Source organism: Vipera ursinii (assembly GCF_947247035.1).
Source record: "Vipera ursinii genome assembly, chromosome: 2".
Lineage (NCBI taxonomy): Eukaryota > Metazoa > Chordata > Lepidosauria > Squamata > Viperidae > Vipera > Vipera ursinii.
The window spans coordinates 168431133-168537111 of record NC_139513.1 but is presented as its reverse complement, the minus strand read 5'-3'; the positions used below and the strand labels follow the sequence as shown (position 1 = coordinate 168537111).

At 43.7% G+C, this 105979-nt stretch overlaps 3 protein-coding genes across 3 annotated transcripts; 2 read left to right on the top strand and 1 right to left on the bottom strand.

Annotated features, from left to right (window-relative positions):
• Positions 1 to 12387: 12387 nt before the first annotated feature.
• On the top strand, positions 12388 to 23686 carry LOC310637022 (uncharacterized protein). Its single transcript, XM_083357274.1, has 5 exons — positions 12388 to 12759; positions 16639 to 16798; positions 20907 to 21090; positions 21181 to 21252; positions 23513 to 23686. The coding sequence occupies exons 1-5, from the start codon at positions 12693 to 12695 to the stop codon at positions 23657 to 23659; spliced, it is 630 nt and encodes a 209-aa protein (XP_083213400.1). The 5' UTR covers positions 12388 to 12692; the 3' UTR covers positions 23660 to 23686.
• Positions 23687 to 26145: 2459 nt separating this feature from the next.
• Positions 26146 to 54375, bottom strand: CFP (complement factor properdin). The gene is made up of 10 exons (XM_083353133.1): positions 54282 to 54375; positions 45896 to 46046; positions 43196 to 43362; positions 40270 to 40440; positions 38810 to 39007; positions 37910 to 38083; positions 37163 to 37357; positions 34218 to 34329; positions 27728 to 27867; positions 26146 to 27025 (listed from the first exon to the last, which is right to left on the bottom strand). The coding sequence occupies exons 1-10, from the start codon at positions 54361 to 54363 to the stop codon at positions 27021 to 27023; spliced, it is 1395 nt and encodes a 464-aa protein (XP_083209259.1). The 5' UTR covers positions 54364 to 54375; the 3' UTR covers positions 26146 to 27020.
• Positions 54376 to 67879: 13504 nt separating this feature from the next.
• LOC310635799 (leucine-rich repeat neuronal protein 1-like) lies at positions 67880 to 105738 on the top strand. Its single transcript, XM_083355092.1, has 2 exons — positions 67880 to 68011; positions 102807 to 105738. Exon 2 carries the CDS (start codon positions 102928 to 102930, stop codon positions 105436 to 105438), a length of 2511 nt encoding a protein of 836 aa, XP_083211218.1. The 5' UTR covers positions 67880 to 68011; positions 102807 to 102927; the 3' UTR covers positions 105439 to 105738.
• Positions 105739 to 105979: the final 241 nt, after the last annotated feature.

Below are 105979 nucleotides of genomic sequence, written 5' to 3'. Positions count from 1 at the left end.
GCAGGACAAGAAGCAATGGATAGAAACTAATCAAGGAGAGAAGCAACCTAGAACTAAGGTGAAACTTCCTGACAGTGAGAACAATTCATTAGTGGAACAACTTGCTTCCCAATGTTGTGAATGTTCCAACACTGAGAGTTTTAAAGAAGAGATTGGACAGCCATTTGTCTGAAATGGTATACGGTTTCCTGCCTGAGCAGGGGGTTGGACTAGAAGACCTCCAAGGTTCCTTCCGACTCTGTTATTCTATTCTATTCTATTCTATTCTATTCTATTCTATTCTATTCTATTCTATTCTATTCTATTCTATTCTATTCTATTCTATTCTATTCTATTCTATTCTATTCTATTCTTCTATTCTATTCTATTCTATTCTATTCTATTCTTATTCTATTCTATTCTATTCTATTCTATTCTATTCTATTCTATTCTATTCTTCTATTCTATTCTATTCTATTCTATTCTATTCTATTCTATTCTATTCTATTCTATTCTATTCTATTCTATTCTATTCTATTCTATTCATACCTGTGCTATGCAAGTTACATTAGTTACTGGCTTGTTTTCAGGTTCACATCAAGCTGGTGTTGACCTTTAAAAGCCTACATGGCCGGTATCAGTTTATCTGAGGGACCGCCTCTTCCAATTTTCATCTTACAGCAGATCCAACAGTATGTGTGTGTTATGGGTTCTGTTGTCTAGAAAACTATATTTAACAGGCCTTGCCTGATATTGTGCCCACATTGTAGAATTTCTCCCTGCAAAGATGAGGTCAGCCTCATCATTCCTGAGCTTGCAAAGGTCCTTCAAATCTTGTTATGCCAGCAGGCCTGGAGACCCTAGGGAACTGGTGACCCTGTGAGATAGATCTGTTATTATTAACATTCCTATAATACTATAGAATAGAATAGAGCTGGAAGGGACCTTGAAGGTCTTCTAGTCCAGCCCCCTGCTCAAGCAGGAGAACCTATACCATCTCAGACAGGTGAATGTCTAGTCTCTTCTTAAAAATCTCCAGTGATGGAGTGCCCATGATTTCTGGGGATAAGCTGTTCCACTAGTTGATTGTCTTCACTGTCAGGAAGTTTCTCCTTAATTCCAGGTTGCTTCTCTCTTTGATCAGTTTCCAACCATTGTTTCTCGTCCTTCCCTCTTGTGTTTGATGAACAACCTGGCCCCCTCTGCCTTGTGGCAGCCCCACAGATACTGGAACACTGCTATCATGTCTCCTCTATTTCTTCTTTTCTTTAGACTAGCCAAACCCAAGTCCCGCAGCCGTTCTTCATATGTTTTAGTCTCCAGGCCTTGGATCATCTTAGTTGCTCTTCTCTAATTTTTTTTCCAAATTCTCAACATCTTTTTTGTGATATGGTGACCAAAATTGGCTGCAGTATTCCAGGTGTGGTCTTACTAGGGTTTTATAAAGTGGTATTAATACTTCACGTGAACTTGATTCTATGCCTCTGTTTATACAGCCCAGGATTGTATTAGCTTTTTTGGTTGCTGCTGCACATTGCTGGCTCATAGTCAAGTGATCGGGGGGGGGGATTTTTGGATGGCTTACAAAATGACTTTAGGGGTCATTGTTGAGAGGTGGGCCCCTTTAGTCAAAACAATAAATCAGTATTATATTCATGGCAGGAAATCTGATAGGATATTTTCGGAAAGCTCAGGGTTTGGAAAGCTGAAGCCCTGAAGAATCTGAACCTGCTGTGGTTTTGTGTTTTAAAAAAGTGGATGTTGACAGTAAATGCAATTGCCTCGCCCACGGGCCCTGTGGGAATAGTCTCCTGTTCTTGCTTTGTCTCCTCCCTCCATACTAAGTGGTAATTGCATGTCTCAATTCCAAACCTGCCAGGAGTTCTTTAGGTGTTAATAACACCCACAGCTGGTTGCATGTCTGCCAGCCCTGGCTGTATTTTAAATTACACCTCATCATGCTGTTAGAGAACTGATTACTGAACTGACTGGATTGCTTTAAGAGAGAGGGGACAGGAAGAACAGGGAGTTCCTATAGGTATATATAGGTTTTGTTTTCATATTTTTACAGGGCATTGTCTGTGAATGGTTGTAGGGAGGTGTCTGTATGACTTTATGACAGTTAAGGCAGTTCATGCAAAACATCTTGTATGAAACTGTCCATATTTATTAAGCCACACAGAGATATCAGTGCAGCAATTAGCTGTATTGTTCCAGGGAATGGGAGAAATGGGCCCGTGCAGAGATCTGCTTTACTTTTGTATTTTGCTCTTAATTTTATTCCCAGCTGCTTTGGGCATTTTAAATGGAAAAAGTGGTCTCAGTTAAATAAATCTGAACTGCTGAACATAATTTGTCATCTAGCCATGACTGTATGCATGACAGTGCATCTCTATGTATACTCCTGAAGAAAAATCTGTGGAGATATATGCAAATTGCCCACCACTGCAGAAATGCTGTTATCCATATAAGATGCTCTGCTTCTTTTTGTGGGACCACTCACATTTTCTAATCCGATGGCATTAGAGGACAGGCACCTTAGCAAACGTACAGGCTGCTGAGACTGCAGTGGGCGGGTGGATGAATGCGTGGAATGGAGACGGAGGGAGTATTGTCTGATCCGGCATCACCATGGCAACCATTCTGAAAGAAACTGGAAATCCCATTCTCTAGCCTACTTTCCTTTGCAAGGCATGAGAGAGAAAGAGGCAGATGAAGGGAAGCAGGAAAAAAACAACCACAGCTAAAGAAAAGCTGATGGTTACTTCTGTCACCCAAGGGACAGTTGGGAAAAGCTGGGAAGCACATTTTCCATCAACAACCTAATAATAAATAGAAGCTGAATCTTGTTTACGGATGACACTAGATGTCGCTGACGTCCTAATTTCATCTGGTTGAACAAAGGACAGGGCAAACTCTTTTTTTGCATCAGCCCTTCACCAAAACAATCCTCTCCAGATGTACTGGGGCTTTGGTTTCCAGGAATTCTGGGAGCTCCATATCTGACTGCTGGGAGAATCATCAGGGAAACCACCTGGAATATTGAAAGGCAGATTTTCCTGACTTGATTTCATCCCAGCTTCACATCTGGAGGGCCCCACATTGGGGAAACCTGCCTTTGAGTGTGCCATCTATCAGGTATCCCAAAATATACACTTATTTCCAAATATTCTGTCTGCTTGAACGGTCCCCAAGTTTTCCTGGAAACAAATCAAGCAGCTCTCCTCCATCCAGATGTACAATGGGGAACTTTCTCTTATTAAATTCCTTATTGTTGTGTAATTAAAGACTCATGAGTATTGCATGGAAGACATGGGGGGAGGACAAGTGGAGAGAACACATAGTATCAAAATGTGAGTGCTTGGTGGGATTAAGGCTGCAGGTTGGATCCTAACCCTCCAATGCTCCACCCCACCCTGCAAGGTCCCTCTAATAGTTTCAGCCCCCTTCCTGACACGTAGTGCCAACTCATCCAAGATCTAGAAATAATCATTCAAGAAAGACAGGGTTTGTATGTGACTCATTGCATTTTTCACCCAGGCAAACCAGACCAGCCAGCATGTTAGCTCACGCTTCTCCTGGGTAAGCTTTTTGAAGTTCAACACGCTGTGCAAACTTGGCCCATTCAGGCAGGTTTTATTCCACACATCCAGAAAAATGAAGTCATGAATGAATACAAGTACGCTCCACAAGTTTGCCCTGGATTACATGTTGCAGAAGAATGTTTGTATGTAATATCGTAACTTGAGATTGCTTTAATTGCTTAGGTGGAGCCAGTTTAAGGCAAAGAACTACGTAGAAAGGGACATCAATAATTATATATCTATCAATATTGTTCCGTTGGCTCCTCATCGGGGTATGTTAGCAAACCATTCATTTTATTTTTCCAGTTTTTCTTTAAAAAAAAGTGCATCACTTATATACTCTAAAGCCAGTCCCACAAAATTCAAGGAAGATTCTTTCCCATTATTTGACTATAGGATTATATTTTGAGCATGCTCTAAATACTTTTTTTTTTTGCTCACTTAGAAGTAAAAACTAATTGAATTATCTGATTGGGTTCACACATTACTTTTAAGCAGTGTTTTAAAAATAAAAATAAAAAGTTTACATCTGCAAATAGCACATTGATAGGGCTACCAGGTCAGGAATGCAAAATTCTGGGGAGTTTTTTCCAGTCCCCAGAATTCCTTCCGAAAGGGTGGACCTCACATTTTCAGTTGGGGGTGGGGTGGGGGCATTTCTGTAAAATATTGGACGGAGGGTCAAGATCCTTAAGACATGCATTTCAACCCTTCGGGCTCCAAGCCCCTCCCTGGTTTGGAGTGAGCTGTCCTCACATTAGGCAAAGCCTGGCGCAGCCTCCAAGCAAAGAGAAGTTCTGTACCATTTGCTAGAGAGATATAATCTTGGGTGGCAGGAAAAAAAAATTATGACATGCCCAAAGCAATCCAGATCTTGTGGGGCTCTACGTCCTTTTCTCGCGCCACACAACCCTTCGGTAGTTCTTCCGTAGCTTCTACCTGTAGCTTCCACCTGGCTAAATCTAAGCAGGCCTAAACACAGACCCCTGGAAGACACTTTCAACAGGTTCTGACAGGCCCGGCATGAACTCTTGGCCTAGACGGATGGAGGCCTCACCAGGTGTTTCAGAGGCACCAGCTGGTGAGCAAAAATGCAGCTCCCTCCAGGCTGCACTTGTAGATGAAGGTAAGGGGGGGGGGAAATTTCCACTTGATGTAGGAAGACTTCAGATGGAGGAGGAGGAAACAATACAAATGTCTTTAAAGGGGGGGGACTGAGAGGCTCTGTGGTGGTGATGGGATTAGAATGCTAGACCTGGCATTCTGTTACCTCCTCAGCCATGACACCCACTGAACAATGATGGACCAGCCATTATCCCCCAACCTACCTCTCAAGATTGTTGTGAGAATAATGTGGGAATGAGCATCTTTAAGATTTTCCAGGAAAGATGAAGTCTAATGTAATAACCAAATATAGGCTATATTGGTGAAAGTGGAATTGCAAAATTTATTTATTTATTTATTTATTTAATTTGTATATCGCCCTTCTCCCATAGGACTCAGGGCGGTGAACAGGGCAATACATAATAAAAACAAGATACAAAAATTAAAAATTATTAAAAAGTAATTAAACAGTGATGCCCGTAATAAATTAGTACAGATTAAAAGTTAAGGCCAATTTATAAAACCCAACCCCATCCCATCAGGTCAGGCCGGCTTGTTCAAAAAGGTGGGTTTTAAGATCGCGCCGGAAGGAGCGGAGATCAGGCGCCGTCCGGAGCTCGACCGGAAGATGGTTCCATAAATCCGGTGTGCCCACAGAGAACGCCCTCCCCCTGGAGGCCACCAGTCGGCATTCTTTGACCGGTGGCACCCTGAGGAGGCCCTCTCTGTGGGAGCGTACTGGGTGGAGGGAAGTTGACGCCGGCCGCAGGTGCTCCCCAAGGTATTCCGGACCCATGCCATGTAGGGCTTTGTAGGTCATTACTAACACCTTGAACCTCACCCGGAAGACAACTGGAAGCCAATGCAGCTCGCGGAGCAAAGGTGTGACATGGGAGTGTCGGGAAACTCCCAACACAACTCTCGCGGCTGCATTCTGTACCAGTTGGAGCCTCCGAGTGGTATATATATAAAATGTAGTATATTGGAATCTAATTTAATGAAAAGAAGAAATAAGGGTGACATGATAGCAGTGTTCCAATATTTGAGGGACTGCCACAAAGAAGAGGGAGTCAAACTGTTCTCTAAACACCTGAAGGCAGGATAAGAAGCAACAGTTGGAAGCTAACCAAGGAGAGAAGCAACCTAGAATTAAGAAAAAATTTCCTGGCAGTTAGAACAATTAATCAGTGGAATGACTTGCCTCCAGAAGTAGTAGGTGCTCCAACACTGGAAGTTTTTAGGAAGAGATTGGACAACTGAAATGGTGTAGGATTTGCTGCCTGAGCAGGGGGTTGGAGTAGATGACCTCCAAGGTCCCTTCCAATTCTGTTGTTCTGTTATTCTGAAGCCCAAGAATCCAAACAACCGCTAGTATTATATTATTTTATATATAAAAAATCATCCCTCTTTTCTCATTCATATCTGTGTCACTTACCCATGTATATTATATACAGAGGTGGGGGATCAGCTTCAAATCCTTTTTTCAACTCAAGGATTTGAACTGAGATTCTGCTTCCCAATTCTAAGATGGAATCGTGCCCCACCCACCTTTTTCTGAAATAAAGTCTTTGGCCTTGCCTACAATGGGGAAATCAAAGAGTCTCCTTCTTTCCTTCTTAGACTGTGGCTGTTTTGGTTTCAAAGCTGAAAGTAGAAATTCTACTTCTAATTTCATATACTTAACCACTTCCATCTTAATCGGCGTGATACTGCTGTTTGTCTGTCTCCCCTCTTATACTTCCTGCCAAACAGCACAACCCATTTTAGAAATACTTCCTGAGCTTTCATTGCAGTATCTTCCTTTCCAACACGGTAAGACCTGAAAATACATTCCTAGGATAGCACATTCAAGAAGCTGTTGTGGAGTTGTGACACACGGAACACTTTACTGTGTGTTCCTCATTACAAAATACTTCCAACGGCACGTGCTCTCAGCGCGTTCTTGTTATTATTTTGATCAGATGCAGAGGAAGAACAGGAAAGCTCTGCTAAGCTCCGGAAGCTCTGCTACTGTTTCGTTTTACAAGAAGTTTAATTTTTCTGCAGTTCAAAGAAAAGCAGAGACCTGAGGAAAACTTTGCAGAGCAGTAAATGGGAGATGATGGACAGAGATACCCCTTAAAAATGATTGCTCCAGGAGAAATCAGAAACTCTTCTCATTGAAGGAAACTCTACCAGTACCATCCCATCATTCACAAAGATTGGCTATGCTGGCTGGGTATCCTGAGAACTGGAACCCCAACATGTACAAAGGATGTTAGATGGGGGGTGGGGGGGATGATCAGGCAGGGGGAAAAAAATCTGCTTACATTCATATATACAGGCAATTATTCATAGAACAGAGATTTAAAAATTAGAATGACTCAGTCAGTTCCTCCAGTACACAGACAAGAATGGAGAAGAAAATGCCTTATATTCTTCTGCTACCCAGTTTGGTTTTCCTGGACAACTGTACTGGGGAGGAAGGGAAGTTTCAGCTCTTTGAGATGGGCCAGGTGAGGGAAAAGACAATGCAATGACTACATCAACTCTATTGTTGTAGAGCAGGGGTCTTCAAACTCGGCCCTTTTATGACTTGTGGACTTCAACTCCCAGAATTCCTCAGCCAGCATGCCTGGCTGAGGAATTCTGGGAGTTGAAGTCCAAAAGTCATATAAGGGTCAAGTTTGAAGACTCCTGTTGTAAGTATTATTATAATAGAATCTCAAAAGCCTGTCAGTTTCCCTCTGCCCCCCTCTTTGTAGTCCTCAACTTACCACAGTTCATTTAGTAACCATTCAAAGTTACAATGGTGCTGAAAAAAGTGACTTACAACCATTTTTCACAGTTGCAAGCTTTGTAGCTTCCCCATGATCGTGTGTTCAAAATTTAGATGCTTGGCAACTGGTTCCTATCCTATTTATGATTGTTGCTGTGTCCCAACGTCACGTGATCACCTTTTGCAACCTTCTGACAAGCAAAGTCAATGGGGCAGCCAGTTTCACTTAACAACCGGGATACTAACTTATCAGCTGCAGTGGTTCACTTAACAACTGTAAGGTCGTGGAATGGGGCAAAACTCATTTAACAAATGTCTCACTTAACAACAGAAATTTTGGGCTCAGTTGTGGTCATAAGTCAAGGACTATCAAAGTGAGATTGAATTTCTGTCTCAACACTTTTTCTTCCCAGGATTCAGTTGATATTTACTAAGCAGTTATTGCATTCGTTCCTCAAGGGTATCTCCATAGTCCACTACCAGTAAGTAAAAAAAGGTAAAGGTAAAGGTTCCCCGGCACATGCGTGCTAGTCGTTTCCAACTCTAGGGGCCGGTGCTCATCTCCGTTTCAAAGCCGAAGAGCCAGCGCTTGTCCGAGGACGTCTCCGTGGTCATGTGGCCGGCATGACTAGACGCCAAAGGCACACAGAACGCTGTTACCTTCCCACCGTAGTGGTCCCTATTTTTCTACTTGCATTTTTACGTGCTTTCGAACTGCTAGGTTGGCAGAAGCTGGGACGAGTAACAGGCGCTCACTCTGTTACGCGGCACTCGGGATTCAACCCGCCAAACTGCCGACCGTCTGATCGACAAGCTCAGCATCCTAACACACTGAGCCACCGCGTCCCTACCAGTAAGTGGGCATCCCTAAATGCAGTGAATCTATTCAAAGAAGGCTCAGCTCTCATAACACTCATAAGTGCTAAGTTCTTATCCTGGAAATTTGGTATACAAGGCAATGCTTTAATCCCTGAGGTTTAACTGCATAACTCATTTATACATTACCTCCCTGGTGATTGTAGGCAGGCACACATTTGGACCTAGAAAGCAAAAATAACCTTGCTCCCTTCCTTAAAAATAACCGGACTGGTTCAGGACAGGGCTCCATTTGTCTAGGCCTTGGTTGGTCACCACTTAAACATCGTCAACTCTGTATGACGGTAGAAGAGCTGCATCCAGTAAACAAAAGAAGTTGGCAACTCTGGTCAGTCAAGCAAGCAAGTGTCCTTCATTACCGACCATTTCTGGGTCTTATTATGCCCTCTTAACTTGGCTTTCCTAGATTTTGCATCTCAGGTGGACTCCTAGTCCCAACCTGATTGCAGCGTTATAGGACTAGAAGTCAAGAGCGCCAATGTGGAGAAAGCCTATTTTGGAATTAGCTGCGGGGGGACTGAAGAAAATCAGAGCAGCTTGAATGAGTGAGCCAATTTGAGCAAGTCCCAGGTTTTTCTTCCTATTCAGCCTTTCCTCTGCTTGCTTCCCCAGCTGAGATTCAATTTGCTGCACCCTAGCAGTTCTTTATTGAGCCCACGTAAAAGCTCGGGCCAGCCTTCACTCATAGGTTCCCCCTCCTTGCCTACAAAATGCCGAGACAGGATGAGGCGTGCCAGGCACTGGGCGAGGCAGATCCCAGTGCACCAACCAAGACCTGCCCGCCTTGGTGGATATTCCTTCCCTCAGGTGGTTGGTTGGGTTGGGTAGGGAAGGCCATGGAATGCAGCTCGACTGCTCTGGGGTGTGCAGGGAGCCGGCCTTGACACGCGCCCCCAGCTGCTTGGCTCGTGGCTCCCTCACGCCAGGACTCGTGGGCCCCACCTCTCCCCTTTAACCCTGTAGTCGCCAGATCCTACTACCAATCCCTGGGTTTCACAGCTAGTTATCATGGGATTTTTGCATAAATACCACCCCCCATCCAGAGCAGCCCTTTCTTCCCATTTACATAGGGAGATTAAACACTAAAGCAGGACTAGCTTGATTAAAATCTGTCAATGGATAGCCTTAGGTCAGCTGCTGGCTCTCAGCCCCTTAAACTCAAAATAGAGATAACAAGGTATCTGCTTAATAGACTGCCCCCATCTCAAGGATGCTTATGCAGGTGTACATAAAATAGAACTATGGACATTCATATGTGTAAAAACGCAAATCTGGAAATGTATATTATATAATGGACATAAACGCAGAGCATCCCATCAAACTGGGAAAGATTGGCCAGCTTACAACCAGAGCCTCCTTGTTGGGAAGGGCTATCAATTTTCTCTCCCCCAGCTCCAAATTAAAGCCCCCCAACCCACCCCCCAGACACATGGCTATCTAGTCCTTGTCTGAACACATCCCAAGAAGGCGAGTCGACCATCACCACAACCCCGGGTAATTAATTCCATGGTGAACCTATTCACAATGTTAGGCTGTCTTCTAATTGAAATCCTTTATTCCATGTCCTGCCCTCTGGAACAAGAGAGAACAGGTCTTATTTTTCTTCCCTGTGACATCTTTTGCTTTTAACTATGTAAAGAATGCTTTCTATTCCCCTCTCAGTCCTCTCTGCTCAAGGGTTAGCGTATCCAGCTCCCTCAATCTTGCTTCACTTCATTTCTCGTTCTGCGGTCACTTATGTAAGGCACCAAACCAGGCTGTAGACGAGCAGAATAAAATGAAAATATTTGCTGCCTGTGGTGCTGCTCGAGGCTGTCTGAATTCTGCATTGCCTTCCTCTGTAGCTAAATCACACTGCTAACTCATACTAAGTTTGAAATTAATTGGGCTACTCAGTGGTGTTTCAGAAGACACAAGTACTAAGGAGAAATTTTCTGACAGTGAGAACAATTAACCAGTGGAACAACCTGCCTCCAGAAGCTGTGAATGCTCCCACACTGGAAGTTTTTAAGAAGAGACTGGACAGCCATTTGTCTGAAATGGTATACGGTTTCCTACCTGAGCAGGGGGTTGGACTGGATGACCTCCAAGGTCCCTTCCAACATCATCATCATCATCATCATCATCATCATCATCATCATCATCATTAAGAACGTTTGGGAAGCATCCCTCAGACTTAAATTCATTCTTTCCAGGAACCACAGAAAAATGTGAATTACATAGGCAGTTGGGAAGAGGACAATAATTTGAGATTTTTTTTTCACAAGTACCATTATGAAACCGGATAGTCCTCACAAACAAAAACACAGACACACAGAACACAAGATTTTGCTTTCTCACTGAAGAACCTGCATTTGTCACTGTTAAAATTCATGTTGCTATTTTCACTCCGTTTCTCCAACTGATCAAATTCTTGTGAAACTGAGTTTTGCCTTCTAGTGTATGAGTTACTCCACCCATTTGCAGACATGGCAAACTTTTCCTCCACCTCTTTCTCTTCTAGGCTGTGTTCTTTGTTCGCTCAGCAAACCAGACGTTCCTTTTGGATGAGCAAATTCGAAGCATCGCCTTAGAATTATTTGCCTTTCAACTAAATTAGGCAGCCTTTCAGGCAAAGGGATAAAGTGCTGTGCAAAGGAGAACCCTTGAGCAGCGTAATGCACACCAGGCTTTGCTGCACATCAGGATTTGCTGGGAGAGATTTAAGCTACCGCATCTGAAGCACTGTTAAATTCTAAAATAGGATTTTCCAACCTTGTGCCTTTCACATGTACCGGATTTAAGTTCCCAGGATGCTCAGTTAGCATGACAAGCTACAATCCATCTAGAGAATTATTGAATTGGTTGAAGTCCAACACGTTTGGGGAGCATCAAATTGGGAAAGTTTTCTTTATCCGAGCTTCTCCAAAATCAATTTAGGCAGTTTCTCCAAGCATCCTCCATTCCCATAAGGCCTCTGTCCGCTTCTTATTCCAAACTCTCCCACATCCCTTGACTTCGGAAATAAACATGTGCACACATGCATACATGCATTTGCATAACCAAATGCACACATGCATGCGGATAACCACATGCATACAGGTGTGAGAATGCGTGCACACATACACACACACACGCACACACACACATTGCTTGTTGCCCAATCCAACTGAAGATGCATGAATGTTTGCTTATTACCCAGATTTCATGTCAATTTTAAAGAGAAACTATAGCTTGTGCCAGAAAGCTTTCCAGAATGTAATCCAGGTCGAACTAAGAATCCTCTCATCTTTCTCCCACTCTGCAAGCCCCTTGACATTCTTATGCATGAAAATCCTGAATAACAACTCTCTCATTTCTTGACTTATACCACCAGTAAGGTATCCTTCCAACCAGCAGCTTCGCTTCTTTCCACCAGTCTTCTCAAGGGTCTTGGGGGCAGGGGAAGTAAAGGAGCCGCCCCCCCCTCCAAATTCAAAATGGAGGTTAGTGTTTGAAATAATCGTGTGAACCAGTCCATTTGATTAGTTGATTAATGACTCTTGAATTCTTCAAAAGAGCCCACTCTTCCTACTTATCCTTCATAAAAAGAAAGCAATATTTTTAAAAAATGAAATTTAGTTACTGCAAAATTATTCCATTATATTCTGTTTTATTGGTGTATAAGTAAAAAAAAATAAAAATAAAAAAAGTCTAGATTAGCAAGTCTTCCCCAAAAATAATAGAGCTTGTCTGGGAGTTCCTTTCTTCTCTTTGTTCCTGTCAGCAGTGAACTTCTAAATGCAGATCATTCCTCTGAAATTGATCACATGTTCCCTAATAGAGCCAATATTTCCTACTCCTTTTGGACCCCCACCATGCCTGCCTCTGCCTTTTACTTCCATTCCAAATCTGCCCTGTCCCCCCCCTACACACACACACACACACACACACACACACACACACACACACACAGCCCGCAAGGGAATGGCACAATCCAGGCACACGCACATGCCCGGAGGGGGCTAACAGGCTTGGAGAGGCGTGTGTCGAGCCTGTTGCGACTGGCCAACTGAAGCCCCACCCGCTTCAGAGGCACACTCCAGAAGTTCAAGAAGGGAAGTGCCATGAGCTGCAAGAGTGTGACTTTTGTGAAAGAACAACCTGCAGGGTCCAGGCAGTTGGTCATCCCTTCCCTTCTCTGAAGAAAGGAGACACTTTCAATGCAGGAAGGGTTTGAGGAAAGAGAGAGAAGGAAGGATTTAGGGCTGACATTCCCCAGGTCCCTGCTTCCTGAGCATAAGAAGGCCTGAAACTTTTAGATTCCGGGGACCACCTCCTTGATACCCCCATTCTACAGCAGAGTTAATATTGTTTGCAATTGTCTGGGGTCAGCATCTATCCCCTGTGGACAGTCCCTTCATCCAGCAGTGATGGCCTTGGCTGATTTTCATTACACCACAGGGATCAGCAGTGGATTCAAAGTCTATATTTTGGAAGGTGAGTATTTGAAAAGCTTTTTTTTTTCTTTTTTTGCCCCACCTTCTTCTGTGGTGCTTGGCGATTTTCAGGCTTTGATTGTTTAGTTCAGGATTGAACTGGCATCTGCTCAGGGCCCAAAAATTGCTATTGGGGAGGGGTGTGAGAGACTTTTATTAATTGAAAAGTAAGAGCCATCAGAATCTGTCAGTTCCAATGTCCAGCCTTCTCCTTAATTCCCGGAGGGCACTGGGGGGTAGAATGATTCAAGCGTGTGTGCGTTTCACTGAATCTGGGTGATCCAGTCCTGAGGATCAATCAGATCAGGAAAGTCCAGTTTGAATGGGAAGAGCTTCTTTGCAGCAGCTGCGTTACTCCTGCACAAGACAGTTTGACAATCTCCTGAGGGCATGAAAATTCATTCATGAGGCTCCAGTTGACCATAGGCCTTCTTGGACCTGCACTCTGCCTGTCTCCTTCCACCAAAGCAACCAAACCCCTCTCACTCCATTATGTCTTTTTTTTTGTTCACCCTCTAAGCTGAAATAATCAGCCTTGGAGATGCAGCAGCCTCAACTGCATAATCCAAATTCTAATGTGTTTGCTTTTGTTAATACTGATTTATTTTCAACCTCATTGTCTTTACTTTTGGATCTCCAACCTCTTTGTCACCTCGCTGTTGTAATCAGTCCCATGGGTTGCCTTGTGCACGGCTAACATTTGAATTGGAAGCTCGTTGAGCGAGAACAGGTAATGCTATATTTAGCAGAAAGAAAGAAGTGTTTTCCCTAAGGAATTTATTTTTAAATTGGAAGAATTTGCTTAAATTCCTTAAGATATGACCATGAAATCAGATGAATTGGGGGTGGGGGTTTCCTGTGTAAAACTTCCTTTTGATATGGGTTGAGAAGGTGTTAATAATTTAAATTCAGAGTGGTCTTTCTTCGCTGTTGCTGTGGTTTTTATTTACCCTTAATGAAAACAATGATTCTGGGGATCCTCGTTGTGGAATGAAAGCACTCGGATGTTGCATCTGTAGAAGGGAAACCAAGTATTGAAGAATTCCACCATTCAAATCATCCACAAGCCAGCACCGCCAAGTGAAGATCTTGTAGTACACCATGTTTTGTGTGTGGACTTCAACCTCTATGGCTACAAAGGGCTCTTCCAAAATTACTCTTTTTCTTTCTCCAAATTTCAACCAACCAAGGCCCCTAATTCTTTGAAACAAAGGAAATCTGGCTCGCAAATTGGCCAAAGTTCACTGTTAATTAGCAAATCCCAGATGCAAAAATGCAGGTCCTGATGTGCCTCTTATAAATGTGTGTCAAACGCCATACCAAACCTGTCTGAACAGGAGTCATTCGTCACAGCAATTATGCCACCTACTTTAATAAGGGCAGAAGAGTTCAGCTTAAACATCTTCCCGGAGGGGCAATTTAGAAATTCAGGGAAAGTGTATGCCTCAGCCTGCCAAGAAATGCATTAGATCTCCTTAGCATGCAGGTGAGGAAGGCTACCTGCTTGAACAAACCAAGGGTTACACCAGTGGACTATGTCCAAACAAACAAGGAAGAACCAGGAGGGATCAATTAAGAACTTTTCTGCTGTTCCGTATGTATGCTACATGTCATGCAAACCTATAACATCTGTGTTTATGACTCATCTCCAGTCCTTTGGATGCCATAGCAATGTGGAGTTCTGCAATTCCGATGCCATGTATTCAAACTGCGCATGCTGCATGCCCACCCTGGGCAATGTTGCTGGTTAATGTGGCAAAATCATGACATTTCTCCCAATGTGTTATTTCAGTCAGTCTGACAATATTGCCTATATCAGAGAGAAGTATTTAGGTGATCTTGGCTGATCCATGAAAGCTAACCGAGCTGGTTGGTATTTGGATGGGAGACCAAAAGGAAATCCCAAGATTATAGACTGGACTGGGAAATCAGAAAAAAAACATTGTGAATGAAGGCAATAGTGAATTACAGTACTTACATACTATAGCAAGAAAATTACACGGATATGCTCATACAGTCATATCATAATAATCTTATACCATACCATACCATAGCACAGCAATCCCAAACTTTGCGGCTTGGTAGGCTGGTTGGGAGGAAAGAAGGGATCCGAGCTATGTGAGCGGCAGGCTGGTGCACACGCACATGCAACTCCACTAGTGTGAGCAGTGGGCTGGCATGCCTGTCCACGTACACCAGCCCACCTCTCAAGAGGCCTGGTTTTGAATAAGCCACAGTCCAGCAATAGGCCACAATCTGGGGGTTGGGGACCCCTGCCGTAACACACCATAGTGTTATCATTGTTAGATACTGGGAGCAGGGCAGAAAAGTTGGAAAAATCATGTCTTGCCTAATTCTACACAAATCAAAGACATGATTTGAACTCTGGAGGGGATAGAATTTCTAGTTCACAGCTGGAACTTGAGCTGAGTTTAAACTAACAGGGAATATGGAAAAAGTCTCAACTGAATTAAAGATAGATGCCCTCTGGATGAAAACGGGGACCTGTGAATCAGCCTGGTGTAGTCTGGCCCTTGCAACATTGTCAGGGAGCTTAGTAAAGGTGATGGCAATCATCCTTGATTGTCTAAGATAGCCTCTACAAAGAAGGGGGGGGGGGAATCTATGACAGTTTTATGAAATGTCTATTCCAGAAATAATAGGACCTCTGAGAATAGAGACGGGCGGTACATTAGGAATAGCATCCTGCCATGGCACAAGCTGACATTTTTTGTTTCCCGCACACCCAGTTCAACACCTAATGTCAAAAGCAATAAATGCCAAAAAAGTACTTGCTTTCCTTTGACAGGAACTGAAATGAAATAATATCCATTTGTTAGTTTTGACACCATTTCATTCTCCAGTGCTGCTTGGGAAATCAAATGTTTCAGGGGAAGGCTTTTTCTATGCAGCTGCCTGCTTCAAATTCCCCAAGGTCCACGTGAACCTGTTTTCCCATTGTTTCCCTATTATTTTCTCTTACTGGAAAAAAATAATAATAATGAAAGAGAAAAAGGTGTTGCTGAAAGGCTTTTTTCTAATATATATGTATTTCTTGATATGGTAAAAATACAAGAGAAAAATAATAACTGCAAGAGAATAATGAATAAAGGAATAACGAATGAATAATGAAAGAGAAAAAAGTAGAGTTCTGAAAGTTTTTTTCCTGTGATATTGATGTGTGTGTGTGTGTGTGTGTGTGTGTGTGTGTGTGTATAGGGACGCGGTGGCTCAGTGGGTTAGGATGCTGAGCTTGTCGATCAGAAGATCGGCAGTTTGGCAGGTCGAATCCCGAGTGCTGCATAACAGAGTGAGTGCCTGTTACTCGTCCCAGCTTCTGCCAACCTAGCAGTTCGAAAGCACGTAAAAATGCAAGTAGAAAAATAGGGACCACTACGGTGGGAAGGTAACGGCGTTCCGTGTGCCTTTGGCGTCTAGTCATGCCGGCCACATGACTACGGAGACGTCCTCAGACAAGCGCTGGCTCTTCGGCTTTGAAACGGAGATGAGCACCAACCCCTAGAGTTGGAAACGACTAGCACGCATGTGCGGGGGAACCTTTACCTTTAATATATATATATAAAATACAAGAGAAAAATAATAACTGAAGAAGACTCTCCTATCTGGAAGAACCCACAAATCTTTAACCTATTTTTTTAAAGCCATAATATATCAGTGCCAAACATGGTCCTTTCAAACAATGGGTGACATTCGTATCATCAACGGAAGGTTTAAAAACACAACCCAGAATCTCCAATTTAACGCTTGCTTGCAGCCTTCTCTAGTACTGAAATACAGTGGTATCCCCCCCCAGCCCACCCCAAACCCCCACCACGTTTTCTCCACTTTTCTCAGTTGCCATCCTGTTTCCTCTTGCCAGGCCACTCTTCCTTTGAGAACCAGCAGAGGTTCCACCCGCTCCCACCCTACCGGCTGCCCACGTGTCCCATCAAGCGCAAGGCCAGCCTTGACGGGAGAAGAATTCCTGAGGGTCAGAAGGCATCCAAAGCCAGACGATTGTCATGCCTGCCTGTTGCCAAGTGAGTATACTTAGTTGCCCAGTAGGGGGCAGTGCAGCCCTAGGAGAAAATCCGCCCCAGGGACTGAATCTTGGCATTCAAGTCCCAAACGTGCTTTTTCGGAGCAACCATGACCTGGATGATGAGAATCTCCGTAGATACTTTACCCCGAAGAATGACAAGCCTTTGGGGAAGCTTGGGGGTTCTGTTCTATTTTCTGTGTATAACGATCCTGCAAGGTAGCTGAGCAGTATCACTTCTATATTGCATAAGAGCAGTGCTTTTTTTGTAAAAGAAAAAGGTGCCGGAACTCACACATGTCCTACAACCCGCCTTGCCTACACTACAAGCTTCCATCCAAAAAAGGTGCAAGAACTCCGTTCTGAGCGTTCTATGAGAAAAAAAGCCCTGCATAAGAGGACAAAGAGGAGGGACTTGATGCAATATGTGCCTTTGATTATAAGGGGTGGGGGAGAGAACACCATAGGAGGAAAAATACATAAAGAAGCATACCCAGGGCTTTTTTTCACATAGAACGCTCAGAACGGAGTTCCGGCACCTTTTTTGGATGGAACCTTGTAGGGTAGGCAAGGCAGGTTGTATGACATGTGTGAGTTCCGGCACCTTTTTCTTTTACAAAAAAAGCACTGAGCATACCTATTTTGAGAGTTGCCTATTGGAGTTTGCAAAAACAGTACAAAATTTAGGGCAAAAATGTTCTGACTTATAGCTCAGCTTTTCACCCAAGCATTGAAATCTCCTATTGGGAACGCAATTTTACTCTGTGTTTATTTTCTATCACCTAGAAACTTTTTCCACCTATAGCAGCATTAACTCTGGGGAGGTCTCTCTCATCCTCTTAAATGAAGACACACGGAGGTGCTCCTCAACTTGTTACCACAATGGAGCCCCAAATTAATGTTGCTAAGTGAGAAATTTGTTAAGTGAGTTTTGCCCAGTTTTACCTTTTTTTTGCCACGTTTGTTAAGTGAATCGTGGCAGTTGTTAATTAATAACACAGTTGTTAAGTGAATCTGGTTTCCCCATTGACTTTGCTTGTCAGAAGGTTGCCAAAGGGACACTGAAACCGGCCATAAAGATGAGTCAGCTGTCAAGCATCCAAATGTAAATCACGTGACCCTGGGGATGCTGCAGAAGTCATAAGAGTTAAAATGGTTTTAAGTCACTTTTTTCAGTGGCATTGTAACTTCAAATGGTCACTAAATGAACTGTTGAAAGTCGAGAACGAGCTGCACTCCGTTTTATGCCAGTCGCATCACAACCTGCCAACGGACGGCCGTGTCATTTCAAGCTGCTTCCGGCTCCTCAGGGCAGTTGGGTTCCCGCTAATCTGATATAATTTTCTTCTCCTTCCTCAAAGAGAAACTCCTGTTTTAAGAGGATTCCTTCTTTAGGCCAGGGGTGTCAAACTCAATTTCATTGAGGGCTGCATCAGCATTGCAGTTGCCCTCAGGGGGCCGGGTGGGTGTGGCCAGGGTGGGCGTGGCCTACTGGGTGGGCGTGGCTAGAGTGCATATGGCCTACTGGGTGGGCATGGCCAGCTCTACATGGTTCGCATCAAGGGTGCCTATGAGGGCCTGGGCAGAAGTGGGACAGATCTGAGGGTCTCTGGCAGAAGGAGGGTCTCTGGGCCAGGGCCAAGGCAGTGGGTGCCGTTCCCTCACTGTTTCCAGGATGGCTTCGCGGGCCGCATGAAACTACTTCGCGGGCCGCATCCGACCCCCGGGCCTTGTGTTTGACGTGTCTGCTTTAGGCAGTGACTTCAGACCTGGCTTTGTTCTAGTTTTTCCGTTTATCTGAAAAGCAGAATTTCTGGAGAAGCCCTAGAAAAAGTCCAAATGGTGGGTTTCCAGATGTCAGCTAGAAAGTTTCTCACCCTCTCCTTCACTCCATAGCTCCTAGGGTGGATAAGTGCCAGTGAATAAATTCCCCTGTGAACATGTCTCCAAACAGTGAGTCAAAGTCCATGCATCCTTTCAGAAAAAAACAGAACCGGGTTGAAGGTATTCTTTGCCCAAAGGACCCACTTTAGCAAACCTGACATTATTTTCTTTTTCTCCCCCCAAAAAAGTTTAAAATTCTAGTGTCCAATTGATATATGGCCCTTGTCTAGAGCCAAATGTTTCCAATTTAATAACATTCCAGTTTAAATGGCACACTGTGAATTTTAAATCCGGTTGCACTGGGTGAGTCATTAATCTCTAAACTTCAATTTCTCATGAATAATATAAAAGATTAAAATATGTAGTCTATCTTAGATCCATTTCACTTCTGTTTATATTAAATTAATGGGGGGGAAACCCTGAAAGAGACCGACCAGTTGGATATGAGCCATGTTTTAAGCTGGAAAACTATTCTGGGAACTGATTCAAAGACTGAGGGGCTTATCCTATTATAAGGTAGAAGAGCACACCTTGAAATTCCACAGCCTATCTAAAAATGCCATAAATAGATGCTTTCTTAAGGTGACACAAGAAAGAACATGATTAAATGTATTAAATATTAAATCAAATTGAATATTTGTCCTGGTCCGGTCCACTTTTTTGGACCTAGCTACCTTCCTTACAAGGGACGCGGTGGCTCAGTGAGTTAGGACGCTGAGCTTGTCGATCAGAAGGTCGGCAGTTTGGCGGGTCCAATCCTGAGTGCCGCGTAACAGAGTGAGCGCCTGTTACTCGTCCCAGCTTCTGCCAACCTAGCAGTTCGAAAGCACGTAAAAATGCAAGTAGAAAAATAGGGACCACTACGGTGGGAAGGTAACAGCGTTCCGTGCGCCTTTGGCGTCTAGTCATGCCGGCCACATGACCACGGAGACGTCCTCAGACAAGCGCTGGCTCTTCGGCTATGAAACGGAGATGAGCACCGGCCCCTAGAGTCGGAAACGACTAGCATGCATGTGCGGGGGAACCTTTACCTTTACCTTTTTTACCTTTCTTACCTTTGGGACCACCACATCAAGTGCAGAAGATGGTGTAATATCCACACACACAACGCAGAGGTCTACATCCATACATTATAGACCTCTTCCTTTTTCTAGAAGTTACATTCCAAAAATATATACAGTAAATCATCCCTGGAACAAAGATCAGGCCATTACTGGAAGGAGCTGGGAGTGGTGTAAGAGAGGAAACAGGCCTTTCTGTTTTGAATATCATCCCTATCTCTGTTTTAAAAGGTAGCAATTGTATCAAAGCACCGAGCCATAATCTAAGGTCTCTTGTCCCTGATTTCTGATGCACAAAGGTAACCTATCCTATCTTGTGTCTGAAATAATAAACTGAGGTGTCTTCCCTCCACATTTTTGTTTATCTACTTATTAGTACTGTTTTGATAAATAACTCAAGGCAATGAACATACCTAATGTTCTGTCCTCCTCCTATTTTCTCCCCAACAACAACCCTGTGAGGTGGGCTGGACTGAAAGAAAGGAGTTGGCCCAAAATCATCCAGTGGCCTTTCATACCTAGGGTAGGATTAGAACTCAGTAGCTCCTGGCATCTAGCCAGGTTCCTTAACCACTAGGCAACCTTGGCTCTTTTATGACTCATGGACTTCGACAGCTATGCCGACTCAGGAATTCTGGGAGTTGAAGTCCATGAGTCATAAAAGAGCCAAGGTTGCCTACCCCTGCAGTAGACCAAATATTTTATCTTCACTGGGGTAAGGTGTGGTGCTACATCAAAGAGAAGTCTTTCCCGCGGCTGTTGGAGGAAAGACTTCTCTTTAATCTACCAACGTTAAGCTGCATGATGAGGCCTCCTTGGTGTTAGACTTTGCACTCTGCACATGGCTCAGAAGCACTTTATTACTACTACTCAAGGGATGAGACAGACCCTAAAGTCACAGAACAGACTTTCTACACCGTTCTCCGAACCGATCTGATACCGTTTTGCATTATAGGTTCTAAAAACCCGTTAATCATCTCCGTTGTACCCCTCCATCATTTCCGGAACTGTCCCGGTTGCAATCACCCTTCCCTCTGAGTTTGGATTCTGTGCGGGGGGGGGGCCTATGGGAAAGATGCAATTAATCCAGTTGTGTGAAGCCTAGACAACCTCCCTGCCAATGGGTGACAGTTTCTGTGTGTGTTTCTCTCTCTTCCTCTCCAGCTCTCTGGAGCGGGTGGCACCTCCTGCAGCCATCCCCGTGGCCCCCATTGCCGTGTCCTGCGTCTCCACTTCCAGCACTGCTGCTTGCAGGGATTCCCGGGGGCTTCTCCCCTCCTGTGCACAGAAACGCCCCCCAAGAAAGACTCTCTCGGAGCCCGCCCTCACAGTCGCCCAGCTGCAGCAGGTAAGTCGGCTCAGTGCCCTCCCCCCTTTCTTTTTTTTGCACCCCCTCCTCTTCTGACCCCTCACGTCCTTCTCTGCCTCGACCTTTCAGATGCGACCGTCGGTCATCACCTGTGCCCCGCGTCGGAGCTGCCCGGAGGCGCCGCCAAGTCCCAGCTCCCCGGTAAGTCTCTTCCCGTTTCCCCACTCGCGCTTCCTTTCCTTTCAAGACCGACCGCGTCTCCTTTACCGACTGGGAGTTCCCTCCCTGCAAAGGGACTGGGAAAGAGGCATCTCTGGTGGGGACGGCTGGGGCAGTTTGGTTGCCGAGCACTTGAATTGCGATCACTAGACAGCTGAGATGCTACGAGGGCTGCCACCACGAGGACTTTCACAAGTCCCCCCCCTCACCCAGCACTGTTGTGACTTTGCACAAAGGGTTGTTCAGCAAGGACTGCCTGTAATCACCAAATCTTGCAACTTCTCGGCTTAAGACCACAACTGAGCCCAAAATTTCTCTTGTGAAGTGAGACATTTGTTAAGCGAGTTTCGCCCTGCTTTACGACCTTTTGGCCACCGTTGTTAAGTGAATCACTGCACTTCATAAGCCAGCAACCCGGTTGTTGAGAGAATCTGGCTTCCCCCCCCCCATTGACATTGCTGGTCAGAAGGTCGCAAAGGCTGATCACATGACCTCGGGACACAGCAATGGTCAGAAGTACGAACCGGTTGCCACGCGTCTGAATTCTGATTACGTGACTGTGGGGGATTGTTGGGGGCAATTAAGCTGACTTTGTAATAATGCCGCTTGGGGGTGTGTGTGTGAAAGCCCTAATAAGCAGGCATATACATAGAATGAAGGCTACTGCTAAGCTTGTAAGCCGCCCTGAGTCTTCGGAGAAGGGCGGGATATAAATGGAATTAAAATAAAATAAAATAAATAAAAATGCTACAAAGGTCCTAAAACGGTGAAAAACGGTCATAAGTCACGTTTTTCAGGGCCATTGTAACGTTGAACATTCACTAAATGAACTGTTGTAAGTTTGAGGACTACCTGTATATCCCTCCTTGTAGTTCAGTGGATTAAGGGGGCATCTGGTATTTGCCTGACTTCCAAAAGTTGCCTCTTGTTCTGGACTGGGGAAAAAAAAATGTTTCAGCCCCTTTTAACGACAGCAACAGCACTTAAGACTTATATACCACTTCATCAATCTTTTCAGCACTCTCTGAGCAGTCGGAAGATTGCTGAGTCTTTAAACCACTTACCTTCTGCCTAGATTACACTTCTTGCATATCCTGGGGGTCCTTGTCTTACAACCATTTGTTTAGTGACCATTCAAAGTTACAACAGCACTGAAAAGTCACTCATGACCGTTTTCCACACTCGTGACTGCTGCAGCATCCCCCATGGTCAGATGATCGAAATTTGGACGCTTGGCATCCGGGATGCATTTATTTATTTTTATTTATTTATTTTAATCCCATTTATATCCCGCCCTTCTCCGAAGACTCAGGGCGGCTTACAAGCTTAGCAGTAGCCTTCATTCTATGTATATGCCTGCTTATTAGGGCTTTCACACACACCCCAAGCGGCATTATTACAAAGTCAGCTTATTGCCCCCAACAATCTGACGGTCGCAGTGTCCCCCCGGGGTCACATGATCAACTTTGGCATCCTTCTGAGAAGCAAAGTCAGTCGGGAAGCCAGATTTGTATAACAACTGGGTTACTAACTTAGTAACTGCAGTGATTCACTTTACAACTGCAACAAGCCAGGTCATAAAGTGGGGCGAAACTCGCTTAACTATCTTGCTTAGCAGCAGAAGCTTTGGCCTCAGCCTTGATTGTAAGATGAGGACTATCTGTATCCATCAATTTCATCTTTCTCGTTGGGGAGTCCTCGGTGCTCTCTGAGCGTGGTTGTTTGTTTATAGACGTTTCGCAACCAGACTAGGTAGTACCTTCAGTGCTAGAAGGGAGTGGGATTTGTTTTGTTTATACACAGTACCTTGCCCTGTCGGCGCCGTTTTCTCCTTGGACATTTCTTGATTGTTCAGAGAGGAGGATCTACCAAAGATCTCTTTGATAGGTCCATGAACAAAGAGCAAACCCCACTCCCTGGAGTTTCTGGGTTGAGACAGCGCTTAAGATCACTGAAGTCAGAAAGAGCCATCCCTCAGCAATATTAAGAGTCAAGGACCATGTACTTGACCGATCCATTTTTAGAGATCAGAGGAGGAAGGAAGGGGGAAAGAGGACATTTAGAAAAGAGGATGTGGAACCATGGCCCTCCCACTGACACTGCAACACGTAATGCACTACTGGCCAGACTGGCTACAGCGGCTGATAACTGGACTTCAGATTGACCCAGGATAGATGTAATCTTAAATAAATGAAACCAGAAGTCAAGGTTTCCCAACTAACCTATTTCCCTTTCTCCCTAGCTCTCCCCAGCCAAGCAGAAGAACAACCTGACCTCCAATTCTCCTCGCTCTCCAAGACTTTGTCCGTGCAACACCAGCATCTCGGCATCATTCCCTAGAGCAGCATCTCCCAAGCAGACAATCAAAGAGGCAGACAGGAATCTCTAACCTAGCTTGTGATAGCCTAGTCGTTGCCCTTGGCCTGGGGGGGGGAGGGTCCTCTTTTACCCCTGAAGCAGCCCATCCTTCTTAGGACTGGGCCCCAAAATCATGCTCACTTCTTCCCTTTTTTTTATTAAAGAGTTTTACAAAAAAAAAATTTATAATACATATCCCCAAAACCCACCCACCCCAACTTCTTCCCTTTTTTGTATCTTGGTAGCCTACTCTGTTCCTACACCCTAAACCTGGCTTGGGGATCTTGGTGGTAGCTGCATTCCTGACTCTAAATCCTTTAAATATGTGAAAGCTCCCCTCGAAATAGAGAATTGCCTTGCTAATCTCCACGGGTGAACAATCTTCTAGTTCAGCATTTTGGTTCCAGTAAAAACCAGCCATATGCCTCGCAACAGGCAAGAGATGACATTCTTTGTCCTTGCCAAGTGGTGCTTGGGTATACCTTTATATACTAAGGCCCATTTCATCACTGTCTCTACCAGTGCTTTTCGGCTTTAAGATGTGTGGATCTGAGTCTCCAAATTCCTCCAGCCATCATTAATGTTGCCAAGTTTGAGAAATCCTTTCCTATACCAATAGTCATCTCAGAATCCTTTGGGAGTGAAAATAACATCCTCCAAGTAGAAAGAAGGGGATTTAGGAGTCAAAGAAAAACCTCGGTCTAAGGAGGAGAAGACAGATCGAGCCCAATAATAACTGAACACAATCATGATCCAGGAACATCAGAAAGAGGAAACTGGAGGATGTGAAATGGGGTTTCCTAGAAGAAGGAAACAGCATGGCTATCTGGAACCTAGCACATTTTCTTGCAGATCCTACCTGTTATAGCAATCATCCATCAAAGAATCATAGCAGTGTGCATGGTGTCAGCGTATGTCATGTGTCATGTGCAGGCTAATAGTACAGATAGTCGTCAACTTACAACAGTGACCGTTCAATGGTACTGAAAAAAGTGACATGACCATTTTTTACACTTATGACCATTGCAGCATCCCCACGCTCATGTGATTTACATTTGGAAGCTGGGCAACTGGTTCACAATTATGACGGTCACAGTGTCCCAGGGTCATGTGATCAGCTTTCGCGGCCTTCTGACAAGCAAAGTCAATGGGGAAAGCCAGATTCACTTAACAACGGTTTTACTAATTTAAAAACTGCAGTAATTCCCTTAACAACTGTGGCAAGAAAGGTCAAATGGGGCAAAACTCACTTAACAAATTTCTCACTTAGCAACATACATTTTGGGTTTGTTGCGGTCGTTTGTGGAGGACCCCCTGTAATGAAGTAGAAACAGTATAGCAGGTGCAAATTGTTCTCACAGGTTGCACTTGCAAGCGAATTCTTATTTTCTCCCATACACATGCACTCCGATGGGGAAATCTTTAGAACAAAACAGATGATGATTTGCAAAGAAATACTGGAAAGAGGAAACTGTGGTTGACCTAGCAATGCCTGGAGAATCGGAAACTGCAAGTAACCTCTTACACTGGAAGAGTCAGATGAGGAACTCCCACAGCCTAGAAACTGGAGAGCAGTTTCCCTGCCTATACGTACCTACCTACATCTATCCTATTTGTAATTCATGAATGTCAATAAAGTAGTATTTAACTGTGTCTATGTGCAAATGGGTGGGAGGTTGTGGTGAGGGTAGAACACCATTTTCTTGAGGCTTGCTATCATACTCCACAAATAATCATTAAAAAACCCCAACTAACACGGGAGGGGAAAAAAGTTCTTAAATTATTTTCCATGGAACTGTTTTTTCATTATTTGTTTATCTGGCCAAGTGTTGTTTTTTTTTAAAAAAAGCATCCATCCGGCCTAAAGCAATGCACTCCATTCTACCATTTCATATCCCTGCAACTTTAGTTCTGCTGCAAATCAGGCTTCAGGATTGCGTGGAGCAGACATGTCAAACACAAGGCCCGGGGGTCGGATCCGGCCCGCGAAGTGGTTTCATGTGGCCCGCGAAGCCATCCTGGAAACAGTGAGGGAACGGCCCCCACTGCCTTGGCCCTGGCCCAGAGACCCTCCTCCTGCCAGAGACCCTCAGATCTGTCCCACTCCTGCCCAGGACCCCATAGGCACCCTTGATGCGAACGATGTAGAGCTGGCCACGCCCACCCAATAGGCCATACACACTCTAGCCATGCCCACCCAGTAGGCCACGCCCACCCAGGCCACACCCACCCGGCCCCTTGAGGGCAACCGCAATGCTGATGCGGCCCTCAATGAAATTGAGTTTGACACCCCTGGCGTGGAGGATCAATAATATGTGGAGAAAGAGGAAGGATGTTGGTAAACATGCACACACAGACACACACACGCTTCTCAAATAGATTATTATCTGACTTCTCCGGGACAAATAAACTGAGAGTGTGGCTAAGTATTCCATAACAGCAGAACATGCCTGCCAGACCTGCCACAACTTAAACCTCTAAGTAGAAACAATCCTTGGCTCAGTTTGTTGAGAAAGATATAGTTTTATTAGAAGTCAAGTATATTGCAGCAGTGCAAAGCCAGAACTGAGAATCACATGCCAAAGTCCCTAAGTTCTACTTTTCTTTCCCTTAACTCTCATTGCCCACCCCAGTATCTCCAGGTTCAGGCAAGATGTTTAGGTAACAGTCCAAGTGCACTTTAGTATGCGACTCCCTCCTTCTTCCAGTTGGATGAGCTTGAGGCAGCATCTCAAGGAGATACAGCACTTACTTTCATTTCCCCAAGCATTTTCCCCTTCGTTCTCTCTCCCCACAGTTCATGGCAGTCTGTTACTGCATAGCAGCAAAGCACAAGCAAGCATGAGGTGGTAGCTGACAATGCCATTAATTTAATAATGAAATCTCTAAAACAGATTTGTGGTTTTTTTGCTTTACAAATGTTTATGGCTTTCAAGCAAACTGACTAACCTATTTTTCAGCACATCTATATGTTCATTGCTTTTGTCATTGTATCTACAAGTAAAACATTCTGGTGCCCCAGCTGATTCCTTTGCTAAAGTATATCTTTAACTCTTGTGGAACTCTTAAATGAGGGATCATTGGCTTAACACACACTGAACTATACACCTTAAACTGTAAATATAGATGCAATGCTAAAAAATATTTAAAATCAAGTTTGCCTTATATTTGAAATAGGAACATAACACAAACATGTGCATTTTTCTTCTTTACTGTATATAGAAGAGACAAAAGTCCAATGTAATGTATTACCCTATGATCAATCATTAAAAAAGCAGCAGATGATGGGTTCAAAAATCATAGGAAGCAAAGTCAGCATTTCTCACAACCTCATATATTGTGGTTTGCAGGAATTTCCAGGACAGCAATTTATAGCTTCCAGTTCTGTAGAATCAACCTACAAGAAAGTTTTAAAAAGGAGTTGGAGTAAACAGGAAATCCAAGAAACTGCTTAGCAGCTTTATACTGAATTGGGGAAATGCCTTTGTGCAATTGCCTTTGAATGAACCTTTATTGTCAAAGTACAGCCATGTATACATTGAAATTGGCTTTGTTAAATAACCAGGAATCAAGTCCTTGCTGCTTTGGAGCAATTCATGCAGAATTCCACACTGTACTCTTTAACAGGATTTAATTTTTGATGCAGGAATAAAGTTTTTTTCCCCCTCCCAAAATGCTTCCTTTACATTCATCACTAACCTGCCACCCAAGTTGTATTGTAAAATGGGAACCAGGAATCTGGGCAGAGGGCCTAGAAGGATCTGAGACTCACAATCCTTAGGATTGCAAAATTCTAATCCAACAGAGAACAGGAGCATTCTTGTGTGGATGATCAAACCCTCCCTTCCCCTTCCTCCAGTTTTTTGCAGAAAAATTGTATTTGGAATACTTGGAATACATCTAGCACTTGACACTTGCATTCTCTCTATAACCACAGATAAATGCCAGCAACTTCAAAGCATTCCTAAATGCAGGATGGTCCCTTGCAGATTTGTCCGTGACGCTTCCCAAGATAGCCCAGAATTTGAAGTGCAATTTTCCCTCTGGCTCCTGAGATGGGCACACACACACACACAAAGGAACCTCACTGTCATCTCACCTTCGCAAGGAGGCACATTTTGGCACGGCGTTTCTTCCACCAGTTCCAAGACTTGTCCTTCCAGCTGCTTACATTGAGGTTTTGGGTTTCCCCAAAACGTTACATTTTGCTGCTTCCCGTTCTCTCCTGCCACCACCCTCCTACAGCCCGGAAGAGAAATGAAAGGGAAAAAAATAGAAAATCAGAGCCAACATCCTAGAAAGATTGAATGGTACATTTTCTCTTCCTTGTGCCCCGATCTTATTTGTCTAGGACAGATATGAGTAATATCTAGGTTTTATATGGTGCTCAGAGACCTTACCCATCACCTCTTTAATTTCCCATTACCATGCCTCGTGGCAGGATTTCACAGGGACAAAGTTAAAGACTCTCTTCCCCAGACACCCCAAACCTGAATGACATTCTTGGCAGCCTTAACCAGATATGATAGACCGCCCGTCCCTCAAACGAAGAGAGCCCACACAATCCTCCCACTGGCTGCCCGGGGCAGAGCAAGATGGTAGACAGAAGCGCCCTATCTCCATTTACAGAACCTGATTAGATGAGCAGTTGACCTTTTGTCTTGCCATGAGGTATTGTCTTCTTCTGAGCCAGAGATAGGCCTTATGTCAGATCTGCTCCTGCCTTCCAACAGTTTGTTGCTGCTCCCCGCCTTCTAGCAGCTGCTATTTCATTGGGGCTCAAAAATGGTTTCTGGCTCAAGCTGCACAGGAAACTTGCCTTTTTTCTTTTTTGGAGGGGGGGTATTGGTTTCATTTTTGTGCTCTGAGCATTGGGGCTCAAATGCCACTGCTCCTGTGACATCAGGGAGGGTGAGGCACTAGCCGTGGGAGAAAGCAAGGAGACCAAAACAGATGGAAAGGCAACAGGTAGAAAAAAAAAGAAAGAAGAAGAGAAGAAAATCACCAAGCAGGCCAAATCACTCCAACCCCTGCCCCAAAGTATAGAAAACCAGCTCAGAGCACCCCCAGCCAACGTTTCCTGGGAAAGAAGCAAGCGAACGAATGGGAAGGGGAGAAATGGACAGGGAGCAACAGGAACTGAGAGATTGAAGAAATTGCTCTTTACCCAGAAATCATTTATCACAGGAACTGATTACCGTTAAGGCGAAGTTGTTCAGGAGAGCAACAAGTTGAGGCCTCTTCCACCAGCAAGAAGTCTACCCATCGCTTTCCTTAACCCGTCCCTCATCATATCTCTGAGAAAAAGCTTTAGCTGCTGCCCTTGTCCAGAGAGGCAGAACAGAGGTTGGTTGTCACACCTACAATCCTTTTTAATTAGTTGGGATTTGCTTTTAACTGATTGGATCAAGACGTGGTGCTCATAATAAGGCTCCAAAATGGCTGCCAGGCTGGCTCTTCTCATTCAGAATTGGGAGCTGCCCTGCCCAAAAAAGAAGCTCTGACCTGGAAACCAAATTGAAGGCTTCCTTTCTGCAAGCCCAGCAATTCTTAAAGTCCCACAGAGGAACCAGAAGTCTGCTAAAGGATGTAGCAGTCCTTATAGTCAACATGAAGCCTATCAGGTTCTACCCTGTCGTTTGGCCCAAGAAATTGGATACTATGACGACAGCCTTTTCCACCTACAGAAACACCCCAAATTAGCAACTGATTGCTGTGTAGGGTAATACTTCAGCCCAGGGAAAACGATAGCATTATCCTTTGCATTTGGATAAAGAACTTAAGGGGTGAAGGGAAGGATGCATGAAAAGCATCTCTCCCAAATACCCCTGGGCACCCCAGACTATGGCTTTCCTTGTTCCTTTGAAAGTAAAAGAAGATATTTCAGAACGAGATGCAAAGGGCAGAAAAGCCAGATCCTCAAGCCAAAATGTTTCTCCTTACTTGCCTTCTCTAAGATGGCACCTTCCAGAACACTGGAAATCCTCAGCCTTGCAATCCCCATCAGTCCTCAACCATTTGGAAAGGTACTAAAGGTCTCGATAAGGCTATTGAGGAACCAGTTAATGGTTGTTATGACTGCCAAAGGTCCAGACCTGAGATGCCCCATGCACCAGTACTCAAGTGGGAAGAGACACACACTCCATGGTCCAGAGTACACATTGATTACGCAGGCCCCTTCCAGGGACAGTTGTTCTTGATGGTGGTAGACAGCCACTCTAGGTGGTTAGAAGTGGTACCAGTCACTAGCATGACCTCAGCCAAAACCATCCAAGTGCTCAGTGGGCTCTTTGCCACACACAGACTTCCAGACGTATTAGTTTCAGACAGTGGGCCTCAATTCACCCCTGCTGAATTCCAGGCATTCACCAGGGCCAACTTGATTAGGCATGTTACATTGGCGCCCTTTGCCATGAAAACCCTATGGAGAGTACCAAAAGGCAATACGATATGACGCTGGAAGATGATCCCCTCAGGTCGGAAGGCATCCAATATGCTACTGGGGAAGAGCAGAGGGCTAGTACTAGTAGCGCCAGAAAGAATGAAGCGACTGGGCCAAAGCCAAAAGGACGCTCAGCTGTGGATGTGTCTGGTGGTGAAAGGAAAGTCCGATGCTGTAAAGATTAGGAAAGCTGCTCGTGGTCAAACAAGAGATGACAAGACTGAACATCGACATCTTAGGTATCAGCGAACTAAAATGGACAGGAATGGGTGAATTTAATTCAGATGACCATCAGGTATACTACTGCGGGCAAGAATCCCTCAGAAGAAATGGAGTAGCCTTCATAGTCAATAAAAGAGTAGGAAAAGCAATACTGGGATACAATCCTCAAAATGACAGAATGATCTCAGTTCGAATCCAATTCAGTATTACAGTAGTCCAAGTCTATGCCCCAACCACCAGTGCTGGAGAGGATGAAATTGACCGGTTCTATGAAGCCCTACAGCACCTTATAGAACTAACACCAAAAAATGATGCCCTTATCATCATGGGGGATTGGAATGCTAAAGTAGGAAGCCAAAAGATAACCGGAATAACAGGCAACTTTGGCCTTGGAGTACAAAATGAAGCAGGGCACAGGCTGATAGAATTTTGTCAAGAGAATACGATGGTCATAGCAAACACTCTTTTTCAACAACCCAAGAGACTGCTCTACACATGGACATCACCAGACGGTCAACACAGAAATCAGATTGACTATATGCTCTGCATCCAAAGATGGAGAAGCTCTATACAGTCAGTAAAAACAAGACCAGGAGCTGACTGTGGCTCAGACCATGAGCTTCTCATTGCAAAGTTTAGGCTTAAACTGAAGAAAGTAGGGAAAAGCACTAGGCCACTCAGGTATGAATTAAATCATATCCCTGTTGAATATACAGTAGAGGTGACAAATAGATTTAAGGAATTAGATCTGATAGACAGAGTGCCTGAAGAACTATGGACGGAGGTTCACATCATTGTACAACAGGTAGCAACCAAAACCATCCCAAAGAAAAAGAAATGCAAGAAAGCAAAATGGCTGTCTGAGGAAGCTTTGCAAATAGCTGAGGAAAGGAGGGAAGCGAAAGGCAAGGGAGAAAAAGAAAGATACTCCCAATTGAATGCAGAATTCCAGAGAATAGCTAGAAGAGATAAGAATGCCTTCTTAAATGAACAGTGCAAAGAAATAGAAGAAAACAATAGAATAGGGAGGACCAGAGATCTTTTCAAGAAAATTGGAGAGATGAAAGGAACATTTCATGCAAAAATGGGCATGATAAAGGACCAAAATGGCAGGGACCTAACAGAGGCAGAAGAGATTAAGAAGAGGTGGCAAAATTACACAGAAGAACTATACAAGAATGAGCTTAACGTCCCTGATAATCCCAATGAGGTGGTCACTGACCTCGAGCCAGACATCCTAGAATGTGAAGTGAAGTGGGCCTTAGAAAAGATGAGCAACAACAAAGCTAGTGGAGGTGACAGTATTCCAGCTGAGCTATTCAAAATCTTAAAAGACAATGCAGTAAAAGTGCTACACTCAATTTGCCAGCGAATTTGGAAAACTCAACAGTGGCCACAGGATTGGAAAAGATCAGTTTACATTCCAATTCCAAAGAAAGGGAGTGCCAAAGAATGTTCAAACTATTGCACCATTGCACTCATTTCTCATGCTAGTAAAGTTATGCTTAAAATCCTACAAGCTAGACTCCAGCAGTATGTGGATCGAGAACTACCAGAAGTACAGGCAGGATTTCAAAGAGGCAGAGGAACTAGAGATCAAATTGCCAACATACGCTGGATCATGGAGAAAGCTAGGGAGTTCCAGAAAAACATCTACTTCTGCTTCATTGACTATGCTAAAGCCTTTGATTGTGTGGATCATAACAAACTCTGGCAAGTTCTTAAAGAGACGAGCGTACCAGACCATCTTATTTGTCTCTTGAGAAACCTATATGTGGGCCAAGAAGCAACAGTGAGAACTGGACACAGAACCACTGATTGGTTCAAAATCGGTAAAGGAGTCCGGCAAGGCTGTATACTGTCGCTCTGCCTATTTAACTTATGTGCAGAGCACATCATGAGAAAGGCAGGGCTAGATGAATCAAAAGTTGGAATTAAGATTGCCGGAAGAAATATCAACAACCTAAGATATGCAGATGATACCACTCTAATGGCAGAAAGTGAAGAAGAACTAAAGAGTCTCGTGTTGCGGGTGAAGAAGGAGAGTGCAAGAGTTGGGTTGAAACTAAACATTAAAAAAACCAAGATCATGGCATCCAGCCCTCTCAATTCCTGGCAAATAGATGGGGAAGAAATGGAGGCAGTGACAGATTTTATTTTCCTGGGCTCCAAGATCACCGCAGATGGGGACTGTAGCCAAGAAATTAAAAAACGCTTGCTCCTTGGGAGGAAAGCCATGGCAAATCTAGACAGCACACTAAAAAGCAGAGACATCACCCTGTCAACTAAAGTGCGTATAGTCAAGGCTATGGTCTTCCCAGTTGCAATGTATGGCAGTGAAAGTTGGACCATAAGAAAGGCCGAGCGCCAAAGAATTGAGGCCTTTGATCTATGGTGCTGGAGAAGACTCCTGCGAGTCCCTTGGACTGCAAGGTGATCAAACCGGTCAGTCCTAGAGGAGATCAACCCTGACTGCTCTTTAGAAGGCCAGATCCTGAAGCTAAAACTCAAATACTTTGGCCACCTAATGAGAAGGAAGGACTCACTGGAGAAGAGCCTAATGCTGGGAAAGATTAAGGGCAAGAGAAAAAAGGGACAACCGAGAATGAGGTGGCTGGATGGAGTCACTGAAGCAGTAGGCATGAGCTTAAATGGACTCCAGAAGATGGTAGAGGACAGGAAGGCCAGGAGGAACGTTGTCCATAGGGTCACAATGGGTCGGACATGACTTCGCAGCTAACAACAATCGGCGCCCTTCCATCCGTTGTCTAATGGATTAGCAGAACGCATGGTAAGAAAAACCAAGGACGCATTGCGGTGCATCATCAATGGCAACTGGCATCAACGATTGGTACAGTTCCTGTTAGTGCAACACACCACACCCTGCACTGCCACAGGCAAGAGTCCAGCGGAACTTCAGTGGGGCCAGAGGCTCATCACCAAATTGGACAGACTGCACCCTGACAGAGTGGCTGCCGAGACTGAGCATCTCAGAGTCCCTAGAGAATTTCTCAATAACGGTTTGGGCAAGGAACTATGGGCCAGGTCATTTTTGGATTCCGGGGGTGGTGGTTGACAGAACTGGGCCATTGTCCTACATTATTGGGGTGGAGGGGAATCGTCAGATCAGGCGTCATGTAGATCAAATCAGGAAGCGGGTTCCTGAAGGGTCTCAGGGTGACCACTCACAACAAAGAACAATTGAACAAAATGGAAAAGCCCAGGGACGGGATCAAGCAGAATATTGGGACCAGGGCTCAACCATGACCGATGATGATTTGGAAGACCAGCAAGGACTGTGATGGTCTATCAGGACCCACAGACCACCAACATATCTTGCTGATTATGAACAATCCTGAACAGGCCAGAGCTGTTCACTGCTCGGGCTGATGTTGTATTTGTAATGAATTATGCTTGCCAATTGTTTTTTTATATATGTGTGTCATCTTTTAAGGGGGAAGGGGTGTTATGTATGGGGTGTGAGCAGCAGCTCTGCAGGTACCACCAGGTGGCGCTGTGCTGTAGCCGGATTGGCTGAAAGGGTTTCGGCGGGAGATACGGACAGATGGATTGGCCAGAGTGTCATCTGGCTAGGTATATAAGGGGTCCAGGTAACCCCCTTTGTTCAGTACGCGCCTACCACCAATAAAGAGCTGACATGCAGTACTCATCTGCCTCTTCATTGCCATGCGGTCCACAACCCACTACACAATACATATGAGGGTGTGAGCAGGATCTCCTTGTAAGTTCTGCTAGATGTCCATTGCAATGACAGTTATTGAACTGACTTCATAAAACCAAGTAGACTGAGTTGTACCCACAAATCCCAAAAGTTAAGAACCAGACTGAAATCTCGGTGTGGTCCTAACCTTTGTCCAAAACTGTTCTTATTTCAACCCTCTTTCCTTCCAGATTTCAGACTTACGGATAATTAGGGTAGATGGGCTCGCAGACTCTCTTACGAGATTTTTTAGGTTCAGGTCCACAGGCTGGCTCACAGAGACCCCAAGGACTCCAAGCTGTCCAGGCTCCCGGCACTGAGGGGAAAAAAACACCAATCAAAACCGGCAGCCTTCACCACTTCCCATTATCTCATATAGGACCATGACAGATATCTCAGGCTGGGCCCAGACAGACATGAATGGGAATCTCTGCTTTATCTTAAAGCAGGGGTCCCTAACCCCCAGTCTGTGGACTGGCACTGGGCTGTGGCATGCCAGAAATCTGGTGCACAAACAAGCAAATCCCCAACCACAGGATGCAGACAGCCTGCAAAACCATGCTCCCTCTGGTCTGGGGAAAAAGCTTTCTCCACAGAATTGGTCCCTGGTGCCCAAAGGGTTGGGGGCCACTGTAATAACGTTCAGATATGTGTAACTTGAGTACTGCATCAAGCAACTTTATGGCTTTGCATTAATCAACCAGATGAGTTATGTTTGCCCAATAAAATAAACCTCCCATAAAAATCTAATCCAGTTTAATAGTAAACAAGCTTATTGAATTTTTCTTCTGGGTTTGTAAGCTAGCTAAGAGTATCGTGTAAATGCAAGCACTCAAAGACTTTAGGCCAGTTGTTATCTCTCAACCACAAATTTCTTGTGACATTAGATGGGGGCTATATGCCAGATACATACAGAGTATTAGGGTGGCACGTCGGGGTTGGCTTGGGAGTTTATGGCCTCCATGATGGCCATGGACCTGACCCAAGTAATTCAGGGCCCGACTCATGGGGGGTGTCACACACTCGATTTTAGTTTTCTATCTGGACGGTGGCTTGATGATCTGGGAGGGGGATCTCCAGTTATTACACCCCTGTCATGGACCGATCGTCACCTCCTGTGGCTGGCCTTCCATTTCGCCCCCCTCCGTCGCGGGGTTATGGAACCGACCAGGTGGTTCTGTCCCAGGCGCCTAATGGACCCTAAACAGTTCCAAGAGGCGCTTAGATCTGTGCCTGCCATCTTCGCTCACAGCCCGGTCGATGCCTTAGTGGAAGCCTGGGAAAGGGTGACCATGGAGGCACTTGACCGCATTGTTCCCATGCGGCCCCTGACCCGGCGCAGATCCCGGCAGGCACCATGGATCTCTGTGGAGCTCTGGGAGGTGAAGCGTCGGAGATGGAGCCTAGAGAGCTGTTGGAGGTCCAGCCGGTCTGAGTCTGATCGATTGCAGTTAAGAACAAGGTCTTATCTCGCAGCGATGGAGGCAGTGAAGTCCAATTACTTCGCTGCCCTCATCGCATCTGCAGATAATCGCCCGGCCGCCCTGTTTAGGGTGACTCGCTCCCTCCTGAATCAGGAGGTGAGGGAGGAGCCCCTGCAGGGTCATGCCGAGGAGTTTAGTCAATATCTGGCGGATAAAATCGCTCAGATTCGGGCCGGTCTGGACTCCGACTGGGTGGAGTCTGACTATGGGGAATCGAGCGGTCTTGGGAACATTACTTGGGAAGAATTTGATCCTGTGACTCCGGAAGAAGTGGACAGGATCATGGGGAGGCTGAGTTCCACCACATGTTTATTGGACCCGTGCCCCTCCTGGCTGGTTTATGCAGCTCGGGAGGGGACACGAGGCTGGCTCCAGGCGGTAATAACTGCTTCTTTGAGAGAGGGTAGCTTCCCTGTCGCCTTGAAGGAGGCGGTGGTGAGGCCCCTCCTCAAGAAACCTGCCCTGGACCCAGCCATTTTGAATAACTATCGTCCAGTCTCCAACCTTGCTCCGCAAGCTGCATTGGCTTCCAGTTGTCTTCCGGGTGAGATTCAAGGTGCTGGTGTTGACCTATAAAGCCCTAAATGGCATGGGCCGGATTATTTACGGGAGTACCTTTTGCCGGCGTTAACTTCCCATCGTCCTATGCGCTCCCATAGAGAGGGCCTCCTCAGGGTGCCATCGGTCAGGGAATGTCGACTGGCGGCCCCCAGGGGGAGAGCATTCTCTGTGGGCGCGCCTGCCCTCTGGAACCAGCTTCCTGTTGAGCTCCAGATGGCTCCCGACCTTTGCTCTTTTCACCGCGACCTGAAGACTTGGTTATTTGAACTTGCCGGCCTGGACTGAGGGATTGGGGTCTTAGATTTTAAATTCCAAATTTTAAATTTTAGAACGTGTTTTATTGCTTGGGCTACTTGGTTTAATTTATTTTAATTTTTTTATAATATGTGCTGTATATTGTGTTTTAATTGCCCTGTACACTGCCCCGAGTCCTTCGGGAGAGGGGCGGTATATAAATCCAATTAAATAAATAAATAAATAAATAAATAAATAAATAAATAAATAAATTTCATTGAGGGCCGCATCAGCATTGTGGTTGCCCTCAGGGGGCTGGGTGGGTATGGCCAGGGTGGGCGTGGCCTACTGGGTGGGCATGGCTAGAGTGCATATGGCCTACTAGGTGGGCATGGTCAGCTCTACATCGTTCCCATCAAGGGTGCCTATGGGGGCCTGGGCAGGAGTGGGACAGATCTGAGGGTTTCTGGCAGAAGGAGGGTCTCTGGGCCAGGGCCAAGGCATTGGGGGCCGTTCCCTCACTGTTTCCAGGATGGCTTCGCGGGCCACATGAAACCACTTCATGGCCTGGATCCGGCCCCCAGGCCTTGTGTTTGACATGTCTGCCCTAAGCCAATAAATGTGTACTTCTTTGCAAGCCCACCAAACATGAAAATATGTACCCTTTTCCTTCTTACATTTCCAACAGGTTGGTGAGTAACCACTATACATTCTTGCAAGTCTGGCCGGTGGCAGGTGCTACCTATAAAGCATCTTATTGAGATTTTCTTTATAAGATGTTGCTAAAGTAATTTTATTATTACGTTCCCAGATTGGCTGCCATTGATCCAAATTTGTACCTTTGTATCTTTTCTGATTCCCCATACTCACCAGGGCATCCTTCAAAATTGTAGCAGGCCCTGGATTCTCTGCTGGATCCCTCACAACGCTTGCCATCATGGCGCCGTCCAGTACAGATCCTAGTTCTTATATGAGAGGCAGGGATGTCCTCACATTCAATATTAAAATCAATTCCATGACGGCTACACGGCTTCCAAGGAGTCCATTCCTTCCAATAACCATCCACTATGGGAAATGTTTGAAAAAGATCTGGTCAGTGCAGAAAAGGGTTGAGGCTGGGGGAGGGGGGCAGTTCTCCAGCCAGATTCTCTGAGAAAGAAGAATCTAAGCCCAAAGCCACCAACAGTTTTACAGGAACAAAATCATCCTTCCCCGTATAGTTGGGGTCCTATCTCTGGCAGTGTATCCAGAAGGGTGAAGGAACAGCAGTGCCACTTCTGCTGAAGCTACCCGATGTTGCTAGCCCAGAAGTACCAAGGACTATGCAAAAAATATCATCCCGACTCAAGAGACCCTGTTAAATCCATCAGTCCTGTTTTCCCATGTTCAGCTTGCCCCATCTCTTAGTTTTTCAGAAATCACATCTCATTTAGGTTCCAATTTATGCCAAAGTCAACTTAGGTAAAGCTTTCTAGAATAGAACAGTTGCATAACTTGAGGGTGGGGGGAGCATCTCATTGGATTCAGCTACCTTAGAAGCAGCTCTCTGTGTTCATGTTGTGGATTACCCTGCACAGTCTCTACTTATTCCTTCACCTTCTTAATTTTCCCTGTTACCTGGGCAGGGCACCTTGACAGTGCAGGGTTGTCTACGTATGTCATCCCCAGGGCAATTCCGCCCTCCGTACTTTGGTGCAGGGTTATCACACAGACGCTTCTGCAGGATTTGGCCAACTCCACAGGTCACAGTGCAGGGTTGGAATGGTTTCCAGCTGCCCCAGTTGCCATCCCCTGTGGGAGAAAACAGTGGGTGGAGTCAGAAGAGAGAAGAGGCGGATCTCGTAAAAGGCTTGTTCAGAGAAACACCATAAATAGCATATTGTATCTTTCCTGCTCTTAAAAAGTAACCAGGACTTTATTTCCTGAAGCTGGCGCTTTCCAGGTGTCCTGGAGGGCAACTCTCATCAAGCCAAATCAAGATGACCAATGACCATGTTTCAAAATAAGAGTGTAATGTATTGGGATTTTTACTTGAACTGATTCACGTGCCTGTTTGAATGCTGCTTAAGGTTGCTCAATGGTGTGTCTGTGTAACGGTCACTGACTAAGCCAGACTTCTTGTCTCCAAGAAGATCATTGGTTGATTTGGGGCGGGAATGGGTTCCTTTAAACCTATTAGCCACCGCCTAGTGGCCAACCATATAAATAGCTGCGCAGCAACCTCTGTTTCAGTTCTGTTCCTGTTTGCCTAAATAAAGCATGTTCCTGTTTGCAACCTTCCGTCTCGCTTATTGCCTGCAAAGAACTGGCTACACAACAAAGAGCAAATCTGAACGGGCCAGTGGGTCTATTCAGCTGGAACTAGCTGGCCCAAGACTCCAAGGGGCACAGCCTCTGCTCTTCTCCTTTGTTGAGAGGGTGATCCTATGGCCTGCTATAAAGGGAAAGAGCATCTTCCTAGGAATGCTAAGCATAGGAATGCTACACCTGACTAAAAGTGTGGCTTCCTTCTCTTACGTGGACAGTAGGGCAGTCCTGTGCAGCTTTGGGAATCCTGGTTTGCTCCTGGACATGCCTTGCCTTGAGGATTGATAGAAGGTGGAGGGTTGTTACACAAGCGGAATCGTAGTTGTTGAGGCTTTGCAGCTGAGCCTTCTTTAGTGCAAGTATGGGAGCACTGCTGCCAAGGTCCCCAGCTGCCCCAGTTTCCGTGAGCTACATTGAAAAGAAAAACATGAATGAGAGTCAGAGGATGATGGGTCAAAGACCTGTGGAAGAGACCAGGAGTACAATTCATATCAGTCATATTTGTTTCTGCTATTTTGGGATCATCATTTCTTCTTCTTTCTGTCAGGCCTCAGTATGTCTCTTCCCCTCGATCTGCCTGATTTGATCAAACTGATCTATCATTGAGATTTCTTTTAATTCAGATTTCCCTAGCTGGTTCCTCCCAAAAGGGTCAAATTCATTATGCAAAATCCTGAAAACTGAAGTTAGAGGAGTTGAAATTACTGTCTTAGTACACTCATATTTTTTTCTATCTCTTCTTAGTGCCTTTTATCTCCCCATTCTCAAAGCCTTCCTTCCTTCCTTCCTTCCTTCCTTCCTTCCTTCCTTCCTTCCTTCCTTCCTTCCTTCCTTCCTTCCTTTCTTTCTTTTTTCTTTCTTTCCATAGCAAAGGAAGTGTGGAAACATTTTAAAAATTAAAATTGCTATTCATGGTTGGAAGGAAATTCTGCTGCAAATCCTGAGATTGTGAGCCAGGCCAGAAAAATGTCACAGCTTCCTTATGGAATTGCCAAGTGTATCCTTATCGCTTTTAGGTCTTTTGACCCTAAGTAAAATTTATTGGTTGAATCTTATCTTACAATTCTAAAGAGGAACTTGACTTTTGCCAACAACGTCAAATAAAGCTGTTCTGTATTGATCTGCTAGCAAAACTCAAGTGATCACTGATATTTTGCATAATTAAGAAGTTGTTAGTTATCCTTTTCCTATCTAGTGGTGAATGGAAGCCAGTGAAACTGCCTTCAATCAGGGTTGAAAGTGGAATCCATACAGTCTGTTGTCAAGCCTTCATCAACTGGTTGCTCCCCAGCCCAAATCAATGAATCCATATGCAAAGCAGATTACCCACTCTAAATTAGAGATTGAAATAGAATCTCTAATAAACATTTCCCTTTTCTCCATCATGCTGCTTTTCACCAATGTTTTTGTGTGTGTGTGTGTGTGTGTGTGTGTGTGTGTGTGTCTGTGTGTTTGTACAGGCACGCCTTCAACTCCTGGAAACCACCTGAACAAGTCCCTACAGTTTTCTTGGCAAGATTTCAGAAGTAGTTTGGCATTAACTGCTTCCTAAGGCTAAGAGAAAAACTCTGATGGCCTTGGAACAGAGGCAGGCCTAGAACTTACTCTTTTCCAGTTTCCAACATATGCCTTAAACTACTACATCAAACTGCCTCTCTATCCCAACTTACTTGGGCAAATCTGCTGGGTATCACATCTCTTAGTTTCTTTGCTGGCTCCTGAGCAGGTGCCTCCACAGATAGGGGCTGGATTGGTGCAAGTTCGTTCCCTTATCTGGGTCCCAGTTAGACAGGTCACTGAGCAAGGTTGCCAGGCACTCCATTCTGTCCATCCACCCATCACTGCAAGGAGAGAACAGCTGAGGTCAAGGTTCAGGCATGCTGGAGACTCAACAGCTCGTGGACATGATATAAAGCAATCCACATCCAACCAGGGGAATTTCTAAGTTGCATAATCCCATTTCCTTAGGAGGGAATTCCAAAAGGCTTACATACATGAGGAAGTGAAAGTATCAAAACAAGTTATCACATAGGAAACGTAATTTGTGGGCTTATTAACCACTATTTTCTGGAGCTGTACCAAAACATGCAGGAATATGGGATCACTGTTCCACACAAAATCACTAATGTGCTGTACAAATCATCACAGAAATCTGCCTTTAAATTTTCTGATTACAGGCACTAAAGGAAAAATAGAAAGTTTTGAAAAACAAAAACAAAAAAAGGTTGTTTGCCTGCTTTCAATTGTCTGTTGTAACTCTCTTTAAAAACAATTTAGCCTGCTATCTCTACCAACCAAAACCACCACTTGTCTCTTGTTTTTCTGCCCATCAAAATAATTGCTGAAGCCATGAAGAATAAGAATGCTTGTGCTGTTTTTCTTTCTTCTAGTTCATTGATAACTTTATTTCATAAACCAGGGCTTTTCAACCAGTGGTACGGGTACCACCTGTGGTACATTGGCACCTAGCAGGTGGTATGCAACCATCCTAGAAAAATGGTAGCGGGGGAGGGGAATGAGCTGAACCGGTGGCAACACCGCACAAGCCTGAGCAAGAGATGGCTCAAACTGCAATGCTGTCGGGGCTCAGCGGAAGCGCCAGGATCAGCACCAGGCTCCAGCTGGAGCTCGGCGCTAATCCCGGTGCTTCTGCTGAGCCCAGAAGAAGCGCTGATCAGCTGGAATGTTGCAGCATCTCCAGGGTCTTGTGATTTACATTCAGATGCTTGGCAACTGATTCATATTTATGATGGTCAGTGTCCCAGGGTCATGTGAAATGACCAAAACCTGCTGCAACCACCCAGCAGATGGGGGGGGGATAAAAACCAAACACCCCCACCCTAGCCCTGCTGCCAATGCTCAACAGAAATGCTCACAACAATGAAAACCTCGGACAGGAGGAAGAGCGCCGCCGGGCAGGCAGGCAGGCAGGCAGGTGTCTTGCTCGGCTGTGGCTTGGGGGGCACTTTTTTCAGTGCCATTGTAACTTCAAACAGTCACTAAGTGAACTGTTGTAAGTCAAGGACTACCTGTACTTCATCACTTTTTTCCTTTTTTTTTTTGGTCATCAAGTTTTTGACACCTTGCTAGGCGACTGGTGGTACTCGGATGTTGCCATATCCTTAAAGTGGTACAATGGGTGAAAAAGTTGAAAAGCCCTGTCATAAACTATAGAAATTCTGTCAAAGCCAGTATTATCCACTATTGCCAAAAGTGGGTGCCTCAGACATTGACTATCTATCTCTTTGAGAGCCCTAGTGGCACAGTGGTTAGAGTGCCCTAGTACAGGCTAACTCTGCCCACATCCAGGAGTTCAATCCTGACGGGACTCAAAATGAACTCATATTGGGGGCAATATGTTGACTCTGTAAACTGCCCAGAGAGTGCTGCAAAGCACTATGGAGGTGATATATAAGTCTAAGTGCTATTATTATTTATGGACATAACTAAAATGTTTTAAGCTTATTTAAGTCCTTATCTAAGTCCTCATTTAACAACCCCTTCTTCAGTGATTATTTGAAGTTACAACCGTGCTGATCGGGAAGACTTACAACCAGTCCTCACAGCTGCAACCATCACAGTCAGAAGATCACGGCTCTAGTGCTTGCAACTGGTTCACAACTGCAACAGTTGCAGCATCCCAGCAGTCACGTGATTGCCATTTGTGACCTTCTCTGCCAGCTTTCCGCAAGCAAAGTCAGTGGGGAAGATGGCAACAGGTCACAAACAGCAAATGACGTAATGTCACGCCTAATAACCACATGGAATTCATTTGACGATGGCCACTGAAATTGCCACAATTACTGTTGAATTTTGGCGTGATCCACACGACGCTATGCTTTACAACCACATTGCTTGGTGACAGAGTTATCAATTTTGAGTTCTTAACTGAGGATTACCTGTATTCCAAATAAATGAGATGAGATGTTGGGTCTGCTTGAAATTAAGCCCGCATGAGTCCAGTCCAGTTGCTCAGAAACAAGCCTAGGTTTTGCTCGGTAGGACTAACTGCTAGATGCACGGATGTAAAATTGCACCTACTGTGAGAATCTAATTTTAGGCAGATAGGATGCCATTGCCACTAAAGTGGGCGAGAGACAAAAATCCCTCCAGGGCCTAAATTTGGAAGGACCCTCATGGAATCCAACTTACATGTACCTTTTTCTTTACAGGGTACATTCTGCCAAAAAGGGAAAAAAAGGAAATATTCTGGAACATGGCATTAAAAGTTGATTGCGATTGGTGCTGACAAACTAACGCTTGTGATGTCACAAACACACCTCCCCCACAACTTCTGTTGTTGTTGTTGTTGTTGTTTTTAATGAGGAAAAGCAAGATAGCATAAATGAATAAGTATTCAGGTGGTGCTTTGGAGGGAGAAATTCTCAAAATATCACTTGAAAAGGCGGCGGGGGTGGGGGGGAATGGTGGTGGTGGTGGGGTTAGGACAGGTAACACTGCCAGCTAATTTAGAGTCCTACTTCACAAGACTCCAAAATCTCAAAACTCAAGGTCATGCAAGGATAAAGAAATGACCCTGACTCATTTCTAGCTTCATGCTTAGGAGAAAGATCAAGAGTAGAGAAAGATGATTACCGGGGCAACACTCCTTCAGGATGCAGGATTTCATTTCCCTTTCACGTGTATCACTCGGACACATCCCTGCACGGTAGCCATAACACACCCGACTGCGTCTCTGGACACCTTCAGTGCAGGAGACAGAGCACGCGCTCCACGCGCTCCATTCATTCCACCTAGCTTCGCTATAGGAAAAGAAGAACAAAGATAGATGTCATGACTGACTTGGATCAGGGTTTCCCTGTGACGTAAAAATCCAACCATGAAGGATCCCCTTAGATCAGATCAAGGGTCCATCTAGCCCAGCATCCTGTTTCCTAACAGCAAAGGAAATACTTAAGGGACTTCAGTAGTGGGATCCAAATACAAGCCAAGAAGAACTGTGTTTAGATTAGAGGAAAGGGCCATTTCCCCCCAGCATTTTGATCCCATAGTGCAGGGGTGTCAAACTCAATTTCATTGAGGGCCGCATCAGCATTGCGGTTGCCCTCAGGGGCCCGGGTGGGCGTGGCCAGAGTGGGCGTGGCCTACTGGGTGGGCGTGGCTAGAGTGCGTATGGCCTACTGGGTGGGCGTGGCCAGCTCTACATCGTTGGCATCAAGGGTGCCTATGGGGGCCTGGGCAGGAGTGGGACAGATCTGAGGGTCTCTGGCAGAAGGAGGGTCTCTGGGCCAGGGCCAAGGCAGTGGGGGCCGTTCCCTCACTGTTTCCAGGATGGCTTCGCGGGCCGTGTGAAACCACTTGGCGGGCCGGATCCGGCCCCCAGGCCTTGTGTTTGACATGTCTGCCATAGTGGCTGCCATCCAGATGTCTCCAAGGAGTGCAAGATATCAGCAAGCTTCTACTTAGGGTAGACTTAACCATTATTAATCTGTCAAAAAGCTGTCCAAATTTTTGATCATCGTGACATGCTCTGTTAGCATATTCCTCAGTTTAACTAGGAATTGTATCTAAGTGTATGCTTATATCTCTGTTCTATAATTCCACAAAGAACATGGGAGGTCGGGGAGGTGGATGAGTGGGGGGAGGAGGAGGAAGTGATTGCCCAGAGTGTTAATTCAATGGAAAGGAACAACATTTGGTTAAATCTGCTGTCATATTTCTTTAGAAGGGATAATCTGAAATTAAAATAGAATGTTTTGTTTCCCAGGTATTTCTCTATATTTAGATGTAGAGAAAGCAATGCATTGGTCAATGTATTAACCAGATCCAGTGCTAGATAAAGCAACAGGCAGGGAGAATTTTTTTTAAAAAAAGTCTGGAAGTTATAAGTACAAAAATATATTAAATAAAAATATATTGAAATGTAGGAAACTGCTTTATGCAGCCTGGTTTTACAGATACTTGTGGCTCGTAATGGCTTCAGTATATCATTGTTTAAAAACCCTGGCTTAGCATGATTCATGGACACAGATCAAAGATTAAATTAACCATTTTAATTAATTTTAATAACTGATTTTAATTTGGGTTTTGACTCTAACTGCATCAATATTCTTGTTATGGTTTATACTCCACATTTTTATTGAAATAATAGCAATAGCACTTAGACTTGTAGACCAGCCCACAGTGCTATGCAGCACTCTCTGGGTTGTTTTACACTGTCAGCATATTGTCCCCAACAATCTGGATGCTCATTTCACCAATCTTGGAAAGTTGGAAAGCTGAGTCAACCTTGAGCTCCGTCAAGATCGAACTCTAGACTGTAGATAGAGTTAGCCTGCAAGACTGCATTCTAATCACTTTGCCACCAGGGCTCTTAAATAAGTTGCCCTTAATGGTGGTTCAAGTATAAACAGGAATCCTGGGTATAAATTAAACGCTTCTGTCAATGGGGCACATGATGGAATGTTGCTGTCAGTGACCAATAGGAGCTTTTGAATCTTTGGGCAGAAACCTATTTAGCCCTGCTTGGAGACAGCAGGGTTGCAGATGAGAACTGCATGCTCAGTGGCGTAGCGTGGGTTGTCAGCACCCGGGGCAAGGCAACCGGAAGCGGAAATAGAGGGGCGGGCGGGCGGTGACGTCACGGCACTGCTGAAAAGACGCGCCCCGCAGCGGCGTAGACTTTCCAAGAAGAGTCGCGCGCATGCGGGATGCTTCCGGGTCCCTCTCGAGGGCGGCTGGGCGGGGCTCCGACCTGCAAGAGCCGCTGCATTCAAGCTCGCACGTGAGCCCCGCTAAATAAAGCCATGCATGCGCACGAAGCTAGGCCGGCCAGCCAGCGGGTCCGTCTTCGCTCGGCCAAACCTGCCGGGGCGCCTGCAGGGCGCTTGCGGTTGGCCTGAGCCTGGGCGAAGAGTTGGCCGCTTCTATTTATTTTATTCAGTTTATGTGGCCGCCCATCTCACCTGCCGGACTCGTTTCGCTTTGCAAGAAAGAGCAGCTCAAGAGCGGAGCCAAGCCAACTCTGTGCAGCCCTTGGGGCTCCCTGAGCAGCTCAGTGCGAGCGCGCCCCCCCTAGATGTTGCGCCTGGTGTGGCCGGCCCCCCCTGCACCCCCCACGCTACGCCACTGTGCATGCTGCCATATGCACACTACATGCGGCTACTCTATAGACACTCTTCCTATACAGGAGATGGGATAAGCAATCCTAAGGGAAGATGCCCAGCACTCAACCAATAGGCAATATCTGGAGGTTTCAAAGACAGGAGGCTTAGGACCATTTGTGCAGCACAGGCCAAAAATGTAGCTAATTAGAACTGTTGGTGTTTTACTTACCGGCAGGACTGGCAGGGCCCCTGTTGAGTCACCTGGAAACCATATTGATGGTTTAGGCAGCAGTCTTCCTGGGAAATTTCACTTCCCAATAGGTTCCTGCAGGCCCCTGAGATTTCATCAAAGGTTTTGTAGCACAGAATATTCTGAGCCTCTGAAAAAGGGAGCCCAGTTTAGTTTAGCTGAGATCAAACAGAGTGCCACTTCCCAGAGATACACATTTTTAACCACTTAAGAACAGTCCAGAGGAAGTTGCAAGAGACAGGAGGGGAGCAGCAAAATAAAAATCAGAAAGCTGAGAGGATGCTTGTTTCTTAAAGTGATTGTTTCTTTTCCCTTCTTCTGCCTTTCATAACTATACTCAATATGAGCATTTATTTGCCCACGACAGCAATTAGTCCCTTAGCCAGTTAGGTATTAAAAATCAATAATATCAGTTTTGCTCAAATACCTGCATTTTTAAAAAGACATTTACCCTAGGACACCAATAAAATAGACATATAAAAAATACAAGGGAACAAGTCCCATTTGAATGTTCTCCATGGGCGAAGGAAGGCAAATATACGTGTCCCACAATAATATTGCAGGATCCAATCTGGGCCAGTCACTGGAACCAGAGGTTTTTGTCTTCCAAGCTTTCAGATTTGTGCTGGAGCCCATCCCTCAGGGAACCTCTCTCTCGGGGCTCCAGCACGTGTCCGAAAGCTCGGAAGGCAAAACCTCTCAGGTCCCGGTGTGTGAGCCAGATTGGAACTTGCTCTCCATAGACACCCAGATTATCAGTGTGGAGAATAACCCAAGGCCTTGCATTTTGCTTCACCAAACCGAGAGGCCAGATTTCTTATGAATGAAGGAGTAGACTCAAGGGGTATAGTTGCAGAAGACGATATAAAAACCTACTCATTTGGGAGCCAGCTTGACTGCTGTTGAATTTTCTGCCTATTCTGGTGATGGGATGGTGTCCTACAAGCTGATCTAAGGGCTGAAAAACTGCCATGCGAGCCACTGGAAGGCCAAAGGGCAGAACCCATTCTGTTCTCCAAGCAAAAGAGGGTTCTAGGACAGTGGTGGCGAACCTTTTAGAGACCGAGTGCCCAAACTGCAACCCAAAACCCACTTATGTATCATCAGGTGCCGGGTGGGCGTGGCCCATTGGGTGGCCGTGGCCCATTGGGTGGGCATGGCTGCGGTGGTAACAGCAGACTGGGTGGAACTAAAAAGTTCAATCAATCAATTCCAACTTTGCAAGATCTTTTTTTTTCCCCGCGAGAAGTTGAAATTGATTGATTGAACCTTTTTTTTTTGCACGCGGCGGGGGAGGCCTAAAGTGAAAAGGTTTTATAAAACCCAGCTGAAGGCCTAGGACTGGGCCGATGGCGTGCGTGCCCACAGAGAGGGCTCTGCATGCCACCTGTGCACCCGTGCCATAGGTTCACCACCACGCGTCTAAGGAGAACTTCTGAAGGGAAAGTCTACATTACTGCTCCCTATCCTCCAGTTATCACCATCGTCTCGAACTGCTGAACTTTTTTAATTTCCCAGAAGATATTAAGATAGCAACAGCTCTGAGTACTTTGGGGGATTTAAATGATGGCTTGTCTCAACTGGTCCAAACTACTCCATGGACCAGAAGAGCTGTGCTCCTTGTCCTCTATCTTTCCTTCTCCACCTGCCTGAGGCAGATTAGAGTCTTCTTAGCAGAAGCATAGTTGCCCTCATTCCTTCAGTGATTAGGCATTTGATAGCTATAAAGTTTCAGTTTTAATGAATGCTCACCAACTGCGCTTTTTACATATGTCTCTGCAATGCTGCAATGTTGTTCCCCTTCCCCTTGTCAGCTGAGCAAGGGTAACATTTCATGTGCCTAAGGAAGTGGACATTGATCTATGAAACCTTCTGCTGTAGTAAACATAAAAAAATGTCATCATGCTTTATTTTATTTCTGATGGTAAAGATCTCAAGGTGGGATTTATGGAAGGCAGCTCCAGAGTACAATTTATAAATCCTAATTCTACGTTGTCCACAGTTGCCTGATAAGACAGACAATAAAGTGGAGAGCTTGCATTCAATAAAAAAAGCAACATGGGAAATATATATTTCTGAATCAAAAGCAGGAAGTTTACACTTTTACACCAGGTTTTTATATTCTCAGAAGTTTGTAATTCCTTATCAACACAACACACTCACTTATCTCTTTTTATTTTCTGTTAATTGGACTTTCTTCTACAAATAATGTTCAAAAAACAGATAATGTTCAAATAATGGGCTTGGATTGTAATTTTTATCATTATGATATCCTTACTTTAACTACTTACGATTTGTTTGCTGGAAAGCTATATGCTAATGCTGCAATCAAAAAATAAATATTCCTAAGAACTTCACAGCGTATTGTACTATTTATTGCCAAGAGTAATTTCTGTTGGCTCCAGTGGTATATACTGTAAGGAAAGGAAAAGAAAGGAGTACCTGTGGATTTTACTCTACTAATTGTTGCCAACTATAGGGTGCAGCGCTCATCTCGATTTCAAGGCTGTGAGCCAGCGCTCTCCGAAGAGCCTTCTGCGGTCATTCTCCCCACTGAAGTGGTACCTATTTATCTACTCACATTTGCTTGCTTTCAAACTGCTAGGTGAGCAGGAGCTGGGGCAAGTAATGGAATTCAGCCCATCCATGTGGTGCTCAGTCCCAAACCCGGGCTATTGGCTTTTTAGCTGACAAGCCCAGCATCTTAACCGCTGAGCCATTGTGCTGCTCCTCATAAACTGTAAACCCGATAAATAATAAAATTACCCAATATAGAATTAGATTAAATAACCTTTAACTAACCTTTAAAATAGATAAATGTTGAGAGCACAGCAGAGTGAGTTGCCAGACTTCTACCAATTGTATTAGTTGAACTGACTGGAGAGCCTTTCCAATTAACATGAAATCCTACAGTTCTATCTAACATTATACAAATGTTGGATAGGGAATTGGGGTGTAGCAATTTCCCACAACTGGACAGAAATTCTGAGGAAAATATTAAGGTTACTCTAGGCAAATTATCAAAAGATGATGATGATGATGATGATGATGATGATGATGATGATGATGATTATTATTATTATTATTATTATTATTATCTTTGTTATTGTCATTATTATTATTGTTGTTGTTGTTGTTGTTGTTGTTGTTGTTGTTGTTGTTGTTATTATTATTATTATTATTATTATTATTATTATTATTATTATTATTTTTGATGGACAACATAGAGCTGGTTGATATATGGAGACAGAAAAATGGCAGTTTAAGAGAAAATACCTATTTTCCTGAAAGACATAAATCCTTTTCAATAAAAGACATAATTTGAACTTCAAAGAATTTGGCTACTAAGGTTTCTAAAATTGAGATATTACCAAAGAGTTTTTCAGATCATAATCCCATGAGTTTGGTTTAGATAAGAAAATCTAATTCTTTTAGTTGGAGACTAAATAAAATGTTGGCATAGAATAGAAGCAATGGTGGAGGATTGTAAAAAGAAATTAAAAGTCAAAAAAAAGTTTATGTAAATGTATTAATTTAAGAATGGTTTGGGATGCAAGTAATGAGAGGTTAGTTTGTATAACATGATAGCAAAATTAGAAAAATCAAGAAAAATGCAGGCTATTTTGAATGAAATAAACAGGATTCAGGCCAGGGTATGGATTGAGACAGCACTCATGACATTCTTGGATGACATTCTTGGAGAGCAGGTTAGGGGTACTGCATCCATCCTTGTTCTTCTTGACCTCTCAATGGCCTTCAGTACCATTGATCATGGTATCCTTCTGAAGCAGTTTTGGAAGTTGGGGGTGGGTGACACCCAGTGGTGGGATTCAAATATGTGAACAACCAGTTGCCTGTGTGGCTGCCACTTCCGGAAGTCCATTCTGGGCCTGGGCAACAAAAAATTAGCTACTGGTTCTGCCGAACTGGTGCGAACCAGCCGAATCCCACCACTGGTGACACTGTGTTGTGCTGGTTCTCTTCCTTTCTCTTAAGTCAATTCCAGCTGCTGTTGGTGTAGGAGGATGTCCAGACCACAGCTCCTTCTTTGTGGGGTGCTGCAGGGTTCGGTCCTCTTTCTTATTTAAAACCTACATGAGGTTGCTGGGTGAGGTGTTTCGACGGTTTAGAGCAGGGGAGGCAACCTTGGCTCTTTTATGACTCGTGGACTTCAACTCCCAGAATTCCTGAGCCAGCCATATCTGAGGGGAAAGGGAGAGTTTCCAAGCTGAGCCATGCTGGCTCAGGAATTCTGGGAGTTGAAGTCCACAAGTCATAAAAGAGCCAAGGTTGCCTACCCCTGGTTTAGAGAGATCAGTATGCTAATTGTATCCAACTTTCTATTGCCACCCCAGCTGCCTGAGCGATGCTGTGGATGTCCTGTCCCAGTACCTGGAGGCTGCATGGGGCCTGGATGGGGCACAATGGGCTTTGGATCAACCCAAGTAAGACTGTGGAGGTCTGGGTATTTAAACCTTCCAGTGTCAAGGTTTTTCCACCTTTGCTCCTCAATGGCGTGGCACTGGTGCACAGTCTGGGGTTTCTCTTGGACTTACAGCTTCTACTGGAAGAGCAAGTAGTAGCCACGGCTAAGAGGGATTTTGCACACCTTTTGTTTGCGTGTCAGTTGTGGCCATTCCTGGTTTTGCTGTCACTCATGCCCTCGTGACTTGCCATCTAGATAATAGCAACCTGCTCTACATGGGGCTGCCCCTGAAGAGCATTTGGAAACTCCAATTGATGCAAAATTGATGGATAGTAAATGGTGTCAGATACTTGGCACATGGCACACCATTTTGTTTTAGTTGAATTGGTTGCCAATGTGCTTCTGGGTGCCGGTTGTCTTCTTTAAAGCCCTTCATGGCTTGGGACTGGGTTACCTCAGGGACCAACTTCTCCTAGTTGTTTCTCCCCATCCAATTTGGTCAGTCGGCTAGGCATGCTCTGGATCCCATCTGTTATGTATTGAGCTTTTGGGAAGACCTTATCACGTGTACGCTGGAAAGCTAACGGTTCTCCAGCAACACAGATGGGACTTTCCAGTCCAGGCTGCAGTCAACTTGGCGGGAATGATGGGCTCAATCTGATTGGTTGTTCAGACTATGGGAGACTATATAAAGACTGCATGGATACCCCTAACCCTTAGTACAGTTAAAGTTATGAATAAAGCAACTATTCTTCTGTACTCATCTGCCTGGCGTCTTTCCTGCTCGTCCGAACCCGAAATATAACACCATCAGCCAAGGAATATTGACTGGCAGGAATTACGAAGCATACCTAATCCCAGGAAAAATGACCTTATGGTTTACGGTTTGATGATTAGACAGGATAGAAAGAAGTAATTTGTAACCCCAGAGTAAGAGATAAAATTTACAATTAAGATAAGATTTATTGTCATTGACCAGTAAACACAACAGCACAAATTAAAATGAAATTCCAATGCTCCGCTCTTGAAAGAAGGAATGCCACCCACCAAACAATGTCATCACCCCAAGATAACAATAATAATATAATAGCAGCAGCAGCACCAAAAATGCCAAGTTATACAGAAATGACACCCAAGCTTATATTAATCACAGTCCATTTTGAATACATAGTGGAAAAAAGAGTCTTGAAAGTTAACAAGGTTAATACTATATGGAACAAAGCTGTTGTGGAATCTATAACAGCCTCCTCCCAGAAGGCAACCATGAAAACTGATCACAGAGAGTCCCTGACAATACTACAGACCTGGTCAAGCAGCGTTTATATGCCATGTCCTGATAGAAGAAATTGAACTTCCAATAATCCTTTCTAACCCCCTCCTCACTCTTTGCACAGCCTTCCTGTCAGAAGCAATAATGCTTCCAAACCAACCAGAAAGGCAATACGATAGGTTAGGATGCTTTCAATCGTCTCTCTATAGCAGGGGTCTCCAACCTTGATAATGTTAGCACTTCTGGACTTCAACTCCCAGAATTCCTCAGCCAGCATGGCTGCTGAGGAATTCTGGGAGTTGAAGTCCACAAATCATAAAGTTGCCAAGGCTGGAGACCATTACTCTATAGAAAGTGGTAAGGATTGTACTTATAACTGCTATAAAATCAGAAACTACTTCTTTGTACCGTTTCCTATTTTATTTTACTTTTTTTCTCCCTTTCTTATACTTTTTTAGCTTTCTCGTTTATTTCTTTTTCTTTTCTTGTTCTTACTTTATATTGGTTTCTATTAGTTTTTATCTTCCTTTTCCAAAAACTTTCAATAAATATCACATTAAAAAATGACATTATATAAGGAGGTTTCCATTCACAGACAAAAGCCTTTCTTAATATTGTCTAAACTCTTCCACAGCTGTTACTTTTAGCCTATTAAAATATAGATCACAATGATCACAGACCACACAAAAAAAATTAAAAAGCAAAAAAAGTGTGTAACATGTGTGTTTGTTAAAAAAAAAATATTTATGCCTCAGCTAAGCATCCCTAGGCAAGTAGCCAAGTTCAGAAAGTCTAATTGCCACTGCTAATAGTATAAAGTTTGGCTACAATTCTAGATGTTTCAGATAATAATAATTTGTCTTATTTTTCAGTTTCAGCTCCTGTGCAGATACAGCACTCTAAAACAACTGATACGATTGTCTTACAGATTTTTTTACACTAAACATAAAAAGTAAAAAGGTAAAAGTTCCCCCGCACATGCGTGCTATTCGTTTCCGACTCTAGGGGCCAGTGCTCATCTCCGTTTCAAAGCCGAAGAGCCAGCGCTTGTCCGAGGACGTCTCCGTGGTCAGGTGGCCGGCATGACTAGACGCCAAAGGCGCACGGAACGCTGTTACCTTCCCACCGTAGTGGTCCCTATTTTTCTACTTGCATTTTTACGTGCTTTCGAACTGCTAGGTTGGCAGAAGCTGGGACGAGTAACAGGCGCTCACTCTGCTACGCGGCACTCGGGATTCAACCTGCCAAACTGCCGACCTTCTGATCGACAAGCTCAGCGTCCTAACCCACTGAGCCACCACATCCCACACTAAACATAGATATTTAAATAACTATCAGTACTTCTAAAGAGGTTTTGCATCGATTCTGCCTGGGCAGCAATCATTCTCACCTAAAACCAGGTATTAATCCAATTTCTTAAGAGATTTAAAAAGAGTCAATATATCCGTGGGAAGAAATCGGAGGTGACATCTCAAGTTCCACAAAAATATTTTCCACTGTGGTTTTTAGCCAAAGCTTCATTCCTGCAGGCTTAAGTTATCCTCCGAAAAGCATTCTACTTCAAGCAGAGAGCCAGTTTGGTTTAGGGGTTAAGGCATCAGGCTAGAAACCAGGAGGCCCTGAGTTCTAATCCTGCTTTTAGGCACGAAAGCGAGCTGGGTGACTTTGGGCCAGTCCCTCTCCACCCAGTCTACCTGGTTGTTGTCATGGAGAAAATAACATAGCTTCATTATTTATAAACATAATAAAGGTGGGCTATAGATAAATCTTTAAAGGAGCATATATATTTTTTTTAGATCAGGGTTGAAAGGAGCAGTGGCGTAGCGTGGGTTGTCAGCACCCGGGGCAAGCACCCGGCCGCTGCACTGTCCCTCCCCCAGATAGTCCCTCGCTCTCTCTCCGCACCGCACCGCACGCCTGGCACACACCCCTCCACAGTGGGCGGCGACCCGGCGGCTCGGATCGGATTCGCACAGCCAGCACTGCAGTGAGAGAGAGTGAGTGAGCCAGGCAGGGGCAGAGAGCTGTGAGTGCGAGCGCCCCCCCCAGATGTTGTGCCCGGTGCGGTGGCCCCCCCTGCACCCCCCACGCTACACCACTGGAAAGGAGGGGTCCTTGGTGCTCTCTGAGCTTGCTTGTTTCCTTGCAAGCATTTAATCACCCAAACTAGGTAACAGCAGCACCTCTCTAGCATTGATGATGTTACCTAGCTTGGTAATGAAACACCTGCAAGAAAACAACCAAGCTCAGAGAGCACCAAGCACTCACCCCACATAAACCTTTCCTTTCCTTTCCTTTCTCCCTCTACTTAACAGGTGCATATCAGGCAGGAGCTGTACAGGAAGAAAGCCTAGCTGAAGCCCTCCCTTCCGTGGAACTAATCCAAAGTACACCAGTTCTGCTGTGGCAACTGAAAACTAAGTAACCAGTGCAAAGTGTCCTTGGGGCTGCCGCTTTTTAAAACTTGGATTTGTTTACTGGTCGATGACAATAAATTTGTGTGTCTGTTAGTTGGTGGTACATAGATATAAAGTTTTTCCCCCAAGGATGGAAAAGAATAGGGCAAGGGGCTTAATTTCTGACTGTGTTGTTAAAGATACAGGTCACAGGTGCACGGGTGGGAAAAATGAAAACCCTTCCCCTGACCTCAATTCCCTCTCCCCTTTTACCTGTAGGAACTTCCAGGCTCACGAGAAACCAGCATACTATCAGGAGGAACTGCAGCCTCTTCCACCCCAGAGTCCCCATCATGAGCTCAAGGGAAGCATGAGAACAGTGGAAAGGCTTTTAAATGAGCAGCAAGGGTGTGACTCCACCCTGGTAGGTGGGAACATCCTGAGGTTTTAAGATCTCTCTTTTGGGAAGCCTCTATAGCAAGGGGCAGGGCCAGTCCTGGCCAGGGACAGTGGACAGTTTGCAGGGATATTGCAAGGGAGTTCTGGTGTGTGTCCACAGAGGGAAACAGTGCCTGCACAGTATATAAGATCATCAATGTTCTAGAATGCAGTAACAGGAAATAGCCTCTCTGCCCCCCCCCATGAAACTTCTACTCTGATCAACCCCAAACTGCTGTAATTAGTCTGGCTGATCTTTAAATGCCCCACAAATCAGGGCTTCCACAGGAGACCTCAATTATACCATCGTACTGCCTCTTTCACAACATTTTACAGAGCGTCAAAATGTCATTGTCCTCCATGTGAGACCCTTCTTACTTTCCCATTGCTTCTTCCATCTATTTTTCCCCCAAAAAAGAAGAATCCGTTAATGATGGAAAGATGAAGTCACTGTCCCATTTTACGCGGTATTTTTTAAACTTTCCATCTGGAAGGTTCCTCTCTGCCATTAACAGAAATCCGCCAGTCCTTAGATATGGACAGGAAGGGTTTTACATCCCTGACTTGCTTAGAATTTGTCAACTAACAGAAATTTAGCTTCCTGATGAAGTATCTGACGCTGACATACGAAGGGAAATAAAGTTACCTCAGCATTTTTACTATTGTCCCTGTTTTATATTTTGGCAAAAGAAAATATTGTGTTTTTTGCCCAAAAGATTATTTCTTATGAAAAAGAAAATGTACAATGCATATATGAGTGGGAGGGGAAAAGACATGCAGCCCGTATTAATAATTTTACTAAGTGTAAGAATTCTTGGTAACATTAAGAGGAAGTTTCATGCTGACCTTATATCTTCATAATTGCAACACACTTGTTTTTCTCCCGTCACATTTGTGTTGGCTCCGTCTTTGAGTAGAAGCTCCTCCCAGGTGAAGTTTGGTCTCAGAGCCTGCAGACATCACCATCTTTGAATGCAGAAGGTAAATCAGCCACAGTGAATCTGGCAGCAGCTTATATGGCTTAAGAGTGGACTGCACAGATTAAGGGAACCATTATATGGCAGCAAATGGACAGTATTTTCTATGCCAAGTGACCCTGGTTGCTACCAACAGTTTTTCAGTTCTGAAGTAGTAGTTTACTTCTATTTTTTTTCCCCTACCCCAAGATAGGAGTGGGATAAATCCTCCCTCTCTTCCCTCCTTTCCTTGCCCCTTGAAGTACCTTTCTCTCTAAAGAGGCAGCAAAATAGCAAATAGAAGGGGAACTCATCAGATCTGCAGACAACACTCAACTGGCAGGAATAGCCAACACCACAGAAGACAGGCTGAAGATCATGATGGATCTCAACAGACGTGAACACTGGGCCCTATCCAACAAAATAAAATTCAGTGTAGGGAAAAGTAAGGTCTTACACTTAGGCAAGAAAAGCCAAATGTATCGGTGAAACCTTGCTCAATACCGGTAGTAGTAACTGTGAGAGGGATCTTTTCTGTCTTAGTGGACAATCACTTAAGTATGAGCCAGCAGTGTGCAGCAGCAGCCAAAAGAGCCAATTAATAGAGGGATGGAATCAATATCAAGTGTAGCATTATTATCACTTTGTAAAGCCTTAGTAAGACCACATTTACTAAGTGGAAGCGATGGAACAGTTTGCCTTCAGAAGTTGTATGTGCTCCATCACTGGAGGCTTTTAAGAAGAGACTGGACAGCCACTTGTCTGGAATGGTATAGGGTGTCCTGCTTGAGTATGGGGTTAGACTAGAAGACCTTCAAAGTCCCTTCCAACTCTGTCATTCTGTTATTCCTAGTCAATTCCTGAGTGGAGAGTTGGAAGTTATGATGGCGAGAACTGTTGTCTGATCCAAGTTGGGAAGCCCTGGTCTATACAGTTTGAAGATAATATATTTGGTAAGATCTGAAAAATAAGGCTGGGTTAAGGATACAACTACAGCAGCCTCGTGAAAGAGATCTGTTGTCTGCCATAGCAATTCTCTGGATTGCTTTTCCTACAAATCAGAGGTCTGACTACAATTTACAACCACAGTTGGGACTAAAATTTCCATTGCTAAGCATGGTGTTTTTTAAGTGAGATGTCCAATTTTACCACCTTTTTGCCATGGTTGTTAGGCAAATCACTCTAGTTAAGCAAATTGTGTTTGCTAAACAAATCCGGCTTTCCCCCATGCTTGTCAGAAGCCAACTGGGATGATCACAAATGGCACACAAAGCATCTTTCTGAAGAATTCCACTTAACATCCACCCGAAATATGTTTGAAATATTCCAGCCACGCACGTGCACTCTTGCCCACCAATCAAAATATTTTTTGGAAAAAAAATATCCAATTGTGTACATGCAGACTCGGTCATTATTTATTGTTTTAAACTTGGGCCCTCCCACATAACACCCTTGGGCGGCACACAATTTGCATACTGGGTTGCAATGTCCCTGGGTGGCTTTGATGTGGAAAAAGAGCATACAGAACTGGAACAGGGATTCCAGTCCTTAATATGGAAATATAATATATGGAAAAATCAAAATAATTAATAAGTGAATTTGCTAGGAGCAATAACATGCCCCCATTATTTTCCATTCGGGCAAAGAGCGGTTAAATCTGTCACCCTCTTAACTTTTTGAAAAAAGGCTTGGCTTCCCTCTTTTATTTCCTCATGTTGCATAATGAAGAGGCAAGTGGTAAAACCAGTGCCGCTCAGCTATTCCCAGAAACCACAATAGAAATTCAGCTTCTTTATCAGGAATGGGTATTCAAGATACAGAAAACTAAATAACAGAGGGTAAAAGAATCCTGGCTCGTAAATAAACTCATAGAGCTATGGTCACCTGGGAGAAAGAGTTGCTGCTCCAGAGGGAGACAAAAATGGGGAAGAAAAGGGGATCCTATGTTAAAATTAAAAGCATTTCCTCAGGACTGTAATGGAATAGCCAAGTGGATCGCACAGCAATGGCCTTCCAATATTTTGAGCCACAATAGCTACAATCTATGAATATTGCTGCGCTCACTGGTGTTGATGAGAGTTGATACAAGACATTTGGAGATATGGCCTAGAGAAGGCTGGCCTTAGTTGTTTCACCTGAAGTAGGCGTCTTTCATACCCTTTCGTGCATATTGCATTATACAAAGTGGCCTTCCTAAGCTTCCGGCATACAGGCTGCCTGGTGCAGAGTTTCAATCCCCCTGAATAATTCACTGCCCAAATGTTGGTGGGGTGATACCCATCACTGCCAGGGCCCAGTCAAGACAAAGAACTCTCAGTTCTTTTAAGAGGCTTTTCTTTGACAGCCCACAACTTGGTAATTCTTCCCCACCCACCCACCCCTTTTATTTAATTTGCTTTTCTGCTTTACAAGATTCTGGAAAAAATACATAAAGGAGTGGCTTCTAACCTTCATCACAAGAACTATAAACAAATGTAGTAACTCTTTGCCCCTATAAAGTTACAAACCGATATCTCTTGATCCCTTTCCCATCCCTTATCTATCAGCCAATCTATAAATCAACAACTTTTCAATTTCTGCTGTCAACAAAAGTCTATAAAGGGTGGCTACAACTTTGCAGGACAAAATTCTTATTTTAACCTTGATCAAATAAACCAACCTTATATTCCTTCCTTTAATTTCTAACAATCTTAATCTTTAATTCAATCAAATATTGTCATGTGATTTGATTTCTCTTCAATTCTTTTTTATCCCATCACCTGGGATTCTTCAAGGTTTTAACAAGGCTTTTGCAAATCCAGTAAGAAAGCATTTTTCAGATCATTCTATTGGTGTATCGTTTCTATTTCCCTTGTAATTTTTAAAACTTCAGTCAGTTTATTTTGCATATCTGGTAAAGAAACACTTATTCGAGTCTTTCTCTTGGCCAATCATTTGTAGTTCTAATTTCAGTACTTTATCTTTTCTTATTAAATAACATTTGTTCTACATCTGATATTCCTTCATTAATATCTTTTGGACATAGTTTATTCAGAGAATCAGATATTAATACTGACAGTGTTGATTTTGTAGTTACTAATTTCTGGCTCCATTCTTCAAAGATCTTCTTTAATGTTTCCTATATTATAACTTTTTGTATCATTTGGTAAGTTCCCTGTATTAACTGACATTAAAAACAGACTTTTTTTCCCCCTTCTGCTTAGAGTCTTTAGTGCCCTCTAGTGTTCAGTTTTTAAAATAATAAAATAACGTATCTTTTTCAATAGCTAAGAATAACATACTGTAAATCTGTTTCCAACAAGTAGCTATTTATTTTTAGAATTAATTCCAAAATCTTATAGTAAATAATATAGTCAATATTCCAAATTTATTGAGACTTTTGGTTCTTTATTTCAAATTATTTACATTTCTAAGCTGATAATGAATTTTTCTTTTCTTCAGAGTTGAAGATAAAACTGATCTAATGACTTGCTAAACTTGTTCTAAAGTTCTCTTATAGCTTTAAGATGGCTAGTCGGCAATTTGTAAAAGTGATTAGAAAATAAGATTTGTGAATTTAATGTCCTTAAAAAATGAATGAATTTTTAAATGCAGTTAAAAAAGGAGGTTTGCAAACTTACTGGCCTTTAAAAGATGCCAAGTGCAGTTGCAAGCAAGATATCTGTCTTGGTTGTCTCCCAGTATTCATTGTAATATTATTGTATCATTTAAAATGATCTTCTCTCCCTCTCCCCCCCCCCCCCCCCGTAATTATGGCTATGAATTTCAAAGGCTAGCAATGTCTCAGGCCTTTCTGGATCTCTGAGAGGAGCTGGAAAGATACTGTACTTCATGACACTTTCAATCTATTTTAAAATGTTTGCCTTCTTTTTCCTGAATAAAAGACAGATTTCCTGGAAGATTTGTAAATGAATTTGCATGACAGATGGGGTTAAAGATCCCTTAAAGTGGAAAACTAAAACCCTCCTAGCTGTAAGATCTCTTACTTCCATGCTAGGCTTTTTTAGTATGTTCAATTATTCCCACAATCATCCATTGTAATCCAATTATCAATTCATTCAGGGCTACTAAGCTGAATAACTTCAGATGATCACTGTATGGCATTTAAAAAAAACACCCTCTGTGCTGCCATCTACAGGGTGCCCAGACTTTTATCATTAAATAAATAAAATAAAAATAAATGAACACAATTTTTATCTTTGTGTACCTGTGGAGGTCATCCTTACTTCTTTGCTTTTAAAGGATGGGTGACTCAGCATAGCAAGCAGAGTTGCACAATTTGTAGAGAAATGCATGTCTACTCCAGAAATGTATTCAAAATCTGTGGGACACCATCGGCTGATTTAACCAGGATTTTTTTCTTTCAATGATTCACAGAGATATTAGACAAAAATGAATACAATGTCTACTGACAATGAATCAGGTTTTTTATGCCATTCACGTCTGGTTTGTATGTACACTGAATGCTTCTGCATTGGAGACAAATACTTTTGTGTGTCCAATCACAGTTGGCCGAACAAAAGCTATTCTATTCTATTCTATTCTATTCTATTCTATTCTATTCTATTCTATTCTATTCTATTCTATTCTATTCTATTCTATTAAGACCATTCATCAGAAATCATAATTACTGAGGTTGAATTTCTCACCTCCATTGCAAAATGGAATAGAGAATAGAGTGGCTTTTTCCAAGCTTGAAGACCTAAATATTTATGCCTCTTTTCAACAAAAAACTCCCAGACTGCTTTTATTTATTATTTTTATTTATTTTTATTTTAATCCCATTTATATCCCGCCCTTCTCCGAAGACTCAGGGCGGCTTACAATTTAAGCACAAACCAATGTGCTTAGCAATAGCCTTCATTTTAGTATAAATAGATTAGAAGACCAGCTCCTATGGAAAATCATATCTTATGTGGATATTTCAATCCTATCAAATGACTTTTTTGTCTGCAGTAAGTAGTCTGAGGAGTGAAAAAATAATAATCAGCACATATCATGAAATATTTTTATACAATGCATACACAACTTGAATAATATACCATAGTCATAATAGGGGATAAAAAGTATATACCGGTATTTAAAAAGCAGAGCCAACAATTGCCATGGGTGTCCACAAGAGGGAGATGGCAAACCATCGAATTCACCACATTCACTAGGAATGGCATGTTCAAAACAACCCCAATCCTCAAATCTCTGTGGGTTTTAAGCCGCTTTGTGAATCACCTAAATTTCTTATTTGATGATATTTCTAGTTAAGCCTTTACTGATGTGTTTTTAGACAGCTTGATTGCTGTTTTCTATGCAGTATTTATTGGGTTTTTCTTGTGTATTTTATTGCCATACCCATTTTTTTTTGTGGGAAAGGCAAAATGTGAAAGTAACAGAGGAAATGTTAAAAAGAAGGCTTGGAGAAATATAAACCATTTGTAGAATCTTACCTCCTCAGAGAACAAGTTACAACAACAGCAAGAACCGTGTTTCTGATAGCTGCCCAAATTAGCGTGATATGGAGTTTTTGAGTCATACTGTACTGTGTATAGGCTGAGGTCATTTGATGGAGGGGCAGGAAAGGATAATCATGAATATTAGTACATAAAGGGCTATTCCAAGCATTTGAAAGACACATCATCGCCATCTGTCCAAAGAAAAACTAAAACCTTTTTTTTTTCTTTTTCTCCTGGCATAGTTGCTTAGATGGTGGGAAGTATGAGGCAGTGAAAGCTGCTGGCGCTGTCTACTGCTTTGCTAGCCAAAGAACAGTTGTGTCACCAGCCAGGGTGGGGGAAATTGTTTCAGTCGGGAAGCTGGGATACTTCCTGGGTTGCACGAAGTCACTGTCCAGAGGAAAACCATTGTCAGCCCTTAGAGGTAGTCTAGATCAGAAGGACTAACCATGAGTACTAACGCTGCCCTTACAGTAACAAAATCTTACAAATCTGAGAGCACATCTCTGTGCCTCCTCTTCCTCCTCCTCCTCTTCCTTCTCCGCCTGCCTCTCAGAATGAAATTCTCACCGACCATTACAACCACTCCTGCAAAGATTGAAACTCTGGAACATTGTAAAGAAGCATGGAAATGGCCACGAAAAAGAAATTCATTAGGTAAACTGAGAAGAGAACTTCAGAATGCCCTGTCTTGAATATAAGAGATTCTCTTAGATATAAGCGATGGGGGAATGAAAGCCTTTGTCAGGCTTCCAATATTCTGTCATCGTATCATCCTTCAGTAATAGACTACCAGTAGTTCTTCTGGTATCTTCAGTATTTCCCAATTATACTGAAATATCGAAGGGCTGACAAACATGGAGAAGATCCAGGGTTTTTCTCCATCACCCCATCACTCCCCATTTTATAGCCAGAGAGCCATGGAAAGAGAGATCTGCGACAATGTGGCCATAGCGGAAGAGTTTTTAGATTATTTTATTAGCATTTGAAGGAAAAGTTCAACTTTTACTCCATGCCTTCCAATTAAACATGATGATTGTCTCCACTTTCACATGTTAAACTCAAAGTGATGTGCAATAGCTCTACCTGCCAGCTCGGATTGTGACAGATTTTTTATTTTATTTTATTTTTACACACAGCACAACTTCGTCCTCAGAACAAAGCCCTTCTCCTCAGGATTCAGCTGCGTGTTCTATTTATTAAATTCCACCCCGACCTTCCCTCATCCGGAGATCTTTAAGATCTGCTGGACTTCAGTGATAATGATTCTCAGATAGCACGCTGGGAATTATTCCTCTCTAGGAATTAAAAGGATTGAGATCAAAGACATCTGGAGGGCACCAAGTGTTGATGTCATTTGCTGTCAGGAGGTAGTCATAAGGAAGAGTGTAGCCATTGTGTCATTTCTCATTTGGACCATTGGACCGTGTCCAAATCCTCTTCTGCAGTTACAGTATAACTCTGAACAATAACTCTTGCATGTCTTTCTATTCTCCTCTCCCTTCCTCAATTTAATATTAAAGGCTCCTGGTATTTTATGTGGGCCCCGGAATCTTGAACATTAGGCTAGGGAAGCAAAACTGACTAGATCCTACTAGAAAATGATTTGAAATTATCAAGGAGCCTTGGGGTTGGGAATGTTTCTGTCTAGTTTTTAAGGGGCGGGGGGTTCTCCACCGCTGAGCTGCCCACCAGTCCTTGGGTCAGTAGAAAACTCTACCGGCATGGAATTGCCTGCCTGTTCTGAGTCATTGCAGAATGAAACCGCCACTAATTTTGCGTGCTTGGCATAGGATAGGTTGAAGTCCTCCAGCTTTGTTGCCCTCTGCCTCTACAGCAGCTGGCAGGGAAAGCATTTGCTAAGCACAGCACAACAGCAGGAATGGAGCAGATCTTACTGCAAGATTCTCTCCATCAGCTCTAGAGTCCTTCCTGGACTTTTTTTTTTCCCTCTAAACTCCCTTCTGTTTGAACTTGAGTTGAATAAAGTTGCTGATGGGATTAGAGCAGAGGTCCCCAAACGTTTGGGCACCGGTTACAAGGAGAGAGGCTTTTCTGCGGACCGGAGGGGTTGTGGTTTTGTGTGCTGCCTACATCCTGTGGGTGGGGCTTTGCTTGAGCAAAATGCTATCAGTCTTGGTTTGTTGGATAACACTGAAAGTCTGAATTGCTGTGGTGGTCCTGAACTCTGAAACAGTCTACCTATTGACTCCTATCCATCACCTGATCTGGTTTAGCATAAGGTATCACTTTAAGGCAGGGGTCTTCAAACTTGGCCCTTTTGTGACTTGTGGACTTCAACTCCCAGAATTCCTCAGGCAGATATGCCTGGCTGAAGAATTCTGGGAGTTGAAGTCCACGAGTCATAAAAGGGCCAAGTTTGAAGACCCCTGCTTTAAGGCATTCAATCAGACTGACCTTCAGGAATGTTTTAATCTCAGAGCTATTTTCAGGGCAGCCGTCATCTCAGCTGTTTTTATCTAGATCCATAAACACATAAAATATTTGGATAAAGAGCAGCAAAACATGCTGCAGAATACATATTTGAATACCTGTGGAGCACAGCTGCTGCTGCTGCTGCTGCTGTTCTTCTCCCCAACTCCTCAGAAACAGTTGTGCCCTGGGTCACATGATGGGAGGAGGAAGGAGAAGGGCTTAAAATGGAGGAGTCAGCCGCTCCCCCTTAGGGATGCTTAGTGGTCCTTCATTCCGGAATCTTTTCCTTCACAGCCCTTCTCATTCTCCCATCCTTCCTTTTACATTCTCCCTTTTGACATGTTTTGTGCCTTTCATATTTACGTCTATATACAACTTTTAACCTTTTATATTTCTTCCCACCTCACCTCTTTGTGATGATCTATGACCATAATAAAAATTGATTGGATTTTGTCTGAATCTGGCCCATTTCCAAACTTGATTTTGCCTTTCTCAGTTTCCATCACAAAGACACGCACAGGTCAAAAGTGTCCATTTCTGTTCTGATTTCAGGGACCTGTCCTGATAACAAAGTCTTGAACCCCATCCCATAATTTATTTCCAACACTCCCCTGAGTTGGAAAGAATAAAAAGAGATGGATGAGAGGGAGAGGGAAAAACACTAAAAAAAAATCACTGAAGAGAATTTAGCAATATAAAATATAGTCCTGCAGACAACGATCAGCCATAAATACAACCCCTTTTTTCTTACAATATAAAATATATCCTTCTATATTTAAAAAAAAAACTCAGCACCTTCCCAGTCTAATGGACTGCAGGTCTCATAATTCCTAACTACTAGTCTGGATGAGGTAACAAGGATTGCTCCTCATCCAGATCTAGATCTAGAGTTTCCAGATCTAGCTGATGGATATTGTAATGTAGACCATCTGAGGATATCTGGTTATTCCAGAAACTAGGATTTAGACTGAGCAATGGTTTTCAAAACTTTCTGTCTTCAGCTGTCCTTTTCCTACCAGCATCTAAACCAGAGGTCTCCAAACCTGGCAACTTTAAGACTTCTGGACTTCAACTCTCAGAATTCTTCAGCCAGCCATACTGAGTTGGTCCACAAATCTTAAAGTTTGGAGACCTCTGATCTAAACCACGCTTCCATCTTTATGATTGTCACTGCACGTTTTGTTTGTTCGTCAGAAAAGTTCATTTCTAACTGTACATTTTCCCCTGCTCTCTGCACCTGTTGTGATAACTTATCTGGTAACCATAGTGAATCCCATATGACTAGTTATGTTATGGTTTCAGTCTGTTTAGTGCGCATGTCTAGAAAAAGTTCTCACAGTGTTTTCTTTATTGTTTTTTCACTTTGCTGTTACTGTCTGTTACGTTAGGATGTAGTCAGCTAGCTCTCTTTATAATATATATTTAGTTTTTATATATTTTAGTTTTTATATTTTTGTAATTAAAAGGTATTTAGTAAGATTATGTGTCGTGTTTTATTTCCTTCCTTCATGCACATCATGCATTCTCTGAAGCACGGTCCTTCGCCCTCTACTAAGGTGATTTACACCTTAACAATGATGGAGGCATCTTACTGCTGCTACAGCACCTACATAGCACTTCCAGCTATGCAGCCCAGTATGGCATCTGAGAGAAGTTTCTAAACCACTCTTCTGTACCGTTCTTCCATTTGACCTTGCAGCTTGGTACTATAGTAGACTGCTAGATTAACACTAAAGTATGCGGCTTTGCATGTAAAAGTTCCCTTGTGGATTTTACCTGAAACCTTCCACAGTCATTTATTACTAGTCATTATGCTAAGTTAAAAACATCAGAGCGTCATCATACGTTCTTAAGCAGCAGTATATAATTTCATTTCCTAACTTCATGTAAGACAGCCTTTTAAATCCATATTTTAAAACCCCTCTTAATATATTCTGTGTCATGTCTCTGGCTCTATGGCCCATTTGATTTTTTTTTAAAACTGTTTTAATTACAATAATAATAAAAAAAATTAAAGGGAAGCTAGGATGCTAAGAAGCAAAATGTCAACATCTGCAGAAAGAATTATGTCCAAGAATGCATCTGGGTCTCGTGTCAACACCAGAAGTATTTTTAGAAACTAAAAAGGGTAAGAGACAGCAGCCTAGCATTTTTTTTGGAAATGTGCCCTTCCTGCTCAAAAGAAGAAGAAGGTAGTTGAGGGGACTTCAGAGAGCATCTAAGAGGACTAGAGGAGGCAGCAAGGAGTGATCTCATCAGTTTACCTGCCACTAAATGGATGCTTTGTGGCAACCATTTTGTGAGAGAATTATGACATGCTATTAAGACTCTAGAAAGGGTACAGAGAAGGGCAACAAAGATGATTGGGGGACTGGAGGCTAAAACATATAGGGAACAGTTGCTGGAATTGGGTATGTGTAGTTTAATGAAGAGAAGGGTGAGGGGTGACATGATAGCAGACATGATTTCCTCACAAGGACTGAAAGAGCCTGCTCAATAGTAGTAACTGTGAGAGGGATCTCAGAGTCCTAGTGGACAATCACTTCAATATGAGCCAGCAGTGTGCTGCAGCTGCCAAAACAGCCAACACAGTGCTAGGCTGCATTAACAGAGGGATAGAATCAAGATCAAGTGAAGTACTAATACCACTTTACAATGCCTTGGTAAGGCCACACCTGGAATACTGCATCCAGTTTTGGTCACCACGATGCAAAAAAGATGTTGAGACTCTAGAAAGAGTGCAGAGAAGAACAACAAAGATGATTAGGGGACTGGAGGCTAAAACATACAAGGAACAGTTCCTGGAATTGGGTATGTGTAGTTTAATGAAGAGAAGGGTGAGGGGTGACATGATAGCAGTTCCAATGTCTCAGAGGCTGCCACAAAGAAGAGGGAGCCAAGCTATTCTCCAAAGCACCTGAAAGCAGGACAAGAAGCAATGGATGGAAACTAGTCAAGGAGAGAAGCAACGTAGAACTAAGGAGAAACTTCCTGACAGTTAGAACAACTAACCAGTGGAACAACCTGCCTCCAGAAGCTGTGGATGCTCCAACCCTGGAAGTTTTTAAGAAGAGACTGGACAGCCATTTGCCTGAAATGGTATAGGGTTTCCTGCCTGAGCAGGGGGTTGGACTAGATGACCTCCAAGGTCCCTGCCAACTTACTACTACTACTACTACTACTTATTATTATTATTATTATTATTATTATTATTATTATTATTATTATTATTCATTTTAAATATTCCCACTGTCACCAAATGGTTGGGGAGCCCTGCTTTGTGCCACATGCTTTTGATCAGCTTGTGCCAAGGACTTCTTCGGCATTGGTAATTACTTATATCTCCCAATTCCTGCGGGGCTACTTGCTCCTTGGATAATCCCAGGAGTTTCAGACCTTAAACCTAACCTTCTTATGAAGCCCCAGTAGAAGGACAAAGAAAAGCATTTTCAAAATACGTTGATGTCATCTGTATGAAATCATCTCCAACCCCATCGCTGTTGTACATTTCACAGTTGCTGGAATGGTTTCTAAAATTGAACAGTGTCATAATCAAGGTCTTTGTTAGCACAGAGTATGCTCTCTTGCCAGATAATGTTTCTGGTAGTCAAATCCCTGATCTAAATCTCTCCAAGCACTTACACAGAACTCTCATTATAAGAATATGCTAGCACTCAAGATATTTCCAAGAATCCTTCATCATAAATTGCAATGCAGATGGGCTTGCCGAATGCAATGGTGATATGGGGTGAAATAGATCGAAGCCCCCAGTGCGTGGCAGACTTCCCAGGGCAATTTTGGATCAGTTATTATCTGTCAGTCTATCTCCCATTATACTTCCAAAATCATTGCCTTTTTTAAAGAGAAGTTAGTATATGAGTAAAATAATAGAAATGTGAGGAAAATCTGAAGACCCACTTTGGTGTTTTCTACCCTCTTCCCTGTCCCCCCCCCCCACCACCACAGGTTCATTCGGGATTGCTAGCTCACACTCCGGGCAGATTAAGTTAGAAGCAAGTTTTACTGAGTTCAACACAGCTTCTTTAATCATTTTTATTAACAGTTTGTTCTCAAAGAAAGAGCATCTTCTGTAAGCCATCTCTAACATAGGTGACCCTTCTGTTATTCTTAGTAAGCATCCAGACCTTTCTGGATCACACTCCCCCCCCCTTTTTTTTCTTTTTCTTTTGCTCTTCCCAAATCCAACCTTTCCCCAAATAGGTGCCTTCCAATTGTCTTGGGTGAACTCCTACGCCTCTTAGACAATGAGGTTTGCAATCCAACCCATCCGGAGAGTGCCAGAGTTGAGGAAGCCTGCCAAATTCCAACAGATCCATTTACCCAAGAGAGCAACCTGGTGCCCAAAGTCATTCAGCCCAGCCAACCATCACCACCCCATCCAGCAAGTAACTGCAACATCCTCTCTTCCCCGAAAAAAGGGAGGGGGGATCCAAGTCACCGCTTCCCCTCATCCCCTCCATACATCATGACATCATCCCCGTACTTTGCCCACCTCACCGAATGGTGCTCTCCATCTGGGCGGCTCTCGCCTCCCTATTGGCCATCAGGAGCTGCCTGTCATTCCCAGAAGTAGGCGGCCCCACGCCGCTCTCCCTACAACCTCCCTCCCTGGATCTGGGACTTCAGAGCGTAACAGCTGGTAGTCGGAGTTGGGCACCAACCCCCAGCGAGAGGAAGACAGCCCGACTCAGTCACAGGCAAGCGGGTGAGTGAGCTTCTGGGTACCACATGCCGCTGCTGAAGGATGCAGTTGCCGGGGGAGACGGGATGCAGGAGGTGGGAGGGGGAAGCAGCTAGGCGGAAAGTTTCTCCGTTTCGTCTGGTCCTCTCGCTGACCTAATTTCTCAGCCCTCTAATTTGGAGCCCAGCGTCTTCCTCCTAGTTCCTCTGGGCTTCCTTGGTGCTTTTTTGGCCATTCCTTTGCTCTGCCTTGCATTCTCACTGGTGCATCATCCCCAACTCTACTTCCTGGTCCCGAGGCAATATGCAGGGAAATTGTTTAGCTCCTAAGCCGCCTGCATGGTCCAACACCTCGCCTAAAGGGCGAGGAATGTAGCCCTGGAGTTGCTGCTTGTTCTTACAAACTGTTTCTCTCTGAATTGAGAATTTGAACTCTGAGCCTGAGCCGTTCTTCCACAGGCACAGAAAGAGGCAAGGCTGTGGGGAAAGATTGAGGTAATTGTTAAGCGGCTTCTCTTTTTGGCATTGAAGAAAGCTCAGCTGGGATCTCTCGTAGAGAGCTCCTGAAGGAAAGTCAGAGTTGGGAGGGCAGTCGAATTAGAGGGAAGAGTGCCAGAAGAAATCCTTGCAGCAGAGAGGGACAATAGCGACTGCCCCCCCCCGCCTTCCATTCCCCTCCCCCCCCCCCGCCATGCCATGATGCCTAGCCAACCTCTTCTGATTTTTAAGGGCATATAGTTGCTTCTCATCTATTTAAGCGTCCATGCGGAAGCCCATTTCGCCTTGCTTTAATGTCAAGGGCTTTCGAATTAATTGAACAATCCCAGGTTGCGATGAAGGGCATGCTGTATCAACAACCAGCGCATACTTAAGCAACTCCATTACTTAACTCTGCTGCAATGCATGATTTGCATCAAAGAAGGACATGACTGTGTGGTCTCTCACTTCCTGCCACCCCCACCCCCCCAAACTCAGCATCCTTGAAAAGTGGGGCTAAGAAGGAAAGCTCTTCAGGCAACCTGACCCTGGTTAAAGTTCTTTTGGGAGAAGGACCACTTGTGGCCTGGACTGGGATTCCAAAGTTGGGTAAAACACCAAAAGGAGGACCATGTTTTAAAAGAGGAACTGGCCAGAGGGCAAGGCTGCCTCAAAGGAGTCCGGGAAATTAAATTCCCAGAGTCAAGGACAGGGGTAGGCAACCTTGGCTCTTTTATGACTCGTGGACTTCAACTCCCTGGGAGTTAGAGTCCACGAGTCATAAAAGAGCCAAGGTTGCCTACCCCTGGTCTAGGAGGCCTTGGCCAGTTTGACCTTGCATCTGCGTTCATTTCTTCTGCTTTCTGAAGTCAATCTCGTCATTCCCTTCATTGTTCACCAGCCTCTTCCTCCTCTTCTCCTGCCTGGTACTTGCCGTATGTGTTGATATTACAACTTACAGAATCTTACAGCCACCCTGAAGGTAGGAGTTGTAATCCCAAGGTAACCAGGGATGACGACTGTTCTGCTGGATGCGAAACAGCAGAAAGGCTGCTGCCCTGTAGGGAAGGAAGGGTCTAATTTGGTGAGGAACTGCAGCCTATTCACCGTTAGGCTGTTAATTTTGTTTCCTGTGTAGGAGAGCAGTCTGGTTGTTTATTTAGCATATTGTGATGGCATTTTTATCCATACAGAGGGGAAGGGGGTTTTTGAGAATAATTCTGCCCCAGTTGTTGAGAACTGATGCGGGGACAAATTCAGGTGAGGTAATTTGGGATGGGACACCTAAGGCGAGGGAACCCCTGCCTTACTTGCCATTGTCTTTTGCTCCGTCCAGTTCTTCGGATTTTCACACATCCACAGTAGCCCATGTTTACTCGTTTCTATATCTCTTAAGGGACGCGGTGGCTCAGTGAGTTAGGACACTGAGCTTGTCGAACAGAAGGTCGGCAGTTTGGCAGGTCGAATCCCGAGTGCCGCGTAACAGAGTGAGCGCCTGTTACTTGTCCCAGCTTCTGCCAACCTAGCAGTTCGAAAGCACGTAAAAATGCAAGTAGAAAAATAGGGACCACTACGGTGGGAAGGTAACAGCGTTGCGTGTGCCTTTGGTGTCTAGTCATGCCGGCCACATGACCATGGAGATGTCCTCGGACAAGCGCTGGCTCTTCGGCTTTTAAACGGAGATGAGCACCGGCCCCTAGAGTTGGAAACGACTAGCACGCATGTACGGGGGAACCTTTACCTTTACCTATATCTCTTAATTGTTAATTGGCATCCTACCTTTCCTCCAAGAACTCAAGCCAATGGCCTCCTTCCCTCCTCTGATTTTTCCCACAACAACTCCAGCGGGCAGACCAGACTAAGAGAAAGTGAATAACCCAAAGTCATGCACTGAGCTTCCATAACTGAGGGGGGTGGGGAGGACTTGAACCTGGGTCCCTGCTTCTAATCTAACACCTTTGTGGCTAGTTAAGATTTTTGGATAGGCCTGAAAAAGCAGGTGCCATTTGCTGCTCTACCTCAGGCAGCAGAATGCCTTCGGCCCTGTCCTGAAGCCGTTCATGTCTCTTTGGAGTAGAGCAGAATAATGATAGCAATAGCAGAATAATACCAATTAACAAAAATAGGAGAAAGATAAGCTAGCAAAGCCCTTTGAATCCTCCCCCAGTAATGGGTTCCTCTGGGCATCCTTCCATTGAAGGATTAATATAATCATTCAATAATTCTCTACTGTTCTGACTCGTCATCAAATTCCCTCCAAGCTTTGCTTTCTCCACCACCACCCCCCCAGATTCTTGGAAACACCCTCGTGGTTTCACTGTGCGGCCCTGGCCTGTTGGGAAAGAAATTAAATATTCTGGGGATAAATCAGATGGGATCTAGAGAAGGCATTAGGAAATAAAAGAAGGGAGGAAGTAGAAGGAAATGTACTGTTTTCACAGCTCTGGGTAACAAGGGATCCTTGTTTGCCGTAAAGTTTAAAAACTGAAATTGGCAGGAAAAGTGGGATCTGTATTCCTGCCAGAAGAAGCAAAGGGCTTCTACACCAAAATACCAAAATAAAATAAAAATAAACAAAAAGAAGACCAATTTTCTTGCTGGGAAAAACCCCAAACAAACAGACTTCATTAGTGGAGGTACGGTGTATGCATAACTGTCCAAATTAATTTCAGATGAAACTATCTTGATCTAACACAGAATGTCAAGTTTTTCAAGATGCCTTTTTGAGTTATCTTTCTGGGATTGTTGGTGGCCATTCACTGCTGAAAATAATATTCTGTAGGATCTGCTTTTATTTATTGTTTTAATTCAGCACTAAGTACCTTGATCTGTAATCTTCTCTACTTGCTTTCTGTTCTGTACAATTTCTATTTATTATAATAATTGCTTTCTAGTCCAATTGCTTAAGTTCTTTTTTAATATCATAACAAAAGCATGAGTTCAGTACTGTTTAAAAATCACAGCCCACCCAGCTGTGCCTGAAGTAATAAGAATTTTTAATAGATGGTAAAAGAAACATCCAGCAACAGCTTAGTGTGTCCAGTAATTTGATTACTGAATTAATTTATTTTCTAGTTGTGGCCAATGCTAAATAGTAAAACAATAAATAAATGCATAATAAATAATAATAAATAATAGAATAATATCACTAAATTGAAAAACAAACCAGAGCAGGCTGACCAAGGTTAAAACTGTTGTGTGAATGCAGCTACTAAATCTTTAACTGGGTATGTTAAGCATGCTGTTGGAAGCCAGCATAAATAAGAGGTTACAAAAAACTCAGGATCCCAACTTGGCCTGCTCTTTTGGAAATTTTCTCCCTCCCTCTCCATTACTTTCTTACGAAGTGAGTCATAGCAAACGTTAAAAAAAAACCTGTTGAAAACATCAAACAAGGCTGTACCATCAGTCTTCTAATCCAAGATAAACGACACTGAAGGAATTAGGGTCCTTGAACAAGTCAGTTAAACCTCACTCGCCAGCCTGGCTGTACCAGGCAAAATAAATCGTCTCATTTAGGCAGCAATTGTTGAGGTAAGGGGTGTCAAACTCAATTTCATTGAGGGCCGCATCAGCATTGCGGTTGCCCTCAGGGGGCCGGGTGGGTATGGCCAGGGTGGGTGTGGCGTACTGGGTGGGCGTGGCTAGAGTGTGTATGGCCTACTGGGTGGGCGTGGCCAGCTCTACATCGTTCGCATCAAGGGTGCCTATGGGGGCCTGGGCAGGAGTGGGACAGATCTGAGGGTCTCTGGCAGAAGAAGGGTCTCTGGGCCAGGGCCAAGGCAGTGGGGGCCGTTCCCTCACTGTTTCCAGGATGGCTTCACGGGCCACATGAAACCACTTCGCGGGCCGGATCCGGCCCCCGGGCCTTGTGTTTGACATGTCTGTATAGGGGAACAGGTGGGGCAGCCCAGTTTGACAGCCCATTCTGAGAGGACTGTGATTAAGCACCCCAGGTGACTTGGTGACAATGCTATCTTATACTGACTGATCTTTGGAATATGGAAATAGCCACAGTGCTGGGTGGGATTGCGCCTGCTAGACCTCTTCCTAGTAGCCAATCTCCTGAAGCCTCCTGATATACCAAGAAGTTGCAGATGAAATGAATGTGTCTAAGCAGAGGTATGTGCCCATGTTAATATCTACACACTGGTGATCAGAAAGTCTCTGCTTTCCTCTGGGCTTAGTGCAGCCATAATTTCCCAGCAAATGGCTCTATTAAGGATGAGTTGAACTCCAGCCATCCGGAGTTTTTTGTGGGGTGCCTTACAAAGGAAGTTTCTCACTTTCATCAGATGTGGATTATAGTTGGCGAAGCCCAAGTGAGATGCAGAGGGCTATGATGATGGATGGAGAGATGGACAGATAGAGATAGACAGACGTAGATATTATATAGAAGATATAGGATAGGATACAGGGTATATGTCCCACCACATCTAAGCTAGATCTAGACCCCTCTTCACTTCTGAGTGGGAAGTTTATGATTAGATTTAAGAGTTGGTAAATTCTTCTCTGAGGGAAGGCATGATTCCATCTGCTTCAAAGGAAGTAGTGGTTTCTGCTTGCAATGGTGTGTGGGAATGACCTTGGGAGACAGGAGGAAAACCCACACACTGGACAATGGTCAGACGAGTACCAGCTGAGTCTTCAGTAAGAATGGCTAACTTCTTGGATTGTAAAGCAAGGAATGAGAAACGTACTTTCACACTTTCAAGATTGACGTCAACCTTGCAAGGCAGTTAAGACAAGAAGCACTCCCGAGAAATACAGGCTCTGACAGGATCTTGCAAAATGGAAAGTACATCTCTACTCCCTCTCCCTATTGTCTTGTCTGCAGATATTCTTCCTGTCTTTCAACGTCATTCCCACATACTACCCTCCAGAAGAGGCCATCTCTTGAACCTATCGTATTGGATGACATGGGGGGAAGGGAATGGTGGAAGAAAGAGGCCATGGTTGCCCCAGTGTGAACTGCCATAGGGTTTCCTCCTGTCCTTCATATTATTTACTACTTACATGAAATCACTGGATAAGGACCACTACAGATAGTCCTTAATGTATGACCATAATGAAGCCCCAGTTGTTAAGTGAGTTTGTCCAATTTTATGACTTTTTTGCCACGGTTGTTAAGCAAATCAATGCAGTTAAGTGAATCATGGGGTCGTTAAGTGGATCCAGCTCCCCCCCCCCCCGCTTTGACTTTGACAGTCAGAAGCCAGCTGGTAAGGTTACAGATGCTGATCACATGATCCCAGGGCAGTGCAACTGTCATCTATCTTGACAACTGTTGTATAATTGAGTATCATCAGTAATTCGATGACGCCTCATTCCAAACCAATGCAAGTCATCCTTGAGTTACAGCCATTCGTGACCATTCAAAGTTACAACGGCACTGGGAAAAGTGACTTAAGACCAGTTTTCACACTTATGACCCTTGCAGCATCCCCATGGTCACCTGATCAAAATTGGGAGGCTTGACAACTGGCAACATTGGTTTGCCAGTTGGTTTGGAATGAGGCGTCATCGAATTACTGATGATACTCAAGTATACAACCTATCCCAGAAAAGCATGAAGTCCTGAACCAACGTTTGGAGGCTCTAAGACACTGCAGTGGCTAAAACAAACTCAGATTAAACCCAAGGAAGACAGAGGTGTTGACCTTCCATAAACATCTGGCCTGTCTGGAAACATCGGTCTTGCAGATTGCTCTAGACAGGTCCACCTTTCCCCTTAAGAAGCAAGTCCATGAACTGGGTGTTATATAGTGGGCCCGATGCAAGGAAGAGACGCCAGCCAGAGTACGTGTTCAGCTCTTTATTGGAGGGGGGAACGTACTGGGGAACAAGGGCTACCTGGCCTCCTTAAATACCCAGCCAGGTAGGCGACCAGCCAATGGGGTTGGCCCTAGGTTTCCCGCCGAAACTAGGTTTCCCGCCAAAACCATCCAGGCCAACGCCCCCTGGTGGCTGTTGCTATGCAGATGACTTGGATACATAACACTGGGGGTGTTCTTCCTGGAGCCCCAGCTCCTTCTTAAACAAGAGATGCAGGGCACAGCAGAGACTTTTTACCCACCGGGTGCACCAGTTAGAACTTTTTTGAGCCAAGAGGCCCTGGTGATGACATGATTGGACTACTGCAATAGTGTACCCTCTACGTGAGGCTGCCTAACCTGAAACTGTAACTAGTTCACAACAGCCAGACTTCTGGTAAAGGAGATCTGCAGCTATAGCAAACTCTCTTCCATTCTACTGCATAATAATTGGTTTCACGGACAGCAGATTTCTGAGCCTGATTCCGGGTGCTGTTTATCACATATAAAGCCCTGCATGGTGCAGCACTGGATGATGTCGATGGCCACTTTACTAAATGTGATTCTGCCTCTCCTATCTTTACAGCTAGAGGGCACCTGCTCCAGGTGTCCTCTCCCTGCAAAAGAGGGGCTACAGTCCAGAAGGCAATGCTGGTCTTTTCTGTAATGGTTCCCGTATCATTGAATAACCTGACCCTGAGATACATGTGATATTTCAAACAGCTCTGAAAACCATCTTGCTTCTTTGCAGTCATTTAATAATAATAATAATGAAGTTGGAAGGGACCTTGGAGGTCATCTAGTCCAACCCCCTGCTCAGGCAGGAAACCCTATACCATTTCAGACAAATGGCTGTCCAGTCTCTTCTTAAACACCTCCAGTGTTGGAGCATTCACCACTTCTGGAGGCAGGTTGTTCCACTGGTTAATTGTTCTAACTGTCAGGAAGTTTCTCCTTAGTTCTAGGTTGCTTCTCTCCTAGACTAGTTTCCATCCATTGCCTCTTGTCCTGCCTTCAGGCGCTTTGGAGAATAGCTTGACTCCCTCTTCCTTGTGGCGGCCCCTGAGATACTGGAACACGGCTATCATGTCTCTCCTCATCCTTCTCTTCATTAAACTAGACATACCCAATTCCAGGAACTGTTCCTTGTATGTTTTAGCCTCCAGTCCCCTAATCATCTTTGTTGTTCTTCTCTGCACTCTTTCTAGAGTCTCAACATCTTTTTTGCATCGTGGTGACCAAAACTGGATGCAGTATTCCAAGTGTGGCCTTACCAAAGCATTGTAAAGTAGTTATTAACGCTTCACATGATCTTGATTCTATCCCTCTGTTAATGCAGCCTAGCACTGTGTTGGCTTCTTTGGCAGCTGCAGCACACTGCTGGCTCATATCTAAGTGATTGTCCACTAGGACTCCGAGATCCCTCTCACAGTTACTACTATTGAGCAGGCTCTTTCAGTCCTTGTGAGGAAATGTGGGTGAGCAGACAGCTCTACGTTTTTGAAGTCTGTTTAATAGTATACTATGGTTTGTCAGCCAGATGTTTAGACTGGTTGGGGCATTTTTATCTACCTTCCAAGGGACCTGGAATAGGCAGGTGTTATTTGATGGTGTTAAAGGTATTATCGCATGATGTCAGTTGTTAAAGAGGAAGGCTGCCTTTTGCAATTGACTGATGGTGATTTTGTCAACGCGGATGTTGTTCAAATGGGGCTCTGGAGGGTTTGAGATTGCACCCAAGGCACCTATTACTATTGATACTATCTTTGCTTTATTTTGCCACACTTGTACTACTTATATTTGCAGGTCTTTGTATTTTGTGATTCCCCCCCCCTGCCCCCCAGTTCTTTCTCTTCTATTCTGCTGTCTCCAGGAACTGCCAAAGACTTTATTTTTCCTATTGACAATTGTTAAGTCTGGGGCATTGTGTGGCAGATAAAATTCAATGTTTGAATTTTAAAGTACCAGAGGACTTCATCTTCTTCATTTTCTATGACTTTGTCTAATTTGTGGTTCCAGAAGTTCTTGTTTGCAAGCAAATGGTATTTCTTGCAGATATTGCAATGCACCCTTTTTGCCACTTTGTCGAGACGTTGTCAGAATGTGTGATCTTCTTGCAGCAGCTAACTAGGCAGTCCGCTGTTTCTTCAGCTTCTCTGCAGAGATAGCATTTGCTGTCTGTTGCTGTCTTCTCAACTCTGGCTTTGTAGGCATTTGTTCTTGAGGTTTGGTCTTGTGCAGTCAGAATTAGCCCCTCTGTGTCTTTCTTCAACTTTCCTGCTCTTGGCCACTGCTCTTGTTGTTATCTGCTTTGCTTGCTAATGTAGTGGCCATGACATAGATGAGGGAATTGAAGGGGAACTCATCAAATCTGCAGATGACACCAAACTGTCAGGAATCACCAACACCACAGAAGACAAACTCAGGACCCGAAAAGATCTTCACCAACTCAAACAATGGGCCCTATCCAACAAAATGAGTTTCAGCGTGGAGAAAAGCAAAGTCCTACATTTAGGCAGAAAAAAACAAAAGCACGAATACAGTTTGGGCGAGACCTGGTTTAAAAACAGTAACTGTGAGAGGGACCTTGGGAGTGCTAGTGGATGATCGCTTGACTATGAGCCAGCCTGTCATGGCAAGGAAATGAAAAGAGGCAGCTGCCAAACCTTTTCTGCAGGAATGCTCTCTGCTTAGGCATCTGCTCCCCCTGGTTATTGCAGACCCCATTGTTTCTTGTAATGACAGGCAATTACGGAACAGCAAAAGGCAAGGCAGAAGGTGGCTTGGCTTAATTTCTTGCTTAGAGGAAATCTGTGTTTCCTGACCTTCCCATGCAGCGCTACAGTTTGGACTTGAGGCCACAGCAGAAACATACCAGTAAACAAGTGCTTGCTAGGGAGAAAGGCTTTTTTGTTCTGATCTGCTGGCATTTGCACATTAAGCTCTTATTGTGGAGCAGCTATGTGTTGTTCACTCAGCTTAGTTCCAGACCAACTCTCCCTGTCATTACGCAGGCTGGGGAAAATTGACCTACCCCTGGAGATATGTTGGTGGTTACATTTCCACTTGGGTTGTGTTTTCTCTAACATAATTTCCTATATCCAGCTCTTATGCGGTAGCCCCACCCCCACCCCGTCAGGTTTTAGATGGAAGTCAAACTTCCCCCACCCTGTGTAAAGCCTGCTTCTGTCATCCTCGTGGGTAGGGAAGTGCATTTCTCTTTTTTCTGGCCTAATGGTTTGGTCGAGGGTGTACCCCATATAGTCGGAAAGATCACCCCTGCTCTAATGTCTTCTGTCAGTTGCAGATTTTCAGCCTGAAAGCACTATGGAACACTCTTCTTGCATTCCAGCAGTACATAAAAATGGAGGGAATCCCAATCCACCCTCGTCTCTATCACATACACCCTCTGATCCGGAACAAGAACCCTCAGTATCTGTAAAATTCACTCTTCTGAGCAAACATCGCCAGGAACATCAATTACTACGCTCATCCTTACTTCACTATTCTGCTCTTTGCACCACCTAATAACTGTGTTAGGGTCCATTTTGTTCACCTGGCTCATATCTCTACGTGAGACCAAACACACCCCCCCCTTTGCTAAAAGAGGAAGGGGCCAGGCAGGGTATCCCGGACGAACCCCCACGTGTAGCATTACCTCCTCAGAGGCCGCCAAAGCCCAGACCCTCCTAGCCCCCTCCCTCCTTCCCGTTATGCCCAGCAGCCGCGCTCTCTAAAGGAATGTCCTTTTTAGCGGGAGCTCACGTGGGGTGGAGGGGGGCAGGCTCTCATTGTCAACAGAATTTACAGGAACAAAGATGACCAACCCCTAACCGCGGCAGTCCATGTGTGACAATGTTCATCAACCCCCCTGGCAGTCGTGGCGGTAATAGTCAATGGCTTATAGCAGCCACTTGGAGAAATAAAGGTTGTGGGGGGAGAAGACCCTCCAGCTCCAGGCAGCAGTGGAAAGCACCAGCGAAGATAGTCAGTGCTCCGTGGCAACAGCTCACCCCATGAGGGCAACTCCCCAAAGTGTCTTCAGCTTGCACAGGTGATAATAATCAAACTTTGGATGGCTGCTGGTCTCCAAAATTGTAGCGGCCAGCCTTTCCTTCTTTTCTGTCGTCCCTCAAAGCCCCAGGTCTCCGCATCCCAAATCCCCCCCTTCCCTCATTCTCTAGCTAAAAACCCCAGCAAACTTTCCCTCTTCTCACTCTCACTCTTCCCTTCGCTTGGAATATCCCCCCTGCAAAAGAAAGCAATAAAACTCCGCTTTCTCTCTCCCTCTTTCCCTCTACCTCAGAGGAAAGGAATCACCTAAAAACACTAAAGACCTTTTCGCCTTCACCTGGTCTCTCTCCGACAACAACAACAACCACCCCACACACCCCTTTCTCCTTCCCCCTTTCTCCTGCCCGATCCACGCCCACTGCGCCCAAACCGGCCACAGCTGTCCAAGCCTCCCACTTCTCTCCCCAGTCAGGCTCCCGCAAAGCCTTTCAGCCAGCCCCGCTACACATGCATGTTGTAAAATAAACAATTGGACGAATAAATAAAATTACTGCTTCATTAGACTTGACATGCACCCTTATGTTACCTTTTTATCCTTCACAATGGAGAAGGCCACACTATCTCCAGTGTTAAGGGAGATTCAATTAGCAGTCTATCAGCTAGGGTGATAGAATGAGGAAAGGACATTTTGTCTTTTGGCCCAGAGGAAAAGAAAGCATTTAGCCAACACAGTATTTGCCCTTTTCAAAATATGGCCTTGGACATGAAAGAAGGAAGGAGTTATTGTGATGTTAATGATTATTCTGTTGCTTTGAATGCACACTGAGAGTTTCAACACTGGAGACAAGTTCATTTTGTATCTAATAAAACTATTCTATTCTATTCCATTTTTCATTTTCCATTCCAAGTTTTAACTTCCTTAGGAAGGAGCTCCAACTATGTCATATGCCAAAATGTTTTTCCTCCTTTTCCCATGCAGCGTAATGAAAGAAAAGTTGACTTTTGAAATGTCCTTCAAAGAAGAATTTTGGTGAAATTCTCAAGCATGAAATGAGACATTCTTGCACTTATCTACTTCCAAGGTAGCCAAGGGGTATATTTAAAAAACTTGTCTTTAAATGTTCAAAAATTTCTTCACTTGTCTGTTGACTTCCAAGGAGGGAGGGAGGGAGGGAGGGAGGGAGGGAAGGAAGGAAAGAAGAAAGGAAGGAAGGAAGGAAGGAAGGAAGGAAGGAAGGAAGGAAGGAAGGAAGGAAGGAAGGAAGGAAGTAATTCTTTTTTTCATACTAGGCAATCAGAATGGCTTCAGACTAATGCAAATATACAATATGTAGTAAAACAATACTAACTTCACTAGTAATTTTCCATTGTAAAGCAAGCTCAAAACAACAGCCAAGAGAAATTTGAACCTCTCTGTGAATAAGAGAATTTTAAAAAAAAACACCTCTTTTGTAGAGAAATTAAACTTTTGAGAAATCGCCAGACTGATCTCAACACCTTAGTCCCAACAGAGAAGGCAGACATCATTGCCATGGTTTCTCTTTACCCTAACTAAGGATCCCCTCCCCAGACTTTTATGTTGAAGAGTGTTTTGAGACTTTTGAGAGTCTATGAGAAGGTGCCCTTGTGGTATAGTGGTTAAGGCTGGAAACTGGGAGACCATGAGTTCTAGTTTCTCCTTGGGCACAAAGCCAGCTGAGTGACCTTGGGCCAGCCACACATTCTCAGCCCTAGGAAGCAGGCAATGGCAAATCACTTTGGAAAAAGCTTGTCCAGGCTGTCAGTAGGGATCAACAATAATTCAAGGGCAAAACAATAGCAACAGATAGCCCTCACAAAATGTGTGTGTGTGAGAGAAAGCCACTCAGAAAATACTGTATAGATTTACAAAATATTTACCACTCACGTTTGCCTGCTATTCTGGGTGGTCTGCCACATTAGTACTGCTTATCTTCAACCTTTTCTGGAGTAGGGAAGAAATTTCAAATATACTACAATCATTCTGTTACTATTACTTTCTTTTCATTTTCTAAGAAAGCATCTACGATCTATTTGCAGTTCAGAGGGATTGCTGGAAATACAGATAATGGAGGCTGACATTTCACTTTTCAACATTCCAATTTCTTTTTTGCATTAAAATATTTTTAACGTTGGAAAAAAAATTCAGGAGGAATTGGAGCCTGACAGGCAGTAAGAAAAATACCGTAGGCATGAACATTTTTGCTTACATTATATATTTCAGTAGAGGAAGATGCAGAATTCTAAGACGCTTGGGAATAGCTCCGAAATAAATTGGACTGAATTGTTGGTCCAATTTATTTTGGAGGGTCCAGATTTAGGAATGATACTTCATTTTCTCAGTTAATTGTTATTAGCCACTTTGAAGTTATTTCAAGAAAAACAAAAATAAACTAGATGGCTTAGAAAATAAAAACAGAAAACGGGGACAACCATCTCACAGGAGAAGGGATGTTGTGGGCCATCCTGAGGCATGAAAACTGGATGGCTGGCTTTGGGCCAGTTCCTCACTCTCAGGCCAATCCTGAGAGATTCTTGTTGACGTGATGGGGAAAACAGAAGGAAGAAGAAATAATAAATATGTTTTCTGCCTTGACTATATATTAAAAAGGGCAGGATAAAAATCTAACAATAACAACAGCCATCTTCCCACAGTTAATTGATCTGTGCTTTATAACTATTGTACTTCTTAGAACCATTTTACTCTTGGCATTTTATAAGTTTTTGCTTGTTTGTTTGTTTAACTTTTACCTTTGGCCAAAAAATGTGCCAGGGTGATTTCAGTTTCATAAGTAAATTCCTGCTTTGCAGAGTTACAGTCTTACGTCTGGGCGCACCACATTTATGTTCTAGCCTAATGCGTAAACTCAATTATTGTGATTGGTTAACCAAAATCCATATGTAATGTTTTGGATGAAGCCAGCCATTTCTGATTTATTCAGTAAAACATCACTAAAATCATGGGTGCATTATTTGAAGAAAAAAAAACCTATAAGGTTAAAGCAGGCCGAAGGAGAAAAGAAGCAAACGCAAGTCCAACGTTTAAAGTCTAAATGGAAGTTCATAGAAGGATTATTGAGAAGAACATTTTCTTGTTCTTCACCCTGATAAATCGCTGTCTCTGACATTGCCTTTTGTGGGAATGTCTTCTAAAAGTGTTCGGGTGAGGACGTCAGCTGCCGTTTGTCAGGGCTTGGTTCCTACCTCAAGTTGCATCTCTGAATGATTTCAAACACACACAGACCCACACACTGGGGCTGTTGAGAGCTTTGCACAAAGCAATCATGCTTATTGTATCAGTTGCCAAAAGAATAAACTCAATTGGGTTTTTAAATCAGTGATGGAGATGCTACTGGCGAGTAAATGGAAATAGCAGCCAGTGAGTTGTAATCATCACAATATGCAATAATCAGGGGAAGAGGTAGACATCTGTTACAAAAAGAGGGCTGTCTCTATTTTCATCTGTGAACAGACAGAGAATTTGAAGCAAGCTAAGATTTTCAAACCCTGATTATGCCCAAATTAGACTGCTTTTTTTTTAAAAAAAATGTAGAGACCAATCAGCATCTTTTTGCCTGCAGCCCAGCATTTTAGCAGTCCAGGAATAGTACTGAAAGAGTTGGCTGCGTCCTCTCCTTTGGCTAAATGTGTTTGGAATGAAAAATAAACCAGGAGAGATCAAGACTCTTCATTTCCTGTCACTTTCAAAGTGACAAGCTGCCTTTAAATTTGACTGTAAAATTCCAGCTTCATAGATAAGCTGCTGACTGCTTTTATTAACAGGGATGAGTTTTTAATGGAAACTTGCAGCAGATTTGCTCCAAGCTGGAAAAAGAGCTGAGAGGTGTGCTTGTAGAGACGGTATGCAGTTAATTAGTTGTGCCTGAAGACAGGACAGGTAGATGGAAAAAGCTGTCTTCCTCCAGCTAATGAGAAATGCACTCTGCCTCCCACCCTCTCTTTGGCATTTGTGGATTTAATGGTGAGAGGTGTGCAATTTATCTGAAGTTGGCCTGGGAGATATCCTTTTAATTGGGCCACTTTAGGGAACTCTTTCATCTGTATATAGCCAAAGAAGCCTATGGGAGACGTGAACGGTAGAAGGCAAGACAAGCAGCTCTGGGGTGCTGGCTCTAGAGATGTAGTCTTCCTTAGAACGCAGAGCCAAGATAATGGATACTCAAAGATGCCGAATTGATGGAAGAGAGAGAGAGGCCTTTTGGTCCTCCACAGTTTAGAGGACAGCAGACACACAGATGGCTTGCAGCCTTTATTCTCCTATTTTCATCACTGAATGTTCAGGACCAAGGTAAGGCAGGGAAAAATAGAAAAATCTGTCTCAATTCAAATGCATTTCCTTGCTTAAATATTTTACATTTCATTCTTTGCTGCAGTGAGCCAAGGAGGGAATGCACATTTTCTTTAGACACAAGACAGGAAAACCAAACGTCCTGAAATTATCTAACAACTCAATGCAAAATCAGACTGGATGCCTAAAAAGCTTTTTGAAATAGGCGTAGTAATAGTTATCACAGGCATCCCCCAAAACATTAACAGGCATGGTGCTGTGTAGCTTTGTTTTAACAATGTCTTGTGTTTGTAGCATTTAGATTTAAATTAGATTTTAGATTTAGGGTTTTGTTTTTTTAACTCGCCATTATTCCAGGCTACTGAGTATTTCTGAGCCATTGACTTTTACTATCAAGAAATTGAATCTGTAGCAACCCAAGGGATGGCTTTGTAAAAACAGAACAAAAGAGATCAGTCCATCCAAGTGAATGAACAGCACCCACTGAAGTGGGGGTCTGTTTTTCTACTGCAGATCCAGAATCATTTCCAAGTAAATTCTGCAGTGGTCTTACTGCATAGCTTAGATATCTCTCGTGGTAACTATCGCCTTCTGTCTGCATTAACATCAGAGCAAGAACGTCTAAAACAACAAAACCTCTCATCTGGACAATTAATTCTCAAGACTATGCTATGTTTCAACATGAATTTATACACTGCAAGCATAGTCCTTAGGACTGTGCATGCTTCAGAAATGATTAGCCAAGAGCTGCATTAACCTGAATGAGTCACTGGCTTAAAACAGCACTAGGCACCCTGCTTTAATTTTTTTCAGACTCACACTGAAGCCTGGCAAAAGTTAGACTATATTAGTGAACAGGTTCTCTCTTGCATGGGTTCAGAAACATTTCTTCCAATCATTTTTGAAGCACACATAGCCCTAATGCTTGCCTCTTTTCTCAAAAGGAGGTAACTCGCCTTGAGTTCATATATCACCTTCCTCTTTATTAATGGAAGCGATTGTTCGGGACCTCTGAAAGTTATTTGGGTGGGAAACGGGAGGTGGGCTCATTTAAACCAAGCTAGAAATATGTAGTCTTTTTAAAAAAAGCAATAATATTTCTTCCATTCTGTCTACCTGTCTATCTATCATCTATCATTCTACTCTGTTCTATTTTATTTCTATTTCTATTCTATTGGCTTAAATGCAGACTTGCCATCAATGACTTAAGGAAAAGGACTCTCTCTCTAAAAAGTATGATTATATGAATGCAAATACTTGCACATTTGCAAGTTATTCACTCTCTAACCATAAATGGGTTACATCAAGAGAGAGAGAGAGAGAGAGAGAGAGAGAGAGAGAGAGAGAGAGAGAGAGAGAGAGAGAGAGAGAGAGAGAGAGAGAGAGAGAGAGAGACATCTGGCTGCATGAATGCACATCATGTTGAGGTTCACACACCCTATAATACTGTTGCTGGGTGCTTATCATATGTCCCAGTTTATCCTCCAATCCCAAACTCCCTGTTACTCCATAAATATTGCTTTTAAGCAGTGGTCACTGTTGAACACGTAGCAACGTTTTATCATGTTGTCTTGCACAAAGCGATCTGGTGATCACCGAAGAGGATCCCTAGCTTGACCTCCCTTCCATTTCTTGGGGTCCTGACATGGCTGCTGGTAGAGGGTAGAGGGTAGAGGGACCAAAATCCAGTTTAGCTATTAGGACTGTGTAAATAGGTTGTAAGACAAGGCCTGCTTGCCACCATATTGAACCCAGAAACCCCTTACCGTTGTTTCTAGGAAGCCCCAGGCTTATTTTTTTGGCATGATACTCCAAAAGCAGCATGATGCACTGGTTACTGATTAATAAGCATACACTGACTGGCTAATAGTTTTTTGTGTTCAGCTATAGGCTGGGGAGAGAAAATTCTCACTGGCTTTCAAACATGAGTACTCCTTGGTGTTCTAATAGCTTTCAGTTCTAGAAACAGTAAGAAACAATTAATTTTTGCTGCATTTTAATAGTGGAACGAAGAAGATTTTGGAAAGACTGGCTATCTCAAAAAACCATCTGTTTGCTCCATTATCTCTTAATTTAATTTTATATCTGAAACTGTAAATTAATTTCACTCATTCATTCATTCGTATCTGGGATTGAGCTTTATGAAATATGTATCGACTGATGAAAATCTTGGATAACATTATTGCAGACATTCTATTGATTTGGGAAAGGTACAACCATATGAAGATACACGCGTTGTATTCTCCACTTCATATACAATCATAGCACTCTTGTCTGTATGAAGTCAGGGGATTGTTATACTTTTTTTTAGTTTTCTGGGTGGAATAGAAGGACTTTAATCATTCTGACTTCTGAGCATAACTTGTCTAAGTAAAACAGAGGAGAGTAATTCTGTGCTATTAACCAGAGAAAAATATCACAGAGATAGCTCTTCTCATTTCTTTGGAACAAGCCTCTATTCCTACAGAATAGCAGCCCCTTTCATCTGCTCATCTAAGGGAAGATAGGCTTTACACACAAAACTATGTATGCAAATAAGCACAATAGACAAAAATCAGAGATTCTCAACCTTTCCTTCACCACAGACCCCCTTTAAATACCTTTTGTGGCTAAGGACCATGGCCACAGACTCCAGAGTCTTACTCAAGGTTTAAATCATAACATTTCTTCAAGCCATCACGGACCCCCTGTGATGACATTGTGGCTCCCTAGGAGTCCGTGGACCGCTCCAGGGTAGAAATATCAACGCATTATATTTTAAAAGAAGTATTGTTCAGTCCAATAATAGTCAGAGAGCAAATGAATACCTACAAAGGATTGGATAGGAGGGAGAGAAATCAATTATTGAGACCAGTTCACGTGCTTAAGTCTTGGGCACCAAACTGTCAAAAATTAGCAAAGGATAAGTAATATTTTGTGAAAAGGTGGTGGTGGGGGAAATCCTGTTTCATAACCCATTTCTCTTCTTGCTGGTGCCTGGCTTCTATTAGGTGGGACTTTTCTCAGGTTGGTTGGGTGAAGTCCTGCAAGTGATCTCACTCAAATGCTAAGAATAAAACATCATCTCACACATGTGATCCTCAGTTCTAACAAGTATGTGAATTGGGTGGGGGGATTATTGACCAAGAGTCATGTAAGAGCCTGAAGTAACCTCCTGTGCAGCAACTAAACCCATCCTTGAAGATGGCCCTCTGCCACCTCTAGGTGCATGGCATGCATATCTGACTTGTATATCTGTCTCCCCAGAAGATCAACCAGTAGGGGAAAGTATCCAGCTGACTTCAGAGTCTGATACTATAATAGGTTTCTGGGTACTTTCTTGCTAGCTGAATTCCAGCTGAATTTGAAATATCAGCTGTTTAGGTACCATAAGTAACAAGTCAACAAGTATTCAAAGCAACATAATACCAGGTAAACTGAATTAAACGGCTGTCCAGAGAGAATAAGACAGCCGCCATCTTGCATCCAAATGGAAACAAAGGTACCAAAGAAACATTTCCAAATGGTTTTCACAACATTTCTAAAGAGGCAGCCTGCTAGAGGAGTTTTGTTTAGAGTGACCGCCTGCTTAATCTCCATTGTCAGGCGCATTCAGAACAAGGCTCCTCAAGAAAATCTGTGGAGACAAGCTTGGGATGAGCTCCTATCAAATCTAGCCAATGCCAATTCCTTTGTAAGAATCCCCGGAATTAATCCTAACAATTAGAGGCTGCATGTTGCTGTCAGGAACTGATTCTGCCCAAATACATCCCAATTCCTGCCACTGTCTTTTCTGTCACTTCCTTTCCCCAGTGAATGATGCTACTGTACTTAAAGCAAGCGGCTTCACTTTGTTACATAACACAGTCTGTCCTAAGACGCCTTTTCTCTTATGACCAAATATCAATCAGACACATGTCATCACCTATTTATTTGGGCTACAAGCTTTCTCAGGAATCACTTGCAGTCCAAATACACGGAAGGCCTCCATATTGGAAAACTCAGTCAATAGTACTTGATTCAGTAAATCGGGGTTAAGAAATTGTGGCTTAAATGGAGACGTGAAGTTAAGTTGACTTAAAACTTATCGATGGGTTGGGGAAATGTTATGACTTGCCCTGTGGCTTTAACAAGAGTGTGATGTGCAGACCCCAACTAGCAGTGAGCTACACTGCCTGGAGAACACCAGAGTCCCTTTTAGCAAAAGAAGCTGACCAACATTGGCCCTTGTCCTGCTCAGGCCTCAAGTTATGCAAATTCAAGCAGGCGGGCCGGCAGATGCAATGGAGTTTTTCATTCTCTGCACAATGGCAGCATGTTTTTTCACAGATCAGCAGCCCACCATTACCGCAGGCCCCACTGCCAAATCACACACGCGCAACCTGTCTCAGTGTTTTTAGCAATAACCTGGCAAACGAAAAAGCAGCCAGGGATGCTTCCTCTGGTGTGAAGAAACTGAGCAGGTGCAGCCTGTCATGGCAAGGAAATGAAAAGTGGCAGCTGCCAAACCTTTTCTGCAGGAATGCTCTCTGCTTAGGCATCTGCTCCCCCTGGTTATTGCAGATCCCATTGTTTCTTGTAATGACAGGCAATTACGGAACAGCAAAAGGCAAGGCAGAAGGTGGCTTGGCTTAATTTCTTGCTTAGAGGAAATCTGTGTTTCCTGACCTTCCCATGCAGCGCTACAGTTTGGACTTGAGGCCACAGCAGAAACATACCAGTAAACAAGTGCTTGCTAGGAAGAAAGGCTTTTTTGTTCTGATCTGCTGGCATTTGCACATTAAGCTCTTATTGTGGAGCAGCTATGTGTTGTTTACTCAGCTTAGTTCCAGACCAACTCTCCCTGTCATTACACAAGCTGGGGAAAATTGACCTACCCCTGGAGATATGTTGGTGGTTACATTTCCACTTGGGTTGTGTTTTCTTTTAATGTAGTTTCCCATAATACAGGGGTGTCAAACTGCCAGCCTATGGGCCGGATGCGTCTTGCTGAAACCACACCCATCCCAGCTCCGGCAATGAGGAAAAAGTCATCATATGTCGTGAGACGTCACGTGACATTGCGAGTTTGACATCCCTGCCATAATGATGTCAGAAACATACTTACATGGTGACACGTCAGTGGAACAGTGCTTTAGGGCAGATTTGGAATCCCATTTTTAAAAAGAGATTCTGTCTTTCTGTTAATATCATATGCCAGTATTATTATTTTTTAGTTCTTTTCCCCCCAGTTCTTAGCAATATTGAAGAAATAGACCACAATCTCCTGCTTGGTAAGCTAGAAAAAGGTGGAATAGATAACATCACCACCAGATGGATATGAAGCTGGTTGACGAAACGTACTCAATGAGTAGTCCTCAATGGCACTACATCCACATGGAGAGACGTAAGCAGTGGGTTACCACAAGGTTCCGTCTTAGGCCCAGTACTCTTCAATATCTTCATCAATTACTTAGATGAGGGAATTGAAGGGGAACTCATCAAATTTGCAGATGACATCTAACTGACAGGAGAAGCCAACACCCCAGAAGACAAACTCAGGATCCAAAAAGATCTTGACAGACTTGAACAATTGGCCCTATCCAACAAAATGAGTTTCAGTGTAGAGAAAAGCAAAATTTGACATTTAGGCAGGAAAAATCAAAGGTACAAGTACAGATTGGGCAAGACCTGGCTGAAAAACAGTAACTGTGAGAGGGACCTTGGAGTCCTAATGGACGATCAGTTGACTATGAGCCAGCATTGTGCAGAGGGCAACCAAAAAAGCTAATACAATCCTGGGTTGTATAAACAGAGTCATAGAATTAAGATCACGCGAAGTATTAGTACCGCTTTATAAAACCCTAGTAAGACCACACCTCGAATACTGCAGCCAATTTTGGTCACCATATCACAAAAAAGATGTTGAGAGTTTGGAAAAAATTCAGAGAAGATCAGCTAAGATGATCAAAGGCCTGGAGACTAAAACATATGAAGAACGGCTGCGGGACTTGGGTTTGGCTACTCTAAAGAAAAGAAGGAATAGGGGAGACATGATAGCAGTGTTCCAGTATTTGAGGGGCTGCCATAAAGAAGAGGGTCACGTTATTCACCAAAGCACCAGAGGGCAGGACGAGAAACAATGGTTGGAAACTGATCAAAGAGAGAAGCAACCTGGAATTAAGGAGAAACTTTCTGACAGTGAGGACAATTAAGCAGTGGAACAGCTTGCCTCCAGAAATCTTGGGCACTCCATCACTGGAGATTTTCAAGAAGAGACTAGAGCACAGGTCTGCAAACCGCGGCTCCGGAGCCGCATGCGGCTCTTTCAGCAGTCTCCTGCGGCTCCCAGTCCTCTGCCATGTGCAGTCCCCCCCAAAAAAAGTGGGAGTAAAAAAGTTCAATCAATTCAAATATGCAGGGTAGGTGCATATCTCGCCTTGGCTCCACTCTTCAGTCAAACCCTGTTCTGCGCATGCGCGCATGTACGCTCATGCGCACACATTTTTGGCGGCTCCCAGTTTTTCCTTTTGTGAGGGAACTGGTTCCGAGTGGCTCTTTCATTGTTTCAGGTTGCTGGCCCCTGGACTAGACAGTCACTTGTCTAGGATGGTATAGGTTCTCCTGCCTGAGCAGGGGGCTGGACTAGAAGATCTCCAAGGTCCCTTCCTATTCTATTCTATTCTATTCTATTCTATTCTATTCTGTTCTGTTCTGTTCTGTTCTGTTCTGTTCTATTCTATTCTATTCTATTCAGTGTCCTATTAGCACTTAACCTTTAGAACAAATCTGAAAGAAAATGGGCTAAAAGATTTTTGTTTTAAAATGTAGCAAGAGATTCCAGGCAAACATGTCCTATACATGTCCTATAAAAAAAATACTGTAGTGTAGCTGGAACCTGGGAATGAATAAAGTGAGTCAAATTTTGCTCTGGCACTTTAGCTCCCCTTTATTGACGGGGGAATTGATCTTAGGGGTATTGATCCAAAATGATTTTGATATATCACACAAAGGGGAAATATGGTATGACATTGTCAGTGTGGGTAGGTAGGCAAAGAAAAGGAAAAACGAGCATCCATGTTTCCTGTCCAACATTACAGCTACTGAAAAATTATTAAAATTATTAATTGTAATAAAAAAACTAAAAATAAAATTAACATTATTAACTAATTTTTAGCAGAAATCGTTAATTCATTGAAGGAAAAACTGCTGGCCTTAACATACTGCATCCCAGCAAAATGCCCCCTCAAATCCACACTGAAGATGAAAGAGAAGTGGTAGCAAATCACCTTTTATATTGCAGCTGATGGTTTGGGGTTCCCCACCAGGAAGGCTAACCAATACAATGATCTCTTTGGAAAATGCCACATGAGCTACGGTTGTTACTGCCTGTGGGTGTGAAGGACCCTATGGGCTTTCAACGTTTTACATTACAGGCTTCAAAAATGAATTCCTACCATCTGATTGGTTTTTTTCTCATTAAGGAATTCAGAAGCACAATTTTAAGTGGAGAAAATGGGGGCATCGGCCTTAGATTCTTTCCAACTGAAAGAGAGCCCTCCAAAGTATGCTGCTGTGTCTCAGATGAGTCAGACAGAGGAGCACTTATTGTTCAAGGCAATAGCTATTGCAGTAGCTTCCCCCCCCACCCAACCCCCCATTCCATTACTTAGACCAGATTTCAATGGATTGACTGCTAGTGTGGTATGGTACCGGTAGTTAAGATCTTGGTTTATGAACTAGGATTGGAAACATTTAGGTTCATACTCCTCCCCCCCCCATCATGAAAGTTCATGAGGTGACTTTAGGTCATTGCTTTCCCTTAATCCAATCTACTTCACAGAATTGTTATGGAGGAGAATTAGAGGACTTTTTTTTTATATGTAACCTTGAGCTCCAGAAGAAAGGTGATATACAAACGTAAATCAATGCATGAAAACAATGCTTTTACTCGTTAAGAAAAACAGATAATTTAGAAAAAATAAATGCTTTCGTAGGTGGCAATGAGAAGAAAGTGGTGGGGAGAGTATCATGTGCATATTTGGCCCCCAGGTAAAAAGACCCATTATGTGTATTCCATTTCCAATGTCTAGAAGGCTTATCTCCTATCCTCTTTCCCTAATCAGATCTCCATAAGAAGCTTCCTTTGTAAATGGCTTTGCAACAAAGCTGACAGGAGAAGCCCACCTAAAAGGGCCCATGAGGTCAGGATTCAGAATGTTTCAGTGATGGAAGAGAACCGCCCTTACAGTAGTTTACATCAGGGATAGGAACCAGTCATCCTGTACAAATATATTCCTCCTAGCCTAGGCACCGTAGCCAAACCAAGGGAAGCATCCAAGGAAGACCTCAGGCCAGGCTCAAGGTCATGTCTCTTCTGAATCAATGACAATTTAGGTGCTGACCTTCAATCTCTCAGCTTTATTCAGGGTTCCCATCCTCCTCTCTGCCCCCCCACTCTCCCCCTCCATCCTCCCTCCCTCTCCCCCCCAAATCTCTCTCTCTCTCTGACACATCTCTATTTTTAGCGTCTCCTTCACAATGTTTGGTTGCTGTTGCTGCTCTCAGCCCTTGTGCAAATGAGCTCACGCTCTACCTCACACAGCTCAGTCACAGCACCTTCCAGGCTTGGTGCCAATTCAGCAACTCTGGGGGAAGGGGAAGGTGGGGGAGGGAAAGGCAAGGAGGACTCCCCATTCTTTCAGCCATTATTAGTAAAGGTAAAGGTTCCCCCGCACATGCGTGCTAGTCGTTTCCGACTCTAGGGGCTGGTGCTCATCTCCGTTTCAAAGCCGAAGAGCCAGCGCTTGTCCGAGGACGTCTCCGTGGTCATGTGGCCGGCATGACTAGCATGGAACGCTGTTACCTTCCCACCGTAGTGGTCCCTATTTTTCTACTTGCATTTTTACGTGCTTTCGAACTGCTAGGTGGGCAGAAGCTCGGACGAGTAACAGGTGCTCACTCTGCTACGCGGCACTCGGGATTTGATCCACCAAACTGCCGACCTTCTGATCGACAAGCTCAGTGTCCTAACCCACTGAGCCACCGTGTCCCTTTCAGCCATTATTAAGAGGGCACAATTATTTGCACATCAGAGTAGGGCTGAGGAGACTCAGTTTCCACTCCCTCCTCAGGTGATCTGGCTGAGATTATCAGATTATGCCACAGTTCATGCAGCCCTAGTTTTTGGAATAAACTATAAAAGACTGAACTCACCCAATATGCTATGCCAAGAATGTGCCATTTCTGTCAGCTTGAGGGCCACGTCAGGCATCAAATGATATGTCAGTGATCACACGTCAAAGATAAGCAAGGTGAAGCTTTATGGAGGGAAAGCGTTTGAGGCTTTGAAAGCTGTGAAGCTTAGAACACCCATCTTCCCACGTATCCAATAATAGAAAAAAGGCAATTTGTTTTAAGTCATACAAGGAGACCCCTTTTCACATGGGCAACCCAGGAAGACAAAGACAAAGACATAGATTTGAGATAATAGATTTATTCATTGAATATATTATCCAAGAGAGCTTCTTTTACAAGGCTGGCCCCAAGGGTTCCCCCCTGGGGGGGGATGAGGGCAGCATCATAATATGCTAATGAGGGGGGAATCATCCTCTTGATTTCTTGCTTTCCCAGCATTGAGGCGAGCTCTGAGGAATCCCTCAAGCATTCCATACCATTTTGAAAACAGCACCAGACCTCACTGTTTTCTAAAGCTGAGCCAAATTATTTGTAGCTCAGCTGTGGTGCATCTAAAACTGCAATGAAATGTGTTGTTTCTACTTAAAACACCGCAGTTCTGTGAAATTTGTGGGTCATCCATTTTACTGTTTATGAGAACTCCTGTTTTGCCACCCACCCACCCCTTTTGGGTCTTTGAAGGGGAGAGGTGGCCTTGATTACTTTCTAACTCTCCCTCATAGCAAGTGTTCAGATTTATTTATGTTTGTATTACCTGTATGCACAGATAAAGTCAGTAAAGGAATCTCTATAGAATAGGGTGAGGGAGATTCTGCTATTTATGAACTGGCAACTATTCATGGAATGGGACAACTCCTGTTAACGGTGTTTTGAGATAGGCAGGTTTAAAGATGATAATGGTGATGGCTCATCTTCAAACTTCCTTTGAGGAATTGGGGTATGAAAACAACCATAAGTAGGCTAAGCCCGACAACTTAACTTCATCTCCTTCATCACCAGTATGAGTAATCAGCATCTCTACATCTACACGTCCATTTTGGAAGGGCTATCAAATCTGGCCTACTAAAGCGTCTGGGATTTTGCAGCTGAGCCTAGATATGGTAAACTAAGTTTTGAGCTCTCCTCATCATTCATCTCTCTGTGTACTGCCCCACCCTCAGGCAGTCCACAAAGTAGATCAGGCACCAGCCATCCCACACAGCGGTTTATCTAGGTCACCAATTATGCAGCAGGCACTCTTTTCTACCAGCATCACTGTTAGGATTCAAAGAACTGACATGGAGTTTACGGCCTGGACTAAGAAGCAGATTTTCTTTTCTTTTTTTCCCCTAAGTAATTTAATTAAAGATAATTGTAATAGTAAAAATTAACACATACTGAAGAAACATAGAAAAATATAAGGAAAGGTGCAAAGAAAAAAAAGGAAAGATGTGAAGAATAGAAAGAGAAAGAAAAGAAAATGAAAACGGATATATAAAGAAATGACTCCCAATCTTCATCACAAGTATAAACAATTTTAGTAAATAATTGCCTATATTTAAATTACATTGAATGAGTTTTTTGCCCATATTCTATCTCTTTATTTATAAAAAAAATCCATAAATCCATATCTCAGTTCTGGTGTCAGCAAAAATTCATTAAGGGTTATCAGAAATAACAACATATCTATGTTAAGACTTATATACCACTTCATAGTGTCTTACAGCCCTCTCTAAGTGATTTACAGAGTCAGCATATTGCCCCCAGCAATCTGGGTCCTCATTTTACTGACCTCAGAAGGATGGAAGGCTGAGTCAACCTTGAGCCAATGAGGTTCAAATAAACGAACTTTATATTCCTTCCTTTTATTTCTAACAATCTTTATCTTTAGTCCATTCAAATAATGCCATAGAACTTGCTTTCTTTTTATTATTTCTTCTTTATCCCTTCTCACAAAATTCTTCAAAGCTTTGATTAAGCCTCTTTTGTAAGTCCAATGTAGAAAAATTATCTTGCTTTTTTGTTTGCATGCCCCTTTTAATTATTAAAAGATCAGTCAGTTTCTTGAATATCCAGAACATCTTTTTTTGATGTTCTTGTAGTCTGTCATTTGTAAGTCCATTTTCAACTCAATCTGTTTTGTCAAATAAACTTGTTCCTGTTCCACAGCATCTTTTAGATGCAATCTAGCCATACAGACAGATGTCACTGTTGACATTGCTAATATTAATTTCTGACTCTATTCTCCAAAGATATCCTTCAATAATTCCAGTGTTAGAATACTTTACACTATTCTGTAACTCTTAGTCATCCACATGTTCTCTTTTAATTGAAATCTTTAGTTCCCTCTGGTATCAAATTTTAAAATTCTTATTTTTTTATGTTATTTTTTTAAAAATTCAGAACAAAACCATTTTCCCACAGGAAGGATTCTTTATAATTAATTCCAAAATCTTACTTCAAATCTATCTGTACTGTTAGTCCGTGTTTAGCCTTCTAAAATCAGAGTCACAATCAACTTGTTGCTGCTTAAAAATTTTTTATTAAGTTTGAAGTTAAAATTTTCTTTCATTAAGCTCTCAAGGCAGACAGCTCTGGTATTTTCAGACCTGTTGATTCAAAGGTTTCTAATTGCTGAAAATAGTTAATAATCAATTTCCAAGTGGGATTAGAAAAGTATACAAACTTAAGTGTCCTTTTAAAGATGCCAACTTCAGTTTCAGGAAGGTGACTATTCCCTCATCTCTCAGTACTCAAAACCCACCTGGTGACCACTGCCTTGTGGGTGGTCTCCCATTATCTCTTTGTCTTTGTCTACTCTCTGACTACTCATTCTTCACTGTGGTCATCAGCTCTGCTTTTCACGGGGCCATCTTCAGTCCTCAATATCTCCTTTGGAAGACCACAGATTTTCAAAAGCACATAACAGGCTCATGTCACACCTCCAAAAGAGGGAGCAAAGATTGAGGCCTGTGAAGCAGCTGTTTTATTATTATTATTATTATTATTATTATTGCTATTAGTCCTAAAGAAGCTTCATCAAAACTGGTTGAGTCTTCAGCCACTTGGGGTTCACTGTACCAAGCAAGGCTTATTTTATTGATATCGGTGCTTAATTAAATAATTTTTTCTTTGTACCAATAAACGCCTCAGAAAATTCTGACTGATAGTTTGAAATACCAAGTTAGGGAGCTTACTCTCAAATAAATGATTGGTAGGCTGTTTTACCATTTTACATGCCAAAATGGTTAAGCAGACTATAGGAAAATCTGTCCACCAGCACAATGGTCCCCAACCTTTCTGGCTCCATGGGCCAGCAGTAGCACCAATGGTGCTGGGGAGGAGGGGATGGATTTGTGTGTGTGCCTACCACTTACACAAATGGAGCTTTGTGTGCTTGCACACTTGCCCACCGTTTGCATGGCCTGGTTCCCAACGGGCCACGGACCAGGGGTTGGGGACCCCTGTACTAGCACAAATAATCTCGGAAATTTGTACTCAAAACCATGCTCTTGCCTCTGCTTTTGGGAAGATATGCTTTCCAGGTATTTCAGAATATCATTAGCAGATGAGATAAATTTTCCTGGATGTATTTGCTGCATTTATTTTTGCTTTACCTTGCTATTGCATCTTAAAATAGTTCTTAGAGCAGCCAGTAATGAAAAAACAATAACAACCAGTTAAAACAAATGACGGGCTAAAACTATAACATACAGTATTAGGAATCAGCAGCAATGTGGGTTGTTGTTATCTAGCAACTGACTCATTTAGCAACCATTTTCAGTGTTGATGAAAAAGTAATGTTGTGAACAAGGTCGGGTTTACGACCTTCACAGGAATGCAAAACGAAGGAAAACTGAAGTATATCCATAAGCTTAGTCACAGGTTTACTTAGCAACTGCTTCACTTAACAAGCAAGTTGCTTCTCCCAATTGTAGTCACAACTGAGGACGGCCTGTAATCTAGGTGTTAAACTGCCACCCCCTCCTCAATTTTACTCCAGATAAAAAAGTAATTTCATTACATTTAATCAAAGGCTGGAAGACAAAATGCAGAAGACTTCCAGTCAGGACTCCTGCTTCAAGCAGAGTCCTTTAAGGTGGTGTCTTAATTGTTTTCCTCTTGAGAAGAATGGGGCACCATGTGTTTCCATCCACTCTGTGGAACAGCACTTCCATGAACAGCAGGAATTGTAACAGCCCCTTTTTTCACTCTAGGCAGCTCCCTACACACTGGCAAACCTCACAAAAAGTAACATATTTGGTCACATCTTGCTCAGTAGAAATCACAATGAATGAACTGAGCAATCACAAAGAACCAACACCACCTAGGAACAGCTGTGTTTCCTATCTTTGCCTTGGCTGGTGGGTCTAAAGGAAAGTGAAGATTGGAGTTAAGACTGGGGTTTTAAAGACAGGATCCCATGGCCCAAGAAGGAAGTTGCATTTGGGATACAGGATATAATTGAGATGGACAGTCTGTGGCTGCCTAGCCTACAGTTTCAAGGAACCACTGTTACACACGTTTCCAGATTCACCTTATGGTCACTCATAACCTGTTAAGGCACACAGACCTTGTAAGCCACTTGCTTAATTTCAGTTTTCCAGATAAGTGCACCTAAAGCAGACAAGACACATAGTCTTGGTCAACAGCCAGAAAATAATTGGAGACTCTCTCTCATTTTCTCTCTCTCTCATACACACACATACACACCACACACACCCAATCACTTTCAACTGAACACTGGGGTGCAAGAGGTTTTTTGGAATACATGGAAACTCAGTGAATTTACTGATTATAATGTACACTTGCTCTTTATCTCACATACATCCACACTTAATGTACATTTGCGCTCTCTCTCTCTCTCTCTCTCTCTCTCTCTCTCTCTCTCTCTCTCTCTCTCACACACACACACACACACACACACACACTTACCCACACTTACCCACGTTCTTCTCAACTAGGCTGCCAGGCACTAAGTAGTCAGAGGGATGGAAGCTGCCAAGTCTGGATCCAAAAATAACTCAAATGACTCAAGAAGTGGGCAGGTTTCAGTACCGCATTTTATTCTCTAAAGTTCTTCCTTTGTTGATTAGCTAGGATTCCCCCCCCCCCCCCATGTGTTAAGGCCCTGCTTTTTTTGTCTGGTTCAGGTGATATTTTTCCTTTATTTCCTTAACAATTTGTTTCCTTCTTAGCTACTTCCCTGAAGGGATATTTTAGCAAGATTCCTGCTTATGTGCCAGCTTCATCTTTTGTTATGGCAGTTTCAGCCTAATCTCCTACCACCAAGAACAATGCTAGGAGGTGTAAGGAGCTGGTACATTTGGAAGATATCAAATCCCTTATTCCTGCAAAAGAAACTTCGATATACCTGTCACCCAAGGTAGAAAAAACATATAACATATTCTGCTGAAATTCTGTTTTCCTCACAGTCTTTAAATATGCAAGATCCCTGTTCGCTTTTGCATCTGGTTACCCTAGTATACAAATTAAAGCATACCCATTTTATGGGCACATTGATGACAAGGTACTCCATCCATGCCTTTGGGATGTCTACATTAGTAAATCACCCCAGTTTAATCCCTGATGGATAAAAGCAGTTTTTAGCAGTAACTACCTGTATATATTTCGCACATTCTACTTTGTCATTGTCATACTTACAGCGAAAATGCATTAAAATGTCACCTTTGAAAATGAGCTGCAGTACGGAATCTCCACACTTTCGAACATTTTCTGGTTTTAGATTTTTGGGATCACCAGAAATGATCCCTTCCCCCACCTACGTCATTAAACGTAAGGGTCAGGCAAATCCTGCAAAGAAGCAGTAAGAATTAGGATATAACTGCTGGAACTTAAAGCTTTCAAATTAGGATGCGAAATGAATTTTCAGAGTGCTAATCTTGCAAGGAGATGGAGAAGATTGCCATCATTTGGCAGAGCTGAATCGCATCAGAAGAACAGCAGTTTATGAAAATTCACACAAAGGATTTTTCTGAATTCCCACCAAGGCATCTGCCCACTGAGTGAAGCATAGTCCATAATCCATCAGCAAAAGCCAATTTATTATTTGAAGGAGAGTAGCTTTTGCCAAAACTGTCACTGCTCTTCAAAAGAACATAACTTTTGCCTGTCAAATATCTGGCTTTGGAGAAAAGAAAAAAAAAGGAAAAAGCTCTGAATGTTTCCACCAGACACTTTAGTTGAATAGAGGTGGAAGCGAGCTGAGCATGATGGGCACATTCTACTGTAGTGAATGCCTGTGCTCTCACCCCATCATCTCCCTCTCCCTATTCAGTGCACCAGCTTCACGATTTCAAAAGGACAGCTGCTGCTTTGTAAGGGACAAGAAGGCAAATGAAGGGTAGGTTGCCATAATTGAAAGATAGATTGGATAGGTTGGTAGTACAAGCCTATCTGCTTAGGTAAAATGTGTCCAATGTACATAGCACTGTACGATTTATTTCTTTAGGAAATTTATTGCAGCCTGAGAGCAGACTGACATTCTTGGAGAGAAAAGTAAAATTGGTTCAATATTCAATTTGCTACCATGTAAAGTAGGTTACGGGACGCGGTGGCTCAGTGGGTTAGGACGCTGAGCTTGTCAATCAGAAGGTCAGCAGTTTGGCGGGTCGAATCCTGAGTGCCGCATAACAGAGTGAGCGCCTGTTACTCATCCCAGCTTCTGCCAACCTAGCAGTTTGAAAGCACGTAAAAATGCAAGTAGAAAAATAGGGACCACTACGGTGGGAAGGTAACAGCGTTCCATGCGCCTTTGGCGTCTAGTCATGCCGGCTACCTGACCACGGAGACGTCCTCGGACAAGCGTTGACTCTTCGGCTTTGAAACGGAGATGAGCACCGGCCCCTAGAGTCGGAAACGACTAGCACGCATGTGTGGGGGAACCTTTACCTTTACCTAAAGTAGGTTATTTCTTTGTGCTTGCACATTCGGTCATTATCCTGCTAGAAACTCAAGGAAACATGTACAGATTTTCCAAACAGCATGTTGTCCAAGTATAAACTCGAATCTGATTTTCTGAGCTTTTAGGAAAGACTAACAGCATAACAGAGTTGGAGGGGACCTTGGAGGTCTTCTAGTCCAACCCCCTGCTCAAGCAGGAGATGATGGATTACATTAGCCACTGCTCATCCATTGTCCATCATCCATTGTCCAACTCCCTGCCCAAGCAGATGATGGATTACATCATCCAACAAGATGATGGATTATGTCATCTATCTTCTTGTTGTTCTTATTCCAGATATACTGTAATATCTTGTAGTAGCAACTACTCCATCTTGACTGATCTCAAAAAAAAAGTGTTAGGCAGAATGAAATTTGTCTAATACTTGGGTAGGAAATCCCAGAGATGTAGTAGGCTGGATTGAGGAGTCAAAAGGACATCCTGGAAGAAGAACCAATTTTGTATTGTTGCCAAAGAAAACTGCATAGATGTAGCCTTACTGTAGTCACCAGAAGTTGAGCTACAACTCACCACTTCCTTTCTTTTCTGTGTCTTCATTAATTAAAATGGTTCTCCGTATCACCAGGTTTTTGGGCGAGCAAAGCAACATAGAAGGAAAATTAAGTTTCTTTGAAAACTATACATATGTGCAGTTCCTTCTCTTGCATCAGTAATACCAGCATAATTTACAAAGATCAACTCAAAGAAGCATTCAGTGCCAATTTTCATCATACAGGAAAGGTTTTGTCAGGCTGCCTAACTAGTTTATTCCAGATTACTCCAGCCATGAGGGAGGGAGGTTGAAAACAGCCACACTGGATCCCTGGTTTTAGCCCTCTGCTGTCTTGACCATCTTCCAATGCTCAGCACGTTCTCTTCTTGTGGGCTTTCCATCCTGATGGCCACAGGAAGAGCTGCATTGGAGAGTTGCTTTTCAATTACATACGGTCACACAAAGTGACTGCACGCCAAAGAGTGCTATGGTATGTTTTAGTGTGAATTACTACTATGTTTGAGTGAATTATCATGCAGTGGTTTGTACACATTAAACCCTAAGCCATGGTTTGCTGGCTATAAAGATTGGGCCCCCACAAAATCTTAGCCCATAATGTGGTTTGATTGGTTTTAACTTAGCATGGGCCAGGAACTCTGTTTTGTATTTCTTCCCTGCAGGAAGGGATAGCAGGGAAAAGCTGTCCTCACTCCCCATTCAGTCAATCTATTTCCAATTGCAGTTCTGCTTTTTAAGGGTTCATGGCGAAATGGCTTAGAGGCCAGAAAAGCCTCTCCCTTGCCCCTCACTGCTTCCATCTTACCACAGGAAGCAGACAGGTGTGTTGTTGTTTTTTAAGACAGGGACTTTGTTTGCAAGATGTTAACCTGTGTTTTTGTGTTTGCACAACCATTTGAATCATAAGCAAGCCACATGGGCTGGGAGCGAATAACATTCTGCTTAAAACACAGTTTGTCCTAGTTTTGTGGCCTGGTTTCCCCCCCCCCCCCAACTCAAACAATTCATGGTAAGCTGTTCCTCATCTTAATCTTCTGAACAGATGAATGTCAGAAAAAGGGAGAAATTCCCAATATTCTACTGACTGACTGACTGTTAGTCTATCATTTATCTATCTGTCTGTCCATGATCTATCTATCATCTGTTTATCTGTATTTTTATGTCTTTATTGCTATCTTTTTCTGTCTCTATCTATCTATCTATCTATCTATCTATCTATCTATCTATCTATCTATCTATCTTATGTATCTATTGATATCTATCAATATATATCTACAGTATGTATTTTTATGTGTGTATCTGTCTAAGGCCATGGTGGCGAACCTATGGCATGGGTGCCACAGGTGGCATGCAGACCCCTCTCTGTGGGCACGCGCACCGTTGCCCCAGTCCTAGGCCTTCAGCTGGGTTTTATAAAACCTTTTCACTTTAGGCCTCCGCCTCTGTGTGCAAAAAAAAGGTTCAATCAATCAATCAATTTCAACTTGCGGGGAAAAAAAGATCTCGCAAAGTTGGAATTGATTGATTGAACTTCTTAGTCCCACCCAGTCTGCCGTTACCACCACAGCCACACCCACCCAACTGGCCACACCCACCCAATGGGCCATGGCCACCTGGCACCCAGCGATACATAAGTGGGTTTTGGGTTGCAGTTTGGGCACTCGGTCTCTAAAAGATTCGCCATCACTGGTCTAAGGGGATGCAATGGCTCAGAGCTGAGTTGTCAACTGGAAAGATGACAGCCAGGGTTCAAGACCCAAGTGCTGCATGATGGGGTGAGCTCCCACTTTTGCCCCAGCTCCTGCCCACCTAGCATCTTGAAAGCCTGCAAATGCGAGTAGATAAATAGGTACCGCTTCAGTGGGAAGATGACAGTATTCCATGTGCCTAGGCATTAGTCATGCTGGCCATATGACCACGGAAGTGTCTTTGGACAACGCAGGCTCCCTTGGCTAAGAAATGGAGATGAGCATTACCCTTTAGAACAGGGGTGTCAAACTCGCAACATCACGTGACATTGCGCGACGTATCGGAGCTTTTTCTCCATTGCCGGCAATGGGGTGGGCGCAGTTTCCTGATGACGCGTCTGACCTATGGGCCGGCAATTTGACACCCCTGCTCTAGAGTCAGACAGAGGAAACCTTTACCTTTAAGTCCAAAAAATTTGCACTACAGTAGATGTAGCTTTTTCCTGTAACAAAGCAAGTTGAAGAAATTCTGCTTCTCCTAAGTATCTTAAACCATAGAAACAATCATCAAACACTGGCTGGATGACTTTTGTGGCATTAGGAAGTCAGGCTAATTCAGGCTTGCCCTTTTAATTTTTATTTATGGTAATTATATGCAAGATTATTATATGCACAATGATGCAAAAATACTAAAGCATCCACAATGGAGGAATGGATAGCAAAGATGGCAGAATTGGCAGAAATGACAAAACTGACCTGTCTGGCCTCGGACAAAATTAAAACTATTAGTGGAAACCTTTTATAGACTTTTTCCTGAAATAGAAAAAAAAATGAAATGAGTTTGAGATTTGACAATTGAAAAAGGATTGATTAAGGGACTGGAAGGATTTTTATAATATTAAAAGTGGGAAGACGGACAATGAGTTTGCTTATAACATTTATTTTTTCTGGTTCTTGTGTCCTTAAGTTTCTCTTCTTTCTTTCACCGCATTGCTTTTTGCACTTTTTCTTTTTTTCTCTTTTTTGTCTTTTATCTATGTTAAAAACTCTTAATAAAAATTACATTAGGCAAGTTTTGCCCTTTAAAAAGAAAAAAATCTTGTGACATTTTTAAAACTGAAAAAGACACTCTTAGTTTATTTATGTAGTGCATATGTGATTTAATAATCTGTTTTGTTATTTTATGGTAACAATAGGCGACCTAAAATGTCATCAGTCTGAATTCAGAAATGGAATCTAGACTGGGGTTGTGAAGGGAGTTTTATGTGGCAAACTTAATGCAAGCTCTCTAAGGCCTGAAATGTAGGAACTAAAACAAATCTGAGCTTATCAGCTCAGAGCAGAGCTGGGAAATGGATGTGAACAATATGAGACAAAAACAGGGACTAGGAGAGACGTAAGGTGTCACAGTGGCTGTAAATTACAGCTTGATTATTCAGAGTTCTTGTTTAAAATTTCTGGCTGAGGTTACCTACCTTTTGTTCTGTAAAATAAGAGGGAATTTACTCTAAAAATTAGTACCTGTAGGAGCAAGTGCACATTTTGTAATGCTGGGGGCCACATTTGACCTACAAGTGGCAACTCCAGGGCTGCACTTTAAAACATTACCAGAAAAAGGGCAAAAACTGATGTGCATCTACAATATAATTGTAAAATGAATAAATTAAATCTGGTTAGTATAACATTCATTCATTTCCTCTTTTCTCTGCTAATGCTGCCACCAATTACAACGGGTGGACAAAGTTTAGAGAAACTCTTTGAAAGACCACATGACCTCAAGACCCAAGCTGACTGCTGGCTAGAATCTCAACAGCTTTGATTAACTTTCAGAATAAGTGTTTACCGTAAGAAGCCTTATACTTTCATATCCATCCTTTCTTTTCTCTTCCAGAGATGACAAGACATCACTGGCCATTCTGAGCTCATCTGATGGATTAGGGTCATCCTTTGCAGCCAAAGCTACACCACAAGCAGTCGGTGGTCAAGAAGGTCGATACCAGGGGAACAGCACCATGTCCTGTTTCCCCTTGTATGCTCTGCTGTTGCTGTGCCTACAAGGGTCACCATCTGCCACTCACTCCTGCCCTCCACAGTGTGTCTGCGAGACCCGCCCATGGTTCACTCCCCAATCCATTTATCATGAGGCCATCACAGTGGACTGCAACGATCTGCTGCTCACCCGGGTACCCGGCAATCTCTCCTCGGACACCCAGGTCCTTCTGTTACAGAGTAATAAGATCTCCACGGTCAACAGGGAGCTCCAGCACTTGTCCAACCTGACTGAGCTGGACCTCTCCCAAAACCACTTTTCCAGAATCAGTGATGCTGGGTTGGCTAACCTTTCACATCTCATTACACTTTACTTAGAAGAGAATCAGGTGGAAGAGCTTCCCAACCACTGCTTAAGTGACCTTACTTCACTAGAGGAACTCTACATTAATCACAATTGTATCTCCTCTATTGAGCCGTTGGCTTTTGCCGGCTTAACCAGCTTGCTCCGGCTGCATCTCAATGCCAACCGTCTCCACGCCATTGACCATCGTTGGTTCCTCCCACTCCTCAACTTAGAGATCCTAATGATTGGAGAGAATCCCATCTCCCAGTTAACAGGGGGAAGTTTCCAGCCTTTGGAAAGGCTTCATAGCCTCGTCTTAGCTGGGATGCAGCTAACTGACATCCCTCCTGATGCTTTCCAAGGCCTGGACTACCTGGAGAGCCTCTCCTTTTATGATAACCATCTTTCTTATGTTCCCACCAAGGCACTAGGAGGCCTACCCCTCTTGAAATTTCTGGATCTCAACAAAAACCCTATCACAGAAATTCATCCAGGAGACTTCAAGAACATGCTGCATCTGGAAGAGTTGAGCCTCAATGGCATGGAGGAACTTACTGGCATCCAAAAAGGGTCATTTGAGAATCTTCCAGAATTGGCCAAGCTTGAGCTGTGCAACAATCCACATCTCTCATACTTGCACCCAGTTGCCTTCCGCGGGGTGCCAGCTCTTCGCACTCTGCTAATCAGCAATACAGCCCTTGGCTTTCTTCCTTTAGGCCTGAGAGATGCCTTGCCATCTTTGGCTGAACTCAGTCTCCATGGGAATCCGTTGCGCTGCGATTGCTTTGAGAACTGGAAACCATGGACCACTGGGCATATTCGGCTGATTGAATCGCAAACTACCCTCTGTACTTCACCTTCAGAAGTCATGGGTCAAGAACTCCAAGAAGCCCTAAAAAGTGTCAGGGGGGAAGGTTGTTTGCCAGAAATCGCACCCAATCTTCCAGAACACCTGGAGGCATCATCTGGTTCTGCAGTAATTCTTGACTGTCAGGCCAGCTCAGAGCCACCACCACAATTCCATTGGGTCTTACCTTCTGGGGAAAAAGTGACTGCCGGAACGGGGAAGATGCATCTTAGGGCTGGGGGAACCCTTGAGATTAGGAGAGCCAACCCAGCAGATTCAGGAATCTACACTTGTGTAGCCTGGAACGAGCTGGCCTCTACAAGCCACAGTCTGTCCCTCAATGTCATTGGAGAAAGACCTGTAACTCCTGCTAGGCTATCGATCTTTGTCAAAAAGGTACAGTCACATTTTGTGGTGTTGGAGTGGACATCTTACATAGAGGGGCAGAAAAATGAGAGAGATGAATCAGCTACGCCCTACACACCACCTCCTCCACCCTGGTCATCAGCTACCATGAGCATCCATAACCCCCATTTTACCTACACCGCACGGGTTCCTGTGAGCATCCGGGAATACAACCTCACGCACTTGCAACCTTCCACCCATTATGAGATTTGCCTTACCGTCATGTCTTCGGTTCCCAAGTCCTCAGCTGCTGCCAGTTACACTGATGTTCCCTCTGCATTAGCAGCTTCTACAAACTCTCCGTTGCCTTCCGTGAGTTCTTCAGAAATGGTCACAGCAACCATGGATGCTTCTGCGCCATCTCTCGGCTCTTTGGCAATCCCTAGGGGTCCTGCCTTGTCTCTCATGAGCCATTCAACTGTGGTTTTTCCGGGAACTTCCAAAGCCTCCTCTGCACCCATGACAGGTCCCATGGCAGCTTCTGCAGGTCTTCCATCTGCTTGGTTATTGCCCCACGCTCAGCATGTCTGTCTCAATGTCACCACCAAGGATGCCTCCCTCTCGGTGGAGCTGATGGGAGGCTGGGCAGGAGGGGCAGCCTTGGCTGCTATTACGGGTTCCTTATTAGCAGCTCTGAGTGCTGTGCTCCTGCTCCTTTGTGCTTCTCGTCGACTCAAGGAGAAAGGGTGTCGCCATTCACTCAAAAAGTACATGCAACACGCAGCCGCCATCCCCCTCAATGAGGTCTACCCTCCCCTGATCAGCTTGTGGGATGCCGAGGGAGACCCTCCCCTCCCAATGGCTCCATTAGCACAACTGGCTCCGCCCACACCAACCTTGCCACCTCCCCCTGCCACAGGAGGGCACACTGTTTTGCTGCCACCTCCTCCTGGCCAAATTGACACTTCCAAGACTTACTTGTGGCAACAGCCATGAAGGAATTTGAGGTGTGCTGGTACCCATACCTCAACACAAGACATTTTTAGGAAATCTCTCCTCCCTGTGGCTTTTAGGATGTCAGAATTGGGTCTCCAGGCCTTCCCAGTTCAGGTTCACGCCTCCCACGTTTATCCTTGTACTCATCTGTGCACTATATGTACCGAGGGCGCAAGAAACCTGGACATTTTTAGCCAAGGTCTCACTTTGTAGTTATAGCCGACAAGGGAGTATCAGGCAGATAACAGGGCCCCTGGGACAGTGTAGCCCCTGGGGGGCAGGTAAAAAAAAATGAATAAAATTGAGTTGGACAAAGTTTAAAATGTGTGGATGTGTTTGTTGGAAATGGAGATATATTGAAAACAACCAAAGGCACCAAATCTCTTCGCGTTCACCCAGGATCATACACCTTTTCCTTTCACCCAAGAAGATTGATATGCTGCCCTCTAGTGAACATTTTGGGGATAATAAGCCTGCTTCTCCCTTTTGAGCACGATTACAGGCTCCCATTTCAAGAGTCAACAGTAGCAAAATAAGAGTC

Bases quoted from the DNA above. Each gene is read 5' to 3' on its own strand.
- LOC310637022 (XM_083357274.1), top strand. From the start codon at position 12,693: ATGGCCTTGGCTGATTTTCATTACACCACAGGGATCAGCAGTGGATTC. The intron at 21,091-21,180 runs GTAAGTCGGCTC...TCGACCTTTCAG, and splicing joins CAGTCGCCCAGCTGCAGCAG to ATGCGACCGTCGGTCATCAC. The intron at 21,253-23,512 runs GTAAGTCTCTTC...CTTTCTCCCTAG, and splicing joins CGCCAAGTCCCAGCTCCCCG to CTCTCCCCAGCCAAGCAGAA.
- CFP (XM_083353133.1), bottom strand. From the start codon at position 54,363: ATGATGGGGACTCTGGGGTGGAAGAGGCTGCAGTTCCTCCTGATAGTA. The intron at 46,047-54,281 runs GTAAAAGGGGAG...TCCCTTTTTCAG, and splicing joins GAGCCTGGAAGTTCCTACAG to AGGCTCAGAATATTCTGTGC. The intron at 34,330-37,162 runs GTGAGTATGGGG...TTTTCCCCTCAG, and splicing joins CAATTTTGAAGGATGCCCTG to TGCCGGGAGCCTGGACAGCT.
- LOC310635799 (XM_083355092.1), top strand. From the start codon at position 102,928: ATGTCCTGTTTCCCCTTGTATGCTCTGCTGTTGCTGTGCCTACAAGGG.